Source organism: Poecilia latipinna, unplaced genomic scaffold (assembly GCF_001443285.1).
Source record: "Poecilia latipinna isolate Pla-1442-1.1 unplaced genomic scaffold, P_latipinna-1.0 Scaffold285, whole genome shotgun sequence".
Lineage (NCBI taxonomy): Eukaryota > Metazoa > Chordata > Actinopteri > Cyprinodontiformes > Poeciliidae > Poecilia > Poecilia latipinna.
The window spans coordinates 310,994-413,966 of NW_015112901.1; the positions used below are offsets into that span (position 1 = coordinate 310,994).

Here is a 102,973-nt window from a genome sequence, read left to right on the forward strand (position 1 = left end):
TGCCCATGTGCTAAATTGCTAAACAGTTATTCTTGAGAATAGGGACAAAACAGGTCCTATGGATAAAGCACAAAATTTGAATAAAATATACACAAAATATAATTTTTTTCAAATATGTGACTCAACTAATCTGGGTCATGTGAGCACAACAATGTATATTTTCCTGGTGTTCGCTGAATATTATTTATTTTAAACATTGTAGTCGGTGGATGATGCCTGTAAAAGCCCTTGTCCATCAATACATTATAATAGTTTAAAATAATTAAAGAAATACTAAAATTATATATTGTGACAATTAAGTATAAGTAGTCATATAAATAATAGAGATATCAATAAATTGAATTAAAAATCATTTTTATATATTTTCCAACTCCAGTGAAATGTGTCCCTAGTTTTTGTCAACACCGTCAGAAATGAAAAGAATGTAAAAAAAAAAAAATCAGGCATTATTGGGGGGCACCAGAACTTCTGAGGACCCCATGACCTCTTCCTTTCTTTTCTTTTACTCAGAGAGCTAGTTAGCTCTGGTTAGCTTATGTTATTCTTTAGTTTTTTCTTCTGTTTTATTCCTAAGTTGCTTGTCACAACAATGATGTGTCAACTCCATAACTGACAATTTACAAAACTTTGATGAAATTTTGTGAAATAAAAGCTTAATTTTGGTAAACTGTAAAGATTTCATGGACCTGATGTGCTACAACATGGCCTCCTTCAGAATAACATCATATAAATTGAGGTAGTTTGGGTTTTTTTTCAACTCCGTCAGAGTTTTTGTGACTCTTTCAGTGAAATTGTTGTCAAATCTCACTTAAATGTGCAATTAATTCATTTTAATGTATTTTAAATGAATTGTATTACTTCACATGTATCAAGTTTTTCATTTTACTCACTAGTTTGTCACCACCTTCAGTTCTGTGTCAACTCCGTCATGCACTGTCAACTCCATCAGATGAACTTTTTGTTGTTTTTTGTTTTAAATAATATTTCTTTTGTTTCTTGAGAAGCATTTGTCTGTAAAATGAGTAAAAATATCACTAATAGGATATTTTAAAAATAATTTTTTTATTTATTTTTGTCAGATGGTGATGACAAAGTTCTAGGTCAGGTCGATTAAAAATGTAATTTTTTTAAAAAATGTTGCAACTGGGAGCCTGCACCTTAGCATCTTTACATTTCCAAAACATTATTTGTCATATTTGCATACATAAGGTTGAGAAATAACAACAAAAAAATATGGGAAAATTAAAACCCATTTTGTCCCTATTCTCAAGAATCACTGAGTCATTTTCCAACCAATAAATTGAATTCTTATAATGGACTAGGAAAGGCAATCTACTGCCCCACCCCCAAAAAGCCCCACCAGGATTTTTTTTTCTCGAGCTGCCCCTGAAAATTCCCCTCACTTTTTACTTTTACATCTCTTAAAGTGAACACAGTCTTGCAATCTTTTATAGTGTGACTCCTTACAAAAGCAGCTGTAGTCCTTCCAGTTTAAGCTCTCACACCACATCCAGTGGCAGCAAGCAGGTTAAAACGACACACGCACGCTACTGCCACTCCACACACACATTGCTACACACATAAGCTGCGTACAGGTGTGCAAAATATGCATTGAAAATGTTAAAATAATAGCAATCTAAATCAGACAATTAACCTAGAAAAATCTAATTTAACCTATGTGTCGTCAACAATAAGATCGTATCAAACGGCACTGTTTTGGTCACATGTCTCAAGTGGCACTGTTTTGGTCACATGTAATTCGTTAATTTTCAAGGTGTGAAAATTAACGAATTACAATTAATCTTTAACTTACAATTAAGTGTAAAGATTAATTTAATCTTTATTTTGATTTTGTCTGTATTTTTCAGATTTAGTAAAAATAATTTCGTTGGCGTAACCTTGCATCATCGTTCTTAAATACAGTACCGTACAAAACAATTTCAAAATAAAAGCAGTATGAAAAGCAAAATGCCACAACACTAAAACAGAGAGATAAAAGTGCATGATTTTAATACGTGTTTAGTGCCGTAAATTATTTTTTTATGATATACCTTAGCTTGGTGAACTTAAAGCTGAAGTTTATCTTTACTGGAGTAAGTGATGCAGATTTCGTGATTTACTTTGACATTCAAAAAGGTAAACCGGTTGGCTTCGGTATTTCCACAACCAGCCCTCCTGAGCTCGTCTCGTGTGTTTAAACAACTCGTGACCTGATCTGTAGTAAGCAGCATCGTCTGTGTGGAAGAGTTCTGTTTGTTCTGTTTCCCACCTTGATAAACTAAAGTCTACGGCTAACATGGAGCTGTGGAAGAAAGCAGCGCTGTTCACATACGGTAATATTTGCACAACTTGTTTGTCTTTAAGCTGTGTGACAACAGACAGTTACTGCCGCAGAGTTTAAAAACCCCCAGCTTTTTCTCTGAGATTTATTGCATCATCAGGTGTGACTGCAAATATTCAAGATGTGACATCTCTAGGCAGAGATAAATCTACCCACACTATGTGTGGGATGTCTTAAAGTGACTATATTGCTTTTTTTTTTTTTTGTCACAATAGAAATAACCACATTGAGAAACAATTACACCTTGTATTTAGTATTTTTATTAACATTTGTTGTGTTTCATGCCTTTTTTTCGTAGCATTTCATTTCGGTTTCTGCTGTGCTGTGGATTTGCTTTGCACGGTCAAAAGAAATGGCACCCGGATGGTTCACAGCATCTCGTTGGAGTCTCTTGGTTCAGGTTTCCCGTCAACAGGATGTGATTCCTCATGGAGCAACGAAACTGTAAGTTACAATTTCCCCCCTGTTTCCCCCCCCCACCCCCATTTTTTAACCAATAGTCATGTAATTTTTCATCTTTGAAAGCTAAATTTAAAGTGATGCTTTTATTGTTTCTATTATAACTTTTATTTAATTTAAATGTGCCTGTAAACTGGACTGGACTAGTATACAGACATATAGGGACGATTTTGCTTTCTGACCTTTTGGCTCTAAACACTTCTTTGATAATATTTAAAAAAAAAAAAAAACAGTTCTGGTTGTGAAAATTTGTGTTTAGCAATATTTTTTTTTATCCATAAAGAATGTCCAAAAAGAGTTACACGACTATCCTTACATTTTTTTTGTGAAGTTCTTTACTTAATAATGCGCGTACATGTCAGAGTTGACACCTATTAACGCAGATTAAATAACACAGGAAAGACAAGAGAAAGTTAGATTCTTTTGCTTACTCGTGAGGAGAACAGACAGAGATGTGCTTTCAGTGACAAATCTCCTACCGCTCTGAAAGCACATTTGCCTTCTCCTCTCTTTTTATTGTCTTTAGGATCCCTAATCACAAAGAGCGCTGTAACTCTAAAGGGAGGGGGGAAAACACTTCATCACATATTTACAGCGCCAATGATTATTGGCTAACTAACAACACAATCTATCTTAAACTAGATTCTCCAGTTCCTGACACGGGGTCAAACAGAGCAAGTTGTACATCTTCACGGTGGCGATTTTACGGCTGTCAAAAAGCAGGGCGTTCTGTAAAGAGCTGCTGTCACTGCTCTTCTTCAGAGAGGCCCTCTGAGAAAGGAAATCAGAGTGATTAACAATACAGGAACGTTTCTAAAACAGATATAGCAAAACAAATAACAGTACATAAAGCAAGAGCATTATAAGGGTATACCAAAAGAACAACATTTGATAATAATACAATTTACCTAACAGTACAGTATGTCAAATAGCAGAACAATGTACTACTTTTGCTGGTTCTATTTAAGAGTGTTTTACTAAAAAACATATTCAATGTCACTAATTAACCTAACAGCCATATTTTTAGACTGTGGGAGGAAGCCGGAGTACCGTGGGAGAACCCACGCATGCACAGGGAGATCATGCATATTCCATGTATAAAGAGTCCAAGCAGGGATTTAAAGCTGGGATCAAGGCAATAGTGCTTCTATGCAGCCCTAATTAATATGCTCGAATATATTTTTTATGATCTTAAAGTCTAATGTTTGTAGTAACTAGACAATTCTGCTCTTAACAAATACTGTCTAAAATAGATTCTGAGATTGGTGGAATCAGCATTTTATTCTACATGTCATTGTAATTCTTTGAGGGTCCAGACGAGGGTCCGTTTTTTGCAGAACCGTCACTGATGGTTTACTGTGGCATGAAATTATGTCGACATCATAACCAACCTCTGTATGAATATTCTTTTTCTATTTTCTATTTTGATTTCAGACCGTGCTCGCAACCAGCTCGGACAAACATGCAACACTGATGACAAACAGCTTCCACACTCTGGAGACATATGAATGCCATGGCTACATTTTATGGATGGCACAGTGCTGGTCAGCAGAGGTATAAAATGTTTACAAAAGATTGAAAAAATATATATATATATGTCCAAACAATTCTTTGGAAACTACAGACTTTCTTTAAACTCTGAGAAGCATATGAAAACTGTATTTAGATGGGGTTTTTTCCAGATGTTTAAATGAGCAATACTTATTCAAATTAAAGTTTATTTTATAAGCGTAGTGATAGACAAACTGTGTATTTTCCTCAGGGGCTGATGGATTACACAGCCAACTGCACCAGTAAGTATTGGTTGCTGACAAATTTTGTTTCCTCAAAACCACCTGAATTTTTATATATTTTTTAAATAAGTTGTTTCCCTAACAGTTGTTTTTTTTTTCTTGATAATAGAGCTTAAGTTTCAGTTTACTCAGTGTTTTATTTGTAAATGTCTTCTTTTTTTTTATTTTAGCAACATGTGATGTGATGAAGTTGCGTCAAGGTGACAAGGATAACCCTGGAGGTGAGTTTGAAGCAAAACATTGTATTTACATGACAACTATTTCGCACCATTACCATCCAAGTTTTTAGAGTAACATAAAATGCGTGCGTGCAGATTGATGATTCTAGGTGCACAAAGTGGCGTTACTGAAGATCCTTCTTCACAGCAGCTGTAAGACTTTATAATAGTCTCTGCTCCCAGAAAACCTAATAAGTCTTTACATCCCTACTGTGATTTGTAGTTTTTCTTCCTTGAAATAACATTCTTGATGTAATTTGCAGTTTCCCCCCCCAGTTCTTATAATCCTGTTTTTTTTCTATGAACATCTTGTAAAGTTTTCTGTCTCTAAATTAACCTATTACCTTACAATAATTATTTTTAATAAGACTTCTAGAGTAGAATTATTTTTCTTATGTTCTGGATTTGTACAGTTCCTCATTGAGAATTTTATATTTTCTCCCTTTGTGTGAATGTGCTTGCTTTCACTTAACTTGCTGTTGTGAACCTTGAATTTTTCCCACTGTGGGACAATAAAGGATACTTTTACTCTATTTCTTTGTTTCTATATAATATAAAAATCCCTTAAAAAAAAGAAAGAAACAGTTTAAGCTATCTAACCATTTAATGGCATCTGTTGACAGTTGGAGACTCAAAAGCCTTCATTTACATCGTCGTTGGAGTCTCACTGCTTCTGGGGTTGATGGGAGTTATTGTCCTGTCCTACAAATTCAAAGCGAAAATTTGCAGGTTTGTTTTCGTCCTCTCTGTAACATCCATACAGAAGCCAAACGTCCAGCTTCTGAGAGTAGTAAAGAAGTTCTCTGTTTTTCGTTCGCAGCATGTTGACCTTTGTGAGACATCTCTACACGCCAGTGCCAAAGCAGAATGATGCAGTGCTATCCAATGTGGTGATAGACAGACAGTAGGAAGTAGATGTACTTGCAGTTTCTTTTATTATCAAAAAGCATCTAAGAAAATAATTATTTTTGCTTGTTGCCTTTAAGAATTTTTCTGCCATAAACCATATTTAAGCTCAACACTGTTGCCTATATTTGACGTTAGCTTCCTGCCATGTGGAATATTATCATTGAATTGTTACTCACCACTGCCATTAGCACAGCACTCTAGTTACAAAGCTCAGATTATTGTGTATATTCATTATTTTTTTTTGCAAAAAATATTTATCTTGTTTTTAGTGAATTGGCTTATATTATCATTAATTTAAAGAACACAGATGCTTATTTTTTTAACCGCAGCTTATCATTTTGGACTGAAATCCAACATTATTAATATTTTAAAAATCAATTATCTTCCGGCCTTGATAATAATTCCTTCTGCTGATGAAGTGTGACACAAGTGAATTATTTCTGAGGCTGTGGAAGCCTCTGTGCTGCACCAGTGTGTGCACCATGTGAGCCATTAGCAGCCCCCTGAACCCACCCATACTGTGAATGACTTAAGCTGTGGAAGCTTAGAGATGCAGCACCAGAGAGTGTTCTTTCAGCATCCTGTAGCATTATGACCAATGATAATAAACTATGTATTGTGTATATAACCTATACACATAAAGTGACTATTATTAATAGCTTTTATTATTACACTAACAAGATATGAGTATTAATTATGATTATAAAATGTTAGATTTCACAGTCAAGTCCCGAATGGGCAATTAATGTTATTTTACATACAGAAGGTTTGTATGTTTTGTACCTGTACTGTACTGTGTGTACTCATTTCTGTGAAATGAGATAATGTTTTTCCACTTTTTATACTTTCATCACTGTATCACCTTTCATAAGCTGCACTGTTTACTATTGCAATATTTTAATCAGCTTAATAAACTATACCAGTTGCCAACATTAGAGGTCTGTGGTCTGTTTTTGCAGATGTCATTTGCTTGCTGTGAAACATTGACATGTACTCATCATTGGCATGGATGCAGTCTTTTTGTTTTTCAGGGATTTCTAAGAGCAAAAACTTGACATGCATGTTTTCTCAGAACCACATCAAAAACATACATGCGGCTCAAAATTTACATAAGCCTCTGACATTTGGTGAAAACTGCAGACTGAGGTTTTCGCAACCATCAGCCGTCTCCTGGGCCCACTCTTCTTAGCAGTGACTGAGTTCACGTAAACAGGTTGTTTATATGTTTTTGTCATAGCTTTTAAGAGTTGCGCTTTTAATAGAGGGTAATTCAACTTGAACTCTACTGAAGTTCCAACCTCAACAGAGGTGAAGTTAGAACTTTCAAAAGTCCATTTAAAGGAGCTTGATATTAGCCTGATTTATTCCTTCAGTAACTCAAGCTTTGATGCATTTGTGTGGTTGTAAACACCCAATTCTGTCCAAATTCAATCCAAGCTCCTGTTCCTGCATTTTACCAAAGAATGGACATCAACTATGTTAAAGACTTGTGGGCAATGCTTGAAAGCAGGATCATTTAAATAAACTCTGCCATTTCTGATTATCAGCCGGAAGCTGGCTGATAGATTTACAGTTTTAAATGTTAGGAATAAAAAAAATATTAAGTTGTATATTTGTGTAACCCTCTGGAATAAACAGTTGAAATAAATCATATGGCATAACTGATGTGACATCCGTACTTTGGGTGTATGAAAAGTTATTGTTACTGGTCAACGAGCGACTCTTGGAAGACGAAGGATGTTTAAAAATAGCTTCACTTAAATTGTGAGGTAACAAAGGTGGAGCGAGCATATGTCGGGAGATTCCTTTGTAGCCAATGAAAATGAAAACAGCTGGTGGTGTGAGATTTGGCACAGGAAATGATGTAATCTGTTTTCAACAAGTTTTTCTGCAGTGGACCTCTCAGCAGCTGTGTTTACATACATATTTGAATAATTGTCCAATACCAGCCTCACTGGAGTAATCTAATCTTTAATCAAAGTTTAAAGGCTTTAAAAAAATGTGTAAATGAACCTTCCCACTTCTGTGTCACTGTGTCATGCATGCAACTCACACATACAGGAAATTTGCATAGCAACTTTCTAGTTTTGGTTATCCGGCTTTTGTTAGCATGTGGTGCGACCTATTGTCGACTTATCAAGAAGGAGAGCGTCATCGAAGCCTAAATATTCATGAGAGCCGGGGGGTTACTGTGGGTCAAACTTTCATCTGATTTTGGCGAGACGTCTGCTGAAACATCAACATTCATTCACTAGAAAGAGGCGGTGGCTTCTGGGAAGTCACGTCTGAACTTTTTTACTTCAACAGTTGTGCTTAAAAATGTGTGCAGGTCAGTGTGTTCAAACAAACAGTCTTTTTTTAATCTCAGCATTGAAAGAAGTGGAGTCTCTTAACACACAAAGGAAACTTATCAAGCATCAGAGATATCAGCAATCGTACTACATATAAGGGTTATGTGTAGTAAGCTGCTAAGAACACTTCTTCCAAGAAGTCATAGCCATTTTTTCAGAGGATTCTTGAATTTGTCCAATCATTAGTCAGCTGCAAGTATTACAGTAACATCATCACGTGGAAGTGAATGTGTGTAAGTGACGCAAAATTGGACCAAAACACAAAGCCACGCTTGTGAGGTCTTATAATGTCAAACTGTACAGAAGAAAATGTCCAAGTACAGCATCAAGGTAACTCCTTCCTCCAAAGCCAAATTGTACAAACTACTACAATAAAAGCTGTTGAATTTGTTTATTCAGTAGTTGATAAGTGAGCAAATCCGTCTTTCACCGTCTACAAATCCTTTTTGTGTCAGTTTGTAAACATTTGCAGCAGCTTACTTTACGAGAATAATGCAGCTCATGTTTATGCTTTGTTAACACGTAAACTAGAGCTTTTGTGACACCGTAAATGTGCCGTGGCTTAATTGTTGGCACTTTATAAATTGCTAAAAAGCCGTTATTTTGCAAGTTAAGGCAATGGAAAAAAAACAAAACAACCTTCTTTACTCTGCAAGCAGACACAACATAATTTCAAGATAAAATGTCCTGTCTGAGTTTACGTCAGGCAGGAAGTTAACTCAAGAAGGAATCTGTGTTAGTCGGAAAAAAACATGACAGTTTTAGAGAAGTAAATGACTGGATTAACTACTATTTGGGTTGATCTACAACATCCTCATGTTCATATCTTTTAAGACACTCCCCTAAAACAGTATTGTGGAGAACTTAAAGTGACAAGATCAAGATAACAAACAAAGAAACTTAAGAGTACAAATTTATATTTTAACATATAAATTTTAACATATAAAATCCATTTGTTTCCTGATGTTTTTTTTTATAGATTCATGAAAATAAAATAAAAAATCAAGATCCCAGATGGTCATGCTTTAAAAAAAGTGAAAATCAAATTTTCTACCTTTGCTTTTAAGTTTGGTTATTAATTAAATAATAAAAAAATTGGCATTAAATTGGCAGAAAAAGTTACGTTTACTCCAAAAGCAGGAAGTGGACTACAATGCAGAGCAGTCTGTAGTTGGTTTTAATCAAACAGAATTGGACTAGAAGACAATATCCGGGCTAATTTTCTTGCTCCAACTCTTAACATTATCTATGGAGAGCCATTTCAGCCTATTTATTTATTTATTTATTTATTTATTTATTTATTTATTTATTTATTTATTTATTTATGGCTGAAATGGGTCTCCATATACATGCTCCATAGGGGCGGAGCTCTGGGAAATATTGCTTGTCCGTTCGGGTGCGCTCACCAGATATGGGGAAGGTTCTGTGGATTATAGTCGCTGTCTGTAAGTATGAACTATTTATTTATAAAATGCTTGTTGTAAATATGATCAGTTGTTAAATAGTTTTATGCAAGTTCAGATTTGGTGACTCAGATTACATGTCTCACTCGAGTTCCGATGACATGATTGTTTGGCTTTGTACAAGACACCGTTTGTAGTTTATTTTTGGTTTCGTGTTTTATGACTAAAAGTGTTCCTGTCATAATATAAAATAAATATATTCCTGTCATAATATAAAATAAATATATTCCTGTCATAATATAAATATGACAGGAATATAAATCGCCAACGTAGGTGTGTTGGCGACTCAACAAAAGCAGGTGGTTGCTGCTGCGTCTCGTGACATTCACTTCCGGCAAACCGTGCAGGCGACCTTTTGCTTTTGAAATTCTGCAGGTTTACAACCAGAAACCCTTTTAAATAAATCTACTGACAACGTTTGAAGTAGAAAAAACTTCGCTTTAGAGAATTTATTGCTTTTCGGTTGGGGACGTCATCAGCGTTACGTAAAGCAGGTCATTGGGGATTTCCACGAGGATCACGTTTCAACAACAGCCAAAAGATGAGTTTTTCAAGAAGCTCCTACGTTCACTACGTCGTTAGCTTCTTGAAAGAAAAGTGCCTGCTGCATTTCATTTATATTTTGAAGTTTGAAGTTGGATTCGGTAATAACATGAAACAAAACTTTAAACATTCTCCACTTCCAAGTGAAACTCGCAAATTAATTTGCAAAGAGACAAAGCTAACTGCAAAGAGCAGCAGTACACTGATATCGCTACAGTTTTTTTTTTTTGCACTTTATTCTAGAAACATTGCAGCATGTTTGCTAACAAGGGGTCAAGAATGTATGAAAGATTTGTGAGATATGATCATCAGTATTTCAATACACAGTTTTTATTCCAGCTAAGAGGTCAGCATTTTTTTGTTATGAGGTTGGGGTTGGTGAGAAATCTCATTGTCCATCTTTAAAGGAGCTTCTACTAATTTCTACCTCGTTGGACCCTTCAATTTTCAGTTTGTAAGTGAAAATGTATCTCACAATAACAAAACGTTGTATCCTTGAATATCTGATTGTTGTTTAAGGATTCTTAAGAGTCCAAATGCTGTTGCACTGCTGCCTGTTCTTTAACAGAACTGCTGCTCTGCTCTGACATTTTGAAGGTTAACAAACTGTAAAAGCGTTGGTATTTCTTTATTTGATTAACGGAACTGTAAATTATGATCACAGCATCAACCAGCCATAGCTACACTATTAACAGATTTTTATTTTCTATTTTTTTGTTTGTTTGTTCATTCCCAGATTTATTTGGCCAGGGCAACAGTGCTGACAACTTAATCTGCACTGTCAGCCGTAATGGTGACAAGACAACTTACACCATCTCTGCAGACCGTCGTGCGCCTATTGTAGATATGTCTAACTGGGATTTTTCTTGGATTAACGGAACTGTAAGTTATGACCTTTAAAATTTAAACATTTGAACTTCCTGTTCAAATTACCCGTTTTCCTCGGGCGTTATACTAAACAATCAATGAAAAAATGTCAGTTGATTAATTAACATGTTCAATATTATCATTTAATACATGTACACATATTTTTTCTTTATACTTTTTGATTTTAGAACTTCACAATTGCTGACAACTCTGGACAAATTCCTCCAGCGTTGAATAGCAACATCTCCTTTCTGACCACCTCAAAATGTCTGGAGATCATTGTTAGCACTGTTTCAAAGGTAATCAGCTGTAATCAAGTCAGAAGACAATGCAGCATGCTTTCGTGCAGGAACTTTAATTTGCATTCAGATAATTAAAAGTGTGTGCTGATAACATTTATCTTTGCTATGTGTTTCCCTCAGAATACTGGATTTAAAGATGAATACAGAACCATCTGCAAGGGTTAATATTCACTCTGTTAATTCACTCGGTTAATATATCACTGTTAATATTTTTCCCCATTTGTCAAAAATAGGATGATTTTTCTTCATTCAATAACTTTAATGAAGTGGATCCCTTGTTTTTACAGTGAACTGCTCTAGCATGGGCTTCGACCATGGAGAAGAAGGTACTAATCCATGTAAATTGATCAATGAATAGAAAATGAATATTTTTAATTTATCTGGACCTGCAAAACTTGCCAAGCCAAGAAAAAAAGATCAACAGTTTAGTTGTGATTTTGTTTTTAGATTTGTTTTGGCTGAAAATGTATCACACCACGTTACTTCATTTTTACTCAAGTTAAGATTTAATTAATCTGTCAGAGCTTTTTTTTTTATATATAAATCATGTATTTTTTATGCTGCAGAGTAAGAATATTATCAGAATACAGCATTTCTTCAAGCAGAGTATCAGGCTAAAATAAAATGTTTTCCTTTTTATGGTGATTAATCCTGTAATGCTGTCTGTTGACAGGTGGGCATTCAAAGATTTGGATTGCAGTTGGAGTCACAGCCGTAGTTCTACTTGTGCTGGCAGGTCTTGTTTTTCTGTGCTGCAAAATTTCAAGGTATGTCTTTTTTTTATGTTAACTCGTAAAACATCATTTATTTACCTCTTCTGAAGAATCTGAACAAAGCTCTATTTTCATTGTTAGGAAAAGCAACGGCAGCCAGTGTGGAGGGCGTTACCTAATTGTAAAGAAACCTGATCCAACACCTGCTGTCTAGAAGAGAAACGGAGATGGAGCCAAAGGCATTTAAATGAATTTCCATCCATGTACTCTATCAGTCTTATTTCCTGTAACAGCTTGATTGTGTTTGGGACTGTTGGGGGAGGTGATTACATAGTTTATTACTTTCAACATATTTGAGGCTCTGACCTTCTAGCAAAATTTCATTCTGTGTTTTTATGTGGTCTACATTTGAGAAATAACTTGTTCCACTTCTTTTTTGAGGCTGTGGAAGCCTCTTTGCTGCACCAGGGTGTGCACTCTGAGACCCATTAGAAAAAATTTCAACCTAGACCTCATTAATCCCTCTCTACCCCAACCGTCACACACACACACATGCTCATACACTACTAGGAGTAAGATATATCGCTGTGGAAGCTAGAATAATTCTGTCTATATACCTTGATCTGGTCATAATGTTATGCCTGATCAACATATATTATAAAGTCGATACCGATATATATCTATTATTATATTGATATAACTATAATAAAATGTCAGCATTAATGTGAAGTATATAGTATAAATTATTATAAATATGGTTGTATAACCTTACACTGCGAGGAGCATTTGTAGTTTTTAAATCTATGTAATTTTATTCTATTGTGATTACTTGCTTGGTTTGCTCTTTGTACCTTTATATAATCATGGAAAAATCATGCGGTAGCATTTGCAGTTTTAAATGCATGTAATTTTATTCTATTGTGATTACCTGCTTGGTTTGCTCTTTGTACCTCACATAATCATGCTTGTTTGTTTTTCTATCCTTGTGTAACTTCCTGGAAAAAGACAATACATATCAGCTTGAAACAAAAAAAGATGTCGTTTCGGATGTTTGGGCTGGGTTTAAATGTCGGATGATTATATTCAGCCAGTGAGGATGAAGGAGCTGGGTACTGAAACTGAAAGGAAATGGTTTTGTTTTCTTTAATATGTCACATCACCTCGTAACATGACACCCAGAGTGCAACTATTTGTGTGGTGGTTCTTGTTTGGTATATAGGAATGCATAACCAGAACCTAAATAAACCAGTTCAGAATCACAAATGATAATAGTGGATGCTGCCTCAGGTTTCTAGTATTGATTAATTCTACTGCAAAATGCCCCTGACACTGAGCACTATTAAAAAGCTATTTGTGGGGTGATGAGTTTCAACCAATCAGAAACCTGCAGTAGAAAATCATCTAGGATGATGAAAAGGCCTGCCACTGGTTCTTAAGCAGAGAATGGAAAATACCCAAACACAGGGGTTACTATAGGTCATTATGACCTGTGAAAACTTTGTTTACCACCTGTTTCCATAGCAACACATACAGTACTCACTGGAAGACAGGGGGGTGGGAGGAATTCTGGGAACTGAGCCCGATTACCGTAAGAGGTGCAGGAATCATGTGATTTCTTTTTGTTTTTTTACAGTCTGTTGTGTTTGCGTGTGTGGGTTTGAGAGTTGGTGTGCAGGGTGACTGCAGCCTGCACACCAACTACATCAGGGGCATGAAATTTATAGTAGTTTGGCCACTCAATGTTTCACTTGAATTGATCATGGAGGGAGGGTCTTGTTATAAACACATATTTTATTATGTAGGAAGAGGATGTAAAAACTTTTTATTGTAGGTATTTCACACAGGGTAAAAATAAATGCACACATATAAACACTCAGAGAGCAACTCTTTGTTTAGTTGTACTTGTTTGGCATAGCACATATTTTATTACTTAGGAAGAGGACGTAAAACTGTTTATTGTAGGTGTCTTCTACAGAACACAGGGTAAAAATTGCACACACATAAACACAACCACGGCAGAATGTGATAATGCTGACATAACTTCTGCATTAGTCAGAGATCAGATAGGAGGGCACTTACAGAAAATAGTAGTGCTTATCATAAGCTTTGATTCCATGTTGCTTTCACTCAGATTTGTTGTTTGCATTGAATCTTTTTCCTGATAGCTTTAACAAAGCATTCAGGAAAGCCTTATTGAAAGTTCATCTCTGACTTTTGACGTCTCACTTGGAGATCTCTGATTGTAAGATGGGCTGTAATCTAACTGCCATGCAAGAATTGAACCAAAACTAAATATAAAACATGTTATACATCTACTTTTTATAAAACAACACCTCAAAGGTATCATTCCAAAAGGAGAAAAAGTAATAAATAAATGCTATTTCTGAACATTTTGAGAAAACAACACTGTCATCTAGTGGGAATTGTGTGTAATTGCAACCTTTGGGTATGCAGCCAAATGGCTCCGTAGCTTTATGATGTGATTGAAAGAGGATTTTGTTTTTGCATGTGCTTGATCACAGTAGATATATGGGCCTCTAAGCAGAATTTGATACTGACAAATTTCTGCTCAAATTCTGAAAATGTGTGCATTATTAATCTGAGATCACGATAACAGAAAAAAAACATAAAGTTATGGAATAATATAATGCTTCACTTGAGTGAACAATCAAAATTGTGTGCCTTGTAAAAATATGCAGTTAAAATCACAGGTTTAACTATACCAAATGAGAAGACACACAAATCAGAGCAAATATCTTTTATGCTCTTAAATTACCAAAATTATTCCTATTTTATTCATGTTTATTTATTGAAGTCTTAAAAATCCCCAAAACTTTACAGTGTATCCAAAAGTTTTCACAGCACTTCACTTTTTCCACATTTAGTTATGTAGGTGATCAGAATCACCAACATAACAACACTTTGTTGGTGACCAACAAAGTATTGGGCAAAAGCTGTGAACACTTATGTAAATCTGACTGATTTTTGAAAAATACATTTGCAAAACACTGAAAAATTTTCCACAGTTACACCAGGAACAAATTATTATGAGAAGGTTGTAGATACATAAACGTTCAAACAAATCACACAGTTTAAAGGGCATACTATGCTACCAAATAGCCTACTGAGTAAAGACATTTTCTCTTATATTCTGTCTGTCTTAGTGGCATTAGCAAGAGTTTTTTTTAATGATTTAACTTTAAACAGCAAAAAATAATTAGAATGAGAAGCATAATGATTATAAATTTAGACTCCAGAAATAAAAAAAAATGCGTAACCTGTAACCTTTAACCTTGGCGTGATCATTCTCATGTAAACACCTGTGATCGTGTCAGTGTCAGATAGCTAACAGGAGCGGGCAGAGTTGAGTAGCAGGTTGCACTTTTGTCCGGTTTATTTTCCAAAAATAATTAAAAAGGTAAGTTTATTTCATACCAGGGGTGTTATAATTCAATATTTGTCTTTTCCAGTTCAGCTCAATCGTAAGTTTCCACCTGAATCCTTTGAATTTTTTAAGGTCAATAACGGAAGTTAGCTTCTGTAGCTGAAGCTATGCTAGAACTGATGCTATTTCAAAATAACCGCCAAGAAGGATTTTTTAGCACAGGGGATAAATAGCGTTTAGTTACAGTTTCCTTTATCTGCGTGAGATAAAATGAAATGGACTTTGTACATTTACAAATTTCGAAAATAAAGTTTTGTTTGCTTTTTCGCCTGAATTGTTTCACGATTTTAAGCTATCATTAGTGAAGAGACGGTCTTGTTTTATGGAGGGAACTTTTCTCCCTAAGGTGGGAGGCTCAAAAAACCTTGTCGCCTTCAATAAAACTGCGCTTGTCTTAATTTTAATATACCTCCAGTGAAAATATCTGTTTTTTGTAGAACTTATAGGAGTTCGTTGGGTTTTGTTTCAAATCCACTGAGATACTAAATTTAGCTACGACCTTAAGCGTCTAAATTTAAATATTTTTTATACTTTACTCATTTTCTTCTTTTATTTAACCATTTCTTTTAGGGAAATCTTGAAAATTCTGTCTAGTAGAAGTTTGTGTGGTGATTAGCAAAAAAAGGCATCTTACAGTTGTCGCTGTAGTTTTGTCTAGTTTGATTTCTACATTTTCTGTTTCCAAAATGCAAAACGTTCTTGTAATATTTCAGTCTTTTTTTTAATAGATCCCCAAACGTTATAGATCCTTTTAAAAGTTTTGTTAACCTTACAATTTGCAATATTTTCTTTTAAATGGCTACTTGAATATGAATATGGATATATAAATTACATTAGGTTATGTGTTAAGAATTATGGGAAATTTAAGAAGTGACAATACAAACACTACAAAAGGTATAAGAGGTATCTGAGAGATCAGCTAATGGCTCTTTAGGTATCATCATGCTGCTACAGTACTATTTCCTGTGTATTTTTCATGAATACAGTTTAAGAAATGAGACCAGTTAATTCTGTGACCATGAACAAAGTCTCCAAATGTCAAATTTAAATATTCTTTGTTCTGTTTTATTCGAAATAAGAAGTATTTTCTTATGTTGGGGAACCTTTTTAACCAAAAGGTCATTCTGAAGTGGGAAAAACAAAATACTTTAATAACAAAGCATTTATCAGTAAAGCAATTTGGATAAAACTATAGTAAATAAAGTTCCTTTGCAAATCTGTGTGCTTGTACTTATTTCTGTGTAGTTTTTCCTGATATTTTCATGTTACTGGAAAGAGTTTCCTTAATCTTATTTATCTAGGAAGTTCAAATCTTTGGACCAGAGAAGGGATGATGAGTAAATGGAGAAAGTGGTTGTGTTGACTCACTGCAGGACCAATGGCATAAGTCAGAATAATTGAGCTGTATTATTGGCCCTGGGAGAGAGGGTACATTGTGTTCTTCTGTGCTAATATAGCCTGGCATGAATTTGATTTGACACTCTGTGCATCCTTAATACAGTTTTATTTTTTATTTTTTTGTAAGATATTGAAGAAAACTGTCTATTTAATGTGTTTTTCTTTTCTTAACAGACATGGACAATGAATCGAGTGCAAACACAATAGTCAGTTGCCAAAATCCACCAAGTACAAACCACCTGAAGCCTCTTTCTGTCTATTCCCGGAGGGTCATGTGTGACCAACAGAAAGGTCCTCGTTCCCCAGTAGAGCCTCCTGATCCTTTTGTCAACTTCAAAATTAAAATAGTTAATGACTCTGGGAGAAAAAGGAAACTGGGGCATAGTGGCACGATCAATGACTACAACAGTCCATTGAAAAAGCAGTGTAGTTCCAATGCTCTGTCCCCAGACCTTGGCTGCTTTATGGATTACTCCAGCTCTCTTACTAGGAACAATTCACTATCCCCCTTTGCAGCCCCGTACCCTGTGCTTAAAGAAGAGACTGCAGATAGGAGCGTAACTAAAGAAACTGTGAGCTCTCGGCTGGATTTGGAGCATGTTCAGTGTGGGTGCTCCAAAGAGGAGGTAGAGAAGACTGAGAGGATCGTCAAAAACATGTCATCTGTGTTCGACAATGACATTAATGAGATCTTATGCCTCAATCCACCAAAACTGGAGCTGGTCAAACCAAACATTAAGGAGGAAAAACCTGATGCTGGACCCGTGGAGGATGACAGAGGATACCTTTCCTCTGTCTTGCATTCAGAAGAATGCAAGACAGAAGATCCACCAGAGCAGCTGGGGCACGAGCAAGCTTCAACGGGTGCTCCGCACTTTTCTTTTTTAATCAAGGACAGTAGCGAGACTCTGACTGGACCACTGCTGGGGCCCGTTAAGTGTGATGGAAGCTTTTTAGAGGGAGAAGATGAGGTTTTTAATATTGGACAGCCAATATTTGAGTCCTCTATATGTCAGCCATCTGCTGAAGCAGAGCAGAAGAGTGGGCTGTCAGAAGCTCTTAGGACCGTAAACGTATCCCAGACCTACAACTCTGGAGACTACACTGTGGACACTTTATATGAAACCACGTTGCCCTTACAGGTGCAGGTAAGTTGCCTCAGTTGTTCTAGTATATAAAGATCAGCTCCTTTCATTCTGTTGTGTTCACTCTAATGATCTTTGCCCTTCATTAAGGTGAAATCAAAAGTGGTGGTTCCAGGTCAGAGTGAGGGGATCAGCAAACCAGCCACCTCTACCCAATCAGAACAGAAGACGAGCTCTGCAGACAAAAAGAGGGACAAAGCTGTCAAGCGTGGAAGGGGTCACAGGTAGTTCAGTATCTAAACTGTCCTCCAGATGGAGCTGTGACTTCTTTCATGTGCATGAATCTTTGTTTTCTTTAGACCCAAAATCCTTGACAACAGTATGGAATGGGAACATCATAAAAGGCAGTACATATTTTCTGTCAAAAGCCACATGACTGAAAATCCAGGTAGAGCTCAAGGTAAGAAACTATCCCCAGAAATTCCTTTTCTGGGAAGGAATTTCTTCCGATGATGTCTGCATCGGTGAAAAAGACATCTGCTTTCTGCTTTTTCTAGAGCTCTTCCTGCTTTAACAACGTTCAACTCAGGATAAATGTTTATCCAGAGTAAAATATTTAATGTTTACTGGAACAGAGAACATCAGTTGTTGGGATGATTTGAATGTTTCTGTCAATGTGCTGCTGTTGTGGCCATTTATGTAGAGTTTGCAAATTGTAATTTCTACTAATTTAGTTTTTTATTTTGGGAAGTTAGAATTTATTTAAGTTAGTTTAGATCCAAAATCTGTCGTTAATTTGTATATTTGAATTGATTAAATTATGTTGGTAATTGGATAGACCCTCCCATTAATTTGAGTAATTAAAAACACACCGGCTGCTTGGTGGAGGCATTGTCTGGCAAATGTTTGGTGTGTGGACGGGAGGTTTTTTGTAAATGATTTTTTTGACCACTTGTCACTTTTTTGTACTTGAAACGTCACATTAAGTTTATTTTTGTTTTTGGCTAAGTTGTAGGACATTTTTGGTAATTATTTTGTCGCTATTTTTTTTTTACAAGAAATAAAGAATATATTCTTTTTTAAAAATAAATCAAGTCGGAAGTGCGTTCAAATCAAACCACCTGTTAACACCCACGGCCTTTGTTGGAATTTTGGTTTTTGGAAATGGAAGGCCGCGACATCCGTGTTGGTCTTAAATTTAATTCCTAATGCTATTAAAAGGTCTCAGACTGAACTTACTGTAACCTGAAAGAGACACGATATTCATACATGTTCTGGTGTTTCCACCGCAGGGCCATTTTCACACTTACCAGTTTTATGGAGCTATTCATTTATCTGTTACCACTGGAGGAAAAAAATTAGATTAACAGGGACAATATGGAGCTAACATGGTATTTATTGCAATAATAATATAAATTATGATTAAAAAGTACTGAAAAATTTCTTTCATGGAACCAGCAGTAGGAAAGAAATTCATAGAAACATTAACTGCAACAATAATTAGTCATAAGTAATTGATTCTTGGAGTCAAGTTGGTTGGTCAGGCACTTGTTTTTTTTTTTTAATTTAACACTGTTTTATGCTTTCGCCATTTGTGTAAAATTAAAGCCATGGAAATGGTTCTGAAAACTCCTCCCAGCTGATAGATTAGTATAACTTTTTTCCTAATCCGTTTATGGGTTAGTGGAAATGAACTGAGCTTCTCAAAAAGTTTGGCTATTCAGTTATTTCATATTTTAATAAGTAGAACAGAGGCAATTCTTTTTCACAGGTACTTTGATCATGTTGTTCAGTTAACGAATAAAATTCATAATTTAGGCACCATTTTGTATTTTCTCAGGTTGTCTATGAAATAGAAATTGGTTGACAATCTGAAACATTTTAGTCTGTCAAACAACACGCATAACAGCACTATAATTCATAACCTGCAAAGTGCCTTTTTGTTCCGAAGGACCCATGACTGAACTTCTGGACTTGATGACGCATGTCGCCGGTCAGACGGGCTCTAATGGCTCTCAGTGGCAGCATCCCTCGGACCTCACATGCAGGTATTCACATCTTTGAACTGATCTGTGGTTTGAGGTTATGCCCCATTATAAAGAAAACTCAGAAGATGGTTTCTGCTGATGATCTCAGCTGGGATTCTTGTAAGCTACAGAAGAACCAGTGAAGGAATGGGGCATTTAGATTAAGTTTAATTCATTTTCTATTGAAGTCCTGGATGTTTGGTTCAACCATAAAGGAGGAACAGAACAGTAGCCCAAACAAGAACCCATATAGACAGACTTGTAGTTTCTATGTTGTCCATCACTTTTAAAAACCTGTTGAGTTTCCTATAAAAACTTTTGCCCCAGATACGATATTCCAGTGACTTTACGTACATTTCCTCAGGAATAGACATATTTAAGATGTCGTTGTTTTCAGAAATTTCCAAAAACGCTTTGGGAACGAGACGCCAACCATGACCCTGAGTGAATGGCAGGCACAGAATAATACTCACCACCGGCGCTTCTCCAAAGTCCCCAAAATTTTCGAAAGAAGCCCCTATCCTTGAATGTGCACTTAGAGTAAGCCACGTTGTATTTGCTCTACTCTTTATAAATCTTTATTGTATTTTATTAGACTAAATATCGGTGTTGGTGCTGTTTCTTTTTTCTTGGTTTTGTTGCATGTAATCTTGTGTGTTGGCTTTAAATGTTGCCTTTGTTTTTCTTAAATATTTTGCATGCACTTTCTTATATTAACAAATGTTTTAAGAGATTTTGATGTTATTCATGGTAAAGATTTATCTCTTGTGTGTTTACAGAAAATAGGTGGACATATATATGTGTTATTACTTTTTTTTTTTTTTACTAGAAATGAAACAACCATAGTTTTAATACTCTTTTCATCTGTTGCTACTGATTTAAAGGATCAGTCAGAGGTTTAGTTTGGCAGGGAGACCAGTAATGATGTTTGGCCTGTTCAGTTCATGTAGCGACTCTGGCTTTGTGTGATTGTCAGCTTCATTCTGAGTTCTCCTCCTACAGCAGTATCTGAGCGCTCTGCAGGTGGATGCTGACAGATTTGACTTGTGAATCTTATCAGTATGGGTGTCCTGCACTGAATAATCCATGCTGTTTAAGTCAATTTACAGTACAGCAGTGTATTTCCTTCCCAGTTTATGAGCAGGATCACTGCAGCAAAAGAGTTATTGTTGATCTGGCATGCCATACAGTTGTACAGCTGTGTTTAGGCTATCCAAAAACAGGGGGAAAATATACTTAATACTAAGAATTGTGTTACTTTGAAGCTCAGTCTGGTTCTAATGTTGAGAAATTGATTTCACAAGTTTACTTACCTTTTCTATTACAAGTTGCTGACTTTTCTGTGACTTGATGAGCCAGAAATCAGGTTGCTGGGTGTACTGATTTTGGATGATTTTCTTAAATTACACTCCTATTTCAGAGGAAATCTTTAGTTTTAATGAAAGTTTTGTAAACCTGTTTACCTTTAAAAAAGAAAAATAAAGTGAGTCACAGTCTTGACTTTCTTACGCAGAAAGCTTGTGTGCACCAAATTAAGAGCTCATTAAAACCTTTATTTGATTGGAAAATATTAGAATTTTATTTCATTTAAGCATTTACAAGTAAGCGTACACCGTTGTCTTCATAACTGAAGTGTAAAGATTGTGCATAATAGTTCAACCATGCTAGCCCTCATGACCGCTGTACAATGATCATAAATATGAAAGCACTAATAAAGCAGTTCATTTTTTTTTTCTAAAACATGCTTTTGATTCTCATTCCTGTGTTTAAAACAAAACAAACAAACACAACCCATGGGACAAAATCCACTGTCATTTTTAACGAGGTTTTTCCATCACATTCTTCTACTGTTACCAAACACATTTTAAATACAGTTCAGTACGCTTATCGAATGCCACACTGAAACTAAACCTTCTGTGGTTTGACCCCCAAAGGGCCCGGTTGGAATGTTGTTTTTCCTTACAGTCGTTACCATTTGTGGAGTGGTTAAGGAACAGAAATGTGTGCGCTATAAACCCTTGACATATTCAAAATCTGCTTAAAAATGAAGGATCTTTTGAGTTATTTATGGGGGGGGTCCACATTTACATCAAATGAAAACAAATCAGTAAAGCGGTAAAATAGTTTACTTCGATTCAACTAGAAATGTTTTTTTTTGTTTTGCCTTAAATTGCCAGGTTAGTGAGATCAGTGGGTCAAAGCTGACATCCAAATTTAGTAGTGTCAGTTCACAAGCATTATGTCTAATATAGTATGTTTCAAACAGGCATGCTAACAACGGTGAAAAGTTATCATTGGGGAAAGAAAAGCCCCAAACGGGGCTCATAAAGTCAATGACATTTATTTTTATCAACTCATCGACCCTCTGAGTCAGGATGTTTCTTTGTATGTTTCCACAATCCATTTCAGAAAGTTTCCTCCACAGTCTGGAAACTTTATAACTATCGTGTCTGTCATTTAAAGATTTTATATATAGTATTGTCTGTGTATTCATGCATTTCTCCATGATCTGTCTTCTCACTTTTTGCTGTTTTTTTGTTGTTGCTCGTTTTAAAGTAAAATCTTCCTTGCTGTAGAAATACTTGCCATAAACTCATCATGAACCTTTGTATTCATGCCTTAAATTTGGGATTCAAGTACTGAAAATTCTAGAAATGCAAGTCTGGATTTTCCAGAGTGTAGAAAAGTCTATTATCAGACTGTTCCCCATCTCCTTTAAAAGTTGCTTTCACCCACCAGTCCGTCTGTTTTCCCATTTTTATCAATTCCCTGTTGTTTCTGGATGCTGCTTAAACTCGTAAGGAACATTTGTGGTTCGACTTTACAAACTGACTTTATGTAAATTTCATTTTGGAAAAGGTTGGAATTTTATTTGAGGAATATTCCAGGTTCAACAAGGAAATTGAAAAATATTTGTAAAGAGAGACTTAAAACTGGCATTAGAAGTCCAGTAGAACTGTTTGTCCATCAACCCATTTTCCCCACTATCAATTCATTTATCCTCGTTTCCATCTTTTGTCATTTCTTCTTCAGTATAGCTTGTCCACTGGCGTAAACGTGAATAATTTTAAAGTCTTGAGTCTGGGGAAAAATGCATCTCGACATGAAGAACGAGGAAAATAGTTTTGAATTAGTCATGATGATTCATCAGGACTGACAGGGGAAGTTAAATTGATTTTATTTTTCTATATTTAAGAAAGTTTCTCTTAAAAGATAGGATGGTGTAACACAAAGATTCATCTTCAAAAACCTTCCACCTTGTAACTTTACATAAATCTGGACAATTTCAAAAAAGCATTTCTTACAGCATCCATCAAATTCAGTCAATACAATTTGAGTATTTACACAAAAGGTTAAGATATACACTGAAGTTGACAACAATTAAAGGAAATGTGCCCCTTTAAAAAAGTTTAGACTTTCTGTAAGTAGTCGTGGTGTATTGGTCATAATAATAAATAATGCTGGTAAATAAGTCAAAGTAAATATCCGAGTATCTGTTGCTGTGTAAATAAGCTTTGAGTCGTGTTTAGTTTGCTGTGAAGTGCTGATGTGGCTGCAGAACAACGAGAAGTTTGGCAAACGTTAAATGAGTTTAATTAGGTGGAAAGTCCCAACGAGCCTGACTTTAAAGTCACACTCTGACATCGGCCTCTGCTCACTGGAGGAGAAACGGTCTTGAACTTTTTCTCCAATTTTTTTTTCTTTTTTCTAAGAGCTGTGCCAAAGATGTGAGAGTGAAAACCGGATAATGACGATAAAAGCCTGCCATTAAATTAGTCATCGTTCTGTCCACTCCACTCGACTGTAACCTTCACCGATCACCATTTACCTCCTCCTTTTTCTTTGTACTGAAGTCTGAAGGGGCGTCGGTGTTTGTCATGTTTTGGACTGTTTGCAGCCCATTTTCTGATTTCCACAAGCCAGAGCTTTTTCTTTTTCAGTGCTCGCTCCTACCAACTCCTCCTTTTGAACATAAAAGGCATAATGACAAAATAAAAATTCATAAGAGTAGGTGATGTTTTTTTTTTCTTTTTTGAAAAATCCTTTTCATAAAACTGAACAATTTTGACAAAATGTGATCTCCTAGCTTCCCTACAAATCGAGACATTTTCTACATCAACCTTATTCCACAAAGCCTCTATAGACCGACTGTACTAAATAAGACATTTAAAATGTATTTACAAATCAGATACTTGCCAATTCCTCCAACCTGCATGTTATGTTTTCCCTTCACTTTGCACAAACATTTAAATACTGGGTGAAAGGTAAATGTAATGTCACAAAAGTGAGATACAACATCTTGTAAGTAATGGGATACAATTGTTAAGGCAGTACTACTGAGTGTAAATCAGCCCTCAAATACATCATGTATGCGCTTACCACAATAGCTATTTTCATTACCATGGACTTTAAACACATGTTCGTAATAATAATTCAAAAAGTCTTGAAAGAAGCCCTTCTGTCTCAACATCTGTTCAGGATGCCGTAAAGAAGTCTCAGGGTTCCCCAGTTGGGCCCGATTTAAAAAATATTTTTTTCCATGCTTGCCAAGAGAAATATTTTTATTTTTTTTTCAACACAGCTGAAAAGGCTTTTTTGAGGATCACTTAAAAATGATACCCAAGGTTTATTCCAGCATACTTGAACGTCCAGTTTGTTCATCCGTGACATGCTGACAGTTTTCCTTTTTCCAGAGGATCCAGAGTTCAAGTCCGGACTTCCTTCGTTTCCTCTGAGGGGCTGTTATTGCTGATTGAAGGGATCTCTTCTCCTCAGACGTCCGCAGAGTCCAGCCCCGTTCATAGTTAATTAGATGAATGAACTCCATTAGGGGAGTTCTGCTGCTCACAAAAATGACGTGAAATCCATCACGCTCAAAAAGAAAGACACCAGGAGGTACTAAAGGGCTCGTTCAGGGAGAGGAATGTTACATTTTAGAAGTCTATAATAAAAAAAGACGAGAGAAATTACAGGCCAGACTTGAAGAACTATGTCATATATACGAGTTAATGACTGTGAGTGATTTTAGCCGACTGATCCCTCTAAAGCTGCTCTGGTGACATTGCAGCCTGTAGTGGAAATGGCTCTTTTTGTTACCCGGGTGGAGTCTGGATTCCCTGAGGGGGGGAATACAAATGTACCAGAACAGCAAAGAGTCTCTGCACTTGGAGATTTACTGAAAAATAAAGCCCAAACAGATACCAAAACATCAAACGCAGGGGTAAGCCCATGAGGAAATAAGCGTTAAAAGAAGCTTAAAGTACCACCCAGAAAAAGTTAAGTACAAATTCTTCCGGTAACGGTTTCTGGCTCTGTTTGATCAGCCTTGGTCCCTGGGGTCGGTTCGTCTGCAGTCTCTCCACAGCACTAAAAACCGTGACCCCAATGTACTGTCACCGAGCACAGACCCGCTGCTGAACTCTTCCTGCAGTCTTTCTGCTCTCCTGGAAAACGAGGCCGAGCTCGGCCTCATTCCGCCACGTCCCCTGGAGTCCCAGCTCCACACCAGAACCGGTGTTGAAGAAGAGAAAGCGGCGCCTGCACGCCTAGAGTCCCTCTGTCCCAGCGTCATCCTGACAGCTGACGGACCTAGAAGGGGCTCGTTGTTTGCATGAAGTCTTCTGAGTAAAGAAAAGACTTAACGGCAGTCACACCTCAATGATGTTGACAGATGGCAACCTGTTGTTGTTGTTGTTGTTCTTGGGGAACTGTTGGAGGGGGGGGAAAAAAGAAACGTGAAGACTGTTAAAAAAAAAAAAGGCAAACTTTAATGAGCATGAGAATGCCTTGGAGAATTTGCTTGGATCAGGAGAATTTGCTTGGATCAGTAGTTTTGGTAACACTTTATTTGAAGGGGGTTGAATAAGACTGACATGACACTGTCATAAACATGACATAACACCTGTCATGAACATGAATAAGCCTTCATGAATATTTGACTGTTGTCATAAACGGTCATTGGTAAATTATGACACTTTTAATACGAAGCTGACATTATTCAAAATGTCTTTGACAACTTGACATTAACTAGGAAATCATTACTGTTTAAACTTTACCTTTAATAACATAAAATTACCTAATTTTTAAAGTGCAATCATTAATTCTTTTATAACATTTATATCAGTAATGATTTCTTGGTAAATGTCAAGTTGTCATAACAAAGACATTTTGAATAATGTCAACTTTGTATTAAAAGTGTCATAATTTACCGAATGACGCTTTATGACAACAGTCATAAATATTCATGAAGGCTTATTCATGTTCATGACATGTTATGTCATGTTTATGACAGTGTCATGACAGTCTTAAAAGAGGGTTAATGTCGCATCTAAAATCTGCATGTTTTGCTTTCAAGAAGCCAGACTTTCTCACAACTGTTTTAAGTGACCAAAATACTTGAGATCTGAGATTTTTATTTTTATGCCATTCTTTGTTTAGACGCAAAAGGTAAAAGTGTTTCTTGTATGAATGATTCTATTTTGTTTAATTAATAAATTGTGTAGATTAAAAAAATAATTTAACTTGAAGTACTGTTTAATGTCTCGGTCTCTTGAGAATGCAATTTTGTGGAATTGGGATATATTTTTGAAGCCGTTATGTGAGAACAGTTCTAGTTAGTTTTATCTTCCAAGATAGATCATTTACCTTGGTCTTTCTGAAGTCTGACCAATATAATAATAATAATGTAGAATCCATCCTTACTATTGGTTGTGTAGCACAACATGGCCTTTTTCTGATTGGTTGATCAGACCACTGAGGTTTTGGACTGTCCTCACCTTAAAGATTTTGATCATGAAAGCTATTTCTGACTCGAATGTGTCTAAGCACAGTTGATCAATGTCAAAGTTTTAAGTCATATTCATCAGCAGTTCCCCAAACAAGCCGAGGATATTTCAGTTTTTTCTTTGGGTGCTTCTGCACGACAAATATTACAAGAAAGTCTGACTCTTTGGAAATGATGCATGACTCAACACTTTGTTACGGTATTAGAAATCACGACTCGGGTCCCGTTGAAGCAGAATGCTGCAGTCATGCACATGACGTCACCGTGTTTGAGCAGCGATGCGCTGATGCTCAGATGATGCCGAATGGAAAAACTAATGATGTGTCGGTGGAAAGTAAGTCGAGAAGTGGCCGGGACCATTCACCTGGCCAGCGTCGCTGAGAGGGGGAGGCGCCCAGGGGGGAGGAGGAGGAGCAGAGGGGTGGGTTATACCTTACTGCGCAGCAGGCCCCCCCTCGGGTGTTCAGGAGTGCTGCACTCCGAGGAGTTTTTGGCTTTGTCCTTGTTGTTGTTGGGCTCGTTGTCTTTGATTATGTCATATTGACGACAGAAGAGGGCAATCACACCTGAAGGGAGAAAACAAGTAGAGCGTCTGTTGTTCCATTTTTTTTATTTTTTTTTTAGGAAGCAGTGATGGTTGATTTGGCCTTTTCTCACCTGCCCACATGATGAGTACGACCACAATGATGATGAGCTCTCCAGCCCTCAGCTGGGTCGCCTGACCCACCTCCTCCATGGTCACTTCGTCTGGAAAGGTCAAGAGGGAGAAGGCCATTGGCTATAAAAACTAAAATTGATTTCCTACAGTAACAAACGGGGATTTCTCATTAATCATTTTAATAACTTTGAAGATTTGCTTTAGGTACTCTATTCATTAAGAGAGCCAAGGTCATCTTATTTGGGCTTAGAACAAAAGTAACTCTAAGCCTTCTTTTATTATTGACATATTCATTAATATTTCCCTCACTATAATGAATTTACTATACATCTTGACCCACCACCATTGTTATGTCTGCATATTATGTACTTTAATAAGTCAAGACTTATTAAATTGAGTAATGAGAGGGAGAGTTCAGAGTAATCATGGGTGTTGGTGAATTTGTTTAATAATATAGATAATTGCGATATTGCAGATGTTGGTCGCAATAAATTTCACTCAATTTATATAATTTAGAACGATGTGAGAAAAAATGTTAAGATTCTTGAAGTAAAAAAGAAAAGTGAAATAATGCGAGGGTAAAAGCAGACAGGCTTTGTCAGTGTAATCAAGAGAGTGTGAATTCCTTGCTTTATGTTGACCACTGTTCTTTGTTGGGAAAAACTGGACATCAGGAAACGTTTAGAAATTTTCTACAAATATTGCAAAACAAAGATGATTTAAAAAAAAAAAATCATGGCAACTTTGTCATTTCATGTTTGTTTTTTTTTCTTGAAAACCATGGCTGTAGTATCATTATTTGGTCCTTTTTTATGCTGAAACAAAAGGTTATGATTAAGTACAGATCTGATAACATTTTAAGTTGGATGTTTTAATCATATTTCAGTTATTTTGGCACATTTAAAACTTCAGAACATCAATGAAAACCAATAATATTTCAGTTCACATCATTCTACAATATACAGAGGAGTGATGTAGACAAGCAAAACTCTAAGATTTATGTTCTTTAGCCTATTAGTACGGAGAAGCTTTTGTCACTCATTGAGCCTGCCAGCTCCTCATAAACTATTCAGAGTGGTATTTCTTGTCTTCAAGCTCCTGTTCTCTGCAGGGATTTTTCCAAGAGTTTTCTCTCTCTGCAGCTTCAAAAGGTGTCACAGCACACTGCTGTAGAGCCGCTGCCGCCGACACTGAACTGCTCGACTGTCATTTAATCCAATTGGGGTTACACTGACAGACTTTTTCCAGACATCTCCTGTTCAAGACCTGTATTTGTACTCAAGAAGGCTTTTTGAACATTTTTTGCAAAATATGTTAGAAAATTAGATTTTTTTTTTAATACATATTTTGTAGTTGACTTTTTCCAAAAAGTGTTTCTTGCGTTCAGTAAATCGTCTTCTGTTCTCTTCTTTAATGGCAGCGGAATATAGCGCAGGCTTAAAACAGTGAGGATTTTCTACTGATTTACACACAAACTCAGTGACAAAAGTCTTTTTTCCATGCACTGTAGTGTGACCTGAAGTTTACTGCGACACACAGAGCTTTCCGTCCTTTTATACGACAGCAGCGGGTGAAATTTGGTGTGCCCCGTGTGCAGGATCCCCATGCTCCAGTGGCTTTTAGCAACAAGCAATTCTACCAATCGATTGGTCTCTTTAAAAGAAAAGAAAAAAATCAAAGCACAACAGCCTGGGGCCCCTCAAGCTTTCAGCTGGCCGACCAAACTGGACTGACTGGTCACCTGGAACACCTGACAGAAGCCTGTTTGCTGCTGGGGCTTTTTATAATTGTATATATATGTATCAGTCTTGAATGGCAATCAATATCCTTTTAAAGAAATGGCAAACATTTTTGGAAACAATTATTTGTTTGAAGGTCACAGCAGATGTTTCCCCCCCCTTATGGTAATCCTACATGTAGAAGAAAATGAAACTTGAAAGTGAAACAAAAATAATCACATGAAAACAAATAATCGCTTTGACTTTCCTGACTCTGCTTTGGAGAATATTCGGGTGGTTTAGTTAGTTATGTATTCAACAAATCTAGCCTTCACGTTTCTAGATGTGCAAAGCAGGAAGGAAGCGATATAGATGTCCTTCAATTAAAATTTTTATAAAATACACAGATGTTTGAGGGTTGCAATGTGATAAAATGTAAAAAAAAAAAAAAGGTTTTCAACTTTGAACTTCAAATCAGTGAAGTTATTTTTTAACTTGCTTTAGCTTTGCTCAAGGTAAAATAAGTAAATTCTTACCTTCTTGTTTTCATGATAAATAGAAGTTGTTTGTACAGCTGAATTTAAGCTTAAATCCCTGAGTGGTTTCTCTCTTTTTTTGTGTGTGTTGGCAATTTTGCTAATTCGTCTCTAATGCAGATGAGCTGAGAGACGTTTAATTGGCAAACATCAGAAAACATGGTAACACTTTATTTGAAGGGGGTTGAATAAGACTGACATGACACTGTCATAAACATGAATAAGCCTTCATGAATATTTATGAGAAATCATTACTGATATAAATTTGTTATAAAAGTATTACTGATTGCGCTTTAAAAATTAGGTAACTTTATGTTATTAAAGGTAAAGTTTAAACAGTAATGATTTCTTGGTTAATGTCAAGTTGTCATAACAAAGACATTTTCAATAATGTCAACTTTGTATTAAAAGTGTCATAATTTACCGAATGACGCTTTATGACAACAGGCATAAATATTCAGGAAGGCTTATTCATGTTCATGACAGGTGTTATGTCATGTTTATAACAGTGTCATGTCAGTCTTATTCACCCCCCTTCAAATAAAGTGTTACCGAAAACATTTATGAAGGCAAAGTCTTCAAGCCTTAACAAAATGATGGAAGTCCTTCGTGACAACGCTTTGTATTTTCTTAACGCAGTACCACAGAGAGAAGCTTCACATTTATTAGATCCAAGGAGAGTAATCAGCAATGTTTGCAGTCTGTGCTTTTTCCACATGTGGCATCTGGTTCGAGCAACATTCCTGTCTTTCTCTTAACTCATTGCCACATCTTTTTGCATTGAGTACATGTTGTGTTGGCTTCTTTTCATCCCAGTTTTTTTGCTCTTTTGATCTCGTGTATCTCAATCCCATGACGAAAAATCTGACATTTTCAGGCTCATCCTTTGCTCTCAGAGATCAGTGTAATACAGTAAGGCAGAGCAGCTGAAAGGGAACCGTGAAAACCTCGTTTTATTCCTCAAGATGTTCGCCCAGCATGTCTAGACAACAGCTGCACTGAGATCTGCTCCCATTCTGTAGACTGCACCACTGTCTGCTAACAAACTCCTCTGTTCATGTCAAGATTTACAGCACTATTTGCTTTTCATGTTCTTAAATCTGTTCCAGTATTAATCATATCTCTGAGTGATCTACAGAAATGTTGCAAAAAGAGGTGTTGTAAATGTAAAAGAAACAAAATGAGGTTATTCTGAGACTTATTAGTGCAACAGATTTGATCATATAACATGTGTCTTTCCAGGTTTTTGTGATTTAAAATAAAAATCAATCGGAGTTTTCCTACTTTTAATGTGGCATATCAAGTATTTTCAACTAAAGACAAATATTTGCGTAATATATAATTATACAATATTTAATATGTGTTATTAGTGAGGAGAGGAGCATTAAAAATCCACAAACATGGCACAATAAATAATTATGGAGAATATCAGACAATTTCGGCTTTACCGAAACTGGATATTCTCTATATTCTGGTGAAAAAGCGAGGCTGAAGTTATTTGTGGATCCTGCCAATGAGATCAAAAGCTACACAGGGTTTGGTTGGTACTGGTTGTGTTCACCATGTACCCAGAGTCCCATGTGTCCTACTTAAGTCTGGCCGAAGGAGGACTGAAGTCTGTTCTTCCCCACAAAAAAACCTTCCAGATCCGACCGAAGTCTTTAAACTCTTGGACACAATTACAAAACGTGTCAGAATTAACAAAAGAGCGGATACAAGAGAGGTTTTGAATAAGTTCAGGGCTAAATCTTATGAAGGTCTCTGACAAGAGACGTGTTCAAAATCTGATAGAGGCCAGAGTGGGCAAATGACATCAAAGGGTAGAAAATGTTTTGAAATAATTTATCATAGTTTAATTTCCCCCGCCGCCCCATATATCTGTCATCTTAACAAGGGAGCGTAGACTTCTTATATTTATTATAAATCTAGAATCTTTAATAAATTGAATCTGCTTTTTATTTTGAGTTTTTGCATTTTAGCATTTCTTCTCCTGTCCACATTTGTGCTGGAACTGAGTCGAGTTTGATCAGCGTCTCAGTCATTTTGTAAAACAAGCATTGCTTTGAATGCTACTGTAACAACAATTTCCTGTGAATTGAATTACAAGATGTTTACTCAGAGAAAAGCTGCTCCTCTGCCACAGCAAAATGCTCCTCTGTTCTAACCCAGTCGAGTTAATTAAACAGACATCCTTGAGAAAGCACCGCGAACGAAAAAAAAAAAAAAAAACGGAGGACGGCTGGTACTGTGCCAAACCGCGAAGAGGTGGTCTCTGCGGATGTTGAATCTTTGATGATAGGAAAAGGTGCGGAAGTGGAAATCTTTTTTATTTCCCAGTGAACAGGGGCTCGGCGTCGAAACACTTCATTTGTTTTAAAGTGCAAGCAGCGATAACCTGGAGAGGTGAAAATTTAACTTAGTCCTGAAAGCATGTTTTCCCATCTTTTTAGAAAATGAGTGCATATTTCTGTTTTCTTTCACTGTAATTTTATTTTACTGCAAAAATGAATTTGCGTTAAAAGTGTTTTTGTGTGTGCGCTAGAAACCTCCATTCCCAAAAAACAAAAACAATTTCTGTCCATTTGTGTGAACTATTTAGTGTGTGGAGTGACAAAAGCAACAACGTGTAATTACACAAAATTGAAAAAAAAAAAGAAAAAAAGAAAATCCAATTAAAAAGTGTTTGCTTGTGTCCTGCGCGGTGATTGATCTCACTAAATTCTTCCCTGCTGCATAAATAACACTCAGACAACGTATTCAGTATTAATTAAGTCTTGGTGGTCGCCGGCGCATCTCTTCAGTGTTTGGCGCTGATTGTTTTTATGTTCTACATGCTTCCTGGCAGCCCACTTACAGCCACAGCGAGAAGTTCAGACTCCCTCTGGCTCCAAACAGTGCGGAGCATCGCGGCAGCTCATGTAAGAGAGGAGTGCAAATGAGAGGGGGAATAGATGGAGCAATGGCTCGGCCAAAAGCACATCGATTCTCCACCCCTTACAGCTTCCTTACTACCTCCTCCGTCTGTCTGATAAATGCCTTTCCTCATTTTGGTTTACAGTGGTGCTGTGCAGGGCGCATACAGAGTGGCTCTAGCAGAAAAACATCAATAAACAGTGAAGTATGCTTCCCCTGACGGGCGTTTTGCTCCTTAGCTGTAGTCAGTAGGGGAGAGATGGAGCAGTCTGTTGTGAAATTTCATTTCATGCTTTGTTGTGTCTATTGATTTCTTTTGGATTTTTAGGCTAAATCTGTCACTGTATTGTCAAAAGGCCAAGTCCCTTTCGTACTTATGCCCTAAAACAAGGAGCAGAAGAGCTCTCCTCCATCCTTGTAGGTGTAAATGACTGAACGAGTGAGCGTATTTGCATGTGGCTATTTACTCTTAGAGGCCTGCGTCTCGGCCTCCTTTGGGGTTCGGAAGCGCAGCGGTTCGCTCAGCGGGCTCGTCCCGGACATGCTGACGGACTGGACGTGCACTATGTAGTCTGTCTCCTCCTCCAAGTCCCATAATGCACAGGAGCGCGTGGTGGTGTTGACTTCCTGGATCAACCGCAGCATGCGCACATCTTTCTTCTGTTGAAGCAGGAAACGACATGGGGGTTGACTGATTAAACAAAGACTTGAAAACACACACACACATAATAAAGGTAGAGGTAAAGCCAGGACATGCCGCAGTCACCACTGAGTACCAGGAGGGCTTTTGTGACATTTTTTATTGGAATACGCATCTTCCCATCTTTGCATCTTGGCAAACGCAGAGTTATCTCATTTGCAAAATGGGTAAACTGGAAGCAAAAGGATCTCTGCGACTGATCAAAGAGGCACCATCGAGCTGTCCAGACAGCATGAATGAAAGCTCCTTGATGGTTTGATCTCTCTGGTATTCAGAGACATGTGTGCTGTGTACATAGCCTTAAAAGATATTCAACTTTAAATGCAGTAGCATAATCTCACCGTTCAAAAAATAAGTCCAGCCTTTAATTTCAAAACATTTAGTCAGTGATAACGAAAAAAAAAACAACTTTTAAATATTATGACTGTTGCTAGTTCTATCAGTCTCTTAGCCCACACGTGTCAAACTCAAGGCCCTGGGGCCAAATCTGGCCCACCATAGCTTTTTATGTGGCCCTCTCAACTCCAAATATCATCTATTAAATCTCTCCATTTTTTCAAAAATCTGCAAAATTCACATAAGATCAACAGATTACCACATTTTTACAGATTTTACTGCAAATCTTTATCGCAAGTGGTAAAAGCAAATATTGGGTTTAAGTGACTGCTGCTTCAGCCTTCCTTGATATCAAGTCATACTCCGAGTAATAAAAAACCCTCATATTTAATATCATACATTAGCACAAATGTTGTAAAAATTCCTTGCAAATATTTCTAATTTAGTACCACATCTGTGATTTTGATTGAAAAACGATCAAAAATCCTGGAGGGACAGCTATTTATTCATATCTTACTAGGTTAATGGGTTTTATCAATACGTTCTGGTGCAACCGGCCCTTTAAAAACACTCAAATGTTTGATATGGCCCAAAATGAAACTGAGTTTGCCTCAGACTGATCAGTTTCTTACAGTTTCTAATTTATAATCCATAACCATTTATTTACCAGAAGTTTAAATCTGATATAATGCAGAGGGCCATTTCTTTCAGCCCCTAAAAAAGGCTGAATGAGTTTGTTCAGAAGAGAATGGAGCATAGACTGTGTTTAACCCAATCTCCAGCATCTCTTCCATCAAAAATAAGTACCTTTAGAAGAAAATGATTTCCACCTCATTTTCTTAAGCATCTTAAGATACTGTGAAACGTGATAAATGCTCATTAGCATTCTGAATACATACTGTGAGCTCTCTAGCTCTGCAAAGCTAGTAAGAAACTCGTATTTTATTTTCCTTCAACTTCTCAAAACACTTTTTTGCTACACAAAATCCCAATGAAAATACATTAACATTTGTGTGCAAACGGTTGTTCGAAAGCGCTGCAGCCCTGTGCAGGCTGCCAGCACAAACATTCACCCAAACAACCAAGTGGCTGCAGTCTCATATTTAATAGAGCAAGAGAACAATGCTACAGAACCTTTTCATTTCTAATTCTATGAATAATTGATCATGCAAGTCCTCAAATTCCCAAACTGTTCCTTACAAAAACAAGCAAGTGCGTTATTGAAACAGTGTAAATGCACATATAATACACATTATTGTCCGAAGTGATGTTTTCCAGACAGAAAACATCAGTTGCTGTATGTCCCCTATCTGTGGAGTTATGTGTGTGTGTGTGTGTGGATGTAAAATGAGGTGAATGAAGTTAAATGTTTTGCCTATTTAGTCTATTAACACACCTCGGCGTCTTTTCGTAAATCCATATCTTCTTCACCTTGTTGTGTTTTGTCCACTGATGTCTCCTACACAATCTGCTACTCACCTGCTGTGTGATGGCAAAGCCAATGACGGGGTCTCCCTCGGGGATGTCCCATGACACCACAGCAGAGTTTGCTTTCACCTCTTTGATGGTCACATTGACGGGAGGCGACAGGCTATCTGCAAACAATGAGACAGGAAGAAAAGCCCTTTGTTCACGCTCTAATATAAAGTAATAAAGTAAAAGCTCCGTTTTCTGCATTCTGCTGCAATGTCCACCGGCACGGCGGGAAGCCGAGTTCGTTGGTGTGAATAAATGGCTCAGAGGAATCCATTTTATGAGGTTGGGATTCATAGTGGGAAGTAGGAAGAGGAAAAACAGTGAAAAATGCTGTTTATTTTCTTTGGCTGCACCCCCAAGAAATAAGGGAGACTGTAGATATGAGCTTACTTTGTGTATTAGTGCATATTAAGGTAAATTTGGTCCCTACCCTCTACAAATACCTAGAGTCCATATAGTCCAAAATTTAACAGCAGGAAACAGTATAAAATAGTAAAAAAAAAAAAAAAAGTAATGAAAAATGACAGAGAAGATAAGGTATTGCTCATTTGATGTTGTTAGTTACTTTCATTGTCTACAGATGAAACCATCAGAGGTCAGTTTTAGTTTTCCAGGTCAGTAATTGTACATCTAGACTTTGCTGTGTGATCCTCCTCCAACCTGTTGATGCTCAGTGTCAGTCAGATAAGCTGGAAGGTCGTTACACTATTTTCTTGCAGGCCATGAAGCTACTGCTACCCCTCATTCTAATTAAAGTCAGACTGTTTAAAATGTACAGGCAGGTGCGGCATGTCCACCACGGCCAGCATACAGTCACAGTTTTAGCGTTTATCATAAAGTACCTTTTTGGAGGCCTAAATACATCCCAAACTCACCACATTTTGCTTAAAAATCTGTCACAGTTATTTCCAGGATTGTTAAAACTTCGATGTAGAGACTATTTGCAGGCAAAGCGCTGAGTGCACTGGCGCGTCATTTCTAGCAACCCACCGTTGCTGCTTAGGCCAGATTCCTGCCGAGGTTTGCAGCAAAAGAAAGATATAATTTTTTTGTGTGTAAATGCCATATGAAACCGTGGTAGTTATACAGTAGCTACGTGGGAGAAAATCAAATAAAATCAGTTTTTTGGTTAGTTTAAAGTTTTGTTAGTGTGAAGTTTTGATCTTCACGTGTTTTTAAATCAAGTCCCTGAAATGAAAGTCTTTTTTGGGGGTTTTCATATACTGTTGTGGAATGAAACACCCATATCGTTGTTTATAAAGAATAAATTTTTTCATCAAAGAAAAACCTTAAAAATAGTACCATTAATTTCTTTATGTATTCATCCAATTTGTATTTTGACTACAAGCTTTAATATTTAGCAAGTCCCCATTGAAATTTCCCACTTTCTGTCTCTTTGTAAGTATTTGAAAACAAGACCAATAAAATGCTCCAACACGAACCGATATATAGAGACGCTAACAACTTTTGACTCATTATCAGAATACGTCTAACGACTAAACAACTGTGTGTCTCCGCGCCGTGCTTTTGGTTTGGTATCAAGTTCCAAACCCACTTCCGGTTTAATTAGGGTCACACTCTACAAGAGCTGCGAATAATAATTTGCCTTCATTACATAATTAGTTGTGAGATTATGTGTTGCTCCTGGTGCACTTTGGTGGCCTCAGCTGCTTGGGGACTTGGAGTCTGTAATTATGAAGCTCAAGGCTGCACACGTCTGACGGTAGCCGAGTGTAGATCACATTATTAAAGGAGCGGCAAGCTAAGGGAAAGAACAAACGATCTGTTAAAGGTTGTGATATAAAGCGGGGACTCGTAATGAACTTTTAGACTTTAATGTTAAGGCGAGACACAAAGAATGAGTGAAAGTCGAGATGAGCGTGGGCCTTTTTTGTTTTAACGATGAAGCCCTCGCATCTGAACTCTATTGTTGTGAAACGCTGGATCCTTCCTTTAAGAAGCTCTGATTGATATTTGCTTTGTGGAGCTGAAAGGTGAATAAAGACGAGAAGTTTTAAAGCGAGGCCCTCTCCGAGGCTTTGACGGGTCATAAATCTTACTCGACCAATCAAATGAAATCAATGAGTCATTGAATAGGTTAACGCTCACTTGCCCTCAGACCCGCACCAACCTCACAGCTGGTAATTACAGGACAATGGGCCGCTCTAGTGCTTGTGTACGTACTGTACATTCAGAAACAGGGGCTGCAGTCCAGAGCAGGCTTTTATTATTATTTTTTTTTTAGCCTTTCTTTTGTTTTGCGCCGCCTCTCGGCTTGATGCCTGTGGCTGACATCTTGATGAATGACCTGACTAACTGCAGATGACAGGATGGAGACTCGCTGCATCTCTTCATCAGAAAAAAGGGGGGCAACTTTGATGTTTGCAGTGGATTTGCTTTTGTTTACCGTCTGCTGTTTACTTGGTTAGCCTGGAGGACGGGCGTCTGGGGCTCCGGAGCCGAATGAAACCGTAGGAATCACAAATGAAGCTTATCATCTCTCCGTTGGTGCTCACTTTATTTTCTGTTCTCCCTCCTGGAGCACATTTATTTCTGTCTGTGACACCATTACTTACTTTACACGTGCTAAACTGCTGTTTAAAAATAATGGATACAAGTTCTTCTGCACACTGTGGGAACGAACATATTCACGTGGCCTACATTTTCATCTTACCTGTCGCTTCACATTGCAATCCTCGAATTTTAAGCTGTTGCATAAAGTGCGAGACTTTAGTATTAAAGCAGAGTTTCCCAACCTCTGTCTTTGTGGTTTTGGTGCTTAACTTTTAATTATAAGTACTGCTGAGTAACAGGCTTACAAGGAGCTTAAATCATTTTTAATCAACTGCGTTTTGAAAACAAAATAATAATAATAATAATAATTATAAAAAAAAACATTTGACACAAACAAAGATGATGGATCCCAAACTCGGCATACACTTCCAGATTAAGAGTAATCACAATAATCATATGAGAACTATGACCGCTATGAATGAGTGGATGTTATAATTATTTGTAAAATGTTTCTTTTAAATGTCAGAGAGATTCCTCTAAGCTCCACAAATAGAAACGTCTTTCACTTCAGATAACTTTATAATTAGATAACTTCTGATTATTGAGGCTCATTGACATGCTGACATGCTAACGCTAGCCGAGCCTTGCTCTCAATATATTTGTTTCAGCTAAATTTGGATATGTCCGGTGGCTAGCAGAAGATAAATAAGGGACGTATCAAATGAAACTTAAAAAATGACCAGAGTTTAAAACTAATTTTGTATATTTTAGAGCTTTTCAGATTTCTAAATTAAACAGACATTTTTTTAGGTCTTTTATTTGTCGTGTTCTAGAGGGCCTTTTACAGTGGGCTACTTTCATATAAACAGGCAGAACTATAAGAATATACAAAGTAGTAAAAAAAAAAAATATTTTTAATAATCTGGCTGTGGATCAGATGTTGTTTGAAGTGAATCTATAGTCCAGTGTAGTTTTTTGAAGTGATCTGAGGAAAAAGCCTCAGCTAGTGGAAAATGTGTTTACATTTGGACTTTGAATCAGAAATTTGTGTCCTATTGGAGAAAGCTGACTTTAACCTTTGATTGTCTCTCTCAGTGGTTCTTTTATATTTTCACTCCAATGTTTAGTATTCTGGGTGCCTCTTGTGTTTTGTAGAAAGACATTTCTCCTACAAGTCAGAAAACAAGTATTGATTAAAGTCTTTTAAATTGAATAATAGTTAAACTTCAAAAGAAGCAGTGGGAGGTGAATATGCATCATCAAGTTCGCATGTCCACATAGTGCGTGTATAAACCCGCTCTCCAAGTGTCCTCGTGTCCCAGAGCTTTTGGAAACTTTTTCTTTTGTCTTTGCCCGTCTCCTCTTCGCATGCGTTTGTCTTTGGGGACAGAGAGAGAAAGGGAGAGGATGCCGGGCCGTGACCGTGTTCCTTAAATATCCACATGACACAGGAGTCAGCCCTAATGAAACACCAGACAGATGTCTTCATAAACTCTCAGTGGCACACAGCCCGCTTCGCTCCGAGACAAGGTGGGGGTGACTTTGAGCCATGACGGATTCCTCTGTTGCGTGTGCGTCTTTGTTATCCTGATGATGATCAGAGTGACAGCTAATTGTCAGTCCCACGCTGAGCTGCGTTGAGGATGACAGCTCCTTATTGCTCCCTAGCGTTTAACAGCTCCCCGAGACGTTAAACATGTTAAAACGTGGACAGTTCAGGGGGGAGGGAGGAATGCCGAGTGGTCCATCATTGTTTTGCTTGCGCTCTCCTCGATTCTCCATCGACCTGAGTCGGACAGAGTTTAGTCTGCCGCGTGTTACCAAGTGTGCCGACACAGAAGCGTGGGCTGAGTCGGAGGGAGATACTGCAGGTAGCCCGAGAATATGTAATGTGGAGCGTGTATTGTTGGGTGCTATAAAGATCAAATGGTTTTTCTTTTCATGTTCCCCAACTGTAGAGCTCTGCTTTCCTGAGTGGTCTCCGTGGAGCTATTTCTGCTGCCTCAAATCATTTTGAGTGGGCCCATTTAGACATGGCATAAACATGCAGTCAGCCGAGTTACCGGAGGTTTATTCTGATTAACAAAGAGGCCTTAAAGTTCACTGCAACTTCTTTACACAGTGCAAATATTTTAGTAAGAATAAACCTGCAGTCAGTCTGCCTCGTGATGTAATCTGATGTATTATTTTTTAAGTGCTGTAACGAGGTTTATCCAAAAACTTGATTTCATATGAACAGACATCTAAAAAAAAACAAAAAAACAGTAAACTTAATATTAGCATATTCATTCAATTCCATTTTATTCATTTAAACTGCATCAATCAATGAGTTCCAGGAAACAGGCACAGCTAAACTCAGAGGCATTGAGCCAGGAGTAGTTTCTACTGAAAAAACCCCCAACAAAAACACAACGAGAACAGAGTTATTGACAGAAATAGCTCCTTCCAGGAAAGAGATGCAGCTAAAATAACAATGCCGGGCCAAATCTGCCATCAACAGAAAAAAAATAAAATAAAAAGAGAGAAAAAAAAAGCTACAGCAGGAATAACTGCAATTAACAGAGAGGTGGATCATGGCTGCAGAAAATAGCAATCAGTATCAGGGTCAACCTGTGGATACACTCATGTCAACACATTAGAAGTGAAAATAACATAAGACATATACGGTTTTAAAAAACAAAACAAATTCTGGTATTTATTTAGACTGAGGTGAAGTACAACTCTTTTGTAAGCATGTGAAGGTGTGTTTACGATGTAGACAGATGGAGAGTGTGACAAGTTGATCCAAAGAGTATTTAGATAAACTAATGCCGCTAGATGCAAAATAAACTATCACATTGCATTTAAATTGACCAAAGGTTTCAAAATATCCCATATTTACTTAGTGCCATAAATCCAAGCATTTCTTCATCAGATTTTAATGTATTTACGGTGAGCAGCACTCGTGAGACGATGTACTGAAGGTGGAGTGTCGGAAAGAGTAGGAGCTTCTTGAAGAGACAGATGCAAATTTCGTGAAATTTATTTTAAGTCACGTTTGACATCTACAGCATTTTTACCTACAACTGCAGGTAACACAGTGACTTGATTGTGCTATAAAATGGCACTATGTGTCAAGAAAATACATACTGTCCCTTTAATCATGTAAAGATGGCATCATATACCATGCTGTGGAAGGGTTTTTCTCTACAGATTCTTCTTTTTGTTGTTTTTGTTACACTTAAATGTCTTAGATCTTCAGACAGACAATGATCATCTTAGTAAACCCCCTAAAAAAGCAGTTTTCAAGAGATGGTTCAATCATTAAAGAAAAACACCTAGCTCCAAACCAAACTAGCTCCCTGGGAAAAACCAATGGTCCTCCTTGTTAAATCATGAATTAAACCTAACCCCTAAAATAGCACATAGAAAGAATATTAGATAGCATACTCGGACAACGTTTTTACAAAGCCATACATACTGAATTCAGCAAACTCCATGAATGTAACCGCTTTAGCGACAGTAGCACCCTGTTGTCATTGCTGAATTAAAACCACAAGCATGCAGGGTGGTGTTCCTGCTTCCATCCAGCCCCCTGGGGAGACACGGATTTGCACCACCTTATTACAGCTCTGCAGTCATTAGAAATGCCTCTCTCCCAGATTCAGGCCCCTTGGCTGGTTCTGCTCCCCAGGTTGCTAATAAGCTAGTCTGTGGGTTTGTGAGTTGAGGTGAAAACTGCCTGCTATAGCTCCATCATGCCCCAGCTCTATCTGGCCTTTTAAAAGGAAGCACGGACCTCAGGTGTTTGGAATCACTCTGCATCGTGGTGGGCTACTAACTCAGATTTAACAACGTCCGTCCCTGTAAACCATGTCATGGTGCGTAAACAGTCACCCTATGTGAACTGCAATAACCTGGTGATGGGATAACATATCAAAACAGTGTTACTTTGAGCAAACATAGATTAAATAATGCAACTTTTAAAGAGCACATTAACCTGCGGGGGAAATAGCAGCTATAAATTAATCCATAACGACGAGTATCTTGTAGAACAAATTGCAGAACTGAGTTTTCCACTGAATATCAGCGTGTGACGTAAACCTGTTGAGACATGTAGCTCATATTTCCTTTATTTCTTTATTAACTATTTAAAGAGAGATCAGAGTTTGGAGACTCGGAGATTAGAGGTTAAGTGATAAAAAACAGCTTGATACTGTCAATTTCACCTGGAAACCTAAAACATGTCAAGGCTGTCCGCCCCCTCCTGGTTGTCTCTCAGCTGTCGGCTTGAACTTTTCTCTGTCAGTCATGAGGCGCAGTGAGGAGTTACACTGGTCAGACCTGTGGTGATCTACACCAATTTTTTTGGTTTCTTTGGATGTTTGCTGCAATTATTCAGACACTCTTCTAAAGAATGTAAAACACAATTGAGAAAAAAAATGCTGCAGCTTTTTTTTTATAACATTGATGTTTGTGAATCCTTTAGAAAATGGAGGAACTACAATTTCAGCATCAAAGCAAATCATCTTGTTCAGTAAATTCGAATAAGGATTCCAGCAAGACTCATTTGTCAGATTAGGAGTCTCTTTTGCAAATAATAGGCCTTAAAGGAGGTATTACATGCCTTTCATTACAGCTCACATTTAAAAAGGTTTTATTTGGTCTGATGTAATAGTATTATCTTAAATGTTGTATTTTTCATTAGCTGTATGGGAAAAAGCTTGTCCTAATTAACAGAAAGATACTTGTGACAACATCAGTTTGTGTGTAATTAATTTAAAATGTTTCAATTTGTGACTGAGTTGCTGAGATGAATGAACTTTTCATTAATGTTCTTGTTTTTTGAATATGACTTCACAGTCCTAAACTTGTATCTGTTTTCAATGCTATTTATTACTGAACCGATCGACTGAAAACCAGCCTTTCCAGTTTCTCACCAGTCGATTATATGTGTTTTTGCTTCGCTCCAGATTCTCTTTAGAGTTAATATTCATCAAGTTGAGTCAGCTCTTTGCCTAGCAACAGAGCTGAATTAATTCTGATAGGCTGAAAAGCTGCTGGTTAAAAACAAACACTGGAATTGGTTAAACCTTTGAATTATAAATAGATTTCAACAATAATTTGTGAAATACTAAATTAGATAGTAAATTACTGACTACGCATTGATTGACCTTATCTTTAAGCTTACTGAATAAAACCGCTAATGATGCGTCTATTTAACATGATCATAGTTGTTGCATATTCAGTAAGCTGGAGGCGTTTCAGACTTTATTAGGAAGCAGAAACATCTGGTAGCTAATTAAGAAGTGGTAGGTAATTCGTGTATGATCACACTGCAATGCTTTGTCGTGTTTTATAACTCATTGGCCGTAAAGCGTTCGTCATTGAATGCAGCCAGCTGGTTCACGGCCACACTTCCTACTGCCACTGCTTAAAATGTAACCGAAAGCCTAAAAGAAGGCGCCTCATGGACGGGATCCCCCTTTTCTTTGTTCTTTATCATTTATTTCAGTGTCTTGCCAGATCCTTAGGATTTACAGCTGCCAGAAGAAAACCATATATCTGTATTAAATTGTTTTCCAAACCTATTTTTGCTGACTGATACGGACACTCGAGGTAAAGCCTCCCCCTCGCAGACGCCTGTGCTGTCTGTTTCTTTTTTCTTTGTCTCTCCTGCTTTTCATCCGCGTCTGTCTCTCTTCTCGCTGTATTTCTGTGCCGTGCTTCAGATCTTTTGGCAGCCCCTCCATCGTTTTCTGCTTGTAACTGACACTTCAATGGAAATCCGGCTACAGTGAGGATGTGGTGGGTGAAAAGGGGAGATGGTGACTCACTTGTATACTACTTTGCTATTGATTAATCTCGTCCTTCAGTTGGTTTACAGTGTAGGTTGGGAAGTGGCTATAAAAAGAGGTGTTTTAGCTTTGAATGTGGGATGTATTTACAGTTGGATCAGTTCTTATTCGGTAACTTATGTTTTTATTTGTTTAGACTATGCTGTATTTTTCTTATGCATTCTCTATGGTCCCCTTTGCCTCAGTGCACAGCTCTGTCAAATAATCACTTATTTATTTATTTTTTTTTTAGTCCCTCTGTGGAGAAATGAGTTATTTACTCGTGGGAAATGAATTTTCCAACCCTGCCGGCCAAAAGTGTGCTGAGGTGGAAAGGGTGCGGTTGCAAAACATCATATTTCTACTTGATGAAATGTGCACAACCACCAGCATTCCTCTAATTAAATGTCAAAAAGCTGAGTTTGAAAATCAATGCAGCATTGTGTACAGAGAGAATGCAAGCCAGCTAATTCAGAAAGGCAAAGGAGCGCCGTGAGCCTGATTATTTGACAACCCCACTGCTAATGAAATCTATTCTCAAATTAGGAATAAGCCCCACCTACCCCGCTTTCTCCTCGCCCCCTAAGGCAAACAAGTAATATGAGATGGAGATGATAACGCTAAAGGAGCTCGCAGCTTGATGTGAGGTTATGAATGCGATATTAGCACTTTGTAATAGAAAGAAAAACTGTTAAAAAAATGGAAATTTTCGAGCAGTTGGGATCCCTGAATTAAAAAGAGGACAACTGAAAAAACTGAAATGCTCCTAAATAAACGGAAAAAAAATAGTTTTGTTAAAAAAAAGAAAGAAAAATCATGATTAAATAATAATATAAAAACTGATATAAAGACCAAGCAAAAAGCCGTTTCCATGATGATTTGCTGCAGACACAAGACAGATGCAGTGAGCGAAGAGAAGGGATATTTCAACCAGCAAATCTAGTTGCTACTTGGACTTATAGTGCTGCAAGAGAGGCTCTTTAAAAAAACAGTACGAGTACGGTAACCTTCAGCCATATTTATGACCTCCTCAGCATGGTGCGGTTTCCTGTTGAGCTTGTTAAAAGGAATTTTATCTGAGAGTCTAATTATCCACTGCAGCACAAATAAAATACTGACAAGAAACTTTACGCCTGCAGGTTGAGAAGCAGCTCCAGATTATGAGACAAAACTTCCTTTAAACCCTTGCAATAAAAGCCTTAATGATTATAAGATGTGCAGATATGCTTAAGCTCCAAAATAATATTTTTCAAACTGAAGGTCTCTTCTCTGTTCACCTTAATGCTGGCGCTGGGTGTTTGGGACGCAGACTGGCATTAGTCCATCTAATCATTTATTAAAGAGCAACCATCGAATTTGTTAATTGCCACTTTTTAAAATGAATAGACATGATCTCTGGCGAGTTGTGAATTAGTTCATTAAATATTGTATCAGTTGTAGGACTTTTTCCAAACATTTCCTACGGTTGGCGCTTCATTGAGAGGCAGGGATTCATTTTCAGGACTGACATTTATAGTTGAAAACAAGTTTAATGGTACACAGAAGATGTCCGGTACGTGTGTCGATGAGACAGTCAGTGTGCTGTGAAAAAAATAAAACTTTTTTGCAACTAATTCTAATAATATTAACAGTATTAATATCAATATTTTGTCATTTAAAATGCCTTTAAATCCTAAATGTAGTAATGTTGATGTCTGTGACAAATCTGCACACGATAACTACAATCCAAAGTTTTCGACATTCCCTGAGATGAAACTCTAGCTGAACTCTTGGATCCTCATCATTTGCATTTTGTCTTTTTGTTCTGATCTTCTAAATGTGAATCAGTTGTCTATTTTTATTAGACACAACTTCTGATATAGAGAAACTTTTTCAGAAACGGGGGGAAATAAAGCAGGTAATCTCCTAGGGACCCACCTGTTCAACAGACCACTTAAATGTAAAACACATCATCTGGGCCACCACACATTTCACCAACAAAAAGCAGCTTTTAATAAAGAAGGATCTGCACACTCTTGCATTTAAGCTATGCTTCCAATTTCCAATGTTTGACTTTTTATTTTTATTTTCTGGAGATTCAATCTTACTTAAAACAACAAAGGGCGCCTGGTGGACTCACGTGAGGATATTAGCCTACAAAATATTTGTTTCTTTTTCACATGCACTAACAGAGAATGCTGCTGTTTCAGGTGGAAGCACATAACCAAGAGACACAAAATGAGGCAACTCAAGAAAACCAACACAGTGTGAGAAAAACCCGGGAAATAATCAAAGAAAATTAATGTTTATTATTGTTAACTGCTGAAGGACAAGAACACGATGATCAGGCAACTAACCGAAGCCAAGATGAAAACCAAGGAGCAAATTAAAACATTTATTTTAAATAAAACAGGCAGCAAAGCAAACAATAGCGGGAATTCATATGGCAAAAAGCTCAAAAGATAGAAATGACAGTCTATGGGGGACATGCATACTTAGGCACTGCTGTTGATACTTTGCACAGTCATGTTTTCTTGCTTATAAAAAAAATTAAAAATAAAGAACCCAGTCAAGTTTCCTTTGAAATTCTGGGTCACTGACATGACCATGGAAGAACTTTGATTCACGATTTCTTTATGGATTATCCAGGAACTCTTTACTCTTAGGGTTTCGGAAACACCACACATTTTGGAGCCATTTGCCTTCATTTGTATGTGATGCCTTCTTGTCTTTCCTATTTTGAAGCATTGACAATAGAAGTGAACCTCTGTCATGTCATATATACACCCTGAGGGAAAAGGACAGACTGAGCATCAAAAGAACCAAAACGCTCTAATGAACTCAAAGTAAAGTATAAATGGATCATAATTAATTGTTTGTTTATGTAAAAATGATTACTGTGTTGTGTGTTAAATTAATTGTGACCTATGAACAAAAGATGATCTGAACTGCAACAAATCAGTGCTGAAAAATAAACAATGTTTTATCTTTCTCTTTTTAGACTTTTGAAATGTTTGTCTTGTCAGACAAAAGACATTTAAAATGACATTTATACAGAGCTGCTGGTCTGCTGACAAGGATCATGGGATCTGGTGTGTCATGCCTCTGTGTATAAATAACATGTCACAGATGGTGAAATTATTCACCGCTAACTTCTTAAAGGTCCGATGGAAAAAAACATTTACATTCTTGGAAAACAAAACAAAACAAAACAAAAAAAAAACTCAAACCCTCCCACTCCTGGGACATTTTGACAGACGACGGTGTGCGTCAGAGCGCCGCCATCGCCACGTCAGTCTGCTGGCATCATCGCCTCTTTCTCCCACGGGCTCGGTGTTCAAACGACGGTGCCAATCTGTCCCGACACATCGCACAAACAACGCCATCAAAGAAATATGGCGCGAAAATCAATTTCTGATGTAAAGAGATGGCAATCTAAATGATTCTCTTTGTGCTCGAACCTCCCGCTGATCCTACTCCTTGTGTTGCTGCCTGATCTTATAACTTTTGCAAGTTTGAGCCACCACTATTAACCACAAGGCCATTGCTCTTTTCATCTGCTTCTTGCTAAGCCAGAAGCTCTCAGCGAGCTCAAAGGGGCTTTACAAAATGAAGGAGAGTATTACACGGTGCCAGAGGAAAGAACAGCAGCAGATTGATACAAACACTTGGCTTTACTCTTTGTTTTCCACTTCGTCTTGCTCAACTCGTCATGAAATGATTAAAACGTAATGAGCAGTGAGGGAGAGAAAATATTTTTTTGAAGTCAAATATACTGTAGAAATTACAGCTTCCTCTTTGTGCTTAAACGTCTTTTCTTCTGTGACTGTTTTGAGCGTTTTACGCAGTTTCAGATCAAAATAAGTGCTGGCCGAGGCGAAGATTTGTGCAGTTGAACGTTCTGAAGCAAGGTGAAAAGAAACGTTGCTGCATAATTTGGTGCTTTTCTGTCAACTATTCATAAATGTGAATCAGAACTGTGTGAAACTTTTGTGTGTTTACCCATTTGTTTGTTAATGACTTGCTTTCTACTCCTCGAAGTAATCTTGAGCAGCAGTGCTATTTTTCTGGAGGTGCTTTTATAGCTTTCTTGGATTTAGTTTAAACTTTGGACACCTTTCCTCTCATATGCAAAAGCAGAGTTGAAATTTTATTTCTTCTGCTAGAGAATAAAATATGTACTGTCTACTTTGCTGTAATAAACTTTGGAGGAAAGGGAAAGTTGAATTGCTTTGCGAAATTAGAAAGGATAAAGCTAAGAAAAGATCAGGCATTATGCATTTGCTCAATAATGTCCTCACATGCTCCCATTCCCAAAGAGCAACACGGTTAAAATTTGTTTAAAGTATTTAGTGGGTCGGCACGGTTTCATTTATAAAGATAAACTGAAGCATAATTTCCAGATGAATTGGACCAGGAGTCCTGAATGTTCCTCTAAAGCCGACAACGGACCTTTTCTGTCAGCCAAGCAGCAATCCCTCGTCTAAAATGGAGCGTGTGACTAAATGGCAAAGTACAGACAGTGTATGAGTTTGTACTGTACAGTAATAGAGTATTTTGTGGGAGTTTTTCTTTTAGATATAAGCTCATTTTCTGCCTTTTTTTTTTGCATTTCTCCAACAGCACATCTGCTCCAAGGCTTTCATGAAAATTACATGCTTTACGATCGCTTACTGTGAGAGACGGAAGGTGGGACTTTAATACAGAAATGTATGCATAATGAAAAGTATGTTTAATACTTGCTTAGATTAATTGTGCTCGCTCTGAGCATAATTAATCTTTTTAAATGATTAAGTATTATTTATTAATCAGTTTGAATGGGGCAGAAGGAGAAGCTGACTCAGGGAGACATTTTCTAAAACATCCTCTTATTGAGGAGTTTTCATTGTTTGACTCTAAACAGTGATCCGCAGCTCAAACAACAAAAACTTCTGGATTTTCTTCATGCTCATTAAAGGCATGAAAACTCGAAGCTCCCGTCTTTAAAGCATGCAAACGAATCAACAAACAAGAAGCTGTTTGATGTGCCTTTTGTTTGAAAGAAATCAGATAAAGGTTAGGGGCTTTATTACATAAATGCAGATAATCTTCTTATTCTTTTATGTTCTGTTTTATTCAGAATGTCTGCAGAATCCTTTTCCTTTTGTTTTCAGTTTCTTTTGTTAAATTTGCACAGCTATGGTTTCATGTAATCTGTTCTCTGTTTTTTTTTTCCACATTCTGCTTTTTTTCTCATACTTGCTCCTAACTTGTTTATTGTTACACCTGTCCTGTTTATTTCTCTCGCAACAACAAGAGGATAAAATCTCCCCTAAAACTGCAGAAAAAAAAAAAAAATTATACAGCTCAGATGGACATTTGAACGGCTGGGGAAAAGGAGAAGCAAAAAACCCCAAAACAAAACATAAAACATATAAAATGTTAATCACATCCAACATTCTGGTGGGTAGCTTTTGGTTAAGAGCCTTCAAGCTATTAAGACGAGAAAACTATTCAAACGATTCAAGATGAATTGGAACACATTCTTTCCACAAAGCACTGAATCAGCACCCAGCGCCGGGACAAAACCCCCAGACTTTGGCAGACATGACCACTGAAACATGTGCTGCACATAGAATTTATTTTTTTTTTCATAACTCTGCTCTGAAACATGGGGGACTTTTCACACTTTGCAGATACACAGCAAAATCATTTCGGTTGAAACCTTTAACCCCGTGTTCTCCAATTTAATGTGACACAAAATAGCTTATTCTAATTTAACCACATTCACTTGGTAGCTCTGATGAACATAGACCGATCCGCAGATTCCTGAGGTTCAGGGCACGTTAACGGGGCGGGGGAGGAAACTGGAACCGAACCTTCGTCGCTTCGAAAACAAGGCAGCAACACTTCACATGGAGCCGCTGTTGCCCTGCTTTGCTTTTGTAAACTTCTGTATGGTTCATAACTTAATGACGATTAAATAAGGACTATTTAGTTTACTGGTTTCAAAGAGTTGATGGTGCCGTGCATGCTAACCCAGTGGCTTTGGAAAAGAAGCGATCCCAAAGCATTACAGGTCTTCCACCTTACTTTCCAATATTTATCCTTTGTTTCACAACAAACCCATATGAATCGGTGAAAAAGCCAAATATAGTAAAATTTGACCAAAGCCCATGGTTTCAGATAAAGAGTTTAGCAAAAATCGTCTTGTTTATGTGTAGCAATAGGACCATCCCGCTTATTCAGGGTGCTGGAGAGATAATATAACCTGTTTGTGTGGTGGACAAAATAAATAACCATCATTTTATCATTTTATTTCTCGTCAACTTGCGCTGCTTGTGATTTTTAGTTTAATTAAAAGCTTCTTAAGCTTGTCTACCTAAAGTACCGGTGCATCTGTAAAATACAGTCAACAAAACAAAGTATTTCTAAATAATATGCTATTGTAAATTAAATACCACGGACATTCGTGGTTGCAAAATGGCCTCAAAAAGTGGTTTCCCTTCATGGAAGCCAGGCATTGCCCCATGAGGACAGGAGGGTGGGGCACAATTAAATTATTTGTCTCAATAAACTGTGTAAGTCTGTGTGTATCAGAGAGCAGCAGCCTGGTGATCCATCATCAGCGGTGAGGGTGTGGAAGTGGGAGGATGATGAGCGAACCAGAGGAGCAGGCTGACGGCAGGAGCGAAGAGAGGCTCTCCATCTCTGCGAGCGCTCCAGAGTGCGGCATAGTTTGGGCTTTTAAAATGGATGTTTAATGGATGCATGTCGGGGGGGTGGGGGGGTAAACCCAGCACGCACACTGGATGCGTTAGCGGCGTTTCCGTGCAGCAGCAGTCCCATCATGTATTTCTAATGATCTGGAGTCTTTCTTGAAATAAAACATATGATATTTAATTTTTTGCTAAGTCAGCTCTGGTTGGCGATTCGGAAGGTCAGATGCTGAAAACTTCCACCATTTCCTGTCTGTCAAAGGAAATGTTTCAATACACTTTTTTCCTCATCTAGGCCATGCTTTCCAAAATCACTGAGCCAGAGGACGGTACACCCTGGACAGGTTGCCAGTTTGTGACAGAACAACCCCCAGTTGACCTACTATCCATATTTTTGAGCCATAGGTCGAAGCCAGAGAAAGCCGAGAACTCACACATACACCCCGAGAACATGCAAACTCTGTGCTGGAAGGCCTTGACTGGGATTCAAACCAAGGCCTTCTTGCTGAAAGCCAGCAGTGCGAACAACTGAGCCAGATCAGACCACCTGTGAGAGATTTGTTTTATACCTGATGCATAATAAATGGACAATCTGTCTATTCCTTCAATTTAAAAAGCACCACCTCGAAGAACCTGCAATACGTTTTATTGTCTTTGTGGTATTGTTGGGCATTTAGTTTCATAAAAAACCAGAAACAGCAACTTGTTTTTCCTCTTGTCTATGTAGTGTAATTGCAATACTCCACAGTCCCTCATTTGTGTAACCTGTAGTGCATTGTTTTCTCTTCTGTTTTTATTACAGGTTCTCATTTTTTCTCGCTCATGTTTTAAAGTCCTCTGAACATTCAACACATTTCTTTCTTTTTTCACATTTTTGTCAATTAAATTAGAAAATAAAAATAGAACAATTGGTCAGAATTTTAAGCCAAATTTGTGAGCCATTGGCCAGGAAAAGCCTAATTTTCATCAATGATGACCAGAACTCAAAGGAAATTCCCCAGAAAATGCAGTTTTTCCAACGCTGTAGTCAACTGAAACAAAAAGAGCCTTAGTTGTCGAAGAGATTTACGATGTTTGCCTTGGTGCTTTTGTATTTTATGAGCTGCACAGCTCAGGTTTATTCCCATTAACACACAGAGGCAGCAGAAGCAGCAGCAGCAGTGTGTCACAGGTCAGTTCCGTCTCCACATCACTACACATGTTCCTCCATGTTTCTCTGACCAGCTGCAGCATGTTGCAAACACACAATGAGAAGCAACTGCAACCCCAACACACACCAGAGAGCCAGCATCACCTCGCATGCCAATGGAAACCCCCCGTAACGAATGCTGCGTTCAATTTCGCAGTAAATGATCACCACCGCTCAGATTCACCTGGGAGAAAGAAAGAAAGGAAAAAAAAAAAAATCTCTCCCAAGCCACAAAACTTACCCGCCGTGACTCGAGAGACTCCGAGGCAGCCGCTGAGGACGAGCAGGAAAAATCTCTCCATGATCTCTCAAACGCTCGGACGACGTGCGGTCCCATTTATTTACTCGGGCCGTGTTGCGCTGTTCGGCATCCACGTCTGTTCACGCGTGCAGTCTGGACGGGTGGGGGGTGCGGCGGGAAGAAGGAGGAGGAGGGGAAAACACGGCGACTCTTCAGCACCCTGGACAGCACCTCACGGCTCACTCAGCTGCCGCGATTGTCTGCAGAGCTGCAGCCAGCATCATCATCTTCATCATCATGGACTGCGCCGTTTCACATGCGTCCAAAAAAAAAAAATGTGCACCAGTCAGATCCCTCCTCCAGCTCAGCAGACCCTCGGCTGCATCTGCAGACTGAAAACGCGCTGGGCTTTGTGTGTGAGGTTCCTACCGCTTAGGAGCACACAACCCGGCTCGACAAATAAAAATCATTTAGCTAAAAAAACCAACAACAAACAAACCAACAAAAAACGCTTATTTTCTCTAACCATCCGAGGATATGTGAATTCAAAGCTTTCCCCGTCGTATCGGTTTGAAATTGCAGCCAAAAGTTGCCGCCAAACACCGAGCCTGACCTCTAGAGCGCGGCGCAACCGTGTGGGATGAGCAGCTGATCAAGTGAAAACTTGTCACCAGCAGTCCTCTCACGCCCCTGCTTCACTTTGCCCACTTGCTGAGCCAGATCGCTCCGAATAATCGCTGCCCACTCTTCTATTAAATATGCATACACGATCCCACGCAAACAGTCGCCTCTGTGGAAACGCGTTTCTCCACTTCGCAGGCAAACACGTGTCTCTTGACTTCACCACTGAGCTTGACACCCGCCTCTCCACCTCGGGTTTGTTTGCGAAGCGCCCGGAGCGCACGGCGAAGCGGGCGCAGAGGTGGTGAAAGTCCGGAGTTACAGTACCTGACAGGTTCTCCGCAGCTCGCTCCAGGGCTCGAAGCTCCCCGGGATGTTTGTGTGTTCGTCTCCGCCCGTGTGCGCGTCCCGAGTCAGGAGACAGCCCCACTGTCCCCTAGCAGTGTCCCCAAGAAGTGCTGACTTCGCCCCGCTGCGCGCCTCGATCCACAGCCCGCCGCTGCCTCTGACGTGTTACCAGGGAACAAAGCAGGTGGTGGAGCGAAGGGGTTACTGTTCCGTTTTTAACATGCTTCACTCTCCTCTCCCCTCATCTGCACGTTCGGGTGTAAAATAAAAAGGAGACAGTGAGATTGCAGGAGCAGCTATTGTAACCCATGAAACTTTACTACATATTGTCATGAAACAATGTTAATGTGTTTCGTTGCGATTTTGCTACTGAGATATGTTGTGCTTTTGTTTTTAGTCGTTCTTGGCTCGGGATAGCGCTGAATACAATCAAATCCAATACATTACTTTTCTATCAGATCACTGTAACTGTACACGTTTATATCTAAACGAAGCTTATAAAACAATTAGAGACCATCTGGCCTAACATACACATAGGTTGTAAAACAATTTCCCTACAGCTTTTAACACATTTAAATGCAAATTAATAGGTCAAATATGGTATTCATGCCTATGGTGGGTGTATGGAAAGTTTGTCCTGCTCTGTGCTGATAATCATTTGAAGCAGAGCCGCACAGTTTCAGAAAAAAAAGAAGATATTTCTGAGAGTTGAGAGTATTAGACTCTCCTTTGTCAGAAGAAAACGTGCTTTTCAGTGAGGCCACATTTATGCATTATAAATATTGTTTTTATTGGTCTGATGTAATATCCTGATCTTAGATGTCATGTTTTCATTTCATATCATCATAATTAGCTAAAACAAAGGCATGAAAACAGCAATTTGTGTGTAAATATAATGTGTTTCTCTGAGTGAATTGAGATACTGAAATAAATTAATTTTTTCATAACATACTAATTTATTGACTATGACTGTATATCCAACTGGAAAAATATATTATCAATACACCGAGAGTGAGCACAAAACATTTGAAATATGTTACCATGAAGAGCTTTGCAATTACAGCATTAGACACAATTTAATTGTGATTCAGCTCTAATTTAAAGTGCTTTTTTAAAAAAAAAAAATAGTTCTTCAGACTTCTTGAAGGTTTGTCAAATGTTTTATTTAAGCTTTACCTGCAGATTTTGAAATACCACTTTACATCCCATTTATGTGCATTAGAGTTAAAATACCACATGCTGTAATCCTCGCTTGGCAAAGTTAAATCTGCTTTTATTGTGGCTTTCATATCGCTAAAACTGCCTGTTGGATAACTTCAAACGAAGCCCATGCAATATGATCTCCCGACTGAATATTACAGAAAGTGAGCTGCAGGATGGAGGAGCATACAGCTTGCTCAGATGTCCTGATTAAATTCGAAGCTCAGACACACAAGGACTAAAATGCCAACCGTTTCTTTACTTTGGGAGGGTGAGACTATCGGAGATCTCTCAGCGTCCCGGGCCAACAGAATGTTAATGGCCTTTAAATTCAGCACTCAGCAAACACATAAAGGACTCAACCCAAGCGGGTAATTTGCTCCTGGAAATTGGTCTCTTTGATACTTTACATTCTTCACCGCTAAATGCAGAAGAAGCAGAAGGTCAGTCGTAAATCTCATGTCTTTGTGGCCGTTCGGGTTCATGTTTGCTCCTGCGAGTTTCTCCTCGGTGACTGTTTGCTCTTTGCTGAGGGAGAGGCATTTGTATGCCGTCCTAATAAAAGTGGGAGCAGGAGGCCATGAAGTAGAACGTCAGTGTAAAGATGGAGTTTACTCTCACCCTGCAGCCCTTTGAAGCATCACTTCTGTTGATGCTGATGCGAGCCGCTCTCAGCGGGCTTAAGGCAGAGTCTCCGTCCAAACCTGTGAGTGTTTGACGGTCAAAAGGGATCAAAAAGTGGCTTGGAGATGAATTTTCTCACACTTAGAGTTTCATTTTCAAACATTCAGCAAGTCAATTGGCTTGGACAACTTTATCCATTTCCCCTTGAATATACTTGAGCAAAAACTTGCTGGTACAGTTAATCTGAGGTTGTTTTATGGAAATAAATGGGCGGCAAAGATCTGACATTTTCCCCTTAATTACATTAATAAAACAATTCACTTTCATAGCTTGTGGTGTGGATTGTGCAGCTCTCTATGTGCTCTCTGTGTCAGGCCTGATACTTTAAGTGTTTGCCCATGTGTTTACAGTTACAGTCTTTCAATTTTCAGATGGTGGACTGAACAGAGTCCTGTGAGATGTTCACAGCTTTGGTTATTGTTCTACAAACAAACCTTACTTTAAATGTCTCCACAACCTTCTGCTTTCTGTTTGTTCACCAATATCCTCTAACAAACCTCTGAGGGTTTCACAACACAGATGCACTTCTTCTAATGACTTTAGATTAGACACAAGCAATCTTTATTTACCACTGAGTAATTGTTTACACTGGAATTTTGATTGGGGTATCATAAAGAGGGCTAAAACAAAATCAACCAACCTTTTGAGCGTTATACTTGTCTCCATAAATGTCTTGAATTTAACTTAAAAGTTATGCACTACTTTATGTAGATTTATCATATAAAATCCCAGTTAAAAGCAAATTTATGTTACTTGTAACATGAAACATGACAAAATGTGAAAAGGATCCAGGGTTTTAAATTCTTTGAATGAAATGTGACCATTGTAGATTTAAAGTGGGGTTTTTTTTCCAATCATTTTGTTTGTTTAAAAGTCAGAATTTATGGACGTTGGAGTAAAAGATATAGTCATGCTCCAACAACCTACTGCTGGGAATAAAACCTGTTTGATTGGTCAGCAGAAAATCTTAATCCTGAGCCTCTATTATGGGACATGTATTCGTTCTTTAACTGGAAAATATAAAATCCTGTGCATATTACAGGCTGGGAGCATCATCCCATGGCTATTAAAGACAATTGATAACATTTTTTTTAATGCATTTAATTTAAAATTGCTGAGGCACCCAATGATAATCAATTTGACTCACAAAGTATGGGCATCACCAAGCATTACAACCAGAGTGGATTATTAAAAAAAGAGAAAGATGAGGACTGTGACACAGTTGGTAAAATCCACAACTTGAATTGGCATTTCTTTCTTTAAACACAGAACAAATCAGCAAGTAGGACACCGTGCCATGAATATTTTACACGCATCAATATTTCGCGACTTGACACTGGAGTTTACGGCGACTTTTCTGCCTCTCAGAGTGGTTTTGGATTATGAGCTCTGGCAGGTCGCTCAGAGGTGGCAACCCGGACCAGGATGCAGAGAGGGCAGGATGGCAGGTTTTGTTCCTGTCTCAGCCTGATAAGATTGGGAATCCGGCCCAGAGAGAGGAGATTCAATAAATACAAAGCTGTGCCAACTGCAGTTGCGGGGTGAGGGGGAAGGGCTGGGCAGAGAAAAAAAAAAAAGATAATTTATTCATAAAGTTTTGAGAACCCTCTCCGACTTTTCTGCTTCTCTTTCGTCTCAGTTTGAAAAGTTTGATTGGCACTCAGTGTTGACACATTAAGACGCTCCAGTCCATTAATTCGGCTGACACGTGGAGCAGCTGTAGCTGCAGATGATTGAGTTCTTGTTCGTAATCCCATTACAGCGCAGCAGATTCAGAGTTCATTTGCAGCTTTGTGCGAAGACATGCTTCCATCTGAAAATGGGACAAATCAGAATTGGCAGTAGCTCGGCGACTCAAAGCTCCTCATGGCAGCACATCAAGGTAGAAAGTTTTAGCGGGAAAACAAACAACAAATATTAAAGTAATCTTAACTGTCACCCAAAAAAATAAAAAAAATCAAACAAATCTGCTGTAAGAAGAAGAGAAGAAGAGAGACCACTCTTCTGTGTTCAGTCTATTAATACTCGGAGGTCGGATGAAGAGATGCTTCATGATGAATAATAAAACTATTTAGTTGCATTTGTTAAATGGTTGTCTTATTTTAGTCCAGCTCAAAACGTAGGCAGGTTTTTCAAGCTTTACTGCTAATTATCTGCTCTAATGTAAAACTTAAGTCACATTTTTAAATTAATTAGTGTTAAAACTTATGAAAGGATAGGATTCGGTACTTTATTGAAGCCAACATAAAATTTTACACTTAACTGACCCAGCAGATAACAAATACAATACAAAAAATTGAAACATTACCAGACTAAAACAGCTGCTTAAAGAAATTTTAACTTGCTTGAAACATGCACACTGTGAGGAGCTTGAAGGTCTTCTGGAGGCAAACTGGAGAATATATTTGAGACTTATTGTCAATTTTTGCGCCTCCCTTTGATCTGAAAGGAAAAAGTTGGAAAGGGGACTGGCGCCAGTTTTCAGACAGCAGCCAGAGTAAGACAGAACAAATTCTGTCTCCGTGGACATGTTCGTCTCTCAGCTTGGATGCTGGCTGATTTTTTTTTTTTTTTTTTGCACAAGCAGCTCTCTGATTGGGCCGTGGTTGCTCCAGTGCTGCTGCTTCTTCTGGCATAACTTGTAGACGTTCAGAAGTTCTCATTTGGATCACAACCAGACTCCTCATACACTAACTACACTCAAAATAAGGACAATCTATGAGGCTGATATAAACTGAACATTTAAAGTTGCTGAATCCGGGGATATGGGCGACAAACTTCTCTTCTCAGTGAGAAAGGTTTCTGATGAATAAAGAGTCGAGTCCACAGACATGAGCTCAGAAGAAAAGTTAAGTTGTGGGCTGGAGTAGGAGTAGATCAGACATGGACTACAGGGTAAGTATGCAGTGTCATGCAGTCGTCTTCTGCTTTGCCTGTTAAAATGAGTCCTAGCGTAACATTTTAATTAATAGCTCCATGGAAACTCACATAGCCAGACATAGGTTGGTTTCTGTTAGAGACTGAGAAGGTCAAAGGTCAGAATTTTCGAGAACCAGGGTAGATAAAAATCAAACAACTACTGAAGTCATAATTCTGATATAGAAATTCAGTGCAACTAGAGCAGCAGCTTCAAATCCATGCAGCTTTGAGTGAGTCGCCCCAGTAAGAGGAATTTGGATGCAAGAAAGACGTCAATTGTCCTGAGTTGGACAGCTTACTGTCCAACTCAGGACAGTAGGTACACATTTGTAGGCAACTTCATTATCATGCAGTCCAACACTGAAGATATACGTTTCCATGTAGACATTATGCATCCAGCCTGTGGGATGCAGAATGACAGAGGTGCAGAGAGACAGTTATTACTCAAACTCTCAACACATTTCTTGAGCGCGGCAGACAAATCGGAGAGACTAAAGTTGAGTTGGCTCCTGGTTTTGGGTGGACTTCCAATTGATTTGTTGGGCGTGAGACCAAAAAATCTCTACAAACAAATCACAAGGCAAAGACGTAACGTGTGGTGAAACTTGGCGGAACAAACTGATGATGACTTGTGTCTCACTGATTTGTCTCCTCACTGTGGTTGAGGTCATGAAGCAGCCACCGTGTAAGCCAGGATTTCTGGGTTGGGCAGAAGACAGCTTGGTTTTGAATCGTGATCTCATCAGATCCTCACTTTCAGTGTGATCTGGTGATTTTGGAGTCCGAGTCAACAGTTTTGCTGTGAGGCATTGTGAATCATCAAGAGATACTGTTTCCAGAAAGGAGTGTGTGTGTGTGTGTGTGTGTGTGTGTGTGTGTGTCAGCTGCAAAAACATTTGTCAAATATGGCAAAGCAGCAACAAGATAGATGGTAGAGAGAATCACTGCCATCCTCCAGTCTCCTCTTCCTCCCCTCATCTTTCTCTCTTTTTAAAAAAAAGAAAATATTTAAAGTCCCTTCGGCATGTGCGATGGGTCAAAACAGCAGGCCTTGAGCTGCATATTCACCTTTTTTGTGCTTGATTTTCCATCTTAGCCATTGTTTCCTACTGAATACTGAATTCCTGACGTTCTGCCTAATGAATTCCAACTCCTGACAGCTTCCTTTGTGATGAGATAATCAATGTTATTCACTTCGCCTGTCAGTGGCTTTAACTGTGCTGCTGAGTGGCAGTCGCGCATTTGTCAATTAGCTGGATTTTGTCAGAGAATATCTCTCTGACAATGTAATTATTAGGCTCTCGTTCTGCCTGTTCAAAGCATTGCTGCGCTTACTTCCTCTAGTGAGGTTTTATGAGTATCTGAAATATATTTAAGCCTTTCTGCCTGCAGATAAAGGGTGAAGGTCAGAGGACTGGAAATAAATGAAAGCGAAAAAGTCGAGGCTGGCATAAAACGGAAAGAAAATATAAGTAAGGGGAGAGGTGGATATAAAGATATAAAACATCTTCTGTCTCCTCATCCTCAGCTCCTTGTTTTTAGTTAACTGGTTCAGAGGAATTAAAAACTCATTAAACTCAGTTTCAACTGCTGACCCTTGGATTGGCTTATTTCTCTGCCCATTGTTTGGCTTTTTCTTCTTTTATCATCTTAAAATTATGGCAGTGCTTTATCTACCCATTTCCAGCCTATCGCCCCCTCTTAGTTCAGCGATCTCTTTGAAAATGAGTTTCCGATATCATCTCGCAGTCTTTTAAGATATTCCCTTTTGAGGTTTAAGACTTCAGGTCAGAGCGCTTCTGCATGCAAAAATCAAACAAAAAAAACAAACAAACAAAAAACAAACGTGAATCAAACAGAAGAAGAGACAGCAGGATTCACAGCTGTGACGCTTTAACTAACACCCTAAGTGGCTGTGCACTGCTGTAATGAGTGTCACGGGTTAGTCCAACTCGACTGATTTCACTTTCAGGGATAGTTACAGTGCAGCCAGAGCTTTTCTCTGTTTCTCTCTCTCCCTGAAGACAGTTTAATTGGGCGCGTTTTGCATCTCAGAGCACAACTGCAAGCTACTTTTTTTTTTTTAAGAGGCCTAATTTGAATAAAACTGTCTGACTCAGCTGCTTCACCTATTCATCACACATGTAATCTCTATTGAAATGAGGACGAGTTAATGCCTGCTTGGTGGAAGGAATACAACAAGTTTCTGTTCATTGAGTATTGTTTAAAGATGTCAGCAGCAATGAGGATGTTTTATTGCCATGATAACATCACCAGATGGTTCTGCAGCCATCAGGAATTGAGCTTGCTTGCAAGATCCAATTGGAAATACGTACACTGAATTTCAAGACCACTTTAAATGCAGGAAAACACCACAGAATTGCTTTTCACCTTCAGGAACTGCTTTCCTGCCAGGTTCCTTAAATATGTCCTTCTGGACCTTAGCATGAACGCTGGAAAAAACTGACAAGATAAATTGTCATCTATAATTCATGTTTACCTGTTAAGTTTGATGTTATTAATATTCTTAATAATTTTCATTTCTGTTCTTGGGGATCCGATCTGAACCTTGGTTCCATTTCCTCTTTCATTCTTATCACAGATTAACATAAATATTAAAGTTAAAATATGGCTAAATCAGTCTCCTTTCTCTGCTGAATGTCGGTCAAATCTTTCATAATGTTATAGTAGTATTTTGAATGTTAAATTCTCTTTTCATACCACTTAAAAACTTCCGTTGTATCTTTCGGGTACAATAAAAATCACTGCTTTTGTTTGTTAGAGATTTGTTTGTGTATTTCTGTAGCCCAATTAATCACTGATTAATGAAAATGAATACTTGATTACACCGGTTATTAGCTTCCACTGATTCTTATTAGAGTTGTGATTGAAGTGTAATTATCTCTGATTGGATAAATACATCCTCATGTTGAGAGATGTGTCTGATTTTGATAGTGGTTTATTTATAAAGTTTGGCATAGCCTGCTCACTCTACAAAAGAGAAAAGATTAGATTATTCCCAATGGGACTACCAAAGCTGCTGTTGATCCCATACCTACCAAAAAACAAAACAAAAAAAAAAAAACATGCCATTAGCAACATTTTCCCCAAAGCCTTCATCAAAGCTGCCTCTGGATTCGCTGTGATGAAACAACAAGGATTGATTGGGAAAACTCCCCTAAGCTGCTTCTACTTTGCGACGCTTTGACTCCTGATTTCCAAATCCGCTGAAGACCCAGTTCTCCAAAAACACATTTGTATGGAAAGAGGGACGAGGGATGACATCATCTTTGTCTGTTACATAAATAAATATTCACAAAATAGCAGCAGCATGAGCAATGTGTTGCTCTTTACCACAAAGAGCCGCCAAACTGGTTTGTTATTTCATCTGGAGATGAAAGTGCTCGTTTTACTCTTGTCTCAGTGGCCTGTGACTGTGGAGAGGTCATCGTGTCCTGCTTGGCACCGATGGAGCTGTCACATCCACTGTTGTCACTGACGCTCCCACTGAGACACGCTCACACGGTTACCGGCTTCAGAAACGGGTTTCATGAATAAAAATACACTTATGTACTTTTATTGCGCAAGAAGTTCTGTGTCATCTGTCATTTCTTTAGATGCTTGTCAAGTGAAAAGGAAACGTGGCAAGGCTTCTAACAATCTGAAAGTCGAGCCGACCCCCTTCCTTCTGACACCCCTAAACAAAAAAAAAACAAAAAAAAATCCATTGCAACAAACTGCATTGAGAGTCCACTTGTGTATAATTTGTGTGAATGTTTTAGAAGGTTGTTTATAGACAAACGGCTCCATGAAGACCAAAGAACACATCAGAGGTTTTGGAGATGGTTGAAGCAGGCTGAGGTTATGAAGCAATATTCCCTTATAGGAAAATCTGATGTTGCACCATTCATCATGCATCATCAGAAAACAGGAAGGATATGACACAACTGCAAATCTGCAAAGACTAAGAAATCCACCTCAAGTGACACAATGGACAACGAGAGCCATAATCAGAGAAGAAGCCAAGAGACCCACAGTAACTCCAGAGAAGATGTGGGGCTTCACACTACAGGTTGAAAAATATTTGATTTAATCTGCTTTTGCCTTTCTGACTCACTTCCATGTTTCAGATCATCAAACTTCACTTTAAGGTCACGTGAGTAACTAGAAAAGGGACTATGAAAGAGAAGGCAAAATAAAAGTTATCTATAAAAACCAACTTTGTCTTATATGAGAAAGTTTAAATTATAAACTAACTGGTTTAATTGTCCAGACTCACATCTGGTTAAGAGCTTGACTCTTGACTGTCGAAGTAGGCTACAATATCTCAAAAAGCAACATATCATGACCTGGTCTAAAGGATTTCAAGATACATTCATTGACATATTAACCTATAAAGGTTAATATGACATTTCTAAAGGTGAGTTAGTCCAGCGAACCACAGCGTGAGCCGTTATCCACCTCAAACTAACCCTGAATCAATGGTGAACATTTCCAATGACTGGTGAATTTAATAAAAGACACTGCATGGGCAAAACTTTGCTCACCTTATGACAGAATGGGGAACAGATTCTGATTAGAGTTAAATGTTATCCTGGTATTTTTAACACTTAAATGAAACCTGTGCTGTTGGTGTTGCTAAGCCAGAAAAAAGTTATTTTTTTCCTTTATTATGTCATAAGGTCACATTCATAGGAGCTTATTAAGCCACAATTATGCAGCTAATATGGATCTTAATGAACAGTTAATGGCTGATTTGTGTGCTGTATTATAAAATTGCTACTCTTCTGAGATACTTGAGTTGACTTGCCATAAAACTTCCCATCTGCCTGCTTGCCAGTGTTACAATCCCTCCCTGAACTTTTCCCTGCATTTGTTCTCACTGACCCTTATTCTGCTTGCACCTCCTCGTCTCTTTGATGAAGATATCTGTTTGATCAAATCTGTGAAAAAAGAAAAAAAAAGAAAACCCAGAGTCTTAATGAAGTGTTAGATTTCTTCAAAGCTCTCTCCAGGCCAGCAGATGTCCATGTGCGCATCTACTCCCACGCAACATGTGCACCTATGAAAAGCTGAAGACTAGCAAAATAGATGGCCGTGGCTCACACAGAACGAATACAAGCAAACGATAGCAACAGGAGGATCGTTCTGAGCAACGTTACGCAGCCACGCTGAGCTCGCGGGGGTGGACTCGGTGGACGAAGGAATGCAATTATGGACACAACGATGTTGTCATGTGCCTTCTGAAATAGCACATTAGTTGGTGTGTTTGTGTGGTTTCACCATCATTCTGGTTGGTTTTTCCTATGGCCCAGTGAACTCACCGCTATTCATTTGTTGGATGATGCTGCGGTTGTTCTCTGATAAGCTTCTTTTTCCACGTTATTCCGTCGTGTTTTATATCAAGAAGTGTTTTCCATCATTGTTTACACACTTGTTGTGCTCAGTTGGAGCAGTTTTGTATGTTGCTCCAGCCGTGGTTTACTTGACATCCACAAAGGCATGCAAAAAAAAAAAAAAAAGACTGTAGGATCATATTGAGTCTTGGAAAGTATATATGTAAAGTTTGGAAATTCAGTAGCTTTGTGAATTTATATCTCTCCTTGTTGCTATGAAAGTTCTGCACATTTTCTGCATCAATGCTCTACACCATCCAGACATTTCCCTCCTCTTTTTGGTTGCATCCTACCCATCATCCTCTTCTCCTGTCTCTCAGAGATGCTCTCACATTTAAAGGTCGACCAAGCACCAGTTTGTTGGAAATGAGAACTCTGAAACAGAGGTCTGTAGGCTTATTGGATGTTACATTTTCCCACCACATTCGAATTTAAATTTTACTCTGGCGATGCTGATGATTTCACATCGTCTCTGTTAAAGATTCCCTTTCGTGTTGGCTAAATCAATGGCTTCTTGGACCGACATGAAGAAAAAAATGGACTCATGCCAATGTCATTACCGTTGTGATAATCTGCTTGAAATCATCCAGACAGTCGATCTGAGGCGCAGTGTTTAAATTGTGTGAAGCATGTGTCTGGTGACGTGTCACGGACGGCTTTCTCACAGGGACTCGACATGGTTTGTCTCATGAAATCAGCGTTTGCGTCTGTCAACATCTTCTGCTCCCCTCGCACTTGCTCTGCTGGGTTTTCTCGCATCGCGCAGTCTGCTCTAGTGTCTGTATACTGAGGAAAGGAAAGTGTTTGTATTCAGGGAAGAGGTGCAGCAGGAACCGCAGCAAGGCTCCTAATCCAAAGCCTGTTTCCCTGCAGGCGCCCCCTCATTTCAGCTCCAGGACCAGGAGGTCACTTTCACACACCTACACCGTTTAACATTCTTTTGTTTAGCAGACAAAGAATTTGCTCTGAGCACAGCTGTTGTACAGCATTGGCAACAAAAGCTTGAACTTTAAGTGTGGAACATCTTTAATAAAAGAATATCCAGAATTTCTCAGAAAAATGCACAAAAGTATTTGATTTCACAATGTTCTTTTATGCTACAAATGGTGTCAGGCTCAGAAGTAGGGCACCACCAGACTATTTTTGTTATTAGCAAGGAAAAAGGGTACAATGAAATAGAAACAGTGTTTACAATACTGATTTTGAAATGTTAATACCATTGATCCTGTTGTGATTTTCTCAGATTTTAACCACAAATCTTTAGTTTGATTTTTTAAACTGTAAAATAGAAATAAAATGTAAAATTATTGGTCTACTTTTTGGTTGATCTTCACCAAATAGATGAACTTTAAGAAACACTGGATTATGCCACCACCATGATTCAATGTGGGAAGACTATATTCAGGGCGATGTGCAATATTTGTTTCCGTCTCACATCTTTAGGTTAAAATTGTCAAAAGTTCATTGAACTGAATCTGTTTTGCTCTGTCCCCTACATAGCTTGTTGCAAAGCACTCTTCCACAGACGTGATATTTGTCATTTCATTTTAAAAAGTGCTTTGTCAAGTGTTGAAACTTTTTAGATTTTGTTCTAGAATCTAATCCAGCTTTAAACAACTTTCTCCCTTTTCCTGTTGACACGCTTTCTCTCTCTTTGCAGTGTCTTTACCAAAACCTTATCGAGATTCAGCAACAAATATGTAATTTACGCCTCACAGTGGAGTCAAATACACAAACAGGCGGTCTTTTACCTCTCTGTTGACCCTAATTGTTGTCCCTTTTCGTCTCCCTTGTTTTCTTTCCCCCCTCACTGTCTCTGTGTCGTGCTGATTATTCCTGTTAGACATTATTCAGGGTGACAAAAACCTGCCTGCTGCGAGCTGATACGGCCACGGAGCACTGCTCCAACCTCTCCTCTCTGATCTGATGCCACACACACACACGCACGCACACACGCACGCACGCACGCACACAGTAAATCCTCTACATATTTAGCACACTATGAGGTGTGTGTTTGGAAACTTGGTCAAACCAGTAAGAATAGAAGCGTTTAAACCTAAATAGTTTTCTTGTTCTTGGCCAGACAACAAAAAGAGAAGAATTTTGTCCATAAAATATCACTGATTTTGTCTGGCCTTAATGAGATGCATTGAGAGAATGACGAAAATGAGAGTGATGGATGCACACAGGCGGTGGGTGACAGTGAAAAATAGGAGGACATCAATAGTTCTCGCGGTGACACATAACAGATGAGGATGTCTGAAAAGCGAAAAAATAGACAAAATGGTGTCTATTTTTTGTACGGCCTCACTGGAAGTCAGTCCCATATACAGTCTGCTGCATGTCATTATCCCACTTAAGCAGCCATGAGCTGAAGCTGCTGCTACACATTTGAAAATATTTATGTCAATATAATTCAACTGGAGTGGCATTACTTGTGCTTGTAAGGAGTTGTGGTTATGCTGAACTGTCCTGGGTCAGATGGGAGTGGATGATCGACGCCATATTTTGATAAATAAACGAAGAAAAAGAAGAAGGAAATTGCTTCAAAGCTGACAATTATTACCTGAAGTGTTCCAGTCAAAACAAAGGTCTTTTTTTTTTGTATGTTTTAAATCATTTGGATGAATCTTTATGTCAAAGAATGTCTTCACTTATTGTGAAGACAGATAAGTGAAAAAAATATATATATATATATATATATATATATATATATATATATATATATATATATATTTGTACAGCAAATATACACAATGTTTCGTAAAATCAATCAACTGCTGTTTGAGATTAGTATTCGTACTGCATTGTGCTGTTTACATATTTGTTTGCAGCATTATAGTCCTATCATTTTTAACAACAGAAAATATATTTTACAGGAAGATTTCATGAGAGTTAAACAGAAGCTACAGTGAAAACGCAGCTTGTGCATCACTTCGGGGCCTCCAACAAGTGTCAGGCTGATCTCAGTGACGCACACAGGGGTATTTAGGTCCAGCAGCAGCAGCTGTTGTGTAGCCACCTGCTTTTTACAGAAAAATGTCACATGAGCTGTAACAAGAGAAACTTGACGTCTACTGACATTTTCTGCTGTCTGTATTGTTAAAAGCATCCAGAACTCATACACTTTTCCATACGATGTTACTTATAAACTGAAATGTTGGCGTTATTTATACATATTTTATGCGTTAGACCCACACAAAGTAACTGTGAAATGAAGGAAACCAAATAAAACACACGGGCAGGCACCACTGCATGCACAAACATCTTTTGTTAGTTTTTAGCAAACAGAATCCGTCTGTTATGCGTCAGAAACAACATGATGTTTATGAAGCAGGTGATTAAACTCTGCCTTCTCCACTGAGGTAGGCTAAAAGGCTTTCTGCTGAAGCGGCGTGCCGCTCGCTGTCACTTGTAGAATATATTGGGGTTTCTCTCCGACTGCTGCCTGAGTGATGAGAGACGCAACTGCAGAGTGGGAGTTGGCAGCTGAAAGAGGTTAGCTCAGAGCAACCTCCATTAGCTGAAAGAGAGCAAGAGAGGAAGTCTAATGTAAGCGGAGCGAGTGCCGGCCATGGCTCCTAGTTCCTCAGGACTGATGATCATAAGAACAGGGAATCACTATCCTCCGTCGCTGTTGACCTCAGAGCGTCGGAGTGCTGAACGTCAAGAGAGCGGAGTTACAGAGTGACTTTCTGACTTTAGCAAGGCTGTTTCTGAAAACAAAGAGCTAATTTCTGGATGTGTTGTCGTCCTGTCTTCTGGCAGTGACGTCAAAGCTTTATCTGTGATTATCGTCATCATTTTCTCTAATTTCACGTAAAATAATTTCTAGACTTAACATGTTGCGTGAACATTTCTTAGAATGAAGCCGAATATTTAATAGGGTTTCCACAGTTTTTGCTTGTCTGCACACATATAATCAGACAGTGGAGAAACACCTTTCAAATAAATTGTGCTTGACAAAGGACTTTTATGCAGGCATAGAAAGAAGAAACAAATTATGCCTCTTAAAAGAAATAAAAACATATAAAGTAAATCAAAAGGCCAAGGAAGAGCAAGGAAGGTTGTCGCAGGAAGGCTTTTCTTCATGTGAAACTGATGGGGAAAAAAAACTGTACCAATGTTGGTGAGTCTCCATCAGTCGATGAGTAAGATGTGGTGGACACCATTGTCAATTCGCCAGTCCTTTAAAGGGCAGCACAGGACAAACTACTGTTCACATTTATTCACACCAGAGGATAAATTAGACAAGTCAATTAAGGTAACATGCAGATTTTTTTTGACTGGGAGGAAATCAGCAGAGATGATAAAGTGCAGAGAAGCTGCAATAAACAGCAAACTACTTATTCAAAGTCCAGTCCTACAGGTTGAGTATGTAAATACTAACACTGTTTCACTAATATGCATGAAAAAAGAAAAAATACTTTTAACATTTTATGATTTGTTTTGATATGTCGTACAGCCCAAATAAAGAAAACAGTCCAATCTATTTAAAATGTGGACTATTGATTGGGATGTCAGATTACAACTACTAAGAGTCTGTAAAGGATTTAGCAGAAGGTTACTTAACATTGAACATTCAAATAAGACATAAAAGCATAAGAAGTGTGCAAATCAAAATTAGAAGTGCTGATTCTCAACCATAAGTGGACTGGTAGATTTAAGCTGGTCTCTAAATACTTATAATTTATTCTCACACAAAGTTAACTGATATCAGATAAGTGGAATAAAATGGGTGGATGAATGATAGATAGCACACCATTCCTCATAATAATAAGAAAAATATATATTTTTTTGTTTTTTGCCAAAGCACCACAGAAAAACCTCCTCTCAACTTATCGACTGGTTTCTGGAGTTTCTATTTTTGCCTGTGTTTGGTCATTTCTGTTCCCAGCTGACCTGCCAGTTGTTGTACTGCCATCTGCTTCAATCCATCTAATGAAGGTTTATTCTTCTCTGGCATCTTGAGAAATGAGTTTTCCCCACTGGCCTAATCAGCCTTCAGGAGCTTCAGCCCCTGAGGCAGCATCTGTTTCGAGTTGGGCCCATATTGGTCATTTCATAAACACTCAGCCTAATGAAGGAAAGAGCCGGCCGTGTGTACTCGTGTCTCCTTTTCTGAAAAAACACACATCTTTAGGTCTAAATGTGGTGCACTCAGAGGGCAGCCTGCAGGGTCAAGGTTGAGTTGATCCTTTTAACATTCAGTTTGGAGAAAAATGCTTGAGTTCTGAATTATTATAAGTCTCCAGCTTGGTTTTCACTGACTGCTTGCTTTGTGTGTGCAGTCTCTCACTCCACGAATAAATGTCTACATTCAGAGCTATCTCATTACCAGCTACAGCAAAAACATTGCAAACTGGACCTTCTTGTGTTTGATCCTCTTTTCGCAAGTGGTTGTGGTTCTGTCAGTATACATTCAGCCAATCATATCCTGTTCATTCATAAATTGTTTTCACTGCTTGTTTTTTTTTTTGTTTGTTTGTTTTGTTTTATTCGTGGTTTCCATTGAATGGGATCCAATCCACTTCTCCATCTATTATTTTTTTTTAGACTTGACTTTACTCACCATAGCTGGTTGCAACCCTTTACGTCACGGGCGTATCATCAGAGAAAGCACTTTCTGTCTTGTAGGGGTGAGTGTATTCGTGAGAGGCACTCCCTCATTGTTGGCCCACATTTTGTCACAAAGTGGTGTAGATCTGGGCACAAAAATTACCATAGGACTTTGTTCCACATCTGATTTATGAACCTGTGTGCATAGTGGCCTATCCTAGCAACAAGATAAATGGGTTGCATGAAAACAATCATAAATTAACAGCCACATATTTATTCACAGTCACGTGCTGGAAGAGGTCCTCTTTCTAAAGAGTCTCTAGACCCTCATTGGTTTATCACTGCAGAAGAACTGCAGGAACCACAATGAAATCACATTTTCTAACCCTCAGTGGTCTCTGCTTGAATGGGGATTTCCCAAATCTTCCTTTGAAAGGAGTCACTTTCCCAAAAGCCCAAACCTGGGAAACTATCACTTTGGAGCAACAGGTGTTTCTCCTTTAATGATTCTAGATGTTGGTATGACTCAATAGTGAATCGCCTTGGAAGATAAAACAGAGAAAAGCCCTGCCTCCTGTTCATAACCAGACATCTTTTCAAATCTTGCAGGGCTATGTCTGGAAATTGTTTTGTACATACAGTCAGTATGGTCCTCAGGGGCTGGGAGGGAGAAAGTGCTTTTTGTTGAGATGCTGAATCAGTGATGAGCGACTTCACAACAGAAACGTAGCAACATTTCATCACAAAATGAAGCAGGGTATAATATTAGTATGTTGTGCAGCAGTGATACACAGATAACCTTTTTGTGACTGAGTTATTTGATCTATCCCTACTTCAGAGCCTCTCCATGAATCCCTAATGCAGCTCTGTGCAGATAATTTAGTTCTTATATCGACAGATGCTTGAGAGAACCGAGTCCGGTCAGAGCAGGAAAAGTCGCTGATTTATGCCTCCGGGGGAGTTTGTGTTGCTGATCATCTGTAGGCAGCGGAACTTTCCAGCATCTTATGACGCTGGTGTTTTCAAGCAAACCTGATTTATACGGTTATTCTCGGTGAAGTAAGCCCCGGCGACAATGGTGGTAAATTTCCATTTAGAGGAGTTTTATTGAGGCTGCAGAAATGATAAAGCAAATGATTTATGATTCTGCTCAATCTAATCCCCTTCCAGGATGGGTGAGAAGTAGCGGGGCGGGCGGGTTTGAACACCAAGCTCTCTCTGAAGCAACAAAGAGGCCAGTTCGACAAAATTGCAGATGGTGTATGGAGATGAGAGCGGCGTGCAATGCAAATAGATACAGGTTTTGTGTGCTGAATATTAACACTTTAACATGACAAGAGCGATGCATCACAGATCACAATCTTCACAGTCTGATCCTTCTGCCAGCTGCACCAACTTTACCCATGGTGAATGTTATCAATCTGACAAATCCCCCGCTGTTCCTTTTAGATCCCATCAGGGTGAGAGTGTGAGTCCGAGCATGAAGGTTAAAATCAACTTGAAGCCAAATATGCGTCTTTTTCTCCCAGACTTGTCGTGTCAGAGCAGCGTCTGCCGATGTCCTCTGGCTACTCGGCGCTCATTAGCAGACGGACTGGTGTAGGACTTTTTCCATCTGGTGGCCTCGAGCAGAATACACTGTACTGCACGGCGAGGAACGCAGAGCTCAAGTGGAGGACTACTGCAGATCAGGGAGCTTGACATACAAGGAGAGTGCTGTGCAAAAGTTTCAAATCTTCAAACACTTCACGTGTTGCAGCCAATAAGATGGTATTTGTCAACAGATCTGCTGGATTTCTGATGATCTTTCAAAAAGTGGTATTTGTTTATTCAATCTGGGATTTCAGCTTAGAGCTGAAATCATTTTTAACTTGTATGATGTGGTATGAAATAGAGTGATGGTCTGCAGCAGCTTCCTGTCTGTCAGGATTTCTCTGCTTGCTGTGCTCCGGTACATTCAGGCAGCTGCCAGATTGGAGACCCTCACCATTAACTTTCCGATGGAACAAAGTGAAAAGTTTCTAATGCAGGAAAACATTTCTATAATCTTTGTGCACACACATGAAAAAACAACATATTTTTTTAAATTTACAGTTGGTGGCACAATTTTATTAAGGGAAAAATGGTTTGGATGCAAATTAATATGATACTTTACAAATTTCTGTCTGTTAATAAAATCACACCCCTTATTTGTTTGGAAAAAAAAAAAAAAACGAATTCATCTTATTATTATATATGAACTGCTGCTTAACTTTGCCCTAAAATGCTTCAGGTCTTCTCAGAGGTGCCTGACTTTTTAGGACAAAATCAAATGAAAGTGAAACAGCATTCTGCATGTTCCACTGTCCAGATTTCATCCTTTCTCCCCTTGAAGCCACCCAACGCTCAAATCAACCTCTTTTCCCATTTCCTTCTCATTCTCAACTCACTCCCTAGAATGCCTTCTCCTCTTGTTATGTCCCAGCTTTTTCCATCCCATAAATCACTTGAAGTGTGCAGAAAAGTCTCATCTGCAGCAGAGACTGATACTCTGTGCCGCCTGCTTTATGTAATCCCTTCAGTGAGCAGAAAAGGTGTTAATCTCACTTTTGTGTCACATGGACTGGAACTGTGCACACTGCCACATGTTCAACCCACTGATTTTTGACTTCGTATTAGTTTATATAAAACGGTGCTGTGACCTACAGGTAAATATAAAGGCGTTTAATTCTTTTAAAGTAAATGTTACAGGATGCTTCCGCTCATTTACAAATATTTTTCAAGAATATTTGAAAAATATTCTTGAAAAATAGAATATTTTTCTATTCTAGAAATATATTTCTAGAATGTAGTGAAAACATTAGAAATGTTTTCACTGTAAACATTTCTAATGTTTACAGTGAAATAAACATTAGAAAAAAAGAAAAAAATTGTTAGCATGTTGGAGAAGGGCCCAGTGCTTAAGCCGATCGTAAACATCAGCATGATTGCAATAATGGCCTAGGAATATTTAAACACATTTCAATGGAGGAAATCTGCAATACGTTAAAAAATGTAAACCTATTTCCTCTGTTTTTCAAACTTTGTCATTATTTTTTAAGTTTTTGTTGTATTATCAATTCAGATTAAGCAACTAATTAAAAGCCACAAACTGATGAGATTTGTGGCAACAAGACAAGTAATAAGGGAAAAATAGAAGTTAATTTGATCTTTCTGCAGATATTAAAAAAATTAAACAAAACTGGCCTTTCAATGTTGTACCCAGGTTTTAGAATATTTTCTGTACCAGCTGAAATCATCTACTTCTGTTGAGCAAAATTTCAGTGAGTTTCAAATAGTTCATTTGGAGGTGAGAATCACTTTAGAAAGCAAGTTTGTCACAAATTGCCACAGGTTTGCCTTGGGTAAGAGGCTCACTGGGAACAATCATGGCAAAGCTGCATGCCTGACTGTTCCCCCAGCTTTTTCCCCCCTCAAAAAAAAAAAAAAAAAAAAAAAAATCTCTCTGCTCAATAAAATAAATGAATAAAACAACAGCTCACATGAATGAACAGCACCTGCAGAAAGTGAAGGTTGCTCACTCTGCATTTGCTCCGATGTTTAGTCAAAGATGCTGTCAAAATGTAGCAGCATTAACAAATAAACATGCGGTCGCTCATTTATAGTCTCACTGCTAAATGGGACTCCTGGGCAGATTTAATATTTTTTGACAGCAGCTTCTGGCTCACTAAGAGCTGCTTTTGTTGCGTTGACACATTTCTTTCTACTTAATTTATATTTCACAGCTAGTCCCACTTCTGAATACCTAAAATAATGACCATGTGTTTAATGCAAAAACAAACAAACAAACAAAAAAAAAAAACTTTTAAAACCAGTTGACTAACTCAAAAAACAACACAAGGAATCTCAAGTAGGTCCACTGGAATCCTAAATTTGAAAGAATGTCAAAACTTATACAGCTTTTTCTTTTTTTTGCAAAGGTTTATAAAGTTGACCTAATACTTGTAGCTAATACAAATTTAAGAGCAGAAGACATTATACTAATGCCATCAAATGTGGTGCTGATGAGCCCACAGAAAAGAAGGCAGGCAGGTTGAGGAGTAAATATGTCAAAAAATATCTTCGTAAAACTTGTTCTATAATTATTGCACAATGTTTGCAAGTAATTTGTTCCTTAGGCAACTCTTTGGACCTAGCCATACTCTGAGGAATGTTTCACCTGTGACATTTGAACCATTCTATTATGAAAAAGCTGCAAAACTCAAGGGATGAATCAGTGTGAGGTCAACTTATAGCAAACCCCATTAGTTGGCACTTTAGCAAATTTGTTTATGTAAGAGAATGGACAAACTCTACTCAATTTGGAATATACTGCCATGGAGACACGGCCAAAAGAGGTCTAGATGTAAAGTTAGAAACGCATCCAAAAGGCTTGGATCTGTAATTACAAATGATCACCACTTTTCACATCGGTTTTTGTAAATTTTGAAATAAACATAAAAACCTTCCTCCCAGTTTACAACCATGCTGCTTTGTATTGATCTATCTGAAGTTTGTGGTTGTAACTTGACGAATTGTGGACCTTCCACTAAAAGTACCCCAGGTGAAGAGTTTCAGATGACACAGGGATCCTTGTCATTGATGGAAGAGTCACTCCAAAAGGCCACCGGACCAGATGCCGGCGTGATGGGTGGTACTTTATTGTGTCCACACTTCAGCAAAAGTATCGATCACAAGGAAATATGGTTCCACTTGTGAGTCTGGATTGACTTAGCCTACAAATCAAATGCCAACCCCCAGCTTCTGCCATTATGTGCATTATCTGAATAAACATCAGCTGGCACGAGGAAGTGATTGAGTGATTGTAAATTTTAACTTTCCACTTACTTTGAGGGTTTTACCTAACTTATGCCTGTTCTCCCTCGGCTCCTGAAATGCCCGGTGACGTATTAGCAATTAGAGAAGAGCAGATTTAATGATTCCATCAGACCTGCAGCTCTGCCCAGCTTTAAGTGCAGCCTAGGGGATGTTTGTGATCTGGAGGCTTGGCGATTGGCTGCAGCATGATGGGAAATATGCACAGGGGCAAAGCATAACTCAAAATAAATGAATTGCATTTATTCACAGTGATCAATAAAATAAATCTAGGTGGTGGCAGTTTGGTGTTTTGTTGGGATCGACAGGATATTGGATTTTGAAATTAAACCTTTTTACTTTTTTACAGTGAGTTTTCTGAATTAATAGCAATTTAATATTTTTTTAATACTTGGCTGTTTTTTTTAATCAAGTGAACCAGATGAGTGCCACATTTCTTACGATGAAAAATAGAAGGGCAACTTTAGCTGTATGTCTTTTTTTTTATTGTATATAATGCAAAACCATTTATTTTTAAGATAGTGCACTAGTTTTATCTTAAAGAGAAAAGCTGGATAGTCTATTTATGGAAAAATAACATTTATTGTGATTTAAAAACTCCAAAAGGCAAAACTGAAAAACTGTCATTTTTTGTAATGACAAAAAAATTATCAACTGGAGAGACATTTCACAGCTAATTAAGGTCAAAAATTTCATTTTGAGCCTCTTCGACAAGCTCAAGTTTTCCCAAGAAGCGATTCAGTTGTTTGACAAACATTGTCTGTTTAAACTATAGAGACATTTATCTTTTTTGCTGTTTTTTTATTATGATATCCAACCTTAACAAGTCAATCCATAAAGCAATGAACTCCAAATAATAAAAAACTCAACGAGCTCCTTGCAGATTAAAAGAGGCATGTATAATATGCTTAAAATGCTTCATGGAGACACTGAGCTGCTGTGTAGTTTTGGTTCCTCTCATGGTTTTGAACATGATTTAATCAGCAGTAGCTTTGATCACTGGTGTAATTATATGAACCAGTGAAGCGGTGCATCAGCTGGAAGAGATGAAGCATGGCAGTCGTTTAAGTTAAGAGGGGAGCTGGAGTGTCTGTAAGTGAATGACTTCCATAGTTTTGTGCGGCTTACTAAGTTTAAGATCATATATGGATGTATAGGTGGCTTTTTTTTATATATATATTGCAATGTTTATATATGATCTTGTTTGACCACTTGAAAATTCTGCAATATGTCTAAAGTGGATGTAATATTTTAATACTTATAGCTCAAAGCAATGTCAACTAAAACTCATATTTTTATAAAAGTTTGGAAATATTGTCTCTCATCTTTACTGAAACCAGTCTGTGTTTAATATAAACAGAAACCCTGAGGAGAGGCAACTTATAAGGATCACCCACTGTGGAATAACCAACACAGCTAAATGTTTGAGAGGCTCGCCAGAAAAAATATGCCGAAGTCCTCAATGATATCCTCCTGTTTGTATTCGACAGATCTGCACAAATCTGCACAAATCTTTGTCTGTATTCTGCTAATGCCGAAAAAGCACAACTTTGCAATTGCAGTGTTTCCAATAAATATAAAGCTAAATTAAAATCAAGCACGAATAAGCTTGTTCAAGCAATAAGTCATGTCATCACGTGAACAAGACTTGTTCACATGAACATATTGTGAACGAACAATCTCATGTGATATAACATGAGATTAGAAAGTATAAATGTAAACATAGTATTTTGTACTTTAATGTTAATTCTAACGATAATAAAAAATACATAAAATAGACAGTAACAATAATAAAAAAAATCATTTCACAAAAATTTTCTGTGATTAAAAAATGCATTTTGTAGCATCCTCACCTAAAAGAGCCTAACTTTCACACAGCCACTACTATATATTGTTCAAGGAAGCGTAAAAGGTTCCTTTTATCACGAGTTGGGTAGTAATGCAACAGTGAGGACAAGAGAGCAGCAAGAACTTTATTTCCCTGAGGAAAGTAAATCAGTCAACCAAGAAGGAACAGGACGAAAGGAAATGGAGGGAAAGTTCTCATTTAATGCACAGTTTGTGCTATTCTCACTAGCCATCATGTCTGAATGAGAACAGCATGTTACTACTTTATTTTAACAACGTAAATTAACCACTACAATAAAATGACCAATTATTTAAACTCAAGATTTTGTAGCCCTCGAGGTGAAAAGGGTTTGATTTCTATAGATAAGTGATCGATCATGACTTTATTAGCATTGATGGATTCCTTGCAAAACCTTAGAATTGCGAAGATAACACTGTCACCATCCTATCTGCTAAACACTGCAAGAAACTTCAAAGACTGTACTGATAATTCAAAGAGATACATCATTATTTTACAGAGGTTGTCGCTGGTCAAATAAAAAAAAGAGATGAATATTCAGGCCATAATGAATGATGAATGAGGTAGAGTCTAAGAATTATAAAACCTTCTGACCTGTAGATTTATTGTGGTATAAAAACAGTCTTTAAAAGGGATGATTGTCACAATCCTGGGGTGTTTGAGTTTGCGATTTTGCTTTGATCACTTCCTGGTTATGCGTGTTTGTCTTCCTTATTCCTATTTTAAAGGTCTTGCTTTATATGCTCATTCTTTTACATTTAGTTTCCTGGATGTTTCTTGTATTTTTGTACTTCTCTTAGATTATTTGTCAGGCTTTTCCTTTTTGATCTAGATCCATTGAGTCCATGTTCTGCCCCTTCTGTGTTCAGTTTCCATCTTCCTTCAGTATAATGTCTGCCTTTTCTCCCAGATCCACCCTGTTTGTAATTAACCACCTGACCACACTCCTTAGTATTTAAGCCTCTCTTTTTCTGTCACTCCCTGCTAGATCCTCCTGTCACATGGTCCATTTCTTGCTGGTTACCATTTCCTATTCTCTTCATGTCAGCGCTGTTAGTGTTATTGTTATATCTTTCTCATAAAATAACTCCTTTCCTGCCACAGGTATATTTAATGCTATATATTCATCCTAATAGTAACAGTAATAGTAAGACTATCAACATTAGTTAAGTTCAACATGGTAATCACATGGACAAACTTAACAAACTAGCTTTTCAAAAAGGTGGATTTTACACAATCAGTCAGTGGTCATTTACTGGAGAATAAAACTGTATTTTTTCCACACGATTTTGTTTTGCAACTCATTTTAACAACAGCAGATGACCTTTTTCTGCAAATAAAAATACATGTGAGTGCAGTTTGGCCATTTGTGTTTTCCATGTAGAAAATTATGTAAGATCACATTTATTTAACCCATGAGTGAAATATGTATAAGAAATATTGATGCGGAGAACATGGTGCTCTCCAAGATTGTTTATTCATCATGTCTGGGACATCATCACATTTCCTTAGTTGTAGATTATTTCCATTTTAGTTTTAGCTCATCAGTTGGTAATGCCTGATCTTTTTTCTTCACAGGCTGAAATAAACTTTCACATTTTGCTGTTTGATCTATTTCATAAATGCCTACTTAAAAACCATCTAAGATATTGTCGTTTTCACCCTTCTGATAATTTTAACACTTTGCAGAGGTTATGAAACTGAATTATGGGCACTGATGTCTTTTACAGTCACTGAATCTTTTACAGCTGCTATCACCTCAGACACCTTTGACAGCAGATGGTATATATCTATATGTAATTATATGAATTAACAGTATCACCCTGCCAAAGTACATCAAGTTTCTTTGGCTGCTAAATGCTCTGAGCAAAAACCTGATCCTCATTTTCTTTCCCCAACATTTATCCAGCCAAGAGAAGCACCTTTTTATGATAAATTTTAAGTATTTATGAAATGTCAACTAAAACCCCCCCCCCCAAAAAACACTTGAATGCTTGAAAACAAGAGGCTCTTCAAGTGAAGCGAGTTCAACAAAGTACTTTGTTAAAACCAATCAAACAAAATCCACACTGGCAGGAAAAATGGAGTGAGCTAAATGTTGTTGCTCCTTCACCGCAGGATGTAAGTCAGCTCTGATTACCATCATGAGCCGCCCCTTCATTTTCTCGAGCCTTCGCTTTCACCCCTCCTTTAATCACTGGCAGCATCAGCGCAGGAATGCTAATGGTAACCTATGGGAGAAGGAAGCAGCGCACAAGATAATAAAAACCCTCCCACGCTTTCTGGGACAACAACGAAGCGTCACCACCGTCATTACTCCCACGATATGGGCTCCTAATTACACAAACAGCAATAAAGGTGATTTAGCCACAATATAAAACTTATGGAGAGGAGGAAGCGATTCTGTTGATGAGTTCATCATCGTGGTCATTAACCGCCGATGAGAAACTATCATCTGCTCTTTTATTCTGCAAGTTCTCTGGGCAAAAAAAATTAAGCCGTGTATCATTTTTTGGACGTTTATCTGAAAACATTAGTTTTCTTTGTGCTCCTGCCCTTTCTGTGGGAGTCTGACACAGATGCTCCGATGTTGAAACCAATCGATCTGAGCGGAGGAACTCCAGATAAAAGTGAAAAAGCAGAAAACAAAAGAATAAATTAGTTCTTTTTCCTCTGGCTCTTTATCGATTTAATCTGTTTGGGGCTTTAAAGTCAAGACACTGCAGATTGAAAGAGGACGTCTGTAACAAAGGGCAATTTTAACAACAGACTCCAGTGTGGAGGATTTTAAATAAGTTTCACCATACAAGCTAAAATGGGGAAAATAAATCCTCTCTATGTTTCATTTCTTTTTTTCTGGGCTGAGTTATTCATGTCTGAGCTTTAATTACTTTGTGGGGCATGGTGAGTCAATGCTTTTACCCACAGAAAGACTCAAGCTTGCCCTGCTTTTTATTTTTTATTTTTTGAGAAGAGCTCTGGTGTATAATTAATAGACAGGGCAAAACCCATGAATAGCAATGCGGCAGATATGTCATTTTTTTTAAATGCCCTTCTCTACTTCCTCCTTCATCTTTCTTTAGGGACCACTTACTCTGCTTGACGGCTGCTGAAATTCATTTGTAGGCTGGCTGTTAGAAAAACGGACGTGAGATTAATCACTGAATTTGTGTTCAAGAGGAGAGTCCGGAAGTTGAGACGCTGTCTTTTCATAGTTCTTGCATCGTCACTCCTTTGAAGCCATACGCTGTTTGTTTTTCAGGCTTGTGGTGAACTCACACTTCAGATCTGACTTTTGTCGTCTCACTGGCCGCACAGTAAGGCAGCGGATTCAGATTCCCGATTGATTATTAAACAGATCATTGTAGCTATACTAGCAATAAAGATATAGCATGACCTCAAACCATGTTTATTAGCAATTAATACATATTTCAGATTACAGTTTAAACAGTAGGAAATTACTGTAAAGCTTTAGTCAAAAGAGAAACTGAAATCAGAAGTATAGTATCCAGTTTCCTGCAGCTGTTCATCAAAGCTCTCACAATCATCATTTTCAGAATCATTACTGTCCTCCTCAGAAGCTGTAAGCATAATAGCAGCAGGTGTCATTTGATGTGTGTATAAAATTCTTATTTATGATGTTTAGAGTACAATGTAACATGAGGAAATGTCTAAAGATACACACAACTAAAAGGATGAAGCTCTGCAGCTCATGAGTGCGTTGTCTTACCCGTTTCACTCTTATGTCCGCCATTTTGGCTGACAAACACTATATATATAAACATGTTTAAAAATGAGGTGAGTATTTTGTTCTAGTGCAACAAAATAAAATGTAACTCATCATCTTCAAACATCACAACCCCATCAAGTCCAAATATTCTGGCACACAATAGGATTTAAAAGTGAAAAAGCAAAAAACAAGAAATGGGGCTCAAGGAGGAAGAATTAATTAGTCAGAAAGTCTATGAACTTCTGTGTGCTCAACTCTATGTCACGACTGATAAGGGGTTCTTTGGTGTTTTCACTCAGCATCCTCACTGAAACCTACACCCATGTTTTTTAATGGATGTGTGTCCATTCAGACGAAGCGGACTCCTGTCCGGTGAATTCTTGCCTGTTTGAACAGAACAGATGGTCGTCATTAACAGGACAGGGTCCAGATCATTCAGACTGATACTGGTTCAGGCTGTGACAGCTTTGCCCATCGCATTACAGCACAGCAGCAAACCATGTACTCATCACAATTCCCCAATCGATGAAGCGTTCATTCGGTGCTCCAGCTGACAAATCGACTCTGCAGCCTCTGGCTCGCCTGCTCCTTCCTCTCTGTTTCTGGCTCGAGATGAAAATGGAAAAGCCTTAGCCTGTCTTTGTATGTAAACCCACCCCTATTTCCTTAGCTTTAGGGTGTTCAGTCTTTCGGATCAAACATAGGAATGCTTTTTTCACCCTAAGCATAGACAATGCGATCGCTGGCTTTTCTTGGAGGACGTGGAGCAAAACAATTCCATGAAGTGTTCGGCTCCACTTGAGCGGAGAGGCCGACATTCGCTTCCTCTGCGCTGGCTTTGCTTCCTCCTGTGAGGAGATGCTTATTTCTGCCTTTGTACACATGCACAGCAGGGGCGGCCGATAACAACGTTCCCCTGAAAGTGAAGCTGACACAGTTGATATTTAAAGCAATGCTGCCATGGCTGCTGCTTTACTGGAAGCTTCGGTGTGGTTCACTTTAGTAAAATGGCTCTAACTGAAGCTATATGTTGAGGATCAAGACAGCTTTTCTAATTCATTACCTAATTGGCCCAATTAGAGTCAACCTCTCGCCCTTATCCACATCTACTCAGTGAATAAAGTGCACGTTAGTGTGTGAAGGTTTGCTGCTCACACTGCTGTGACTAATCAGGAACCTCTGACAACCTCTTTCATTGTCTGAAGAACCGATTGTTCTCCCTGTCATGTTCTGTCAGTTCACTTCCCCCGAGCGTTATTCTGAAGGCATTAATGGACGACTGATCTTTCGGATGCGTGTTGTAACCATGCATCATTTAAACTGATGGATGTAGAGCTGCTGAAAGGAGCAGGGGAGAGATGCTGAACTCTCCAAGTAATTAAAAAAAGGTAAATCTGACTAAAAACATCTCCATCCCTATGTTTTATGAAAAGCAGCGTCCATCTTGCCGATAGTTTATGGATAATTACGTTGAGCGATATTGACAGAGAAGATTGCCCCAGAGGCAAGAAGTCATTAAATGTAGAGTGTACAGAATGCTGTGTGACAGATCGGTGAGCTTGGAGTGCATATGTAGTAATGACACATTAGCAAGAAATATTAACACCTGATAGTCCAGTAGACTCAGTTCGATTGGGGCCCAAAGTTGCTACATTTTTTTTTTTTTTTACATTTTCAGCTGGTGGAGTTCACTGTCAAACGGACCAAACCATTTGAAAAACTTGTGCACCTTCTCGCCTGGGGTGGCGCTGCCCCACCTGGAAAGAACACAAAGACCCCTAAAGAAGACGCTGAACACAGTTTACTTTTTCATGAATGTAAACAAGATGGAGAGGGGTCAGATTTTAGTGCACGTCGAAGTTTTCATTGCAAATGTAACACTTAAGGGTTAGGCAGTTGACTAATTGTTACACAAACAATTTTTTGGTTTCTCCAGAATCTGTGTGTCAGCTTTAGGTGTTTCAATGGAGAGTTCTCCTTTGAGGAAAATAAAAAGAAGATTCAGTGCTTCACAAAAGTGTTTCTTGTAAAAGTTTGTTTTAAATCTCTTTAATGTTACTACATAGTGATATTAAATACCACAAAAGCCACTGATCAGCAATTATTAAAAGTTCTAATTTTGCATACTATATATTTAAATGTTTTAATTAACAAGATGCAGAGCTGTAACTCAAGACCTGAATAACTTGGGTGGTAAGGGGGTACGGTTCTGTGTGTGGCAGCTGACCGTTTTTGAAGTTTTCAGGTCAGAGTGGCCTTCACTGGACTGACACTACAGATGGCTCATTAGGCTGTGGCTTGATAAGCCACTGCCAGCACAAATGCACACACACTCATGCACACGCACTTCCATCCTTCCATCCTCCTGTCACTCTTTTTTTCAGTCTAACACCCCACCAGCTGCTCACACACATACATATAATATGCATGCAAGTGTGTTCATCACCTGTCTGATAAAAGGAACATGTGCGCGCGCGCATGTGTGTGTGTGGCTATTTTTGAGCTTTTTGCAATTATGTCCAAATTAAATTATTTTAAGTGCATTGGTAGATTGACAGATGAGTTAATAGCTCAGGTAAAATATGACATTAGCATTATGTGTGTATTTGGATTTGTGACCTTTCAAAGCCCATTTTTCCAACAAATCTCATGCTGCGGGGACCGACTGTTCCTTATGGGACCCAAAACCCAAGACCCATAAATATAAGTGCTGTTATAGCATCAGGAGTTATGTTCAGGACTAAAGTGAGGTGTGAACTGAGTTTACGTTGTGTTTAGGGATAGGAGCAGGGTGTAGAAATTAATAAAAAAATGGATGGAAATCGTAATATATGTGTATGCATTAAGTTTGTCACATGTTAACACACATATTGTTGGTCTTTGTAATTTATGTGCATATGTGTGTTTGGATGTTTATGGGCTGTCTGTGTGTAAAACTGTTTAACCGTTTCCTGTAACAGTCAGGGTTGACAGAGTCTTTGCTTGGAAATGTGTTGCTTATTAAAACATTTTCATCCACATCGCTGAACATACACCAGTAAGGGTTCATGTACTTCTACAAGACCCTGGTCTTAAACCAGGAGTGTCCAACACCAAAGCTCAAGAGCTAGAGTCTCGCAACTTTCAGATGCATCCCTGCTCCTACTCATATAATTGTTTCTTTTACCTTAAATCTGTCAAACTTTGCAGCTGAAAACATTAAAGCATAGTCTTATCAGCTACTGAAGATTGTACAGTGTTCATCCTTCCCCTCATACAGACTTTCCTGGAAATTGACTCAAGGTTCAGTCTGTGAAATCGAGGAGGTCGTTAAAAGTGAACACACTGATTTCATCTTAAAGCTGCAGTTGTTTGGGTTGCAGGTAATGTGTCTGAGTGCCGGGAGAGGGACTCCGGAGACGGCTGGTTACAGAGTGTAATGAAAGCTTCGTTTTCTCTGCTTCTGTATCCAGCTCTGCTCATCCATCACTAGGAGCACCATCAAAGTGAGCCAGTGGAGAAAAAGTGAGGCCCCCTCTCTACTGCCTTCCCATCTCAGAAAATAAGAAAATTAACAATAGGACATGGCTGGGCATTATCACAAAGGGGGCATCCTTTTCTGCTTTATAGCCAGAGGAAGATATACCAGGATGACCTGTATTTGCCCCTGCTGGAGAAAGCAGCTTCATTTCTGAGGAATCAGATGTGGTTTAATGGGGGGTAAAATGTGTTCGATGTTTTTAAATCCCATTCACACATTTTACGAATTTTTGTGTGCCCATGAGTGACGGTAGCGTCCTAATATGAATTATATCTTGTGAACAAAAACAGAAAGCTGTAGATGGAGAGGGAAGCTACAGATGCTTCAGGGAATTTGGCAGTGACTTGACCACAGCACTAATGAACCCAGACTTAGGTGACCTCTCAGGGATCATGAGGGTGTCAACAGCCACAAACAGACTGGAGCCAATTATACCCAACTCAGAAACAGGGAGAAAATGATGTATGTCACAGAGAAGGATGAGATTTTAATGGCTCTGTGGATAAATGAAGCACTTCACAGTTAAAAACCTGAAAATTGGTTAGAATCTTAAGCTGTGTTATTTGTCTTATTTCTCTTGAATCATTTAGCTCCTTCCTATGCTGTATTTAAATACAGTATATATTTGATGTTACTCTTCTTTTTCTTGCTAAGCCAGGGCATTTTCTTTCTGCATAGCACAGGGCAATTCAAAGCACTCTACTTGATTAAGAGGAAAATAAAACAATAAATAAGTTGAATAAATTTGAAAACCAATCAATAAGGGTCCATAGAAAAGACAAATGGGTTTTAGTGTCACTTGATATTAGCAACTCAGTAATAAAGTCATGTATTATTTAACATTATTGACTTAAACATACTGAATGAATCTGAATAAAACACTAATAACACACATTTAGTTGCATTAAAATGCAATATTTTATTAAAGCTTGTTTGTATTCTCACTAAATAAATGTTCTCCCAACACAGGCTAAATTCTCATACTTGTGTGTGTTTAAGTGAGTACTTTATGCATCTTTTAAGACCTTTTTTATACATCTTTACCACATGTACTAGTAAGAGTAGATCCCATATAAAAATGCAATATGTAAAGTGAAAAGCAAAATTTGCCAAGTTTGCACAAAAGAAGATGTTAAACCTAAAGTCTCCATAAACCTGTTGAAAAGCAGCCGCTGTGTTAAACAGGTATATCACCTCTGGTGAAATTCGTCTAGCATTCGTTTTTATGCACCAGAACAAAACATACGCTTTTGAATTCTCTAGAGAAACCTCCAGCATTTACAAATATATCTGCTGGAAAAATAAAACTCCAGCATGTACAGCAGCTCAGTTGCATACTGGGGGGATTTGAAAAACAAAAAAAACAAAAAAAAAAACAATCACAATGTCATGTCAGAGCACATACATAATAGATGAGGGTTTCCTCTGCTCAGTATGCTGCTGTGTGGTAACTGCAGCTGTTCAGAAGAAAACAAAGAAACACTTCAGATTCAGATTGAGAAAGCAAGAAAACAGCTTTGAAAAAGATGTTTCTGAAACGGCAGTGCTGTGATAATGGAGGCAGGGTGTAACATAGAAAGGAGAATGACTCATTTTTACCCTCCTAAGACAGTGAAAGCTTGGTTGTACATTATTAATATACTGACAGAAAATAAACTAAGTGACATCACAATACGAACTCCTTGATCCACTTTAACTTGTAAGTATCCCTAATATTTCTAATTTAACTCAATAGTTCTGATGAGTTGCACATTGTTTGCAACCAAACCAAAGATGCAAAAATGGTAAAAATGTGTATCTTGAGTTTTTCCTCTTGTCTCTGGGAGAGGAGATGTTAGAATCTCCTTTACCTCCTTCACTACGCTCCCTGTGGATCCTGTCACTCCCACCGTCTCCTGTGGATACCTAAACTCTCCCTCTCATCACTCTGGAGACCCAGCAAGCAGTTTGCTCCCGGCTTGCAGTGGTCCAGTAAAAGACTTGCACAGAAGCATGCTGTTATCCAGCAGAGTGCCTCAGAAGTTCTCGCACAGACAGAACCGAGAGACTTTGTGGTTCAATATTTTAGGTCAAGACAAACCTTGTTATAGCTTGAAGTCATTGAGGAGTTCTAAATTTGCATTTTAACAAACCTAACTGAAACCATTCCAATAAGTTTGAATAATAATAATAAAAAAAAAATCATTGATTGCTCATATATCTTGGTTTGTTTTTGACATTTACATGAATTTATCTTGTGTTGCAACTAAGAAACAAAGAAAAAATGTGCATTTTCCCTAGTAGATGAGGTTTCTTTTTTGTTTATCAAAACTAAAAATCATGCTTTTTCCTCCTAATAGCAAACCTGAACTCTGCATTATATTACCTCTGTTTTGATTGATCCCCACTTATTGAGTCCTCCTCCTCTGCCTTTGACTTCATCAATTTTCTTGCATTGATTCTGTTTCCAGGAATTTGTTCAATATATAAAACAAACAGCAACAAGTAGGTTTAAATGTAAATTTTATTATAATGGGGTCCTGATAAGACAACATCCATAAGACAAAATCTGGTATTTCATCTCTATTCCTTAAGTTTCACACCAAACTTTGACAAAGACAAGTTCATGCAGCTCCTTCCTTCATGTGTGCTCTTCCCCTGAGATTTGCTTCTGTTATTACTGCTGCCTTCATACGAGAAGTGTGCCTGAAATTGCGCCCTAACGTGACAGGGCTTGTGTTTGCAGCCTTTAATCTTGTGAAAACAGGAGCACAATCGGTAACCGAGAGCTTTTCACATCTTAACTGTCAGTTGAAATTATTTCATGTGAATCGATTGGTCCTCTGGAAAATTTGTAAGTGTTTTTCTTTTCGGGCTCTTTCAGCTGTCGTCAGTTTGTGCCACGAGACTCTTGTGTTAGTTTGTGTTTGGTTTTGTGTTTTCAATGGATACTTGCTTGATTTTCTTGTACTTGTTCTTTAGTTGAATTGTCTTCATACCTCCTCACACCTGTCGTCATTTAGTTAATTGACTCGCCTGTCACTTATCAAGAACTCCCTCTGCTTGGTTCTTTTACTCCGTGGGTTTCTTACTTCATGTCCTCCTAATGTAATCCTGTGAATTTGACCTCCTACAGACATGTTGTCAGAGTTCATCTAAGTAATGTTCTAGTCATTTTCAGGTTTCAGCTATCTGTTCTTCCTTTGAGGCTTAATTTGGGTTCTTCCATCCATCGTCTGCACTCACTTGCACTTGCAGAATCGCAGGAGGGCTGGTCATTTGGAGAGAGGCAATTTTTTCCACCGCTTTATATTATACCGCTTCTTGCCAGAAGAAAAATAGCCAACGAAAATATATTCAAAACAAACAATTTGCCAGTAGCTTCCTGCTTAATTTCCTCCACACAAGTCAACCTGATTTCTAACATAAACTAATTACAAATGCCTGAATCAGGGAGTAAAAAAATCTTGCAAAACTGATTATTTCCTCAGCTCTTTACCAATAAATTGTTACCCTTGTGTGAAATAAAACTCAAAATTTCATATAATACATCCCCCTCCCTGTTATATCTCAGTGACTACATAAGGCACTAAACTAGCAAAACCCATCATCTTAACGAGCTCATAAAAATAGGAGCTTCTGTGTGGTCGGCTTGCGGTGAGGGTTTTTTTTTATGAGGGATTTGTGGCAGCTAATGCTGCAGGGAGATGTATGTGACAATGACAAAACTTGTTGCAGGCGACTGAAAGTAGCCCACTGGTGCAAAATCCACATTTTAGTTTAAAATAGTGACTTCTCTCATTGCTGTGTGTATTGGAAATCAATACAGACTCACAGTTAGGAAGCATGGAGGTGAGGAACAAAAGGTTAATTTAAATGTCTGGCTAAAAAAACAAAAACAAATTAAAGATTCTGAATGGCAGAAGAAGGTTTAAAGTCAAACGCTTTAATTATTGAAAATTAAAATTCATAGCGGAACAAAGTCGGAACTGGGAGAAAGATTGGAAATAAATCTGAGAGGATCTGGCGCTGAATAAAATAAATATGTATAATAAGGAAAGATTTACTGACCCACCGTGAAGCATAGGTGTGCTGTAATCCATCAATAAACAAGAAAAAAGCCCTTTCAAAGTAGCACGTGAAGCATTGAAAGTGTTGGCAAAATCTGTCTCTTTTCATCATTTATTCTGATAGAAACAAAAAAATCTAAAAATGCAATTGTTTTGCAGTTTGGCATAATCAAAGACGTTGGGACAAATATATTATAAATGTATTTGAGCCAAGAGAAAAGGGATTTTCTCTTGGATAGGAAAATAAATGCTAACAAGTCACTGTGAGAACATGAGTTGCACGCACGTTCCCCATGCAATGGAAAGATAGATGGTTGAGTTATTTTGCAACCACAAACTAATAAATGTGTAATTGGCACAGCAGTGCCTTAATGTTTGTAATATCAGCTCAGTCAAAGCTCTATTGTGAAGATTTTTATGTTTGTTAGAGATCAATAGTGAAACAATGGCATCACAAAGACTAGGAATATGTCAGGAATTAAGTTGTTGAGAAATATAAAGCAGGGATTGCTTATAAAACAATTTTCCAAGCTTTGAATATCTCACAGAGTCCTCGTCTTTCACTTGTCAAATGGAAGAGACACATGTGTAAAGCTGGCCAAGGAAAACATTAAAGAGAGTTCAGGTGGAGGAATCTGTTGGCACAACAGCTTTTTATTGTGTGCTCCATAGATCTTACCATTGTGGAAAAAAGAACAATAAAAAAGTCACATCTGAAAGAAATACATGAGATGATACCATTTAAGTTTCCTCAAAGCCATAAGGGACACACCAAACACGTGGAAACTGTAAAAATGCTACAAGTGGCAAAAAGCTAAATTTGCACTTCACCCTAAACACACCAACCCCATTGTGAAACTTTATGTTGGCAGCATCATGCAGTGGGGATGTATTATTCAACAGGGATGAGAAAGCAGGTTGGATGGAGCTAATTACAGGGAAAATCTGGAAGATGACCTGTTAGCATATGCATAAGACATAAGGTCCACCCACCAGATGGTCTTGAATGCTTAAGTAGAAGGCAATGCGGCTTCTCCTTTTTTTCTCCAGGAAGTGTTATGATATTACCCAGGCATAAAATGACTAAATCACACTCAGACTGTTATATGCTGCAGGTGTATGTGTTTTTCAAAATATGGCTTCAAATGGTGTAGAAAGAAAATGATCACTAGAAAGATCCCAACTTACTCCACAACAAATTTACCTATAAGAAGAATCAGCCCTTTGTTTTGCTTCTCAGAACAGATCTCGAGCTTTTTTCCATGTCTGCATTTTCTTAAACTGCTTCCTCACATGTATTTTTTTCTCAGATCACTTCACACTGGAATCAAACCAATCCTTTGGGATGCCCTGTGGCGTTCCTGCACAGCTGGCTGTTTCCGGAGATCCAGAGAGAGATACTTGATATCAACACTTCGTGTCTTCCTTGCTTTGCAAGCACGCTCTATTCACTCTGCGTGCCTCTCTGCCGTTTAAACACAATGAACAGCAATTATCCAAGCTGCAATCAAATCTCTGATTGTTGCGTAAATCTTCATCGCGCTGTGAGGGATGTTAGCACATTCATCCAGATGCTGATGTGCCACAGAGGGAACGCAGAGACGCTTGCTCACTGAGGAGAAGGCTGGAAGGGAGAGAGAGCCACAGTGCCTCCTGTCTGCAGCTAGAAACAAATGACAGGCAGTTTAAAGACACACTGTGTTTTATGGCACTGCAAAAAAAAAAAAAAACTTAAGCAGATCTGCATGGTAACTTAACAAGCCTATTTGCAACTCTTTATTACTTGTACAAAGCACTTCTGTTTTCAGCCCCATTTCCTTTGAGGTCAATGAAACGGTGCACAATGTTCTTCTGCCAGTAAACACACCATAAAACAGATAGCCTCAAGGTGGAGAGAGGTTTGTGCAAAGTCAGAATGACATTGTGGAGTCCTGACTCAACGGCAAGATTGCACACAGATGAATATTCCAACTCAGTGGAGGAATATCATTAATCAGGAAGTTACCTTTTCTGTCAGGATGTGGTGCCGTCGGGTCAGGGTGTGATGACTGATAACAGACATGAGAAAAATGTTTTCCCATCGCTTCTTTGGTTTAAGCTCTTTGTTTGGTGTCATTTCAAGGATTCCTGACTGCCGTGGCTCTTAAAAGTCCTGCTCAAACGCCCAGTGGACCATAAAACACTGTCTGGGTTCTTGTTGCTCGTCAGAATTCAAATAAAAAGTGTCAGAAATTATCTGACATGACTGTTATTATGTGCTTCTAATGATGCTTTTGAACTTGGGCAAAATGGTGATTCGAAATGTTACTTTCAATTAAATGTAAAACTAAGAATTTGGGACACGACTTGTATTATGGATTTTCTCTGATCTTGTTTTAGTCAAAAGGTTCTTTAAAATATACTTCAGCTAACAGCAACAATCTGGCATAATGTCGTATAAATATTTGATCACTTTTCTTATCAGAGTTGATAGATTTCATTTGAAGCGTTTAGTTCCCTGCCAGACTCCACTTTTAACAACAGTTCATAAATCTTCAATAAGATTGAGGGCTGAATAAGATTCAGGAAGCTTAATACTGACCTGCTTTGTCCATTAAAGTTGCATCCAGGTTTTCATCATCAGGCTGTTGATTTGAGACGATGTTGTTGATTCTAACATGTTGTGTAATTATTCTAGTCAAAGATGTCAAGATAAACTTTTTAAATGTGTGAACGTCGCATTAAATGTCAAGTGGAGGTGGGTGGTAGCATCAAGCACTGGGTCTGTTTTACTCCTAGTGGTATGGATGCATTGCACAAAGTGTATAGATATTGGATGTTCAAGTGGGAGTTTGACCTGAAGCATGGAATATAGCTGACCTCAACCCTGCTGAGAATGGATCCTGATCTCCCAAAAGTTTGTCTCAGGAAACTAGGCAATTCCAGTGAAGAAGAATTTGCTGCTAGTTGTCAAATATCCATGGAGAATTGCAACAGAAGCTTGGCAACATAAGCAAAAGCGGTGACATTTGATCAAATATTGGTGGGACTGTAGGGTTAGAGAAGATCAACAACAATAAATACAAAAGTATGCATTCAATTCTTGGTTTTAGAAAAGGCGCATTTACCATTAAAATGCACTAAATATATGAGTGGAAGCCCAAATTAATGGCATTAAAGCCTATGGCGAATCTATGTAATATTCTGACCACCGATTTTGCCTAAAAGTTTGCTAGAATTTCTCACAATAAATAAATAGAAGCCATAAAAATGCATTCTTATCCAAAAATACTGTTTGCAGTTTTTGTTATAAACTACCTGACTCCCCCTCAAGCTCTTACATTTCTCCTTTTCATCATTTTGAGCTTCCAGGTTAAACTAGCATTAGCCTTAAATTACTTTTCAGAATGTAAAAGCGGTCGGAGGGTTGCATGCTTCCTCTGTCCCATGAAATTGCTTCTGACTCCTTTCCTTAAAACCAAGGCGCTTCAGAAGTGAGATTTATAGAAAACTGGAAGGTGATGATCTGAAATGTATCCATAATCCTCTTCCACTCTCAACAGAAGCAATAAGATGTCTCTATCAGTCACGATGTTCATAATGGCAATATTGGAGCTGAGATCGAAGCAAAATGAAGACTTTAATTTATCTGAGGTAATTTTGAATTTCTATTTGTTCTTTAATGGATAACATGAGCTAGTTTTGCTGTTTTTTTTTTACACAGCTCACATTAAAAGCAATAGAAGCATTCTCACTGCAAAGAAAGAACAAACAACCTCAGGGAATGTCAGGTTGTTTACGTGGAGCTTCCTGACAGTTTACTTTAATCAGAAGTGCAATGATTAGGACCTGAAAAGCTCGCCTTAGGCCCTTTCCAGCACAGAGAGGAAAGGTTTGATTTCTAGCCTTTATCAGTGTTTCTCAAGCACACAGTTTGTGTACAGCAAGAAGCCAGGAGAGGCGGTTGCACGTCAGCGAGGTCCACAGCTTGTTCCTGCTGGCGGCATGGCTTATAAAGTGCTACTGATTTGTAATTTCCCTGTGCCTGCAGGTTCTCTCAGGGGAGCGGGCTCTTTGCTGCATGGGCTTGCTCTCTGCATTAGGTCTCATGAATGATGGAGGAGGCACGTGTCGGCAACTTTACGAGCCGCTTCTCAAAGAACTCGGATGGTTTGAAATGTGGAAACTGGATAGGTTGAAAGAATAAACATAAAATGAAGTGAGCTTAGGTTGGAACGGAAACGTTACATTTGCTTTTGAGTTGAGTAATAAGTTTGTAAGTTCAGGCCATCCTAACAATTATGATTAGTCGAGCAGTAAGAGTAAGACGCCTCTTTCCAAATCTTTATCTACTGACTTCGTTACGCAACTGTGTGACTGTCTCTCATTTTGACAGGAAACGCGCCTCATCAGCTGTCTTCGCTGCATTATTCATGAAGAGAGTGAGAATGAGCGGCTCAAGCACAACCCATCATTCTTAGATAAATGTCTCGGCCTTCTGGTGGAGCATGGAGAGGGCTTATCTTGTTTCTGTTTTTTTTTTTCTTTTACCCAACAAGACAATTAGCACCCAGTACAACTGACTTTAAACATGCATTCACTGTAGCAAACATGCAACTAATATTAGCCTAATGAATAAATATGTATTTCAAAGGTCAATAGTCTGATCTGATGGAAGGAATAAAGCTGTACACTGTAGAAATGCTTATCAAAGCTGACTAAAAAGGGTAATGAGATGTTTAGATGATGCCACTAGGGGGCGTATTAATTCCTTTAAATTAAAACCTGTCGCTTTGTTTAGAGCTTACTGATTTTATCGCCCTCTGGTGGTTTATGTTAAATAGTTGCAAAACTTTAACCACACAAAATCCCGTCTTTCAGCACTGACACTGTAAAATCCGCCAAAGTATTTTACATCACACAGCTGTACGTGTTGAAAAGGGTTTTATGCATACAGTTTTCTTCGTTTTATTGTGTTGCCATTATCTGTGATAATTAACAATAAATGGCTTTTCAAAAATTGTTTGCAGCAATCAGCATTTATTTCAAGGTAAACTGATATCAGGCAGCATATATCGATTATCACTGTATTGTCGATTTTAATGGTTCATTAATCTACAGTAAGGAACTTAGATCATGTCAAAATCATGTAATTTGAGGATAAGACCCAAAATTACAAAATGATTTTTGAAAACCAACACTTGATATGTTTTAACGTTTGCAGTTTGATTGTATGTCTCCAACAGAGATTAGTTTCATAATAGTTTAAGATAAGATAAGATAAGATAAGATAAGATAAGATATTCCTTTATTCATCCCGCAGTGGGGAAATTTGCATTGTTACAGGGGGAAGTGAATTGATGTGTTTATTTTGTTTTCCAACTCAGACTTTTAAAACTTCAGCCTGCAATGGCAAATATGAAGTGAAATCCACCAACTGAAAGAAAAAAAAGTAACTTAATGTTGCTATTTTGCCACTTCACAGGGCTCTTTAGCTTGAAGTGGGGGGTATATAAATTGCACCATGCAGCCATCCTGGTCCTGAGTTACCCTGAGGAGTTTTACTGAGAACCTCACTGTAAATGTTACACAATGTTCTCCACCTGTTTTGATCTCGCTCCTCTGAGGGTGTGTGTGTGTGTGTGTGTGTGTGTGTGTGTGTGTGTGTGTGTGTGTGTGTGACCTTTTACTCTAGTCCCACCCAAAGTTGCGTATATTTACTTAAAGGACAAAAGTCTCTGTCATACAATCACGCAGACCCCCATGGCAGTGATATAGTTCCAGGTCTGCTCCACATGGAGCCCTCTCAGGGGCCCACGTCCCAAAGGTCACAGCATCAAAGACATCACAGGTCAGGGGGCCGAGGAGAACCTGGTTTAACCCTCCGGTGCCCTTTGCATTATGATGTAGATACACCCACTCTCTTTAGTTCTTGCTTTCCATACGATACGTGAAAGTAATATATGAATGGAACCTGAGCAAGTTTATGTGTTGTTGCCATTGTTGCCTTTGATTTAAATTCTGATCTTGATTTTCTTTTTTTACTTTGAACATTCTTTTGTTTGGATAATGGTCTTGGATGGTCGTCTTTCTTGCTATAAACGTAACTGTTCATTCCAAATCATCCAATGAGAAGAAAGAAACTTAGAAAACACTTTTATATCCACCCACTCTGTGTCTAAACATTTTCAGAGATTTTCTTGTAATTCTCAACATGCACTTTAAACTTCTCTGGAATCTATGACCATTATTTTTGCCCCAGATCTCAAGCTCAGTAAGATTGGATTGAGAGCATCTGTGAGCAGAACCTATCAGATGTTGTCTCAGATTTTGACTGAGCCAGTCTAGCACATGCATTCATCTAAAGAGTTTCATTGTAGCACTTCCTTTGTGTTTACAATCACTGTTTAACTGTAAAGTGAAAATCTCGCACAGTCTCAATATTTTTTTTGTTCCCTCAGCAGGGAGGGAGCATGAGAGGCAACGTAAAACATGTGGTATAAGAAATGAAACCATGGGCATGTGGTCAACAGGCGAAGCACCTTCTTGAGGCTCAGAGATTTGATCTGAACCTGCTTCTTTTCAGAACTGTTGGCATCTTTGTGGGTTAATTAAATGTACTGCATTTCAGTAAGTTGTGTCCAAAGACACATGTTTCCTTCTACTATGAGTCTGTTGGCACATTGCCCAGCAGAGCCCCAGATATAGGGATTCTTCTGGAGAGGTGCTAGATACAGGGCTTTCCATTGCTTCTGCTGAAGAAAAGCTTCCCAATAGCATGACACTGTCACCACCATGCTTTACCACGGGGATAATTTTTTTTTTACGGTGATGTACAATATTAGCTTTGCAATACGAGCATTTTACTTTTTGGTCAAAAAGTGTAATTTTGTTCTCCTCTGACCAGAGGTCCGTCGTTGTCTTTCCCCAGAGTAATCATATTCAGCTTTATTGACCACGATTGTTTGTACAAACAATGAGTTTAACTTCACTTTCAGATGCTTTACACCATTGGCACATTTAGTATGAGGAAGCTGAATGAATGTCTTTTTTCAGACTCAATGCAACTTTTTAAAACTGGAGGAAACGAGTCCAAACTTTTTCTGGAAAGACTGATGTGTCTACCAACTATATTAACCCATAAAGATGTCAAAGCATTGCAAATCCCATCACCTCTCAGCCATTTCCATGGAGACGGTGATTATCCATGCAGAAACACATTATGCAACACAGTAACAGACTTGCCATTCAGAGTGAATGAGATTATATTTCAGTCTGTTCTGCTCTGACATGTCAATAAACCTGGTTTTGCTGAAGGCGGGGCTTTTTTTCGCAGCCAGGAGCTTCCAGGACACACAGCTTCTACATTTTGGGATAATTGTTTGAGAGATTTTGCCAAGTTAAATGTTTCTCGGGGAAATAATTAAGGCATTTTTGTAACATTTTAGGTGACAACATGTAAATGTTTCGCACACATTTGGTAAAAATTCAGTGTTTTATCGAGAGCTTTCTTTTCAGTGTCCAACCATTTGCTCTACAGATGGAGTTGACTGAAAGGAGGACGGATGGAGGGCAGAGGGCACAATCTTACACGAGTTTCCTTTTACTCTGCAACCCAATAAATTTGTGAAAGGCCTAAACGTGAATGGGAGGGAAAGAGGTCACTGAGCAGCACAAATGTAAGGAAAGGAGAGAGGAAATCTAATCAGCTTGGAGATGCTAATTTTATGGAGCACCAATTAAGGAGAATTTTTTTATGACGCTCTTTTTGGAGAAGACAAAACAGCAGAGCTGGGAGGGGGGTACTTTAGCTTGAATGGTTCTCTCTCCTCCACTCCCCCCATCCTTTCCTCTGCAGGATTGAAACCAGTCTCTAATGGGATGGCACCCACTTTACGCCTGCCCTCGCCCACATTGAAGAAAGGAGGCAGACTCTGTTTGTTGTTCTGGACGGTCGTGCGTCCCGTTTATCACTGTCACTTCACTGAAAAAGGAGGACCGAGGGGGTGGTGCGGAGTGGGTTTCTGGGGAGGTTAGCCGTACAATCTGTCCCGCTTGGGGTTTTACGACTGCGGGGGCCCCACGTGGCGAGACCCCCACCCAGCACCAATACATCTCCATATCTGCCTTTCGGGCATCGACGGCCTTTGTATCGGCTCACTCCGGCTGCCAAGATGTGTGTCTGCACTGTGAACTGGGGCCTGGGTGGAGTACCTAACTAGACAATGATGGGAGATCCGAGACTGCCAATATTTAACCAGCGAGCAACCCACTCACGCCCCTGCATGGCCGCAGAGCCCCCTGTGCCTTTGTGGACTCTGAGTTAATCTTTCAAAGGTCCAAGCCTTGCCCACTGTCCCCTAAATATACTGCTACTCAGTCTCTTGAGCGGTACTTTTATGGGACCTTTTGTCGCTGCTTGTGCTGTTTACTCTGCCTCCACTGCACTCCATAACTCCATGATCCTTAAATCCTTCTCGGAATTAACTCTTCATTAATAATACATTAGAGAGGAAGTGAAGCAGAGTGATGCCTCTGCTAAGTAAACAGGAATAAAACCTGCAATTAATAGTGCTGACAAATAGAGCTGGACCAAGACGTTACGGAACCCAATGCTGAGTTTTTCACCCCACTTTTCAGTTCTTTTGTGTTCCTCTTCCTTTCTTTCCATCTTTAGATACATCTGGAAAATACTTGCTGCTCGTTTATTGCCCCTTTCTTTTAGCGAGCATTTATAGACCCTTGTAAAACAGTATTGATATTTAATGCTGCGCTCAGCAGGGCAGGGCTGTTTTGCCAAATACCGAAGTCCAGCACTCTTTGGAACAGAAAAAGTGAGACAAAGAATTATATTAATAACAAAGGTGCTATAAATCCAAACTAAGCCCTGCTGCCAGCAAGAGACCACGCAGTCACAGTACCATTCCTGCTGGGGTAGCTGCTTTACACATTTTGGTTTGTTCAGTTGAGATGGAAGAAATCTAAATGTGTGTCTTTTTAGAGAAATGATGCGTTCTTAGCACTGTACAAATATCTTGAGTCGTCCCTCATTTTCATGGGCTTGACTAATTTCATTAGTCATTTTAAGACGTTTTCAGAAAAATATACATTTTGTTGATAAAGCCTCTGAACTCTTCCGGATTTGCTATCCTTGAATTTACTTAATCGCATACCATCTTGTATTTAAAAGGGATGTTTTGCAATAGATCAAAACTAAGTAGCAGATCATTTTGAGACAGAAGGAAATGGATACAAATGCAGTCACCTCACCAGAGACAATCATTTTTAGAAGCATTGCTTGCTGAAGTTACAGCTGCTTTTTGAGGTTTGTCTCTACCAGCTATACATGTCTACAGTGACATTTTTCTCTATCCATCTGTGTTAAATAGTTCACAGTTCATCTTCCTCAGCTGCAGCTCGTTTAGGTAATCACTCATCTTTACAAATATTCACACAATGGTTCTGGTTGTGTCCATTCCCTGGGTCTGGCTCCTCTTAGTTTCTCCCTCCATCTTTCTTTCATTTTATCCCATTGTTTTTTGACACTTAAACGAGCTTTAGGTGTCCAAAAGCACCGAAAGTTTGCGAGTTTTCGTTTGTGTTTGGATTCTACTAATCTAAAAATGCTGTTAGTTTTTAAAAGGACTAAAATTCACAGTTTAAACCTCAGACATCTAGTTTGGTGTGCTGCTGTTTCCTGAAATGAAAAAAAAAAGCTGCCTGAGGCATTAGAACAAAAGGTTATAGCAGCTCATAACCCTGGTAAGGAATTTAAAAAGATCTCAAAAGTGGTAGAAGTCACCTTTTCAGATTTAAATATTGTCTCAAAGTGGAGGACACTTCAACCTGAAGAGCCTGCAGGGACAGGAATATCTGCCTGAGACTCGCTGATGCATAAACATCTAATATATTCACATTTTCGATTGCATAACACATTTCATTAATGTGTTTCCCACAATCCCCACCACTTTGGTACATCTCCTAATGATGAAATAAGTGGAAAGGCTAATGATTGCTTGTAATTGTAAAGTGGGGCTGCAGACCGCATAGCTCTGAAATGAGCGGCAAATTGGATTGTAGAGAGACTCAGAAAACAACACTATAATTATGAAAGAAGTATAAAAGATGAACATTTTAAAGCAATCATCCTGCCATATGATTGCATTTAAATGTTCACCTTTTAAATTGCATTAATTATGCAAATCAAAGGACAACTCATACACATGCAATTGGGTTATCTTCTCTAACTTAAGTTAATAATAGCAAAAAATGATTTGTGTTCATAGAAATGCAAATTTTTTCTCAGCACAGCTTTTCAAAGGATTAGCCTTTGGTGTAAACAGCTATTCAACTGGACTATTTTCTATTATACAAAATTATTTGATACTCCTTTCAAAAATGCTTTATTTTTTTTAAATTGTGTGCAGATTCACTCACCTACTGCCTACATCAAACAGGTCTGAGCAAATCTATACTATGTTTTGTAAAGGGAGACTGTGCTGATGCTCTCTATACATTCTCAGATGCCCAGAAGGTTTTTCTCCCATCATCCTGCAACTGAATCTCTCACACTAAGCTTTAGTGAACTTGTGCAGTCTCTTTTTTCTACAGACATGCACTTTTAGGTTAACTTTAGCAAGTGCATGAGCCTGCTGTAGGTTTTTCTTTTTTGAATTTAGTCATGTGATGACTAAATCTAAATCTCATCTGACATTTGCATCAATCTATGTGAAATGTGAACTACCACCATAAAAAAAGTAATGCTAAAATTTGAGAATTAAGAAAGTTCTTCCAAGTAGGAGTTGCATTTAATATTATTTAAAAAAAGAAAGGGGAAAAAAAAAACACCTAAAAACTGTATGCCATGGATTTCTTTGTATAAGACTTAGCATGTATTCCACCTCCGGCTTAGTGTCAGTGGGTAAACTACAGCCTTTACAGCATAAACTTGGTGTAACTGATATAGGAGACATGTTTCAGTTTTAAGATCCAATCCATTCACAATAATAATGCCTTAATAAAGGACCTGCAAACAAATTAATGTTCAAATAAATCACCCTGTTAACAAATTGTACTACCTTCATGCATCTCTTCAAGATTAACAACTTAAACAGAGAATGAAATGCACAACCTATCACGGTTTATATGTTATATTCCACTGAATTGATCACAGACTTTGGAGCTAAAAACGTCCCAGTTGGACTGCAACAGCAGCAGAACTCCTCATCAATATTCAGGTCTGAATTAAGGTTTAATGTGCCCATAATAAACCACCTGAGCCTTGTGAGTGGCTCCAGGACGGAATATGCGGAGTGCATGAAAGGAGAGAGCTAAAAAGAGCAACAAGAAACTGATATTAATCTGGGGGCATAAAACATGATTCATCATAAAAGTGTTTTTTTAGTAATACACAAAACACAGATGTTGTAGTGGGAATACTCATTTATATGAAGTGTGACTCCTGCCAAATGCAAAAACAAACTAGAGCACGCTGAGATTGTCTTTGAGGTTTTTTTTGTTGTTGCTGTTTTTTTTTTAATCTGTGATCTCTTAATCTTAATCTGTGATCTGTGATAATTTTAGTGCTGAAAAGTGCTGAACAAGTCAAAATAGGACTAAATTTAATTTGCTCGAATTAAAAACCCTCTAATTTAAAGCAATTGTTCCAGAAAATATGAATTTTTGAATTTTGCAGACTTATCAGAACACTTTTTATTCTCAAAAACACATTTTATAAAACATACAATTTTCAGTCCAAAGTCATGTTTAAAAATGTGTTTGAAACTTCAACACAAGACAGATTAGCCTGAAGTTTTATTTTCTCCAAAAGCTCTAACTGGACTGTTTCTTTAAATAATTTTTGGCTGCCAACCGAGCAGCAATAACTTCTGTATTACATCAAGCAGAAAGTCCCGGAAGTCAATTGTGTGTTACTAACTAGTCTGATGGCCTGAACAGACAAAAACTAACAACACAGCATGCTTCACTCAATGACCCTGCAGAGGCTGTATACCAACCTAACACATGTGGGCACACACAGAAACCATTGATCAGCTCGTCAATCACTGGTCAATGAGGATGGCCAGTGGCCACCAACACTTGGATCATTGTGCCTGGTGACCCTGAGGTCAGAGGTAAGTAGCTAAAGAGATGAGCCCCATTACAAAAGGACTGCGTCATGTACTTTGCACATACAGTGGCGTTGCCAGCGGCACCGTTATGAATGGACACATGGCAGGCATGCCCACAGATGGGATGTGAAAGTGTGTTTGTGTGTGGCAGGGGCTGTTGCTGGGGAGAAGGAGCACAAGCAGAGGTAACAGACTGAGACAATGGTGCTGATGAAAGGAGGGTTTCGTGCCGAGGCTTGAAGGAGAGAGATTATTGGGAGAGAAGTTCCCCATCAAACTGGAATGGTGGGGGCAACAGGGAGTTGGGGGGGCAGAGCAGCAGAACTACACAGATCGCTGACACAAAGCCTCCCCCGTGCACCAAGGAGCTGCCAACTGTTCAAAGTTTGACCGACACAATGCCAAACAGATACACTGAGTAAGACTGCATCTGTGCTGCCATTTGTAGTCATTTGTTTTTTTTTTAAATAGATGTATGTGTATATTTAACTCAGCTTATATTCTGAAACATTTGTTTTATTTTATAGGTAAGACAGTTGATTAAATAAAACTTAAGGTTTGATATAAAACATTAGGTTTAACTGCATTTAAGCAAAATGTATTTTAAAAGAAACACACTCCTTCTTCTCATTAAGTTGTGGGTAAAAAGAGAAGTTTTCATAAATAGTTGGAAAATTTTAAAGTTTTTTAATAACATTTTTATCCAGTTCATATCATTTACCACCAATTTTGGGGTAAATGATGTGCAGGATCTGGTGTATTATATACATTTTCTTCAGTTTTTGCATGTTTTTTATTACATTCAAATGTTTTAAAGCAAACAACTTTTAATGCCAAAGATAATAAGAGTAAATATAAAAAGCAGCTTTCAAACTATTTCATCTACAAAGGCAAAAAATAATAATAATAAAAAAAAACTACATAAACCATCCTGGTCAGACATCATGTCCAGATTGACCTTCTAACTCATACTCTATTTACACTGCATTTTGGTTTTTAATTGTACTTTCAGTTTTACCTGAATTTAGTTTAAGCTTTTTTCAATTTCTTTGGTTGACTCTTGTTAAAAATTACATTGAAATCTCATGTCTTGCTCTGATTTTTACTTAAAAATATAGCTGTATGTTTTATGAGGGATAAATAAATTTTGCTCTGCATTTTAGTACTTGCCTATTCCTTTAGGCATGTGAGGTAAAATGTATTCTTTTTGTTACTGGTATAGTGTTGCTCAAGATAGTGAATTACAAAGTGATGCAGTTTGTCTTTGTAGCTTATCATACGTAGTAATCCGTATTTCAAAAGGAACTGTTTTGCAGTTTAACTAAAGCATTTTTTTTATTTGTTTTGTTTCAATAATTACCCAACTTGCTGTCACTCTGTCCTCCACCAACCTGAAGGCCAACATCTGGATATGGTCTCTGCACCTCCTGCTCAGCAACATGTTTGGCTCTGTCCCCTTTCACTCTCGCTCCCCCTTTTAGGCTGTCTGTCCTCCCTCAGTGTTTCCCCCCAGGGTAACTGTGGGGTAATTTATGAAGTTCTAGCAGCATGGAGTAGGCCAGTGTATGAGACAGCCTGCTGACCAAGTCCCATTCAGCTCCTGGACTCCTTTTATTCCCCTGTGCTTGGACGCCTCCTCCTAACTACCCTCGCCCTGCAGCCTTCCACAGCATGCAATCCTCCACGGCCCCTTAAAGATGAAGGTGAAAGTTATTGGAGTCTTTAGTGACTCATAAACATCCTAGGGGATTTTCATACTGCCTTTGTCTCTTTTTGTCGTGGGTAAGATAATGCAATTGTTTCAGGCAGTGTAAATGAATAAATCAGAGCAGTTTGCGTGAACAAAAGGCAGCACTCCCTGTTCTCAGAAACACTTGTTAGCCCGTTATGTGCTTGGCGAAACAGTTTTATATCCTTTTCTCTTGCTAAATCTACAGATAAAAGCAGCAGAAATTCACGTGCAGTGCCTTGTAAAAGTTTCCGTATCCCTTGAAGATTTTCATATTCCTCACTTCACAAGTCCAATATGTTTGCTCGCAAAAAATCCCAATAGCAGGCTTTGAAGTTTGTGGTTGTGAAGTGACCTGATTCTCATTCCTTTTTCCCTGTCGACATTTTGTGGAATCATCTTTCTTGTTGCTGTTACAGCTGGAAATTTTTGTCTTCAGCAGCACATTTTCCACACTTGCACATCTCAAACCTGAAATGTTTGTTCATCCTTCTTTGAAAAAGATGGATGGAGTTCATGTGGCCTCATCTGATCAGAGCGTCTTCTTCACACGCATTACTGTCTACATGGCTTGTGACAATATCAGTCATGGCCTACTTTTCACACTAACTTTCCTATTGGCATTCTTCAAAAATATTTAAGGACATGACTAATATGACTAATACTTTTTGTCACAAAGTGTGATTGTGAAGGACCCAAATGTAGGCAAGAGAGATGCAAAATTATGCAAAATGTGTATTACTTAAAAATAAAGCTAACCTCCAAAATAACAGGAGGAAGCTAAATTCAGAGCAAAGAATTTCCAGATGGGGTCAAAGATCACTTCACTGATCACTCATAATGTAAAAGAGTGATAGTAAAATATAAACTAGGGATCACACATCTTCTCTGAAATAATTCACAGTCTGCTGCTTAAGTGACATTATGTTTTCAACTATTTGTTTCAGTGATCAAAGTGAGGCACTGATTTCAACTCCAGAGAAGAAATGGCTCCGCTGAGAGGCAATGCCCAGAAAGGGCACAGGAACTAAAAACATAATAAGGAAGACATTCACCGAAAAGAATAAGAAAATCCTCACCACGGAATAAAGTTGTTACTTTAATTTACTCCAATTGATTGAGCGGTAAAATAGCACACATCTCAGGAGCAAAACTGAACCAGCAGTGGCTCTATGAGTAGACAATCCCCCTGATTTTTGGATTTCTGCAGCTCTTCCAAAGTTATCTTGAGTTTCTTGGTTCTCTGATTCATGCTTCCTGTGAACAATCTGCCTGAGTGTCTTAATGGGTTTGCAGCTGCTCCACACAATTTTTGTTAAGGATATTATTTTATAACCTAACATTTCTTTAAATGTCTATAAAACTTGCGCGCTGAACTGTCTGTGTGGTGGTGATTGTTTGCTAATGTCCTCTGATGAACGTCTAGTGCCTTCTCATTACATCTGTGTTTTTTAGTGAGATTAAATTACAAATAAACTACATGAATTCACTGAAGGGAATTGCTTGGACTGGATTTTATGTAGGTGTAAAAATAAAGCAGGTTTGATGTGCCACTTTGTGTTTCTCAAAAACACGTTGAATTCCAATATAACACAACGATGTTGCTGGTTGTAACGTGACAATCTGTGGAAAATTTATATGTACACTTTTGCAAAGAGTTTTATCTGAGCTGTTGCAAGGACAACAGTGTGTGATCCATAGTGAGAAAACTGTAAATAACCCCAGGATCCTCTTTCGGCCACATGCCCAGATTAAAGCCTGGTGGGTGTAGAGAAGATCGAGCCCCTGATCTGGTTAAACAATGACCAGCAGAGAGCAAAAGAGGCCTTATGCTGAACAGCACAGGTTTGCTCTTCAGCTCAGCGCTTTATTGAGCTATAAGAGGCCCTAATCTGGGCTGATCCTCTGTCACGACAAGCATATGCCTGTGATAATGCCCTCATTTTATGGTCACCTGAGCACTTTCATTGGAGTGCATCCCATGAGGCATCAGAAAGAGGGACCGTAAAGCCGGGGGGAGAAAAGGAGGATGTCTCACATCTAAGTCCTGGATGAAGGGTCCTGAAAGGTGACATCTAGAGAAGAAAGTTAAACACTCTGATGGAGGGTTAAAAACTGAAGGATTATATGGAAACATGGAAGGTGGTTACGCTTTCATTTGCAAAATGCAAAGCTTGGAGATCCTTCTGTCTCTCTGTGTGGCCCGTTGCCTATGCAAACACATGAATAAGAATAAAAACGACACACAATGGGACTTATTTGGCCCATGAATATAAAAAATGAAGTAATAGAAGAACTATTGATGCACTCCACTGATCAGCAAGAGTCCACATGTCTTCCTGTTCTTGGTCTCTGACAGTATGAATCATCTCCAGATATTCACGTCAAGATTTTCAGCACGATTTTTCAAATTCCTTTTTGGCTGAAGACATTCATTTTCTTTTTCTATTAAAAGACTAGGATATTTTGTCTCACATTGTTAATTAGAATCTGACCCAATTAACAGATGAGAATCCAGCAGCCATTTTGGCTCCGAGCCTAACGATGGGAAAATCCATATGCTCCAAATAAATGGCTTATGTTAGCTCTCCAGGTTCCACCAATTATAATATCCCTGAATATTGGCTAATCTGAAGTGCCCTGATGGAGCGGTGGTGGGGGGTCTTCAGAACCCTTTTGATTCCTGGTTGAGACGCTCTTTTAAGTCCGTGAGTAGAATCAGTTTGGGAGGATTTTTTGCTTTGAAGTTGCACATTAAGCAACATGTAAACCACTGCGAGACCCATCTGGTATTTAACAACGGACAAATCTGAGGACCAATTATATAGACTACATGAAATACAACAATGTTTTCTTTACATGTCTACTGAAAAGTTAATGCAATATTGTCAGAACATGAGAGCACTTTTACCAGA

At 38.3% G+C, this 102,973-nt stretch overlaps 2 protein-coding genes across 4 annotated transcripts; one reads left to right on the plus strand and one right to left on the minus strand.

Annotated features, from left to right (window-relative positions):
• The first annotated feature begins 15,251 nt into the window (after positions 1-15,251).
• kop (askopos) lies at positions 15,252-91,218 on the plus strand. Of its 2 annotated transcripts, none has more exons than XM_015034038.1 (6): positions 15,252-15,377; positions 16,977-17,950; positions 18,038-18,171; positions 18,247-18,347; positions 19,839-19,935; positions 90,595-91,218. In XM_015034038.1, the coding sequence occupies exons 2-6, from the start codon at positions 16,979-16,981 to the stop codon at positions 90,677-90,679; spliced, it is 1,389 nt and encodes a 462-aa protein (XP_014889524.1). In that variant the 5' UTR covers positions 15,252-15,377; positions 16,977-16,978; the 3' UTR covers positions 90,680-91,218. The 2 variants fall into 2 exon arrangements, with proteins under 2 accessions (XP_014889524.1, XP_014889523.1); XM_015034037.1 differs by lacking the exon at positions 90,595-91,218 and adding an exon at positions 20,312-21,647 and having other exon boundaries at positions 15,253-15,377.
• fndc5a (fibronectin type III domain containing 5a) lies at positions 23,931-52,175 on the minus strand. Of its 2 annotated transcripts, none has more exons than XR_001425162.1 (6): positions 51,473-52,168; positions 35,039-35,154; positions 32,991-33,183; positions 27,356-27,445; positions 27,063-27,264; positions 23,931-25,622 (listed from the first exon to the last, which is right to left on the minus strand). XR_001425162.1 is itself a non-coding variant. In XM_015034039.1 (6 exons), the coding sequence occupies exons 1-6, from the start codon at positions 51,531-51,533 to the stop codon at positions 25,563-25,565; spliced, it is 654 nt and encodes a 217-aa protein (XP_014889525.1). In that variant the 5' UTR covers positions 51,534-52,175; the 3' UTR covers positions 23,931-25,562. The 2 variants fall into 2 exon arrangements, 1 of the variants encoding a protein (XP_014889525.1); XM_015034039.1 differs by having other exon boundaries at positions 27,131-27,264; positions 51,473-52,175.
• Positions 91,219-102,973: the final 11,755 nt, after the last annotated feature.

Coding starts and splice junctions, on each gene's coding strand:
- kop (XM_015034037.1), top strand. CDS start 16,979: ATGGACAATGAATCGAGTGCAAACACAATAGTCAGTTGCCAAAATCCA. Junction 17,951..18,037: donor CGTTGCCCTTACAGGTGCAG/GTAAGTTGCCTC, acceptor CCCTTCATTAAG/GTGAAATCAAAAGTGGTGGT. Junction 19,936..20,311: donor CCCTCGGACCTCACATGCAG/GTATTCACATCT, acceptor CGTTGTTTTCAG/AAATTTCCAAAAACGCTTTG.
- fndc5a (XM_015034039.1), bottom strand. CDS start 51,533: ATGGAGAGATTTTTCCTGCTCGTCCTCAGCGGCTGCCTCGGAGTCTCT. Junction 35,155..51,472: donor AGTCTCTCGAGTCACGGCGG/GTAAGTTTTGTG, acceptor CATTGTTTGCAG/ATAGCCTGTCGCCTCCCGTC. Junction 27,265..27,355: donor CGTACTCATCATGTGGGCAG/GTGAGAAAAGGC, acceptor TTCTCCCTTCAG/GTGTGATTGCCCTCTTCTGT.